At 47.2% G+C, this 144,179-nt stretch overlaps 1 protein-coding gene across 3 annotated transcripts; it reads right to left on the reverse strand.

Annotated features, from left to right (window-relative positions):
- Window positions 1–4,216: 4,216 nt before the first annotated feature.
- Window positions 4,217–79,176, reverse strand: LOC119973653 (toxin MIT1-like). Of its 3 annotated transcripts, none has more exons than XM_038812037.1 (3): window positions 78,939–79,160; window positions 28,020–28,145; window positions 4,217–4,476 (listed from the first exon to the last, which is right to left on the reverse strand). In XM_038812037.1, the coding sequence occupies exons 1-3, from the start codon at window positions 79,008–79,010 to the stop codon at window positions 4,351–4,353; spliced, it is 324 nt and encodes a 107-aa protein (XP_038667965.1). In that variant the 5' UTR covers window positions 79,011–79,160; the 3' UTR covers window positions 4,217–4,350. The 3 variants fall into 3 exon arrangements, with proteins under 3 accessions (XP_038667965.1, XP_038667966.1, XP_038667967.1); XM_038812038.1 differs by lacking the exon at window positions 78,939–79,160 and adding an exon at window positions 42,746–42,835; XM_038812039.1 differs by having other exon boundaries at window positions 4,223–4,476; window positions 28,028–28,145; window positions 78,939–79,176.
- Between the last annotated feature and the right edge of the window lie 65,003 nt (window positions 79,177–144,179).

Here is a 144,179-nt window from a genome sequence, read left to right on the forward strand (position 1 = left end):
CCAGTGGCTGGTGTTTCCCAGGCCCCCATTTGGCGGTCTCCTGCAGGGGTTACAGTGGGTGTTGCCCTTGGATGGACTAGGTACTTCCCGTCTGTGGGTGGCAGCCGGTTGAGGGAGGAGAGTTGGTGGGGTGGAGGGTGCTGGATCCGGTGGTGCGGTGGAGGTTGGAATGCGGGGATGGTGGGGTGGAAAGTAGGGCTGGGGCGTGGGTCTGGTGGAGTGCAGAGTAGGGTGTGAGGATGTGTGGTGGGGTGGAGGTTGTGGGGTCTGGTGTGGAGGTGGTGGGGCTGGGATGCGGGGTGGCAGCATCCATATGGCCGGTGTCACTCTGCACATGCAGGGGCTACGGTGGGCGGTCAGTGGGGTGCTCAGCAAGAAGACTGCCTTGTAGGTCGCAGCAATGGCGGTCCATTTCTGGGCCACTCTGCCCCATGACCCATCTCCTGGTCACCCTCCGTTGCCACCCCTTAACCTGGGCCTGGCTGAGGCCCCCCTACACCCATCCCAGCTAGTGGCAGGACCAGCAGCCCACGGCCGCGCCTCTGCATGTACTACCTCCTCTCTCCCTCAGTAACCACGGTGTAAAATTTGTAAAAGCACAAGTGAACCTCGCCATTGGTCATTTCTCCCCAGCGGCGGCGGACCATCACAGAGGCCCCAGAGATTACCGGCTGAGGCCCACTAATGATATGCCAATGCCATTTACTGTGCATGTGGAGGAGAACGCATTGACCCGCTGTCGAGGCACTGGAACATGGCATTCTGGCGACAGGCGCCTGCCATGGTTTTGGTATCATGACGGATTCTCTGCCCAATCGCATTTCGCGATTTCCACATCGGCCGATGGAGTATCCCAACAAATAACAAGAACAGATGGATACCATTGTGGATCTCACCCAAAAACCCGGAGGGAAACATCCTGCCAAACCCTCCCAAAATGACCCAGAAATGTTTTGTTTGAATTCCACCCATAAACTATTTACCTTGTTTTGCACATTAATCTGGATTTTCATGAGCTATGAGATTTTTGGGATGTGAATTATTCACTGGTGCAAACAAGCTTTACTATTAAGTCCTGTGTAAGCTGCTTTACAGGCAGTTGTAACGGTAAATTAGAGTGCAGTTCTGGTTATACAATTGCTCGATTTCCTATTGAAATGTTATAATAATTTATTAAGATTTTACACAACTTCCCATTCAACCAATTTTTAACTTTCAAATGCTAATAATGCTCATGCAATAACATTATTCTGATGCTCTTCAGGGAAGTGATTCTTGGTAGGCAGTTTCCACTTCAGATATATTTAGGAAATTGCTTCCAAAATACATTGAAATTGCATTGGTTAAATTACAATACAAGTTTCTGATAAAAATCATTTCCATTATCACAAATGTAAAATTTTCCAGGAACCAGAGCAATCGGGCAGTGCAATAGAATGCAATAATTTATTTCATTTTATTTCGATTAACGATATACATTGCATTTAAAAGTTGAAACTTGGCCCAGTTTTATTCACAAATAGGTGAATCATTAAAAAAATAGCTTTCTTAACAAGAATGCCGGGTTCTCCATTTGTGAGTAACCTGATTTACAATCTGTGAGAAAGGTTGAAAAGACTACACTGAAGTTTCTCAGTAAATTCAGGATTTTTATACCACAGCCTAACAGTGCATGTGAGGCCGAAAAAAATGTTACAATTTAAAGGGTCTTCTTGAACTGGCACAATCACAATGTTCACCTGGGAGTGCAGCCAGCTTTGTGTGCATGCTCGGAATTGACAAATTGAACCTTAAACCAGCATTAAAGATTGTGGAACAAAAACCATAAATAGTTTTGGCTGCATTACGACACCATGGGGAAGTGGGCGGTAAATTACAGCCCCGCAACAATTTAACTTACTGCCCAAACACACAAGACAGACAAACATGGGGGTAGTGACAAAAATAATAAGGATGAAGGTCACAAGATAAGTCTTTGCTTCAAATGGTGGTTCCTTAGCTGACTCTCCTAAAAGCGCGCTGATTAATCAAAGCCTCTGGTTTACAACTGATAATGGTCTTCATTGCAGAGGAATTCATTCACAACCCCCGCAAGGTAGACCATTTAGTACTTCCTGAATCCCTGGCAGCAGGCTTTACACAGAGACACTTTATTTCTTATCAGACACGGCCTACAGCTCAAGGTTCACATCCAGGCCAAATGTTTCTGTATAAACAGTTTATTTCACATCAAACCTTGCCTTCAGCTTGTGGATATACTTCAAGCTGTTAATTTTAATTAATAATCTTTATTGTCACAAGTAGGCTTACATTAACACTGCAATGAAGTTATGTGAAAAGCCCCTAGTCGCCACATTCCAGCGCCTGTTCGGGCACACAGGGAGAATTCAGAATGTCCAAATTACCTAAAGCACATCTTTCGGGACTTGTGGGAGGAAGTTCTCGAAGACTTTGGCCCTTGGCTGCCTAATAATTACAATCCCCAGGTTTGTAAGTTGAAACACAATTAATGTTAATGATTAACAAGAATAATGATGAAATAAGCAGCAAATACAACTGGATACCAACAAGCTAACCTACTACCCACTTTAACTGTCCCACCCTCTACCCACACAAGACAGACAAACATGGGAGGGGGGGGGGGGGGGGGGTAAAATTTATAAGGATGAAGGTCAAAAGATAAGAGCCTTTTCTTCAAATGGTGGTTCCTTAGCACATTTACCTCACAGTGCACTGATTAATCAAAGTCTCCAGTTTACAACGGGTAATGGTCTTCTTTGCAGATTCATTCATTCAGGGTCCCCACAGGGTCGACAATTTGGTACTCCCTGGCAGCAGGCTTTAGGCAGAGACACTTTATTTCTTATCAGACTGGGCCTTCAGTTCAATGTTAAATGCCGATATCTTTCTGTATAGAAACCTTATTTTCATATCAAACGAGTTAATGGTTTGACTTCAAGCCTTTGCAGTCTTAAGATAATGACACCCATTTCACTGGAAAGTGAGTCGGCCCTCACAGGGGTCTTATGCAGAGGACGTTAGATCTTTTGTGAGAGAGTTTGAAACAGCTTTTTGGAGATGATTTGGCTGGAACTCCTACCTCCCAGTTGCGAAAATGAAACTGAAAGCTCCATTGGTCTCTGCATCATTTCAGTGGGATAAGATCTAATCACCACCAATTACCAAGCAGAGTACAGCCCTTCGGGCCAATTCATTGGCCATCAGTCAAATCAATTAAACCGGGTCATCACTGATGTCAACCAATCACCAGCCTAAAACAGCACAGCCTTCTAGGTCCTTCTGTCTGAATTAAAGATACAGGGTGCTTACAGACTGTCTTAAATTCACAGTTCCATTAAACATTCATAGATCAAAAATGTAACAGCAAAATTAAAGAAAGTGGAAATAAGGGAATAAACAGGGAATAAACACGAAGGACCCTTACAGTTGTAACTCACTTATGTTTAACATTGCCTGATGGTTTGAGCTGACTTGACCGATTGTACAAGGATTGCATTGATATTATTGTAAGAAGTCTTACAACACCAGGTTAAAGTCCAACAGGTTTGTTTCAAACACGATCTTTCGGAGCGCAGCTCCTTCCTCAGGTGAATGGCGAGGTATGTTCAAGAGCATTCCAAGCATTGTCCAGCATCTCTGACTTTGTCTATATAAATGTTTCTGGAACATACCTCTCCATTCACCTGAGGAAGGAGCTGCGCTCCGAAAGCTCGTGTTTGAAACAAACCTGTTGGACTTTAACCTGGTGTTGTAAGACTTCTTACTGTGCTCACCCCAGTCCAACGCCGGTATCTCCACATCATTGATATTATTGACATATAAGAGCGGAAACTCTAATATTTAACAGTCACTAACTCCAAAAGATTTTCTTTGATTTACTGACCAGTCAAACATGAATGTATGCATTCCTTTTTAATATTTAAATTAAAACAGCAGTTTCAGATCTTGGTGGTGGTCAAAAATCATGAAAATCAGTCGACCTCCCACGTGGTTAATACCTTAGTGCTGTATGATTGATGCCCTCTTTTTCCCAGATATTCCCCAAAGATGTTTAGCTCCGAGTTTCACTTCACTTTTGACATGACAAAGAAAGAGCACATTCCTTCCATCCTGAACATAAATTTGCAACAGCAAAGTCCACTGAGAGACACTCCCAAAATATGATAGACCAATGCGTAAAATGCTCAAAGCACATCTTTATTTAAATACAAACCATCAGCTTGAATATTATTTCACAAATGAATGTTACAACAATATACAATCTTTTTCAATATTATTTATTGAAAGTAGGATAGTTAGTGCACATTTCGATAACTAGGATTATTTCTGCTAAAAGAAGACACCTTCAATTTTGAACTGTGATAAACATCTGTATTGGCCATCTCCAAACCTCACGCAAATAAGATTTGGCAAGCAAGGGCAGGTGTGATGCATTCGTTTTCCAATGTATGGTACCTAGGAAACACATAAATAACAGATCACTGAAGCACTATTGTCATTTTCAATAGGTAATTATTTAATCTAATTTGTAACTTGCCTCCAAGAGATATCTTTTAAGGAAATACAGATACAATACTTCCAGTTATACTCCAGTCAAGTTTGTTTTAACTAAAGAATGAATCTTTAGTGGCATTCTATTGGGATTTTTATTTATTATTTCTGTTTGGCAAATGTTGCGTTTAGAGTTGTGGAATACTGTATTAACAATAGGAAATAGAATATTTTGCATATGCATAAACATGGTTAGGTCTGCTTGAAAATATAGTGAATTAAATCTTATAATATGGCGGTTTCGGGTTTGGGCTGAAACTTTAAAAAAAAAATTGTGCGTCAGCATTAAACAGTATAAAGTCAGATATTACTGGACAACCAGTAAAGTAAAACACTCTCAGGCCTGTATTTACAACACAAAGGGGGGGGGGGGGGGGTCCCAGAAATGGTTGAAATTTCAGATCCAGCCTTTCCCATCTTTGCGGGGGTTGGACTGGAGTCGGGCCAGAGTTTGCACATACACGATTTGTAGAGGAAGCTGTTGCTGCTGAAGGGGGAATTTGGCAGAACAGAAGTGTGGAATCCGGAGTGTGCAGATAAGAACTGGTAAGTGGAAATCTGAACTTGGGAATACATTTGGAAAGCCTTTGGAGAAAGCAAAGTATTCATTTGGATAGTGTTCTGGGACATCTTTTTAGAGATCTAAGGCACATTTTCGGAGAGATGAGGCACACTTTGGGAGAGAAGAGGCACCCTTTGGTAGTGTTAAAAATTAACATAGATATGCACTTTTTATGCACAAAATCAGTGGAATTTACAAGCTGTCAAAGGGCTGTCCGGCTGTCACAGAACTGTCCAGCTAGCAAAGAACTGTTAAAGAGCTGTTCAGCTGCCGATCAACTGTCAAGCTCTCAAGGAAAGGTTATGGAGATGTCCAGCTATCAAGGAGCTGTCCAGCGATTAAGAAACTGTTAAAGGGCTTTCCTGTTGTCAAACCTGTAAAATTTGTCCAGAAAGTTTCAAAGCTGTCAAATCTCTCCGGGAAGTGTCAAAACTGTCATGGCTGTCCATAACGAGTCAAAGCTGTCAAGGCATTGTCCAAGAAACATGGAAGGAGTTGATGGGGGCATGAGTTGCCATAGGTTGGCATCAGGAGTGTATGTGGGGGGGGGGGGGGGGGTTGAGGGCTGAAATAATAGTTTTGTTTCATTAAGATACTTTATTTATTTGCATACAGTGCCGGAGCACAGACTCAAATTTGTGCCCAACCTGTGTCTGCACCTGGCAGCCTGCACATTTGTTCTGGGGTCGCCTATCCTTCTTCCTGTTTCATTCACACCATCCCTGTAAAGTGGAATTCTGACCTGCGGCTGGATGTTTTTAAAGGTCGTATTCACTGAGCTGGGAAATCACCTGACTCAGCGACGTCGACAACGGGATGAAAATCTGTGCCTTATAAACTATTTCACCCGATCTCTTGCTGGAACAAGTTACTTTTCCCCACTTCCAAACATATTGTTGCCTCTCTGAGGGGGATTGCTAATTTATGCTAAATTAATTTGGGTTTGTACTGCATAGTTTAATCCACTCGGAATGGGATAACATTTTTAAGAAGGCACGTTCTATTGTGTTTAAAATGGAATTTGTTAAGGTTGGGGGGGCTCTCAGTTTTTCTATCTTGAGTAACCTTGGACTATCCTGAACAGTTTTAAGTATTAGGTCATACGTCATAAGGAGCAAGAAAAACGCATCAATGTTTTAAAAATGATAATCCGTTTTTGTGCATTTCAGGCACAATCTACAAAACCTTTTATTTGATCAAATCTAAAAATGTTTAATTGATGTAAGCATCACTGTTTCTTGCCATCACTCTTTGAACACAAATTCCTTTGTCCGTTTCTTCCAACACTGTAGTTAGAATCCTATGATCTACATTCACTTTTTTATCTCTCACTAGATTTGTGATCATTGATAGATTAATGAATTCTCGTGGTCAGGAGCAGGAGCTGAAACCCCAGGGTAAGAACTCAGAATATCAAAGAGGTTTTGCGGCCAATCTTGAACTTTAATATTAATTTCACTTAATTATTGGCAGCACGGTGGTACAGTGGTTAACACTGCTGCCTCCCGGCTCCGAGGTCCCAGGTTCGATCCCGGCTCTGGGTGACTGCCTGTGTGGAGTTTGCACATTCTCCCCATGTTTGCGTGCGATTTGCCCCCATAACCCAAAGATGTGCAGGGTAGGTGGATTGGCCACGCTAAATTGCCCCTTAATTGGAAAAATGAATTGGGTACACTATATTTATATAAAAACATAATTAATATCAGATCACGGGGCTGGATTCTCCAATTCTGAGGCTATGTCCCTACATCAGCGTGGGAATGGTGGCATTTTACACCAGAAACAAATGATGTAAAACTGCCATCGATCTTCTATTTGGCTGGGGGCTAGCAAGCCGGCAGCGTAGAGTACCCGGTTCGAGCTGCCGATATGGCCTGGAGAATTGTCGGGTCCGTGCCGTGCATGCGCACGGTGGCGGCCTGCAGCAGCTGCGCCGTGCTACATGGCGGAGGCCACTTGTGGACCCGGCCCATGATAAAGTGCCCCCCCTTTGGCCAGCTCGAGCACCCCGGACCACCCCCCGACAGTGCTCCAAGCCACTGATAATGTCCCCCCTGCCTGCGGGTCGGCTCTCCCCCAACTGTGGCAGCGGTGGACTGAGTCCGCAGCCGCCACACCAAGTTCCCGCCGATCAGAACAATGCGTGTGCGTTGCCCCTGGCACATGTCGTGCGGCCTCCCTTGCCTGCCTGGTCCCCATGTCCCGCCCATCCTCACCCTCCTCCACATCCTCCTCATCGGATAAGCCCTGGCGTGCCTCCTCCTCCAGCACGTCGCCCCTCTGTTGTGCGATGTTGTGGAGGATGCAGCAGGCTGCCACGATGCGAGCGTCTCTCCCAGAATCATACTGGAAGGCCCCTCCAGAGAGGTCCAAGCACCTAAACTGCATCTTCAGGAGGCTGAAGCACCGCTCGATCACGCTTTTGTTCGCTACATGGGTGTCATTGCAGTGGATCTCAGCGTTGGTTTGTGGCCTCCGGATAGGCGTCGTCAGCCACGGCCGCAGTGCATACCCCTGTCGCCCAGGAGCCAATACCCCAGTCATGTATGGGGGTGGTGAAAGGCACCTCAAACATGCCAGGAATCGTCAAGTGTGCCAGGATGAAGGTGTTGTGCACACAGTCCGGGTATTGGGCGCAGACGTGTACGATACGCAGCTGATGGTCACGTATCAGCTGCACGTTCATTGAGTGGAACTCCTTTTGGTCTATGAAGACCAGCCTGTCACTTGCACGTTCTCATAGTGCGACATGCACCCCGTTGATTACCCTCTGGACCTGGGCATCTCGGCGATGGTGGCGAACCCTGCTCCCGGGGTATCCTTGTGGGCTCAGTCCACATTGAAATGGATTCTGGTGATCTGCCACTATATATATATGTGTGTGCCTCTATTAGGGGATGTACAATAGTACCTGCTATTACAGGTTTGCTGGTAAGCCCCTGCCGGCTAGCTCCGCCCACAGGGAGCAGTATAAATATTCATAAGCTCTCCTGAGCTGCCATTCTACAGCTGCAGTTGAGGGAATAACATCTCACGGTAATAAAGCCTCTTTTGTACCGTTTTGTGTTTCTGTGTGCAATTGTTAGCGCATCAATTTATTACCGTGAGATTTCCCACATCATGGACATCAGAATTAAACCCGACAGCCTGCAGCTGGATCCGCAATCGCCGAATGCCAGGAAAGACTTTAACCACTGGCTGGCTGTCTTCGAGGCCTACATCACCTCAGCGGACCCTTCACCATCGGAAGCTCAGAAAGTGCAACTATTTTACTCAAGGTTGAGCTCCAGCATGTTCCCGCTGATACAGGACCCGCCGACCTACGCCCGTGCTATGGAACCGCTCAAAGAAAATTATGTCCAGTCGACGAACACTCTGTTTGCGAGGCACGTACTCTCCACTCGCGTCCAGCAACCGGGTGAGTCGATTGAGGACTTCTGGCGGGCCCTTATCCTTCTAGTACGGGACTGCGAGTGCCAGGCCGTCTTGGCTACGGAACATTCGAATCTCCTTATGCGAGATGCCTTTGTGACGGGTATTGCATCGGACCCCATCCAGCAACGACTGCTGGAAGGGGCCACGCTCGATCTAGCGGCGACAAAGACTTTAGCGCTCTCTATGACGGCCGCTTCCCATAATGTGCAATCCTACCCCGCCCACTCATCCTACCGTGCAGCCCACCCATCCTACCCGTCGTGGACCCCGCTACTGACCCCCGCGACTGGGGCCACTCCCGCGCAGTATTCCTGCGCTACTCGCCACACCGCGCACCCTGGGGGTCCCCGCTGCTACTTCTGCAGCCAGCAGAAGCACCCCCACCAGGGCTGCCCGGCCTGCGCCACGACCTGCAAATCTTGTGGCAAGAAAGGCCACTTTGCAACGGTGTGTCAGGCCCGTGCTGTTGCCTCTATCGTGCCCGACCTCTCCCCCTCTCCCCAGCCGATCTCACAATGGGCCCCGCCGTCCGCAGCTCCCGGAGCCACATGCGATCAGTGGGCGCCACAATCTTTCGCCGCCCCCGCAATGTGCGCACCATGGGCACCGCCATCTTCCTCCCCCGACTCCACGTGCGGCCAGTGGGCGCCGCCATCTTGCCCCGCCCCCGCAACGTGCGCTCCGTGGTCATCGCCAACTGGCCCCGCCCCACAACGTGCGCTGCATGGGCGTCGCCATCTTCTTCCCCACAGGTACTTCGGACGCCGCCATTTTGTCCTCCCCTCGGAACTGGACCACGGGACCCGAGCCGCTGCCGCTACTCATCGGACTCTTCGGGCGATCGCCTGCTACTCGCCTCCATGACGCTCGACCAATCTCGTCCTCGCAACCTGGCTACCGCTTCAACGACAGTACTCATCAACGGCCATGCGACCTACTGCCTACTTGACTCCGGGAGCACTGACAGCTTCATTCATCTGGACATGGTAAGGCGCTGCTCCCTCGCGGTCCATCCCGCCAACCAGCGGATCTCCCTGGCCTCCGGATCCCACTCTGTCCCGATCCAGGGCTTCTGTCTGGTCAAACTCACCGTACAAGGTGTGGAATTCAGCCGTTTCCGCCTGTACGTGCTCCCCAATCTCTGTGCGACACTTTTACTGGGCCTGGACTTCCAATGTAACCTCCAGAGCCTCACCCTCAAATTCGGCGGACCCCTACCCCCACTCACCATTTGCGGCCTCACGACCCTCAAGGTTGACCCTCCCTCCCTCTTTGCCAATGTGACTGCAGATTGCAAACCCGTCGCCACCAGGAGCAGACGGTACAGCACCCAGGACAAGACCTTCATCAGGTCCGAGGTCCAGCGGCTGCTTCGGGAGGGTATTATCGAGGCCAGCAACAGCCCCTGGAGAGCCCAAGTGGTGGTGGTTAAAACTGGGGAGAAACACAGGATGGTCGTGGACTACAGCCAGACCATCAACCGGTACACACAGCTCGACACGTACCCCCTCCCTCGCATATCTGATATGGTCAATCAGATTGCACAGTTCCGGGTCTCTCAACAATTGACCTGAAATCTGCCTACCACCAACTCCCCATTCGTAAATCGGACCGTCCCTACACTGCCTTCGAGGCGGACGGTCGTCTCTATCAATTCCTTAGGGTTCCCTTCGGCGTCACTAACGGGGTCTCGGACTTTCAACGAGAAATGGACCGAATGATTGACCGGTACGGACTGCGGGCCACGTTTCCGTACTTAGATAATGTCACCATCTGCGGCCACGACCAGCAGGACCATGACGCCAACCTTGCCAAATTTCTCCACACTGCATCTCTCCTCAATCTCAGTTTTAACAAGAAGTGCGTATTCAGCACTAACCGCTTGGCCATCCTCGGCTACGTAGTCCAAAACGGACTACCGATCCCGACCGCATGCGCCCCCTCATGGAGCTTCCCCTCCCCCACTGCCCCAAGGCTCTCAAACGATGCCGAGGGTTATTTTCTTACTACGCCCAGTGGGTCCCACAATACGCGGACAAGGCCCGCCCACTGATCCAGTCCACGCAATTTCCCCTTGCGTCGAGGCACAACAGGCCTTCGCCCATATTCGCTCAGACATTGCCAAGGCCGATATGCACGCAGTAGATGAGACACTGCCCTTCCAAGTAGAGAGCGACGCTCCAGATGTCGCCCTTGCCGCCACTCTAAACCAGGCAGGCAGACCCGTGGCATTCTTTTCCCGCACCCTCCATGCCTCCGAAATTCCTCTGTTGAAAAGGAGGCCCAGGCTATCGTTGAGGTGGTGCGGCACTGGAGGCATTACCTGGCCAGCAGGAGGTTCACCCTCCTCACTGACCAACGGTCGGTAGCCTTCATGTTCAACAACACGCAGCGGGGCAAGATCAAAAACGACAAAATCTTGCGATGGAGAATCGAGCTTTCCACCTATAATTATGAGATCTTGTATCGCCCCGGCAAGCTCAACGAGCCCCCAGACACCCTCTCCCGAGGTACATGTGCCAGCGCACAAGTGAACCAGCTCCGTGCCTTGCACGAAAGCCTTTGCCATCCGGGGGTCACTCGGTTGTACCACCTAATCAAAGCCTGAAATCTGCCCTACTCCGTCGAGGAAGTACTGTGCTGAGTGCAAGCCGCACTTCTACCGGCCAGACCGTGCGCGTCCCGCCCCTTTGAACGCCTCAGCGTGTATTTCAAAGGGCCCCTCCCCTCCACCGACCGCAACACGTACATCCTTAGTGTGGTTGATGAATTCTCTAGGTTCCCCTTCGCCATTCCATGCCCGGATATGACGTCTGCCACTGTCATCAAGGCCCTTGATTCCATATTCGCTCTGTTCGGTTTCCCCGACTACATCCACAGTGAGAGGGGATCCTCATTCATGAGCGATGAGCTGCGTCAGTTCCTGCTCAGCAGGGGTATCGCCTCCAGCAGGACGACCAGCTACAACCCCCGGGGAAACGGGCAGGTAGAAAGGGAGAACGGGACGGTATGGAGGGCCGTCCAGCTGGCCCTACGGTCCAGGAACCTCCCAGCCGCTCGCTGGCAGCAGGTCCTCCCTGATGCGCTCCACTCCATTCGGTCACTGCTGTGCACCGCGACTAACAAAACAGCCCATGAACGTGTTTTTACCTTCGCTAGGAAGTCTACATCCGGGGTGTCGCTCCCGACGTGGCTCGCAGCTCCAGGGCCCGTCCTACTTCATAGGCTTGTCAGACTCCACAAGGCGGACCCTCCGGTGGACAGGGTACGCCTGCTCCACGCGAACCCCCAGTATGCCTACGTGGAGTTCCCCGACGGCCGCCAGGATACAGTCTCTCTCAGGGACCTAGCTCCCTCGGGTGCCGATCCCATGCCCACACAAATCCCCGCCACCCTCCTTTTCCCCAGCACCCCCAACGTCAGCCCCACCAGGTCCATCCCTCGTTCCCCTGCCCACACTAGAGGACATGGAAGATTTCGGCACGCTCCCGGAGTCGTCCAGCCACTGGCCAGCACCAACACCGCCACCGCCGATACCACACTCCCCATTCCCCACAGTGCCAGGGGCACTATGATCTGGCAGATATGTTGCACTGTCTCGCTACTCAGTCGGAACCTTCGACGGCACACCTGGTCTGCAGGTTCTCGAATGACGGGCGCTGTTGGTAAACATAAGGCCGCATGTGGCACCTCCTTTGCACCTCTTCCTCCTTGTCCTGCTGGGCGACCGGGTCTCCATCCTCACTGGCTGCCTTCTGTTCCTCTGAGGCAGTCTGCACTGCTGCAGCGTCCTCCTCGAGCAGCTCCAGCTCGTACAACCGCAGTACATGCCCCAGGGCTGCAGCGATTAGGAGGAAGACCACCATTGCTGGTTTAGGGTGGGGCTCAGGTGCGGGGGTTGGTAGGTGGGGTATATACAGGGGTGGGGGTTTGAGGGTGGGGGATAGGCACCCATACGGCAGGTGTCCCTCTGCAGATTCAGATCCATGGGTCACGGAGGGTGGTCAGTGTGATGTGTAGCAAGGTGGCTGGCTTGCAGGCTGCGGCAATGTTAGTCCATGCCTGGACACTCTGGTCCCATGGGGGTTGCCCTGGCCCCATGGATTGTACCTGGTTACCCCCCCCCCCAAGCCAGCTCAGCAGCGTCAGGACTGGCAATTCGCGGTTGTGCCTCTGCCTGTCTTACCTCCTCTCTCTCCCCCATCAGCCATGGTGCTTCTTTCCTGATTTTTAAAAACACAAGTGAACCTCGCTGTCAGGAATTCTCCCCCCCGGTGGAGGTGAAGCTTCATGGAGGCCTTGGAGATGACCGGGTCAGACCTGGTAATGATTTGCGAACAACGTTTACTGTACGTGTGGAGTGGAACGTAATGTCACTGCTGTTGAGGCACTGGAGAGCTGCGATTTGTGTGAACCTGGCACGGTTTCGACATCAAGACTGATTCTACACCCAATTGCCTTTCCGCTTTCGGCATCAGCTGACTGAGAATTCCCACCCAATATATTTTGGGAGACGGGACAATCTATATTAACGACTTGGATACAGGGATTGAAGGTTCTATAGCCAAGTTCGCATATGATACAAATATAGATGGGACAGTAAGTTGCAATGAGGAAATAATCTTACAAATGGATGTAGATCGGTAAGGAGAGTGGGCCAAAATGTGGCAGATGGAGTTTAATGTGGAAAAGTCTGAGTCATGTATTTTGGGCAAAAAAATGGAAAGGCAATTTATTATCTAAATAGGGAGAGACTTTGGACTTGCTCCTGTGCAGAGGGATCTGGGTGTCCTTGTGCATGAGACACAGTAAATAAGCATTCAGGTGCAGCAGATAACAAGGAAAGCAAATGAAATGTTGGCATTTATAGTAAAAGGAATTGAGTGCAAAGGTAAGAAAGTGTTCTTCCAAATATACAAGGCATTGGTAAGACGGCACCTGGAGCATTGTGCACAGTTTTGGTCCCCATATTTCAGGAAAGATGTAGTGGCATTGGAAGCAATTCAGAGAAGGTTCATTAGATTGATTCCAGAGATGAGGGATCTGTCGTATGAGGAGAGATTGATCAGTTTAGGCCTGTACTCTCCAGAGTTCAGAAGAATAAGGGTAGATCTAATTGAGGTATGCAAAATGCTAAAAGGTCTGGATAAAGTAGACGTGGAGCTGATGCTTCCTCTTGTGGGGCATTCTAAAACGAGGTCATAATCTTAGAATAAGAGGTAGCAAATTTAAAACCGAGGAAAAACGACCTCTCCCAAAGGGTTGTGAATTTGTCGAATTCACTATCCCAAAGGATTATGAATTTGTCGAATTCGCTATCCCAAAGGGTTGTGAATTTGTCGAATTCGCTACCCCAGAGTGCGGTGGATGCAGGGACAATGAGTAAATTTAAGGAGGAGTTAGACAGATGTTTAATTGGTAATGAGTTGAACAGTTATGGAGAATGGGCAGGACGGTGGAGTTCCTGCAAGGACCCTCCTTCCCTGGGCCCAATCTTTGGCAGTGCCAACCTGACACCTGGCAAATGGGGACCCTGCAACTACCAACCTGGCACTGTCCTTGGCACCATGGCAGTGCCATATGAGCACCCTTGCAATGCCTGGGTGGCTTTGCCAGTATGCCCTGTTGGCACTGTCGGGTGCCAAGCTGTCAGTGCCAAGGTGCCCGGGTGCCAAGGGGTGTCCCCCATCTACTGGGGGTTTCTAATGGCCTGGGAGAACCACCCCCCCTCCCAGATGCCGTCATGTTTGTGTGGAGCAGTACTAAACAACACCTTGGTGAGATCTCCCAGGTGCGGCCGATGAGCCCCAGGTGCCTGGTGAATCCAAAATAAGCCATAAGGTTTATTTAAATATTCAGATCTGGATCTCGCACTCGCTGGGCCAGATGCAGATCGCTCTGGGTGTAGCAAGTCGGGTGATTTGTTCGAGCTGTCGTACTCAGCGCGGAGCCCGATTTGGTGCTCGGGCATGATTTACTATTGTGCCCGAATCCACCCAAACGAAACAGAGAAATAAATATTTTCGTTTTTATAGCACCTACCATGACCACCAGATGTCTCAAAATACTTTCCAGCCAGTGGAGTACTTTTGAAAAGTTATCACTGTTGTGATGAAGGAAGCATAACACTTATTTGATCGCAGCAAACTCCCACAAACAACAACGTGATAATGGGAGCTTTCTGGCTCTTTACACAGCGGGATCTTCCAGTCCCACTGACGGTGCACCCCGCTGCGGGTTTCACGGCAGCGAGGGGTGCATTCAACAGGAAACACCATTGACAATGGTGGGACCAGATGTTCCTGCCACCAGCCAGTTCACAGGCCTCCTCCCACTGCCATGAAACGCACAGCGGGTCACGCGGTAAATCCCGCCCAATGACTAAATAATCCATTTTTTGTATTATCGATTGAGGGATAAAGATTGGCCGGGATACCAGGAAGAACTCTCCTGCTTTTCAAAATGGTGCCAAAGATCTTTTACATCCACTGAAAGGGCTGATAGACCTTAGTTTAACATTTTATCTAATAGACAGCAGGCTGGATTCTCCACAGCCACGCAACAGGGGCATGGCATGCCAGGGCCAGGGGCAGCAGGGTAGCATGGTGGTTAGCATAAATGCTTCACAGCTCCAGGGTCCCAGGTTCGATTCCCGGCTGGGTCACTGTCTGTGTGGAGTCTGCACGTCCTCCCCCTGTGTGCGTGGGTTTCCTCCGGGTGCTCCGGTTTCCTCCCACACTCCAAAGATGTGCGGGTTAGGTGGATTGGCCATGCTAAATTGCCCGTAGTGTCCTAATAAAAAGTAAGGTTAAGGGGGGGGGGGGGGGTTGTTGGGTTACGGGTATAGGGTGGATACGTTGGTTTGAGTAGGGTGATCATGGCTCGGCACAACATTGAGGGCCGAAGGGCCTGTTCTGTGCTGTAGTGTTCTATGTTCTATGTAACTCTCCGAGCCCCGGAGAATCGCTTGTCCGCGAATTACGGCGCGCGGCTGGGGGGCCATTTCCAGAGGCCCTCGCAGCAATACTCCGCTCCCGACCGGCCGAGTTCCCCGACGGCGTGGAACTAATGTGGTATGGCCGGACGGGACTCACGCGCGGCGGCTGCGGACGTGGGGATTGAGCACCGGGGGGGCGGGGGCCTTATGGGCTGCTGGGGCATCGATCGGGCCAGTCCGATGCAGTGGCGCATGGCTGATCGGAGGGGGGGGCCTAGATTGTACATGTTGTTCCGCGGTCTGAGTCTGCCATGGCGCTCGGCGCAGCCGTTAGAGGTCACCGCCATGCGCATGCGCGGACTCAGAATCGGAAGTGTGGGGGCCCATATCCGCAGCCAAAGCTGCGTGAAGCACTCCGGGTTCCTGCTAGCCGCCTGCTGGAAACTGTGGAGTGAAACGCCAGCGTTTTTACACTGGCGTGGGGACATAGCCACATTTTGGGAGAATCCTGCCCAGCATCTATGACTGTGCAGCATTCCCTGCATTCCACACTTGAATGTCAGCTTTCATTTTTGCTCTCATGTCCTGGCGAGGAACCTGAACCTAAAATCTTCTGACTGTGCCATGGCTGATGCACAATATAGAAATGAGAAATGGTAGAAATATTAAACAATTATTTTGCTTCGGCATTTACCAGAGAAACAGGTCAGGTAGTCAGGCCAGGTGATCAAATTAGAAATAAGACAGCAACATTTCCAATAAGAAGAGGTGGAATAATGCTAATAACCTTTATTAGTGTCACAAGTAGGCTTAAATTAACACTGCAATGAAGTTACTGTGAAAATCCCCTAGTTGCCGCACTCCGGCGTCTATTTGGGTACACAGAGGAGAATTCAGAATGTCCAAATTACCTAACAGCGCGTCTTTCGGGACTTCTGGGAGGAAACAGAGCAACCGGAGGAAATCCACGCAGACACAGGGAGAACGTGCAGACTCCGTACAACAGTGACCCAAGTCGGGAATTGAACCCGGGTCCCTGGCGCTGTGAAGCAACAGTTCCACCAAACTTAAAGGGACTAAAACACAGACTGATTCCATCTGTACATTTTAAACAAATCAAGGGAAGAAGTAGCCCAGGTATTACCACATATTTTGATTAATTCATCAGGAAAAGGTGTTTTTCCAAAAGATTGATGGATTAACTATGGTTATACCTATATTTAAGGGGGGAGATCAAATCTATCCAAGGAACTATAGACCAGCCTGCTTAGCACCAGTGGCAGGAAACATAACACAATTATTACATATGGAGAGATTGGAAGAACATCTAGCAACCAAAAATATAATAATGAACAATCCCATGGATTTTAAAAGGAAAAACCTTGCTTGACCAAGCCTGTTGAAATTCTTGAAACCTTAACAGAGAGAGTAAATAAACGTAATTCATCTAGATTTTCAAAAGGCCCTGGATATGGAAGCATACAATAGACTCAAGAAGGACGACAGTGAATAAAGAATCAGGGACAAGTAGCAAGTGAGATAGCTAGCTGGCTTTAACACAGGAATCTGATTATACAGGTAAAGGCTAGTTATCCTGAGTGACAGAACGTGGAAAGTTGTGCTCCACAAGAATCAGTGCGGGGGCCACTGTTATTTACCATTTAGATTAATGACTGAGACTTTAGAATTGAAAATAGATTATAAATTGTAGATGACACCAAATTAGGGAGGACACTCAGCATTCAATAGTTATCACTGCCCCCTCGCAGCACGCTGGTGCAGTCGTTAGCACTGCAGCCTCATGGCGCCGAGGTCCCAGGTTTGATCCCGGCTCTGGGTCACTGTCCGTGTGGAGTTTGCACATTCTCCCCATGTCTGCGTGGGTTTCGCCCCCACAACCTAAAAATGTGCAGGTTAGCGTGGACTGGCCACGCTAAATTGCCCCTTGATTGGAAAAATGAATTGGGTGCTCTAAATTTATTTTAAAAAAGCACTGCTCCCTCACGCACCAGGGACCCAGGTTTAATTCCAACCTTGGGTAACTGTCTATGTTCCCTTTCTCCCTGTGTGTGCGTGGGTTTCCTCCGAGTGCTCCGGTTTCCTCCCAAAGTCCAAAGATGTGCAAGTTAGGTGAATTGGTCATGCTAAATTGCTCCTTCCTGTACAGGAATGTTCAGGTTAGGTTATGCAGTTACAGGAACAGGGTGCGGGAGTGGACCGGTGCAGACTCGATGGATCGATTGGTCTCCTTCTACACTTTACGAATTCTACTGATGAGGATTCCACCAAATTGCAAAACAATATTAACAAACTTGCAGAATTGGCATACAATTGTAAATTAATTTCATCATGGATTAATGTGATGTATTATATGTTGGTAATGAAAATAAGGAGGTGGCATAGTACTGAAAACGATAATAGGGGCTGGTTTAGCACAGTGGGCTAAAAGGCTGGCTTGAAATGCAGAACAAGGCAGGAGCATGGGTTCAATTCCCGTACCAGCCTCCCTGAACAGGCACCGGAATGTGGCGACTCGGAGCTTTCACAGTAACTTCATTGAAGCCTACTTGTGACAATAAGTGATTATTATTATTATTATGCCAAAATTTCCCATCCTTGTTCGCAGCTGGGATTTTCCGATGCTACTGAAAGTGAATGGAGTTTTGGTTCAAACGCCAAATTTTCCATTCTTGCTCGCAATGGAGGCGATTCTCCGATATGGCGGCTAAGTGTTCGCACTGTCGTGAACACCGTCGCGTTTCATGACGGCGCAAACAGGTCCCGGGCATGTTCTATTCTGGCCCCCAGAGGGGGCCAGCCCGGAGCTGGAGCGGTTCATGCTGCTCCAGTCTCTGTATGCATTGCCAAATGGGCGCCGCGGCAACCCTTGCATGCGCAGTTGGGCCGTGCCATCTTGCACATGCGTGGGGAACTTCCTACGTGCGGAATGTAGGCCCGGGGGAGGGAAAGGCAGGCCCACTGATTGGTGGGCTCCGATCGCGGGCCAGACCCCTTCGGAGGCCCCCCCCGGTGAAGGAGCCCTCCTCCCCCACCCCCACAGGCCATCCCCCGAGCGTTCCTGCTGAGTTCCCGCTGGCAGCGACCTCGGGTGGACAGCGCTGGCGGGACCCTATCGTGTCGGAGCGGCCACTCGGGCCATCCATGCCGGAGAATCGCCGTTTGCCGCCTGCGGCGATTCTCTGAGTGGCCCGGCATGATTCGCGCGGCGCTGGTTTCGGGGGGGGTGGGAGAATCGCGTGTGGGGTCAAGTTGGCGTGGCACGATTCGCACAGCGCCTCGGTGATTCTCCCACCTGGCCGGGAGGGGGGGTGGGAGAAGAATACTGCCCAATGTGTCCCACTTCAGACAAGGCCAGAGAATCTTGCACACAGAATCTAAATGGGGTGGAGGAGCAAAGGAATCTGCGAGCACAAATTAAAGTACTGGTATTGTTGACCGTTTAATAAACAAAACATTCTCAAGTGGATTCTTGTGGGCACATGTGCCATATATCAGGCGATGATTATTGTATCACATTTCAATGGGATTTTGAAGCTTGAATAGTGTTCCTGATGTCTAGAAGCATCAGCACCAAAGAGGCAGCAGCCACCAATCAAACACTCGAGAGCTGGGCTTCAGCACAGGGGCATCCTCGTGACCCAATGGATATGTGTGTGGATCAGAGAAAGGCACCTGAGAACGGTCTCCTAATGTTCCTGGCTGGATTCTGGAATCTAAGGGCTCCTCCTGCAGCTTGGGGTGTTCCAGCACAACTGGCTTGCTGGATGGCACTCTGAGAGAAGACAGGACATGTAAAGATGGGGGAGGCTTGGGGGTTTTGAGGGTCCTGGGGTGATTGTCGGTCTCTTGTCTTCTCCAACTCCTTACAGATATAACAATGTGGTTGGATATGTCGGTCATGCAGAGGCTTTTCTCACGGTGCTGGTGGAAGCCCAGGTGGCCAGACACCAGAGAAGGCAGCGGCGTTGATGCAGGCTGGAGGCAGCACCCCATGTGCAGGGAGTCGCGGCACACCCTGAAGACCCGGCCGCCCATCAGGCTGAGGAGGAACCAAGAGGGGGACGTGAGTGATGGCCCATGATGTACCAGCATTATTGGTCTTTCGAAGTCATTTGAGGCAACAAAGAGACATTGAGGCACCTGTGCCACATCCTGGCTGACTTGATACCCCATGGAGGAGGAGGGTACCCGCTCCAGCAACCATGAAGGTCACCGTATCCCCAAACATCTATGCAACCGATTCATTCCAGGGCTCAAGCAGGGACTTGCACGGCACATCCAGATGTCCTTTATACCCGAGCAGAAGACTTTATCAACTTTGAGCTGCACCAAGCCCACCAAGATGCCTGGGCTGTAGGGTTCACCGCTATCGCCGAGATGCCCCAGTTTCAGGGGGTAATTGATGGATTGCATGTCGCCTTCTGCACACTGGGGCATCAGGGAGTGCCCTCCATTAACAGGAAGGGGTTTCCCTTCCTGAATGTTCAACTCGTGTGTGACCACAACCTCCTGATCATGGACCGGTGAGCACGCATTTCAGGGAGCGTGCATGATAACTATATCCTGGGACACTTGGAGATCCCGGGTATCTATGAGAACCACCCCAGATGACGGGTTGGCCCTTGGGGGAAATGGGCTACCAGCTGAGGTCCTGGCTGATGACGCCGGTGCGGAGATGGAGATTGAGGCTGAGACCCGAGATAATGAGGTCCATGTTGCCACATGTGCTGTCATTGAGCGGTGCATCAGACTGCTGAAAATGCGGTTCTGATACCTGGACCATTCTGGCGGTGCCCTGCAGTACACCCCTCAGTGGTTCTCCTGCCTTGTAGTGGTCAGCTGTGCCCTCCTGAACCTGGCACAGTAATAGGGCGACATGCTGGTGGAGGAGCACAGACATACAGCTTCATCTGAGGAGGAGGCGCACAAGGAGATGGCGGGCATGCCCGGGGAGGGCCGGCAGGACCGGGGAGGACGAGTGCTGAAGCCCAGATCTTGAGTGTTTGATGGGTGGCTGCTGCCTCTATGGTGCTGATGCTTCTAGACATCAGGCACACTGTTCAGGAGGACAGAAGGCGGCAAGGGTCCGGCATACCCAGAGGACCAAGAGGGTCCTCATCCTCACCTGATTCTCATAGGAGGAGGCTTTGTCCCTCGGCTCCCCCACTCAATCTCTCCTTCCCCGACTATCCCCCACCCCCATTCCCTGCCCCTCTCACAACCACCCCTTCAAGGGTAGATGTAACATGACCCCAGGGCGATGGGCCTATGTTGGCACTGTCAGCGGGTCAACATACAAGGCAGGAGAGTGACGATCACTTGCTGTAAGGTTAGCTCTGGTGCTTCTCAGTTTATGCCAAAGCCTGACTCCTGCCTTTCTGCTGACAGCGCGCTCACACCCATCCTCTTTACAGGGTCTGCATCAGTGGCGTTTGATCTAGACCACTGTGCTTTGGAGGGTGGAGGGAGGGGAGGACAACAGGGGATGGGGGTTCAGGCAGGCCCGCTGTGAAGATTAACGTTACAGAGGCTTCACATGTATCAGGTGTTACATTTGACATTTCTGTTCTCCCTAGTGTAATTTTTCATAACATTTACACTGCAGAAGGAGGCCATTCGGCCCATCGAGTCTGCACCGGCTCTTGGAAAGAGCACCCTACCCAAGGTGAACACCTCCACCCTATCCCCATAACCCCACCCAACACTTAGGGCAATTTTGGACACTAAGGGCAATTTATCATGGCCAATCCACCTAACCTGCACATCTTTGGACTGTGGGAGGAAACTGGGGCACCCAGGGGAAACCCACGCACACACGGGAAGGATGTGCAGACTCCGCACAGACAGTGACCCAAGCTGGAATTGAACCTGGGACCCTGGAGCTGTGAAGCAATTATGCTATCCACAATGCTACCTTGCTGCCCTGAAAATGTGAGAGTACCCTTTAAGAAGTGGGCAGCACGGTAGCATTGTGGATAGCACAATGGCTTCACAGCTCCAGGGTCCCAGGTTCGATTCCTGCTTGGGTCACTGTCTGTGCGGAGTCTGCACATCCTCCCCATGTGTGCGTGGGTTTCCTCCGGGTTCTCCGGTTTCCTCCCACAGTCACAAAGATGTGCAAGTTAGGTGGATTGGCCATGATAAATTGCCCTTAGTGTCCAAAATTGCCCTTAGTGTTGGGTGGGGTTACTGGGTTATGGGGATAGGGTGGAGGTGTTGACCTTGGGTAGGGTGCTCTTTCCAAGAGCCGGTGCAGACTCGATGGGCCGAATGGCCTCCTTCCGCACTGTAAATTCTATGATAAAAAGAAATGGGTGTTTAAGAAATGTACCTTTAAGAAATGGAGATGTTCATGTTACTGGTGTGATGTCAGAATGTGGGCGGAGCTTAGCTCTACTTCTGCTTTTTAGTTTCAGTTTGAGAGAGCTTTGGTGTGTCTGTGTTTTTCCAGTGAGCTGCACTGCTGTTACTCTCTGCCATCCAAAGATTATCTATGGATCATTTGGCGAACTCAGAATTGTAAAAAGGTCTCAGTGTTAAATGTAACCCTAATGTGCTCCTGCTTGAAGGTTTGTTAAGTATTTTGGGTGTAAAAGGACAGCATACAGGTTACTTAGTGTTGTATTCTTTGGGGGACTTTGCTAGTCCTGATGGCTCCCCATTGTCTGGGCCATGGTGTCAGCATCCTCGGTGATGGCCCTCAGTGACTGGGCCAGGCTCTGCAGTACATCGGCAATTTCCAGCAGCATCTGGGGCGTGTCGCTCACCAACTGGTCGTGATGTTGAGGCCCTCAGTCATAGTTGTCACAGACTGAGCCATGTCTTGAGCACCACCACTCAAAACACTGACGTTGTGCTCCAAGATTTCCACTGCAGTTGCCACCTTAGCAGTGTTGATCTGGGAGCCACAAATTGCTGGCACCATCTCCTGCCCCTGAAACCTTTGATGTATAGCCTCCGATCGACTATACACTCACTGGATCGCCGCTGACATCCTATCCTGAATCTCACGGCTGTGTCCTGTCACCTCCAGCTGCTCTGGGATAACCTTGTCCAGAGGCTTGGCTTCTAACTGGGACCCAGCTGCGTCCTGGGATCCAGAATACCTCCGGTCATCTGGGTGAAGGGGCAGTGGATCCTCACCTCTCTGGTACAGACCAAATTCGCTGTTGGTGACTGCTCTCTCCTCTGTCAACCCCACATTTCCAGAGACCTTTTCTCATAGTGGGTGAGTACTCAAATCTCTTTTACTCTGTCCTCTGTCCTCCACTTGCTGTGGGATTTCTTCTCCTACGGGGACAAGGAGAGGGCATGGTGAGCAGCACACTTGATGGGTCAGGGCAATCTATAGCAGGTGGCATGTGCAGGCACTGCACCTGGACATGAAGGGGTTGTGTTGGTGGGTGCCAGTGGGTTCTGACAAATAAGCACAAAGATCAGATGTGGGATGTCAGCCAGTGTGTGTGTGGCAAGGAGGCGGGGGTTTGGGACTTGAGGGATGGCAGGTGGAATTGATGCCAGGAGAGAGGTGGCAACTTATTCTTGCAGCTCGGTGGGGATTGATGGTCTTCTTTTGACATTGGAAGGTGGTCCTCCTTGTCATGTTGCCCGCACTGACTGCCATTGCCTCCCAGACAGTATTGGTTACCCTGCTGCTGGTCTACCAACCCCCTTGGGGGAACAAGATGTCCCCTCTTGCATTGACGGTGTTGAGAAACCTGGCCAGGTTGGCATCCCCAAAGCGAGGAGCAGGTCTCTGTGCTGCCATGTTGTATGTTGACTGAAAGTGAATGGTGAGGGAGCGTTTAAAAGCAACTTCCCCTTGTTAGTGATGAGTTGCCGAGGCACGGGTCTGGCGAATCAGACGACAAGACAGCCAGTAATGGCGAGAGGCTTATGGGGGCTCATTTCCGGCACTAAGTGTCGTTAAATATGGGCCGCAATCTCACCAACACGGAAGTCGAGAAACACCCCGCCTATCGTGCTGAAAATGACACTTAGAAATATTTCCGTTAAATTGCACCTAATATTTCCATTTATAGAAGGAAGCAAAACTTGAGGTCGTCAAAATCAGATATTCACCCCAAGAAATCAAGCAGGAAATTCAGAAGAAACCTTTTTACCCAGAAAGTGAGAATGTGGAACTTGCTACCACGGGGAGTGGTTGAAAGGAATGATGTAGATGCACTCAAGGCAAGATTAGATAAGAGTATGCAGGAGAAGGAAATGCAGAGTTAAACTCATAGAGTTAGATGATGCTCAAGGGCATGGACTGGTTGGATTAATGGCCTGTTTCTGTGCTGTATAATCTATAACATCATAATATTTTGCTAATTATGTGAGGTTGTGAATGGCCAGTGGAAAACAAATAACCATTGTTGAACATGTTAATGTTTAGAGTTGATACTGTTAGGTACCAGTGATTGAGGGTTGTCATTATAGTGGCCCACTTTAACCCAGATTAATTGCATTCAATTTTACATCTGACCATCACAGCCCTTGGGTACGTGTGCAGAACCAAGAGGCTTCCTTATTTAAACGCAACTTCAAAAGTCTATTCATGCACTGATTGAATGAAAAGGGGAGCTATTTTAGTATTGCAGAAGTAGGTTTCTGCATCAAATCATAAATTATTCACAAACGTACTTATTTATATTTTGACCAGGTAAAGATAGCGGCCTTACTCTAAAATTACTCTTAAAGTTGTTAACGAGTGGCTTTTATCACTCTGTCAATGTAAAGTGATTTTTCTATCTTCCTGAAGGCATAACTCAAAATGCTGCCAGGAATACATGTTAGATGAAAGACCTACTGTTACTATTTCAGGAATGATTCAATGAGCTGTTTTTGTTGCATATTTCCATGAGGCTAATCTTTGGGAGCTATATAAAAAGTGAAGTTGATTTACATAGGTTTTCTGGTAAACAAGGATGCACAACCCATGTGCCCAAAGGCTTTGTGCCATAATAGAGTGTTAAGAGATGATATTAATTTACTTTAATTGAATTCAGGATCTACTTGCCTCCTGTTATTGAATAAATCATTAAATAATTTACAGCTTGGACGATAGTTGTGCCAGATATTTCAGCAGTGCAAAGGTAGCAGTTGAAAAAAAAAATCACAGGAGTTATTTTTGCTACAAAAAGAAATATCTAATTACTGACCAAGTACTTTCATCTTAATTTCTAAGGAAAATCTTTCACGTTTTTGAGAAGAGGAGGCTAAGGGCACCACCTGAAGTTGAAACTAATTGCGAACAGCCTGTTTTAGTTGAGAAGCTTAATATTCTGGAGCTGAATGTATCCTCTATATAATTTGTATGATTGACACTAATTTGTCATTAAATATATTCCTTGTGGAAATGCAACCTGTATCACACCATTTTAAAAGTGAAAGAATTTGGTGAATCCAAGTTCATTATTGCAGTGGAGGATACTGTACTCAGAAGTGTTTGATATGATTAATAAACACAGGGGGCGGGATTTTCCAATCCAGCGGCAGAGTGTCCACGCTATCGTAAACCCCGCCGCGTTTTACGACGACGTGAGTGGGCTGCTCCCAGTACTAATTCTGGCCCCTATAGGGAGCCAGCATGGTGTTAAAGCGGTTCGCGCCGCTCCAGCTGCAGATCCTGGCGTGAACTGTGCGCCACGGTATCTGCACATACCCAGTTGCGCCGGCACCAACGAGGACATGCGCAGTGGCGCCAGCGCCAAAGCGCGCCTGTGCAGTGGCCTCCTTCAATGTGCTGACCCCGACGCAACATGGCGCAGGACTACAGGGGCCGACGCGTAGGAAAAGAGGCCCCCAGCCGCAGAGCCCGGCCCGCCGATCGGTGGGACCCGATCACGGGCCAGGCCACATTTGAGGCCTCCCCCGGGGGTTGGACCCCCCTTCCCCCCCACAGGCCACCACCCGACCCTTCCACACCGAGGTCCCGCCGACGCAGAGCAGGTTAGAACGGTGCCGGCGGGACTCGGCTCTTTTCTTGCGGCCGCTCGGCCCATCTGGACCGGAGAATCGGCGGGCCGGCCGTGTAGTGCGGCCCGTGACCGGCGCCGCGCCAACCACATCGCGTGCTGGTGTCGGGGCGGTGTGGCCCACTCGCGGGGATTCTCCGGCCTGGCCCAGGGCTGGGAGAATCCCGCCCAGGATGCTTTTGTTTGGCGTCTCACAAGAAACACAGCCGTAAATGAGCAGTTAGGGGTAAATTCATCAACCTATGTTTCCAATGGAAACGTATGTTCAAAAGAAGCATGGTCAGAAAAATCAGCACTAAAGAACAGTCATCCTATTTCTGATAGGCACTACCTCGTCTTTGAGCAGGGCTCCCTGATACGAGTGCAGGATGGGATAATTATCCCCAATAGGTAGCACTTATTAGAAGCAGAAATGCATGCCAATTTCTAAACCTATTCCTACATGTTTAGAATGAATATTACTGTTTTTTTTAGTGGAGATTATTTTAAAAAACTGTAGAGATTAAAATATTGCCTTTAATTTGGGCTATCGATCCAGCTAATGACTGAAAAAAATTTACCTAACAAAAATCAACTAGAAGTGTGATAGACATCCCTGAGATTTAAACTTGCTGTCTTCTAATGGTGAAGACTGGAACAGCTTGAGATACTGGCCAGGCCGCTGCCACAATCAATCACCTCTCCTTCCTTTTCTCAGAATATGGTCATTCGTAGTTAATTAACCGGATGAATTTTAGATTTTAATCCCACCAAAGTCACCTAGTGTTCTTTTGATGTGTTATCTCTCGCCTACACAAACCGCAAAACTCCAACAGAAAAGCTCCACTGATACAGCAAGTAATAATCTGTTCAAAGGATGGCTGTCATGGGTAGATGCCACATGGAAAACAAATGAGTGAAATTTTAGAAGAATGGTGCAGGGTGGATTGTAATTGTCACCATTCTGTCAACATAGTGTGGTTGTACTTTGTGCTGCATTAGGCCTTTACCTGAGCTTTCTTTGAAAGCCACACAATCAAATATTATCATGCAGCTGGGGTGACAAGTGTAATTTGATAGAGAGATGACTGTCTCAAATAATGCTAAGATCTGAGTCTTAGGACTCGGGTTCTCTCCTCATTAACATTTCTGTTTTCCTATGAGTCATTAGAACATGGAAGCTTCATAGAGACAAATGCCTGAAGTAAGTGAAACTAACAAAGCACCAAATCAAACAAAAATGTTTCAAAAATCGGTTTAACTTGTTAGAATTTATTTACGTTAGTAAAGTTTCCAACAAATTGCAGATGTACTGGAATATTGCACTCATTTATTTGGAATGGTGCAAAAATCCTACATTTATTCCAGTGCTGTTAAAACAAATTCGAGCTTGCCTCCCACACAATGGCTGTATGATTCACTTAAGATGCTGCGAATTACAAAACAGCTCCCAGCACTTTTCTCCTCGTGTGTGTCACTGTAACCTCTGTATTTAAATTCATGATTGCATTCTAGAAAAAATCTTTCTGAAACAATTTTCTCTCCTTCCCATCTTCCTTTCCCTCTTCTCAGATGTGACTTTTATTGTTTTTTTAGAAGGCAACAATCTTAAAATGGTCCAAACTGAGACAAAATGAATTATGGCCAAATTCAGGCCACTTCATATCCTGTACTAACTACGAAGGGAGAATTCTTTAACGGTGCAGAATTCAAAAATATTCCATGAATGATTTTATGCTACTTGATGTATGAAATATATGTTTGAACTAAGTATCTTATAAAATAATTTTTCACAATTTGATATTTTAAGGTTAATACATCACAGGGAAGAGCTCTATGTATATACTCTGTTCTGCATGCTAACAATGAGTTTACATCCATTGGTTTCTCTTTTTGTTTGTGTCATGAAATTTGCAAGGTAAAAGGATGGAGAGAATTGGAAGCAAATGGCTCAAAACAACCATATCTGAAGTGTTTATATTATTAATGATACCTAGCAGACATCCGAGGCATTAATCACTGAGTCAGAAGAGGATTGGGAGAAAACGTGAGGGCACAGAGTGTGACAGATATTGTTAAATTCGCATGAAGTATGTGCTACATGCAAGATTTTTAATAGCATGAAATTGTGCTTTTCTTTTTTAGCCTTAAAATAACAGAAGTAAAGCATTCCTGATATTTCTGTAGCTTTATTGCTGTAATAATAATGTTTTGTTCAGCAACATTTTGTGATTTCCGTGTACTCTGAGGGTTAAAATGATTGCAAATATTTGCATATTTTAAATAAAAATGTACATTCTTAACTGTTTTAATTTGTACTTTTACTGATATTTAAAATCAACATTTTGTAATCTGCTCTACATAAATTGATGTATTTACAGTTAAATATAGAGACACAAAATGTAGATAAATTAAGGAAAAATGCCATGATAATGGCAGATATTAAGAAATTTCACGGATAAATATACACCTTCATGCATTACTGCTTTAACCTGCCAACTCTCATCTGACATAAAAAAATTAAAATGCTAACTTCGTAACTCAGAGGATGGCATTCGTCCCCTTCATTGCCCATTGGTGTGCATATTCGTAGACTCCTAAGCCACAGAGTGACAGCACAGCACGTGCCTCCTCCACATTGTAGGTCTCTGTCGCAAGCCTGGATGCAAATACATAAAATAATTTTTCACGATTTAATATTTTAAGGTTTAATACATCACAAGGAAGAGTACTGGAATAATAGCAGTGAAAATCTTATCTGCGTCTAAATCTGTACATCTGTTGGATTGCACAACAGCAAACTAATACCAATATCATCAAAAATGCTGAAGTATTCTAACAGCATGTTTGACAGTTTGAACAACGTCTAATAGTACTTAAGTATTTTGAAGAAAAAGTTGATTAAAGACTTTTATCACAAACCACGCTGATAGTATCTGCGACGGTATCCCAACTTGGAACACCAGTTCTTGTGGGCATATAGTTTTGTGTTTGGAATGGTCTGAGGACTCAACTTAAACCCTATTGAGAATAAGCAGTCCCCTTGTCCTGTAACAATTATTAAAGACTATTCATTAAATTAAAGAAAAGGCAAATACACAAAAACTGGACTATACTACGCTAAGATAACTAAGTAGATGACTTACTAAACACACACACACAGTTTATGTAGAATGGGCCCATTGTTCCAAAATATTTCTATGATCCCCAAACTCCTTAATTCTTTCCTGTTTCCCCAAACAACTTATAAGTTACAACCACCTTATAGGTACCACACAATACAGGGATGATAATCGAGTTCTGGAAATGTCTTATCCATGTCCAGTAAAGATATTTATCTCCCTTTATGATGGTGTCCTGCACCACCTTGGCTCAAGAATTAGAGGCTGTTAGAGATAAAACTTGGCCTCCAGGCTGCTAGCTGGAAACTAGCTTGTCTGCTTCTCAGGTTAGTATGTGTCAACCGGCCTCCCTTGCTTCTGACACTCCTGGCAATTATTCCTTTGTTCCACACAGTGATGCTGCCTTCTGTGTATTTGGCTGTCTTCCCCTCTCAAATTCCTTGATTATAGACATTAGCATGTGTACACTTAATTGATCTCCCAATTGTCTAGCTGATCTGTTTCTATCAATAGGGAAGTCACCTCTGATCCTATCTGCTAGTCTTGTTACTGGGAAAGACGCATCCCACCCTGCCTTTTGGAGGCTAACTACTGCTGTTGCTAGGCAGATTTCTGCCTGTTACTGGGCACATTACATCCTATTATGTCTTGTTAAATTTGTGGTACTGTTGGTACTCGGCAAATCTAGGACACAACCCCTTTTTTAATTTGAAAGCTATTTCATTTCTTAACCCTTTTATTATTAGTTCCACCTTGGAAAACACTAGAACATTCACGAGCATTCACTAACAGAGAAGACACCCCAGAAAATTTCACACTGTTCCCAAAAGTCTCATTTATACTTAGGATAAACCGTTTTCTCTCCTGTCCGCATGAAATATTTTAAAGTTAAATGGTTGCAATAGAAAACTTCATCAGAACAGGTGTTCCCATCTCAAAATTTCTCAAATGTTTCAAAGGGTTGTGGTCCAGATATATGATTGTCTTTGCTGGGTTGCTGGCAACATAAACCTCAAAATGTGGTAACACCCATAAGAGGCTTAGCGTTTCTTTCTCGATGATTGAATACTTCTGCTGGTGCTGATTTAATTTCCTTGAGAAATATCTCATCGTCTTCTCATGGCCAAGTTTGTCTTCTTGCAATAACATGATCTTACACCAAAGTCGTTAGTATCCATTGCCAGTTTAATTTGCTTGTCGTAATTGGATGCTGCTAACACTGGCTTTGCAGTCAACATGGTTTTTAAATGATGGAATGCCATTTGGCAGTCCTCCCAACTCTGGCCAATGTAAACGGCACAGTGACTTAATCCTCGAATCTTGGTGAGTCTCTGAAAAGTTGTGGGGGCATTCTTCATTCCAATTCGCATAACTTTGAATTGATAAAGTCCTTGGGACATCATAAAAGTGGAGATCTCCTTTTCCCTCTCAAAGGTACTTGCCCATTAGCGAGTCTATTTTGGTAATGAATTTCGACCGTCCAAAGCTCTTAATGTAGGCTTCCAGACATGGAATTGGAAAGAAATTCCTCTTGTTATGGTATTCACCCTCCTGTAGTCCATATAGTCTCTGGGTTCCATCTGGTATGGGCATCATGATGGTAGTGGAACCCCAATCACTAGAACTCAATTCAATAATATTCTCCTGGAGCATATATTCCATTTCCTTCTGTACCTGCGATAACTCAGCCGGGCTTAACCTATGTGGATGTTGTTTGATTGGAATGGTGTCTCCCACATCTGCATCATGCATCACTAACCCCATTCTATCAAGCGTATTCTTGTAAGTGCATTCATAGGACTGCAATAATTCTGCCAGTTTGCTCTGGCTCTTATCTGGGAGATGGCTTAACCACTGGTTTCAATTTCCAGTACTTCCTCATTGTCCAAATGAATTATAGGGAAGCCGCTGTTAGAATTGGACCCCTCGTCTTCCCCCTGCTTCATTACGAAGAAGGCGTCATGCTTGTTCTCATCTCCTCTAACCCAATACTTCTTTAACACGTTCACATGACACACTCTGTATGATCTGCATCTATCTGAAGTGCGTACCAGATGATTTACCTTGCTCAATTTCCGTTCAGTGTAGTCCGGTCCAATGAATCTAGCATTCAGGGGCTCGCCTGACACAAGTAACGACACAAGCACTGTTATAAAACTCTTGAGTCTGGGCTTTTTATCAGCCCTTGCTTTCACTCTCTGCTGGGCTATATTTAAGTGTTTAATGTTTAGTCACTCTGCTGCAATTCAATCAAGCTCTCTGAATTGAACACATTTGTCTCATTCTCTGTGGCTGTCTGATTCTTATTTAGCTTGCTAAAGATGGTATCAGATAACCTGATATCACTGGTCTCACAACTCCTCTGCCTTTGTCTTATGTGCCTCTTATCAGATCACCACGCAATCTGTAAATACTCCAGGGAGGGGTCTATAATTTCTCCGTGGAAGGATTCTCCAGCGGCTGTTCAACTACAGTAGGTGTCATTTGAGAGTGCCTGTAAGAAATGGGTGTTTATTACTGCAGTGATGTCAGAGAGTGGGTGAAACTAGGCTGTCTGAGTGCTTTACTTTTGTTTTTGAGCAGACGACTATAGAGCGAGTTTTTAGTTTTGTTTTCAGAGAGAAGAGCTGCAGTGAAAGCCAACAGATGTGCATGGATCTCTCTCCAAGTTAAAGAGTGATTTAATTTGGGTGATTTCAAAGGATAACTACTCTTATTAGAGAATTTAAACCTGATCTCTCTGTTAAAAGGGTCTTTTGTCTTCTGGAATTTATTTGGGAATTTGTTTGGGAATTTATTTGGGAATTTATGAAGGATTACTTAGTGTTGTATTCTTTGGGGGTTGTATTTCAAGTGATGGTTGCTAAGATATTCACTGTATGTTTTAAAAAGATTAACTTGAGTTCATAGAATAAACATGTTTTGCTTTAACTAATAGTGTTAGATGTCTGCTGCACCACACCTGTAGAGTGGGACGTGTGCTCCCCATACCACAATCTATTAAAAGTTGTGGGTCAGATGAACTCCATGATACACTTTGGGGTTCTCTAAACACTGGCTGATAACAAATTGGGGGCTTGTCCGGGATAAAAATTGGATTGGCTTAGTGAACTTAAAGGCGGTGAGGGGTGAGCATATTGTGGTTGCTTTTCAGGTGTGGTATTCCAGTTTAAGTGGGGAGTGTGTTGTAGACGATGGCTCTTTTAGAGGCTCTGAAGTTTTTGGGGTTGGAGACGGTCACACTCAGTACCTTATGGACAGCGACTAAAAGCAGACTGTTAGATTTGGCAAAAACATTGCAGTTAACATTACCTGACAAAATGCGAAAAGGTGAGGTAATTATGGCAGTGGCTAAGCATTTAAAGTTGCCTGAGATACAGTTTGACTCATTGGAAATGGCAAAAATTCAGTTACAAATTAAACAAATGGAACATGAGAAGGAATTAAAACAGCTTGATAATGAAAGAGAGGTAAAAGAAAGAGAGAGAGAAGACAAAGAAAGAGAGAGACAGAGAGGACAAAGAAAAGGAGCGAGAAGAAAGGAGATAATAAAGAATAGAACAAAAAGAGAAAGGGAGATACAGAGCAGGGAAAAATGATAAAGAGAGTGTGAACTTCAGAAAATGGCCATGAAACATGACAGTCAGTTACAATTGTCAGACGTAAAGGGAAACCTACAGTTGGTGATAGTGATGAGAATAGTGAGAAAGAGCGTCATAGTCGAAGGCTTGGTGGAAATCTATTTAAATCTGTCCAAGCATTGCCAAGGTTTGATGAAAAGGAGGTTGAAGACTTTTTCATTTCATTTGAGAAGGTAGCTAAACAAATGAAATGGCCACAGGACATGTGGGTATTACGGATTAAAACAAAGCTGGTAGTGAGGGCGAGTGAAGTGTTTGCATCACTACCAGAGGTATCTGGAACGTATGAGGAGGTGAAAAAATCCATCTTAGGTGCATATGAACTAGTGCCTGAAGCCTACAGACAAAGGTTTAGAAATTTAAGGAAAGAATTTTGTCAAATATACATGGAGTTTGAAAGGATCAAACAGAGTAATTTTGGTAGGTGGATCATGCTTTGAAAATAGACAAAACGTATGAAGCTCTCAGAGAAATTATGCTTTTGGAGGAGTTTAAAAATTAAATTCCTGATGTAGTGAGAACTCATGTGGAAGAGCAGAGGGTTGAAACTGTGAGGTTAGTAGCAGAAATGGCAGGTGATTATGAATTAGTTTGTAAATCAAAGCTTGGTTTCCGACATTAGTTTCAGCCTGTGAGGGATAGAAACTGGGGACATGAGAAATATTCATGTGGTAAAGGTAAAGGTGATCTGATGGGAGATAATAAGGAAAGTGTACCTCAGATTAAAAAAGAAATCCAGGAGGGTGGAAAAGAAATTAAAAGTTTCAAATGTTTTCACTGCAATAAACTAGGCCATGTAAAGTCACAGTGTTGGTGGATGAAGAAAAGCACTGGGAAGGCTGAAGTGGTAAAACAGGATAGGACAGTGGGGTTTGCTAAAGTGGTAAAAAAAGGCCCAAGTGAAGCGAAGGAGGTGCAAAAGATTGTACAGCCTGATCAAGAGGTGATTGATAAGAAGGTGCCAGATCTCTTTAAAGAATTTATTTGTGTGGGTAAAGTTTACACATGTGTATCAGGAGGAGCAGGTAAATAAGTCACAATTTTAAGAGATACGGGAGCTAGTCAATCTTTGATGGCAAGAGATGAGGGGTTATGTAGTTTGGGAAGAATATTGCTAGAAAAGGTGGTAATGTGTGGAATTCAGGGTGAGAGGAGTAGTGTTCCATGATCTAAGGTAAGGTTGGAAAGTCCAGTGAAGAGCGGTGTTGTGGTAGGAGGAGTAATAGAGAAACTATCTTGTCCAGGAACACAGTCCTTTTGAACTAATTTTTGGTCATGAGGTAAGAGGACCACTTAAATTGATCAAGGAAAAATTGGTCAGTGAGAAATCGGAAATTGCATTATTGGATTACATGTCAAACTTTACGGAATGATTAAGTAGAGCAGGTGAATTGAGTTTACCAGCGGAGCTAAACTATAACATATTCTGTGGACTTGTTATTTAAGGCTGCTAACTAATCAATTTTAGAAGTGATTTAACTGTTTATTTATATTGCTGACTTTATATAGCCTTAAACAATGAACACAATGTCCAGAGGTATATTACAATGAAACGCATAGTACTGCAGCGTGGGATCCAGCCAATAGGGGGGGAAAGGGGGGGGGGGTGGCATACTTAGAGGTGGCTGTGTGTGCCCCCAAGAAGTGTAAGTCCACCTCTGCTGCGAAGCCTTCAGTGAGGCGAGGAGGCCAACAGCCGTCGAGGGGAGCAGCAGGGTGACTCTCAAGCTCGAGGCCAGGGCTGAGGAAAGCGTGCAAACAACCAAGGCCAGAAAGCCAGCAGCAGCAGCCAGACAGCCAGTCAGGAGAACACGCGGTCATCAAGGATCGAGGCCTGGCCACACAAGTGAGAGCCAAGCAGAGCAGCAGTTGGGCCAGGCCAGGTCGAAGTAGGCCAAGCAAGTGCCAGCATCATTTCTCAAAGAATCAGGCCAGTGGGAGAAGGAATGGGAGGCTTGATCAGAGCCAGAGGCCAGCCAGTCAGCTAAAAGAGAGGTGGACTGCTGGTGCATTTGGGGTGGGTGAGGGAGTCAGACTTTGGGAGCAACTCCCTGAAGGAGTTACAGCCTTGGCCCACGGCAAGAAACCGCACATCAGGATCACATTTGGTGTTAACTGTAGTGGATCCCACCCATTAGCATCGTACCACTGGATTACGTGTCAAAACCCCGATTCCCACTCCACCAGTGGGGAGGCAGAGCATAGTTGTCGGTCCGGCACCCGGCGCAAGCCTCAATTTTGGCCGGACCCTCAATTCTCCGCCTAATCGCAATCCAGCATTGTGGGCGCGGAGAATCCAAGCCAGTGTCTTTCTCTCTTTGCAGGTTGTAGATCAGGTGTTACCATTTAAGTCCAGAAATGGGATTCAAAGCTGGAACCTCTATCTCAGAGACAGGGGGCTATCCATTGTGCCACAAGACCATCCTTAATTGTGTTATCATACTGAGGAAATATTTTCCTTTAACTTCTTTATTGGTTATTTGGCAAGAAGGCGTTGACTCAGTGATGCAGTGATATGCTAAGAAGATGAGTTTGTGTAACTGTTAAAGTAATTTGGATAAATTGTTAGACAGGAGAAGTAGTCTAAATATTAGGTATCCAATAATTCCTAGATATGGAGGGCTGCTTGATGAGAAATGAAAATGAAGGGATTTAGCATTTCCCTGAGCCCTTCTCAGGTGACGTACCTGATAAGATCTATGGGTATACCAACCACAGTGCTTGTTTGTCATACCTTGCATTAAACAGTTCTCGTAATTACTGGTTTGTTACGATCCCTGTAACTTTTCCAGCTGATGAAAAGAACTTAAAAGTGAGATTGCCCATGTTAAGTCTTTTACTGTAATAAGCCAACTAAAATCAAACTAGATCAAGCATAAATTAACAGGCAACTAATACATCAAATTAAAGAGAAGTTACTTCTGCATCAGCTAACTAACACAACAAATATATGTCTTACAAAACTATTTTACGCAACGCCTTGCTTCTGGTAGATATGTAGCATTACAGGAACAGCCCCGTAGTCTATCACGGCAATCCAGCAGGCTCGCTTCTCCCTGCCAAAGCAGATTTGAACTTTGTATGCTTTGAAAATTGTCCCAATCTGCCTAATTTTCCCAGATGCAATCATCAGTAGAAAGGCACACCTCAACTACTCTAAATTCCTTAAATCTCCAAGAGCCTTGTCTATTCTGCTCCCTCTTTATCATAGAAATCTAATTCTCACAAACACAAAAGGGCAGATGGTGGCATAGTGGTATTGTCGCTTAACAAGTAATCCAGTAAACCAGGATAATTCTCTGGGGACTTGGGTATAAATCTCACCGCAGCAGATAGTGGAATTTTAAAAACTCAATAAAATATCTGGAACTAAAAGTTTAACGATATTGTCGATTGCCGGAAAAACTATTTGGGTCACTAATGCCCTTTGGGGAAGGATATCTGCTGCCCTTACCTGGTCTGGTCTGGCATGGCCTCCATGTGACTCCAGGCCCACAGCAACATAGTTGACTCTTAAATGGCCTAGCAAGCCACTCAGTTATATTCAGCCACTACAAATCAAACAAAAAAAGGAATGAAACCGGATGGACCACCCAGCATCAAACTTAGGCATGGAAATGAAAATGGCAAACCCTGCCTTGTGGCGCTGCAAATCCCTTCTTACTAAATTGGGAGAGATGTCTCACACACTAGTCAAGCAACAGCCTCACAGAATCATACCTTATAGATAATGTCCCAGGCACTACCACCATTCCTGGGTATGTCCTGCGCAACCAGAGGGACAGACCCAGCAGAGGTAGCGGCACAGTGGTATCCAGCTGGAGGGAGTTGCCCTGGGAAGCCTGAACAAGACTCTGGACCACATGAAGTCCCATGGCACCAAGTCGAACACGGGCAAGGAAACCTCCAGCTGATTACCACATCCCTTCCCCCTCAGCTGATGAATGTTGAACACCACTTGGAGGAAGCACTTGAGGGTGGCAAGAGGGCAGAAAGTACTCTGGTTGGGGGTCTTCAATATCCAGCCGCAAGAATGGCTTACTACAGTACCACCACAGACAGACCCCATAGTGCATAAAAGCAATGCCTACATCCCATAAATTATTTTTTTTAAATCCTGCTTGTTTGTTAACACAAAATAATTCACCTATTTATTTGTCTCCCCTCTCTTAAAACAACAGCACTCCCATTTCTGTGAGATACTGAGTAAAGGTATTAAAACTGGCACCCAATATTTTAATGTGTTTCAGCTTGAGTTTCTCTCCCCATGGCAACAAGATGACATGGGCTTGGCTCTGAGCGGAGGTGTTTATCCAGAATTCACCATCCCTCCTTTTCACCTTATATATTCACCTTAAGTTAAAGGGTAAATTTTAAAACATAAGCATCCTACAAAGTCCTGTCTTCATGACAAATTGCATTGTTTTCTCGTAATTAATCTACTCATTGTTCAATGGTCACATTCTAATCATTAGTTGTTGAAGGTGGATATCATCACATGTCAATTAAGAAGCAATGATACTAAATTATGAACCAGACCATGAAAATAAATCATTTCCACATATATTATATAGATTCAGACACCCTGGGGTGATTGCAACCTGCTTTTAAACTTCAGATGATGGTTATAAATCATTTAAAAGCTGCCAAGCTGCATATACCATTGCTAGTTTGTAATCATTTATAGATAAGCATTATTGCAGCAGTTACAACACCATTTATTTTATTTTACTTTTTATTTTTGTCAGCCATGATTAATTGGTAGCACGCTTACCAGGGTTCTGGGTTCACGTCCGACTCAAGGGCTTGAGCACAAAAAAACATCAGCGCGTTACTAAGGGAACAAGGCGCTGTCAGAGATGACGTATTTTGAGTAAGTTAAACCGAGGCCCATCTATCAGCTCAGGTGGATGTAAATGATCCCATGGCACTGTTTCAACAAAGAGCAAGAGAATGATCCCCAGTGTCCTGGCCAATATTTTTCCCTCAGTCAACATCACAAAAAACTAATTATCTGGTCATTATCACATTGCTGTTTGTGAGAGTTTGCTGAGTGCAAATTAGATACTGTGTTTCCTACACGACCTAACTATGCTTCAAGAAGTACTTCATTAACTGCAAAGCACTTTGAGATGTCCTGTGGTCATGAAAAGCACTGTATAAATGCAAGTCTTTCTTTTATTTAATATAGTCATACAGGAGTGAGAGGACATCAGAAATGGGTCCTTGGAGGGAAAGGAGATCCTCTTCTGCCCTGTCTAATGACATGCTTTTGCACTTGAGGCAGAAATAGACCACAGCTATAATGAGATTCATGCAATGATAAGGGCCACTGTACAGCATACAACTGGCATTTTGTAGCATTACTTTAGATGCATCTATAAATCAGGGGTGTTTAACTGTATACCAGATTTTTCAAGACCTCAGCACACTATAAACATCTGTATAGTCAGAAGACCCAATGTGACAGGCATTCATACAATAGACAAAGTAAGTGTTTGAGTCAGTCATTTGAAGAAACCCTCTGTCCATGAACATAAAAGCAGCAAATGGAACCCTCTCCTCTCCTGTATCACAATTGCTATCAATGCTATTCATCTACTTTTCTGGCACCTTTCGACAATGTTCAAATACACTGTAACCAGTTTATTACTCCAAACTGCATTGTAAGTCCAAATGTTTTTTTTTCACCCTGTTGCTTTTCTTCATTGGTAATGTTTCATGTGCAACTTCTAATATTATTTGTTTTTAGGTGAGAATAAGTGTGGTGCCTAACTGTTGGGCCTCAGTGCTCCATGCCTCGTCTATCGGTTTCCAAGATAGCCCCACAACTGTTTCTGCCAAATTATTTGCTGGATTGGGTGACTGGTTTGCTTTCGTGGGCCCATGTATTGCTACATGCTGAGAAGATTAGATCTGCTAGATGTGATACTGCCACAATAGGTCGCACCATTCTCCATGCCTACTTAAGCCATGACCTTGCTGCGAGGCACACCTTCAATGTGTTCACTGGCATACATGGGAGATGACCTGTGGGTATTAATTAGGTTTGTGAATACTGCCTAGCAGTATGCTGAATAAAAAAAAAACAATTGCACATCACAGCAGACAATATTTATCAGTGACTGCTTGCCTGCAAGTTTTTTTTAAGATAGCAATGCTTTTAAATTTTGCTGAGGTTAGGTTATTGAAATGGACACAAAGTACTGGCCTTGAGGTTGGAACAGACGATCTTGGCTTAAACCCATCAATGTTAACTCAAAAAATGCCTGTTCCAAAACACATTTTTACATCACAGTTATGTACAAGTTGCAAAATGTATAGTATGCAGAATATGCTCATGTGCATATATGTTTAAATGGTCTTTTACTCTTTGGTCCTCAGTCATAAGCCTTGTGCAACCATTTTGTGACTATAATTCCCAGCATCTTAATCTATGGTCCTTCACTTGTCACAGCATCTATGGAGCTGTCAATTTGCTCAATCACTTGGTCAGCTCCATGACTAATGCCATTTGCTGTATTTTGCCCCACTCACCCCACCTGATGTGATGACATCTCTGCTCCTTCAAATCCAAGGGGGTTTCAACATATTAGTTGGACCACGTTTAGCACATCTCTGCCAAAACTGATAACTACTTCAGAATTATCCAGAAAAGCAGAGGTCACCCTGGGCTTCTTTTCTCCACTACCACTTGCCTCCTGAAATTCCTCACTCCCTCTACCTGCAGTCTCAGCTGGTACAGCAAATGCAAGGAGCTCCAGGTCATAAAGATTGGGAACATTGTAGCCACCTGGGGTGCCACATCCCGATTTCAAAATGGACACTTGCAGAGAATGAAGGGAAAAATTGGACAATGCTAAGGAAGCAAGCAAGTGCAAGGTTTGTCTGTGGATTGGAGTTTGCAGCTCCCAGACAAGACCGATACTACCAGCCATTAGCATACTAATGAGCTATGTCCAGGGACAAAAGAGAAACATTTAAACAAACGATACCAGAGCAGACTCCCTCGCACCAGTGGAGACTAAAACAAAGGCAGCCCAGCGATCAGGCAGCCACCCCTTTATTTGAGAAAATCAATACAGATGATTAGGATATGGTCCAATTAATTGGGGCCAGGTTCAAGGCCCGCCCAAAACAGCGCGAAGCCTCTTTGGGGGTATAAACAGGAGCCCCCAAAACAGATCGCTCTTCTTCTTCTTCATCTTGGCCTTGGCTCTCAGCGACGAGGGACCCGCCAAGCACCAGACAAGTAAGTCCAAAGTCAACGCACACTACGAGATAGGCGCTCCTAGCTACTATTCCATAAAAGTTAGATGCCAGCAGCCTCAGAACCAGACAACGGCAGTTGTCCCTCTAACTGAGTGGGCACCCGAAGCTAAGTATAGGCATTTAGTATTAGTGATAGTTTAGTGAGTAGAGTTTGTCATGAATATATTTGACTGTGTGTAAATAAATGTGCATTGATTTCAAACTTACTAACTGGTGTATTGAGTCTTTGATCAGTATTCAGTTTTGAACCTTGTGGCGGTATCGAAAGGATACCTGGCGACTCTTGAGCAAACATAATTAAAACAGAGCAAATTAAGGAGAGAGCATAACGAGCAACAATATCCATTCAGATGTCTCTGCTGTTTCACCCCTTCTCTTGTCCACCAAGTCAAATATTTGTTGAGGTTATCTGAACTCCCATGTCTCTCTTTAGTTTGCAAAGGTTCTCCCTATTGTTTCCCTGTTCATCCCCTTATTTCCCCTTTCTTTTATTTTTGCTGTTATTATTTTGATCCATGGATGACTATCAGATGTGTTTTTTTAAGGTAAGAAGCCTGTATCATTAAATCAAGCAGGAAGAGTCCGGAAGGCTATGCTTGTTTAAACAGAAGGTGCAGACTGGCTGGCATCAGTAACCGAGAAATGAGTTGGAACTTGGTTTGATTGATTTGGCTGGTGGTCAATGAATTGACCCAAAATGCTGTACTCTGCTCAGTAACAGGTGTTGATTGAATCCTATTCCACTGGAATATTTATCAGAGTTCCAAGGTTTGACTTTGGCTTTGGTTTTGACCCTGGCAGCCTGGGAAGGTCCTCCTATCCTTTCCCCTCCATTTTTCTCCAGAAAAGCTGTATTTCAAAACTGGCGAAGGGAAGGCCTGGATGAATCTATGTACAGGACTTTGTGAAAACAAAGTCCAGAACCGATCAACTCTCTCTCCAGGAATACAGAGGCCTGAAGACAAACCAGCAACAGAAAGCATTGTTTGATGTGGAATAAGGGGCGGGATTCTCCCACAATCGGCGAATTGGCTCGACGCCAGCGCCAAGAACGGAGCGAACCGGCATCGGGCCAACCAGAAGTTGTGGAATCCTCCACACTTCCGGGGGCTAGGCTGGCACTGGAGGGGTTGACGCAGCTCCAACCGGTGCTGAAGGGCCAGCGCGAGTTAGTGCATGCACAGAACTGCCAGCGTGGTTCTGCACATGCACAGACCGGACAGCATATTCTTGCGCATGCGCAGGGGGTGTCTTCTCCGCGCCAGCCATGGCAGAGCCCTACAGAGGCCAGTGCAAAAGGAAGAGGTGCCCCCAAGGCACAGGCCCGCCCGCAGATTGGTGGGCCCCAATTGCGGACCAAGCCACTGATGGGGCCCCCCGGGGCCGGATCACCCCCCCCCCCAAGGACCGCACCATCTGACCTACCAGCCAGGTCCCGCCATGTGGGACCATGTCCATTTCACGCCAGCAGAACTGGCCAAAAACCGACGGCCGCTTGGTCCATCGGGGCCCGGAGAATTGCCGGGGGGGGGGGGGGGGCGCTGCCAACGGCTTCCGACCGGCGCGGCGTGATCCCCACCCCCGCCCGAAAACCAACGCTGGAGAATACGGCAGCCGGCGTCGGAGCAGTGGGATTCACGCCGCCCCCTGAGGATTCTCCGACCCAGTGGGGGGGGGGGGGGGGGGGCTCGGAGAATCCCGCCGAAGGTGTCTCTCCAGGAAAAGCTGTGAGTAATGCCTTTTTAAACTACAGAGCACCTGAATGAATGAATCTACAAAGAAGATCATTACAGGTTGCAAACCAAAGACTTCAATCTGCAAGATTGCTATGAAGAAAGTGTGCTAAAGAACCATGACCTGAAACAAAGACTCTTTTTTCCTCTACTTATGATTTTTACTCTCTTCCACCCGTGTTTGTTTGTCAGACGTGTGTGTGTGTATATAGAGGGTGGGGGCAGGTTAAAGTTGGTATTAGGTATTAGCTTGTCGTTAAGCAGTTGTATTTACCGCATAGGGCTGGTTTAGCTCAGTGGGCTAGACAGCTGGTTTGTGATGCAGATCAAGGCCAGCAGCACGGGTTCAATTCCCATACCAGCTGGGAATTCTGAATTCTCCCTCTGTGTATCCAAACAGGCGCTGGAATGTGGCGACTAGGAGCTTTTCACAGTAACTTCATACTTGTGACAATAAAAGATTATCATTATTATATTTGATGATAGTTCTTGTTATGAATGTACAGTAATCGTGTTTATATTTGCAAACCTGGTGACTGTGATTATTGGGCAGCTAAGGGCCAAAAACATTGCCAAGTATAAGAATTATCGGTTAATTCACTTGTCTTGTGATTCCGGGACACGCGGGGCTGGAATTAACCATGCACTATCCCAAGGTGTCATAACACGTTTGACTTCTATCTTTCCCCAAGCACTCTCTGAACTTCCCTCATTCATGAGAAGCATATCCTAAAAGAGGGTGGGGAGAGGTCGGAGGAAGAGAAATTGAGAAATCTGAAGAGAAAAGTCAATGCAATAGGGCAGTGCAGTGATTGAGTTAAATGCAAGCAATTTATAGTGCATGAGCAAACAGGTTCATGCGAAGAAGAATGGTAAAAATAAAATTAGAAACTCTTTATCTGAATGCATGAATAATTTGGAACAAGATAGATAAACTAACAATAAAGTGAGGCCAAGTAGGTTTAATATAATTGCCATCATAGAGACATGGGGCTAGATTTTCATCCTCGGGATATTTCCCCGTCTGGAAAACCCACCCTGGGTAAAAGGTGACCCAAATTGCTCAAAGGTTTTGCTCCATTGTTTTTATTAAGATGCTCTAGTCTTCCCCCATTCACAATCCCCCCACATCATATGGCCATCCAAGCTGCCTTGTGTCAACTCAAATCTCATTACGCATGTTTAGCTGACAGTCCAGATACTTTACCGAAACAAGTGCACAGAAGGGAATTAGTGCTTGATTGACAACTCAAGTCTTTTTTCCTTAAATGTATTTTGTCATTTGCTCAACCCCACAATACAAGAAAGGAGGGAGAGAGAAAAGAGGGAGCTATTGGCCGATTAGCCTGATGTCAGTCATCAGCAAATGCTGGAATCTTAGCAATGCATTTAGGAAATAGTATGTTCAGACAAAGTTAACTGTTACAATCCAACAGAGGGCGGTCGTGAGAAGTGACTGAGGACGATTCTGGGAGAAGTCGGCTCACTCACCACAACTGAGAAGGGAATCGCGGAGGACCCAGTGTCAAAGAATGGTAAAGCCCCAAACATTACATTGCTGTACCGATTCCATCCTTCACTCCTCATCAAAGCAAACAGGGAGAGAGAGCCTGTCACATGATTGTGGTTTAGAAACAGCAGAACCTCAGCAGTGTGCATCATTTTGATCAGTAAATATGATAGGATCTCTGGGAAAGCTTGTGATGTGTGTGGCACGCAAAATGTGGGAGCTGTTGGATCCACAAGACATCCGTGACAGTCATATCTGCAAGAAGTGCCAGAGGGTAGCAGTCCCTGAACAACATGTAGCTGATTTGGATAACCACTCTTCACTACGCACCATAGAAAAAGGAGAGATGTTTCTGGAACAATTGTACCAAAGGGTGGTCACTCCACATTGTGATAGGCAGGCAAGGAGGCGTGTAGGGCTGGCAGGAGAGTGGGTGACCACTTATCAAAAGGAAAAGAGACAGCAGGTCCAGGAAGCCCAAGACTCCTTGGAGCTGTCTAACAGGTGTGAACTTTTACATGCCTATGAAATAAGTAACACGACAGAGTCAGGCGTAGATGACTCGAGGGAAAACCATGGTATCATGGTGCCTAAGGCTACTCTGGGAAAAGAGAGGGAGGCTGGTAGGCAGATTAGAAAGGTGGTAGTAGCGGGTGACTCAATAGTTTGAGGGACAGGCAGTCTAGTTTGCAGCCAAGATTATGAGTCCCGTATGGTCTGCTGCCTTCCGGATGCAAGGGTTCGGGACGTAATGGGTTGGCCGGACAAACCTGTGGAAAGGGAAGGTGAACAGCGAGAGGTTGTCATTCATGTGGAAACTAACAGCATAAGGAGGGACAGTTTCGAGGTCTTGCAGGACCAGTTTCAGGAGTTAGGGAGTAACTTGAAACGTACAACCTCCAGGCTAGTAATCTCAGAAATACTACCTGTGCCACAAGCATCACAATTTAGACAAAGGCAGATCAGGGAGATAAATGCATGGCTTGAGGGATGGTGTAGAAGGGAGGGATTTAGATTTTTAGGTCATTGGGGTCAGTTTTGGGAAAGGAGAAAGCTGTTCAGAAGAGATGGGCTTCATCTCTTCACCTGGCGGAGAGAGTAAATAGTGTAATGGGGTGGAATTAAATTTATACGGCAGGGGAGTGGGTTGACTAATGGGCTTAGTTTTAGAAGTATCAGTGAAGGCAAAAGCGAGACAATGGGGAATAGGGAAAAGGAAGTGAGGGAAAGCTTGAGTGTTGACAGTGAGCAAAGAAATGGTCACCTCCCAAACGGCAGGAAAGAGATAAGAACAGGGTTAAATTGTATGTATGTAAATGCACGAAATGTAGTGAACAAAATTGGGGAACTGGAGAAATTTCTCTCGGGGCATATGACATAGTAGCATTGACAAAAATGGACTCAAGCCAGAACAGGACTGGATACTTAACATCTCGGGTTATGAGGTTTTTAGTAGAAACAGGGTGGGTAAAAAAGGAGGTGCCGCCATCTTGGTCAAAGATAGTATCATAGCTCTTGAATGAGATGCAGTTCCTGAACTAGAATCTATATGGTTGGAGGTGAGAAACAGGGAGGGAGCGGTGACCTTGTTTGGTATTTACTATAGACCTCCAAATAATGGGCAGGAAGTGGAAGAGACCATTAGCAGGCAGGTTATGGAAACCTGCAGGGCAAGTGTGATATTTGGGGGTTTCGATTACTCTAAGGTAGACTGGGAAATGGGTAGAGTGTGATGCATGGAAGGAGAGAAATTCCTTCAGTGTGTGCAGGAGAACTTTCTTGAACAGACATGAATAGAGTACAAGCTAGGTACGTACCCATGAGAAATAAATATGGAGTATCCAAAGCTACAATATCCTGGAAACTAAGGATATTGATGATAAGATAAAGAAGAAAAAACAAGCATATGATAATAATAGCAATTGAAATCAGGAAAAGTATCTCAAATAGAGGAGTGAGGCTATGGCTGGAATAAGGGAGGCTAAAAGGAAGCATGAGGAAAGGATGTCAGGCTGCGCTAAAACAAATATAAAAATGTTCTTCAAACGTTTTAATGGTAAAAGATTAGTGAAGGATAGAGTGGGGCCCATAAGGGACAAGCAGGGTAAACTGCTCACTGAAGTAGAGGGTATGGCAGTGGGACTAAATGAGTATTTGCTTCAATCTTCCCCAAATTAGAAGATGGTGACAATGGCCAGGTGAAAATGTGGGTGTTGAACAACTGAGCAGTATAGTGATAGAAAACAAAAAGTTGTTGAAAAGGCTGGCAGCACTAGGTAGAGAAGTCACCAGGCCTGGATGGGATGCATCCTCGTTTGCTGAGAGAGGTAAGGGAGCACATTGCGGAGCTGTTGACAGCACTTTTACAGGCCTCTCTGAACACAGGATTAGTCCCAGTGGACTGGAGGATTGCAAAGGTGACGCCATTGTTTAAAAAGGGGCAAAGGATAACCCAGGAAATTACAGACCTGTCAGCTTGACATCAAAGCAGGAAAACAGATGGGAGCCATAATACAGGATGAGATAAATATACACTTTGAGAAAAGTTAATATTAGACAGTCAACATGGCTTTGACAAGGGCAGGTGATGTCTGGCAAATTTAATTGAGTTCTTTGACAAGGTGACACAGGCACTGGATGAAGGTAGTGTCGTGGATATTGTGGGCGCGATTCTCCGCAAATGCGGCGAGTCGTAAAGGCTGCCGTGAAACTGGCCATGTTTCACGGCAGCCTCCTGGGACCCGATTCTCCCGCCCAGGCGGGGCTAGCAGCGGGGCCCCGTGAAGCACGGCATCGCGGGCTTAGCGACCGTCGCTAAGTCCGCGCACCAAACGTCACGCCAGCTGACGCGCACGATGACATCAGCTGCGCATGCGCGGGTTGGACGGCTCCAACCCGCGCATGCGCGGATCATGTAGACGCATCAAACCCGCGCATGCGTGGGCCGTCATGCCCCTCAGCCACCCCGCGGACTGATCCTGCGGGGCGGCGGAAGAACAAATAGTGCGCGGGTATCGGACCCGCTGCCCGTGATCGGTGCCCACCGATCGCAGGCCCATGCCACCCTTTGCACGGCCGTGCCAATCGGTGCCATGGTTGTCCGGGATGGGCACTTTGCTGCCGTTTTCACGAACACTGAAAACAGGTGTGATCGCGGCCGTGGAAACAGCCGTAAACGCCGCGGTATTCGGCCCATCGGCCTGCGGAGAATCGCTGTTCGCCGTAAAAAACGGCGAGCAGCAATTCGTGTCGGGGGCGGCCGGAGGGGGAGGGGGGGGGGGGGGGGGAATAGCGGGAGGCCGTAAAAATTGTCAGGAAGGCCCTCCCGCTATTCTCTGACCCGTCGTAGGCAGCGGAGAATCGCGCCCTGTACCTTTGGACTTTAAGAAAGCATTTGATATGGTGCCACATGGCAGGTTGGTTAGCATATTAAAAATGTTTGGGATTGATATGTCCTTGGCAGAATGGACTAGAGGTTAGCTATGAGATAGGAAGCAGAAGGTGGGTATAGATGGGCATTTCTCAGACTGGAGACGAGTTGAGAGTGGTGTTCCCCAGTGCTCAGTATTGGGACCCTTGCTTTTTCTGATTTATATAAATAATTTAAAAGTGGGTGTTGAGGGCAAAATCTCTAATTTGCAGATGATACTAAGCTAGGGAGAATAGTGAATTGTGTTGATAATGCTGAGTGACTTTAGAGGGACATTGACAAGTTAGCCAAAGAGGCAGACACCTGGGAGATCAATTTCAATGCAGCAAAATATGAGGTAATGCATTTTGGTAGAAGAAATATGAGGATGCAATATATGCTCAATGGTACAGCATTGAGGGGACTACAGGAGCAGAGAGACCTCGGGGTTGAAGTGCATAATTCTCTGAAGGTTGTTAGCCAAGTTGAAACAGTTGTTAAGAAGGCACATCGGAGCCTTGAGTTTATAAATAGAGGCATAGAGTATTATGTTATGGGCCAGAGTTAGAGAACCCCAAAGTGTAGCATGGAGTTCACCTGACCCACAACTTTTAATAGATTGTGGCCTCCTGTTGCTAAGCAATTACTTACTTCTATTTACTTTTAATGTTATAACTTTCTTCAAGCACAATTGAACCACAATTGGAATTGACACCAACCCCCACACATTCAACATGTCGAACATGAATCGAACCAAAGGTTTTACCCTTCCAGGCACATAAACATTAAATTAATCCCACTTACAAATAGACCTTATTTCTAATGTTTACGAACACAAATATAAATTTCTTCAAACTACCTTTGTTTTTCTAACGCAACATGGGTAATGAAAGGAAGATTCTGTTTGACAATTTTATTCGCGTTTTTTAAGTATGTAGCTAGTAGTGTAGATAAAGAGGAGCCAGTAGATGCAAAGACCTGGAGTTTACACTTCTCTGCTGATGAGTCTGAAAGTATGTGGTACATATAATCTAGCAGGTTGCCTTCCCATCACCTCCTTGCCTGCTCCCAACCTGTCTGATATTTTACAGGGAACAAGGAAGGCTTTGGCCCACCCATCAACAGGTCGAATGAGGCTCTTAAGGATCAATTAATGCCCACTCAAGGGCCTTATTGAGCCAAACCAGTGCTTTACCCACAGAATGGGGAGACTCACACAATGGCAGAAACCCCGCCGTTTTAGATAATGGGAAGACCAGCGTTGGTATTCGTAAGGGTGGGGGTGGGGGGCAGAACTTCCATTGTGCAACCCCTGATCCCATCGAAAGCACCCCTTCCCCACAAAGGTCATATCTCCACTCTGGCCTCTTGAAACCCAATTGGATTAACTGACAGCTTTCTAAGGCGGGACCTCCTCCGGAGGTGGGGGTGGAACTCTCACCTTAAAGCAACTAAACTGGTCCCAATGTTAAATTATTATGGGAAGTCATTGGGATTGTGAATGGACTCACCACTGACATTTTAGCCAGGCATGTGCCAAGTAAAATTCAGTCCTGGATTTCCAAAATGCACTCAACAAGGTGCCACACAGAACATTAATATACAAGATAAGGACTCATGGGGCAGATGCTGAGAGGTTGTTCCCCCTTGTGGAAGAGCCCAGGACCAGAGGGCATACTCTCAGAGTAAGGGGTTGCCCACTTAAGACAGAGATGAGATGGCATTTTTTCTTTCAGAGGATAGTGAATCTGGAATCTTTACCACAGAAAGCTGTAGAGGTTGGGTCGTTAAGTATGCTCAAGGCTGTGATAGACAAATTTTTAATCAGGGAGGGAATCAAGGATAATGGGGTTAAGGTGGGAAATTGGAGTTGAGGGTTATCATATCAGATCAGTCATGAACTCATTCAATGCTAGAGCAGACTGACCCACTTCAGCTCCTGCATCTTAGAGTCTTATGGAATTGTGGGTAATATATTAGTGTTCCAACCCTCACAAAGACCACGGGGAAGCGATGATAGGTTACCCCATGGCTTTGCCGAACATGATTTCTCCTGTTGAGTGGGCGGAGGCCTGCCCAAAATGGGGCTTAAAAAGATTTTAGCTGGATGGCTGCAATAGTGTTTAATTTCATTCCAATTGAGAGTCAGAATTAGTTTGTAGCTGAACATGGTGTGGGGTAAAATAAAACAAAATCAAAATACTGCGAATATTCAGCAGGTCTGGCAGCATCTGTGAAGAGAGAAACAGAGGGAATGTTTTGAATAGAATATGGCTCTCCTTCGGTGGCATTTCTGAATTTCTGTAACTTTTGTGCATTTATCAGTCACGAATAATTGAGTCTTGAATCTTTCTCTTGCCTTGTCAATGAGTCTGCACGTGGCTTTTATAGCTTTGAAAGGAATAGCAACCAGTATTATTCTGGTGTGTTATTCTGGTGTTTTTACGGCTATCATATGCTGCAGCGATAATGCAGACTCAACAGATTGTTTAACTGATTATTGGTAATGCAACTGGACAAGATATTAAAATTAAAGTCTGCAATTTTCATTATTTCTGCAAATCTCTGCATTGTTGTTCACAAATCAAAACTTGCTTGATCTGATTCAGTTGACTTTAAAATGAATACTCCTTCGGTGAAAGGCCCATCCAAACATTACCCCACCCTTTAGCTTCACAAATGCTCAGAAACAGTGATTTCATTTTTTACTTCTGATCAAGTACCTAAGCTCAGTTGTTTGTTCTTTTACTTAAAATGGGAGATGCCTAATAATTTTCTCGATGAAAACTACTTAATAAAAAGAAAGCTGTTGTATGCACTGGATCTCAACAGGATAATAATTACTCAGCTGTCAAGCAGAAAGTTAATTAGGTGTTTTACATATTGCTGTTGTCTGGCTTTTCCTTTGAACCGATGCATTGTTTTGAATTGAGGGTTTTAATTCTCTGACAATTATATAGGTAGCTTAAGGAATGACTTAACTCCTAGCTCAGAGTTCAGTGAATGAGGTTGCAGACTAGTTATTGTTTGTCTGTTCATTGTTGCTTTTGGATCAGTGTGTGGGCTCAGATATTGTGGTGTGATCCACAGAATCCCGACAGTACAGAAAGAGGCCTTTCGACCCATCGAGTCTGCACTGACTCCCTGCCTTATCCTCGCAACCTTGCACATTCAACACGTCTAATCTGCCTAACCTGCACGTTTTTGGACACTAAGGGGCAATTTAGAATGGCCAATCCACCTAACGTGCACATTTTTGGACTGTGGGAAAAAAACGGAGCACCCAGAGGAAACCCACGCAGATACAGGGAGAATGTACAAGTTCCACACAGTCACCCAAGGCCGAAATCGAACCCGGGTCCCTGGCGCTGTGGGACAGCAGTGGTAACCATTGTGTCACTGTTGCGTCATTTTCTCTTTTATATATCAGAACCAGATTTGCATCTCTATTTCTTCAACAATTTTTCACCGGGATTAATGGAAAGGTGACAATTTCTTGACTTGCTGATGTTTCCCACTTACTGTCAGATCACTTTTCCTTAAATTGAGAGTATTTCCTCTTCTTATTCATCCTGTTTTCGCTACAGACTACTTATTTTCATAATTCCTATCTATTTATTTGAAGATTAGAGACACATCTCCAAAAACCTTTAATATTGCAGCAAACTGATCTATTTTGGTACCCATCACATATTTCTTTCCTGCAGTGGTTCTCAAATATATTGTTGAATCTTGATTTGGTTTGCCAAATTCACTGCTGAGAATCCATCTGGGCTTGATAAATCTCAGCCAGGATGTTTATTTATATTTGCAATTGAGTGGTCTTGTTTTTTTCAAGTATCCTCAAGATCTAATAGTGAGTATATGGTTCATTCCTATATGTTGCGAGTAAAGAGTTTTTATTCATCCCTTTCGGACATTTTACCTTTCTCTCCACTATGAACTTCTGCAACCTGCTTGAGTCACCCTCAATTACGACGCGAGAACGAGGTCGGTAATCGAAAGGCTTTAATCTACAGAGAACTGAACAGCAACCGAGAGAAGAGTGCTCACCACATGGAGCCTTATCCTATGTACCGTTTCCTGGGGGCGTAGCCAGAGGCGGAGTCCCCCAGGGTTCCAAGCATCTTAAAGAGGGAAGGTATTAAAGGCCAGGTACCGTTTACAGCAGTTAATAATACTGTTCATCACATTCACCCCGCTTTAAAAAAAAAACACATAGTCCATCGGGGGTGAAGTGGAGTTATAAGTTCAGTCTTTGTGGTGGTCTGATCGTCCGTGCTGACTTTCGCTGCTCCGGTGGTGGCGCCGTGGATGCGGTCGGTTCCGATGGTGGTATATCCGAAAGCACGGTTGAAAGCACGCCTTGGAGAGGGGGGGTGGTATCAGGGGTGATTAGGGTGATCGGTGCCGGCGCCGGCTGGGGGGCAGGGGACGCTATGGGGGGGCGCTGTCGGAGTCAGCGGTCAGTGCGGGGCGGGGAGCGTCGGTAGAAGGGGGGGGGGGGTCGGTGGGGGAAAACGTCGGGTTCGGTGGGAGAGTCGGTGGGAGAGCCAGCGGGTTCCAGGTCTCGCAGGGAGACGGTTTCCTGCCTGCCATCGGGGTGCTCGACGTAGGCGTATTGAGGGATTGCGCGCAGCAGGTGGACCCTCTCGACTATTAGATCCGCTTTATGGCTCCTCACATGTCTCCGGAGGGAGTAGGACTGCACCCGGAGTCATCAACCAGGGTGGAAGTGAGACCCCAGAGATGGACTTCCTGGGGAAGACAAACAAACAATTGTGAGGGGGTCTCGTTCGTGGCCGTACAGAGGAGCGACCTAATGGAGTGCAGGGCATCTGGTAGGACCTCCTGCCAGCGGGCGATTGGGAGACTCCTTGACCGTAGGGCTAGGAGGACAGCCTTCCAAACTGTTGCGTTCTCCCTCTCCACTTGCCCGTTTCCCCGCAGGTTATAGCTCGTCGTTCTGCTCGAGGCGATGCCCTTGCTGAGCAGGTACCGACACAGCTCATCGCTCATGAACGATGTACCCCGGTCGCTGTGGATATAAGCGGGGAAACCAAACAGTGTGAAGATGCTGCGCAGTGCCTTTATCACGGAGGCCGAGGTCATATCAGGGCAGAGGACAGCAAAAGGGGAGTGGGAGAACTCATCGATGACGGTGAGGAAATAGATGTTGCGGTTGGTGGATGGGAGGGGCCCTTTGAAGTCCACACTTAGTCGCTCAAAGGGCCCAGAGGCCTTTATCAGGCGGGCCTTGTCTGGTCGATAGAATTGCAGTTTGCATTCCGCACAGATCTGGCATGCCTTAATCATGGCCTTGACCTTCCCTGTGGAGTAAGGTACGTTGCGGGACTTGATGAAGTGGGCAAGCCGGGGGACCCCCAGGTGGCAGATGTCATCGTGGATGGATCTCAGGTGGTCCAATTGCGCGTTGGCGCACGTGCCGCGGGACAGGGCATCTGGGGACTCGTTGAGCTCCCCCAGGCGATATTTAATATTGTATGTATAGGTGGAGAGCTCTATTCTCCACCTCAGAATTTTGTCATTCTTTATTTTGCCCTGTTGTGCGTTATCGAACCTCCTACCAGCTAGGTAGTGCCTCCAGTATCGCACGGCCTCCACTATGGCTTGTGCCTCCTTCTCGACTGCAGAGTGCCGGATTTCCGAGGCGGTGAGGGTTCGGGAGAAGAACGCTACTGACCTGCCTGCCTGGTTGAGGGTAGCAGCCAGGGCGACGTCTGATGCGTCGCTTTCTACTTGGAAGGGGATGGCTTCGTCCACCGCGTGCATGGCGGCTTTGATGATGTCGGCCTTGATACGGCTGAAAGCCAACTGGGCCTCAGCCGTCAGGGGAAAAACCGTGGTCTTAATGAGTGGTCGGGCTTTGTCCGCATATCTGGGGACCCACTGGGCGTAATAGGAGAAAAGCCCCAAGCACCGTTTGAGTGCCTTGAGGCTACGGGGAAGGGGAAGTTCCTTAAGGGGACGCATGCGGTCGGGGTCTGGGCCTAGGACCCCATTGTCCACGACGTAGCCGAGGATGGCTAGCCGGGTTGTGTGAAATACGCATTTCTCTTTGTTGTATGTGAGGTTGAGGGCCCGGGCAGTCTGGAGGAACCTCCTCAGGTTTGCGTCGTGGTCCTGCTGGTCATGGCTGCAGATGGTAACGTTGTCCAAGTACGGGAAGGTAGCCCGTAAGCCGTACTGGTCCACCAAATGATCCATTGCCCTCTGGAAAACAGAGACTCCGTTTGTGACACCAAAAGGGACCCTGAGGAAGTGAAACAGCCGACCGGCTGCTTCAAAAGCCGTGTAGGGGCGGTCCTGTGGGCGGATAGGGAGTTGATGATAGGCCGATTTAAGGTCGACCGTGGAGAATACCCGATACCAGACGATTTGGGTCACCATTTCTGCTATGCGGGGAAGTGGATACGCATCGAGTTGCGTAAAGCGGTTTATGGTCTGGCTATAATCCACGACCATTCGCTGCTTTTCCCCGGAGCGGACTACCAATACTTGAGCCCTCCAAGGGCTGTTGCTGGCTTCTATGAACCCCTCTTTTAGTAGCCGCTGAACCCCTGACTTGATAAAAGTCATGTCTTGGGTACTGTACCGCCGCCTCCTGGTGGCGATGGGCTTACAGTCGGGAGTGAGGTTCGCGAAGAGGGAGGGTGGTGCAACTTTGAGTGTCGCCAGGCTGCAGACCGTGAGTGGGGGCAGGGGCCTACCGAACTTCAGTGTCAGGCTCCGGTGGCTGCACTGAAAGTCCAGACCGGGCAGCAGGGGGGACGCAGAGGCGAGGGAGGATGAAGAGTTTAAATCTGGTGTATTCAGCACCTTAAATTGCGAGGTCAGCGACACAATACCCCGTGATTTGTACCGAGTGTGACCCCGAAGCGAGGGCGATAGTTTGGGAGTCGGGGTGGGTGCGCAGGGAGCAGCGCCTTACCGTGTCTGGATGGATAAAGCTCTCCGTGCTCCCGGAGTCGAATAGGCAGGGAGTGTCATGGCCGTTGACTTGAACCCGCATCATCGGGTTCCGCAGGTGCTTTGGTCGTGATTGATCGAGTGTGATCGCTCCTAGTTGCGGGCCGTCAGAGTCGGACTCACAAAATGGCCGCCCAGAGTCACAAGATGGCCGCCGCCGGTCGAACGTGTCGGGTTTTCAAGATGGCCGCCGCCAAGAAGGTCGCTCCCATGAGTCGCATGAGATCGATGACGCATCGGAAGTGGGCGTGTCTGGCTGCAGCGCAGCCATGTTGCGGGGTCTGTGAGACCGGGAGCTTGATTTCTGGGCCTGGTGAGGGTTTCGTTTGTGGCCTTTGGGCCCAGCCAGGCAGACTTTAGCGAAGTACCCTTTCTTCCCGCAGTCGTTGCAGATTGCGGAGCGGGCCGGGCAACGCTGAGTGGGTGCTGGCCTTGCCCACAGAAATAGCATGGGGAACCCCCGGAGTGAGTGGATCGTCGCGTGGCACAGGCCTGTAGCGTGGCCGAGTCTGGAGGGGATCGAGAGGGGTTCGCAAGGTCCGCGGAGTACGTACAGAGGTTACGGTGGGCCGCTTCGAGAGAAGAGCGTTACCGTGCCCTGGAGATCCTTTGCCCCGTCTTCTAGGAGCCGTTGCCGGATGTACAAGGACCTGATACCGGACACAAGGGCGTCGCGAATATGCAAGTTCCTGTGGTCTTCTGCCGTCACTGCTTTGTGGTTGCAGTTCCTCGCGAGCGCAGTGAGTCTTTCCATGAACTCGTCCAGCGTTTCCCCGGAATGCTGGCTGCAGGTTGAGAGCAAATGTCTGGCGTGTTCCTCGTTAGTAGGTTTTATGAAGCGTTTCTTCAGTATTTCGACCGCCGCATCATAGGTCGTAGCGTTCTCGATCACGGCGGAGAGTCGGTGGCCCACCCGGCCATGTAGTAAATGCAGCTTGCGAGTGCTGTCGACATCAGACGTTGAGGAGTCCAGATAGTCCTCGAAACACCGGAGCCAATATTTAAACATTTCCGGGGCTTCCGGGGACCTTGCGTCCAGGTTGAGTTTCTCCGGTTTTAGAGCGCTTCCATCTTGATGTGTCTGTAGATTAAATTGAGGCACCCTCAATTACGACGCGAGAGCGAGGTCGGTAACCAAAAGGCTTTAATCTACAGAGAATTGAACAGCATCCGAGAGAAGTGTGCTCACCACATGGAGCCTTATCCTATATACCGTTTCCTGGGGGTGTAGCCAGAGGCGGAGTCCCCCAGGGTTCCAAGCATCTTAAAAAGGGGGAAGGTATTAAAGGTCAGGTACCGTTTACAGCAGTTATTAATACTGTTCATCACACTGCTCCTCATCTATTTCCCTGAAAGGGAGAACCTGGTGTCAATCATAACATTGACATTTTAGAACGGAAGGAACAGATACACATTGTTAGACTTAAAAACTGTGTTGCGTTATTTTTTATTTGCCAGTTCAGAATCATTGTGATTGAAATCTCAAGGCTTCTAGCAAGTCTTATTGGCAAAGCTGTTAATGGGGGAGGGGGGGGGGGGGGGGGGGGCTTAAAAATAACAGTGGGGCTATCACTGATCACAATTACTAAAGAGTTAATCAAAGAACAAAGAACAAAAGAACAAAGAAAAGTACAGCACAGGAACAGGCCCTCCGGCCCTCCAAGCCCGTGCCAACCATGCTGCCTGTCTAAACTAAAATCTTCTACACTTCCTGGGTCCGTATCCCTCTATTCCCATCCTATTCATGTATTTGTCACGATGCCCCTTAAATGTCACTATCGTCCCTGCCTCCACCACCTCCTCCGGCAGCGAGTTCCAGGCACCCACTACCCTCTGTGTAAAAAGCTTACCTCGTACATCTCCTGTAAACGTTGCCCCTCGCACCTTAAACCTATGCCCCTAGTAACTGACCCCTCTACCCTGGGGAAAAGCCTCTGGCTATCCACTCTGTCTATGCCCCTCATCATTTTGTAGACCTCTATCAGGTCGTCCCTCAACCTCCGTTGTTCCAGTGAGAACAAACCGAGTTTATTCAACCGGCCCTCATAGCTAATGCCCTCCATACCAGGCAACATCCTGGTAAATCTCTTCTGTACCCTGTCTAAAGCATCCACATCCTCCTGGTAGTGTGGCGGCCAGAATTGAACATTATACTCCAAGTGTGGCATAACTAAGGTTCTATACAGCTGCAACATGACTTGCTAATTCTGATACTCTATGCCACGGTCAATGAAGGCAAGCATACCGTATGCCTTCTTGACTACCTTCTCCACCTGTGTTGCTCCTTTCAGTGACCTGCGGACCTGTACACCTAGATCTCTCTGACTGTCAATACTCTTGAGGGTTCTACCATTCACTGTATATTCCCTACCTGCATTGGACCTTCCAAAATACATTACCTCACATTTGTCCAGATTAAACTCCATCTGACATCTCTTCGCCCAAGTCTCCAAACGATCTAAATCCTGCTGTATCTTCTGACAGTCCTCATCGCTATCCGCAATTCCACCTACCTTTGTGTCATCTGCAAACTTACTGTCAGGCAGCAACATCTGTGATCATGAGTGTGGTCATGTGACTCTTACTCTGCTGTGTTTCCCTAAAACGGCAATCACCACTTGGTGATTTTCCCTTTAAGCGCAACAGAATGCATGTGTAGTAAAATATGGAAATCAGGAAATTGTTGACTAAGTTGCTCTATGTCGCAAAGGCTATATGCTAAGTCTGGGCATTGAAACACATGGAATAGATAATAAGACCATAAAATGTGGGAGCATAAGTAGGCTATTTGGCCTATCGAGTCTGCTCCTGCATTCAATGAGATCATGACTGATCGAATTTGATAATCCTCAACGCCACTTTCCCGCCTTATCCTCATAACTTACCTTCGGGAGGAGAGAGAGCACCGGACCTGCGAGTGACACCTTGTGCTGAGGAGAATATAAAGACAGCCTGAGGCTCAGGGTGTGCACTTACCTTTGGGAGGAGAGAGCACTGGGACTGCCTTCTTGAGGCTCAGGAGCTGTTCGAGGCTCAGGAGCTGGAAGCAGGCATGAAAGTGACCTTTAAGGGGCGTTGATGCGACCAACAGTTCACTCGAGACATGAGTAGAAGTAAACCGTGGCTTTAATCAACTTAGAACAGTGCCTGCCTGTGAACCAATGCTGAGAACTGCCTGCAGGTCGACTGCTCTTTATACGTCCCTTCAAGGGGAGGAGCCATGGGCGGAGCCCATACAGGCCCCAACATGTTCCCCTATGGATAATGCCATACAATGGCCCATAGGAGAAGCCCACAAGAGCAACAGTATAGCACAGATACAAATATACAAAGACAAGTGCGACAGCACAAATACAAATAGACTGGTGGATTATTAATATAATACATTCACCACATTCACCCCATGTTAAAAAAATGAAGTCCAGCATGTCATAATATACACCAGTATATCATGGTGCAGTCACACACTGATGGACACACACAGGGACCAATCAACATGTACAAACACCGCAGCCAATCACCAGTTAGAATACACACACTATAAAGGCAGAAGGCACCACGGTTCCCGCTCATTCTGGGTGCTGCCTCTGAGTGTAACAAGAACTCATCCAGCCCAGCACAGACTCACACCACGTGCTGAGAGAATCAACTGGTTCGGACAAGGCTTAGGTCTCTAGTTTAAGTTAGCATCATTTAGACCCACAGTCATCGTGTATTAGTTAGTTAGAAGTAGTTAATAAAATTGAGTTGAACCTTCATCAGTGTTAGAAGTGTCTTTCATCTCTCAAGTCTACATTAGCCAACACTTCACGGCGGGGATGACGGGTTCATAAATTCAGCTGGTCCGGCGCACAGATTGCGTGCTGTGATCGCCGAAGCTCTGGCATTGTTGCTGGCCCAGGTGTCGAACTCGTCTGTGCTGGCATCGGTAGTGAGGGCGCTGGCCCAGGTGTCGAACTCATCCATGCTGGCATCGGTAGTGAGGGCGTTGGCCCGGGTGTCGAACTCGTCCGTGCTGGCATCGGTAGTGAGGGCGCCGGTGCGGGTACAGACGTGGACTCTGGGAGCGTCTCTTCTGGAGCTTCATTCCTGTAGATCGGTGAAGGGAGGATGGCGGGCGGGAGGGAGCGCGGGAGCCATATGGGGCATTGGTCGTGGTAGGTTTGGCGGGATATGGTGAAGGGGCAGTGGTGGTGGTGGTGGAACTGGCGGGCGCCAGGTCCCGGAGGGAGACCGTATCCTGTCGGCCATCGGGGTGTTTGATAGAAGCGTACTGGGGGTTGGAGTGTAGGAGCTGGACCCTCTCTACCAGAGGATTGGACTTATGGCTCTTGACGTGCTTTCTGAGTAGGACCAGCCCCGGTGTCTTCAGCCAGGACGGAAGCGTGGCCCCTGAGGTAGGGAAAACAAATAGGCGGTCATGAGGGGTCAAGTTTGTGGCCATGCAAAGTAGGGACCTAATAGAGTGGAGCGCATTGGGGAGGACCTGCTGCCAGTGAGAAACTGGGAGATTCCTGGACCGCAGGGTCAGTAGGACACTCTTCCAGACCGTCACGTTCTCCCTCTTCACCTGCCCGTTTCCCCTGGGGTTATAACTGGTAGTCCTGCTCGAGGCGATTCCCTTACCAAGCAGGTACTGACGCAGTTCATCGCTCATGAACGATGAGCCCCGGTCACTGTGGACATAACTGGGGAAACCAAACAGGGTGAAGACACTATGCAGGGCTTTAATGATGCTGGACGTGGTGATGTCGGAGCAAGGGTTTGCAAAGGGGAAGCGGGGGAACTCATCAATAATATTGAGGAAATATGTAATGCGGTTACTGGAGGGGAGGGTCCCTTTGAAGTCGATACTGAGGCGCTCAAAGGGCTGGGATGCCTTTACCAGGTGGCCCTATCTGGCCGATAGAAGTGCGGTTTACACTCCGCACAGATTTGGCAGTCCCTGGTCATGGCTCTGACCTCCTCGGTGGAATAGGGCAGGTTGCAGGCCTTGATATAGTGGATAAGCCGGGTGACCCCCGGGTGGTAGAGGTCATCGTGGATTGCCCATAGTCGGTCACCTTGCGCGCTGGTGCATGTGCCGCGGGACAGGGCATCTGGGGGCTCGTTGAGCTTCCCAGGACGATATACTATATCATAGTTATAGGTGGAGAGTTTGATCCTCCACCTCAAGATCTTATCGTTCTTGATTTTGCCCCGCTGCGTATTGTCGAACATGAAGGCTACCGATCGTTGGTCGGTGACGAGGGTAAACCTCCTACCAGCGAGGTACTGCCTCTAGTGCCGTACGGCTTCCACAATGGCTTGGGCCTCCTTCTCGACTGAGGAATGCAGAATTTCGGAGGTGGTGAGAGTGCGGGAAAAAAACGCTACCGGTCTGCCTGCTTGATTGAGGGTAGCGGCGAGAGCGAACTCTGATGTGTCGCTCTCCACCTGGAAGGGGATGGACTCGTCCACCGCACGCATCGCGGCTTTGGCGATGTCCGCCTTGATGCAGCTGGAGGCCTGGTGGGCCTCAGCCGGCATTGGGAAGATGGTGGCCTTGGTTAGTTGGCGGGCTTTGTCCGCATAGATGGGGACCCACTGGGCATAATATGAAAAGAACCTGAGGCACCTTTTCAGGGCCTTGGGGCAGTGGAGGAGGGGAAGTTACAGGAGGGGGCGCATACAGTCAGGGTCGGGTCCTAGGACCCCATTTTCCACAACATAGCCGAGGAGGGCTAGTCTGGTTGTGCGGAAAACGCATTTCTCCTTGTTGTACAATGGCCCATAGGAGAAGCCCGCAAGGGCAACAGTATAGCACAGATACAAATATACAAATACAAGTGCGACAGCACAGATACAAATACACTGGTGGATTATGAGTATAGTACATTCACCACAGGCGTCTTGACAAATACATGGATAGGATACAGGTCCTGGTAGAGCAGAAGGTTTTAGATTAGTCTGGCAGCATGGTCGGCGCATGCTTGCAGGGCCGAAGGGCCTGTTCGGTGCTGTACATTTCTTTGTTTGTTCTAATCATTGGTTACCTTACTGATTAAACATCTGTCATTCTCAGCCTTGAAGATACTTAACAAACCAGCCTCTACCGCTCTCTATAGTAAAGAATTCCACAGATTACTACTCTCTGAGAGAAGAAATTCCTCCTCATCTATGTCTTAAATGGGAAGCACGGTGGCCTAGTGGTTAGCACAACCGCCTCACGGCGCTGAGGTCCCAGGTTCGATCCCGGCTCTGGGTCACTGTCTGTGTGGAGTTTGCACATTCTCCCCGTGTCTGCGTGGGTTTCGCCCCCACAACCCAAAAATGTGCAGAGTAGGTGGATTGGCCACGCTAAATTGCCCCTTAATTGGAAAAAATAATTGGGTAATCTAAATTTTAAAAAAAAATCTATGTTTTAAATGGGTGACCTCTTATTCTGAGATTATGCCCTCTGGTCCCAGACTCTCCCACAAGAAGAAACAATCTCTCAGCATCTACCCTGTCAAGTCCACAGAGAATCCTGTATATCCTTACACCACGGCTATCGATTAAACCTAATTCATCATTGGTTACTGATGATGCAATTTTAGATTTTCACTCTAAAGTTTTCATCAACAGGGTTTCTAATGTAACAATGAGACATTTTGTGAAGGTGAAAATATCACATATAAATTCACACAGTAGTAGCATGCTCCATCCTGATTTAGCAAAGATCAATAAAATTATTAAAATATTTTAAAACTGATACAACCACAAATCATTAAAATGTAGTACCATATAGATGAAGCTATTTATGAGGAAGAATGGTCTAAATGGTGCTGTAAACCAGGATCCCAAACTGGGGTCCATGGACTTCCAGGGTCTGTGACAGCTCTTGGGCGGGGGAGGGATGTCCATGAAATTGACGGCCGCATGACCAGCAAACGCTGGTTTGAACGTGCAACGTTTAAAAAGAATTATTAGAAAAAAACAAATTGGCCATTCAGATCAAAGTCTCTTATAGCACTGATTCTCCAAGAGACCATGGGCGGGATTCTCCCGCAATCGGAGGGGCGAGCCATACCGGTGCCAAAGAGTGGCGTGAACCACTCCAGCGTCGGGCCGCACGGAAGGTGCAGAATCCTCTGCACTTCCGGGGGCTAGGTCAGCGCTGGAGTGGTTGGCGCCACGGCAACTGGCGCCAAAAGGCCTCCGTGAGTTGGCGCATGCGCAGGAGTGCCAGCGTGATCTGGCGCATGCGCAGAATGCTGCCATGATTCCTGCGCATGTGCAGAGGATTTCTTCTCCACGCCAGCCATTGTGGAGCCTTATGCAGCCCGGCGCGGAGGGACAGAGTGCCCCCACGGCACAGGCCCGCCCGCAGATCGGTGGGCCCCGATCGCGGCCAGGCCACCATGGGGGCCGGATCCCCCCCCCCCCATGCCCCCCGAGGACTCCGCAAGCCGCCCTCAAAGCCAGGCCCGCCGGTATGGACCTTGTCTAATCCACGCCGCCGGGACTGGCCGAAAACGGGCGGCCGCTCGGCCCATCGGGGCCCGGAGAATCGCTGGGGGGAGACCACTGCCAACGGCCCCCAACCAGCATGGCGCGATTCCCGCCCCCGCGCAAAAACCGCCGCCGGAGAATTTGGCAGCCGGCGTCGGAGCGTCAGGGCGGGATGCACGCAACCCCCTGGCGATTCTCCGACCCGGCGGGGGTCGGAGAATCCCGCCCCTTGTTCTGATTGGCCCATTTAATCTTGCTGTTGCTTGGCAGAAAAGTCAGCAGCCAGCACCGAAGGCCATCCAGAAGATAGTTGGTGTGATGGGACCTCAGAGTGAATGGGTGGTCCTTGGAGCGAGTGGGTGGTCCTCGGAGCGAGTGTTTGAGAGGTTAGTGTGTGAGAGAGATGGGTGAGTGTGTGTGTGTATGTGTGTGAGTGAGAGAGCAGGGTGAATGTTTGTGAGTGTGTGTGAGAGAGGGGTGAGTGTGTGTGAGAGAGGGGCGAGTGTGTGTGAGAGAGGGGCAAGTGTGTGTGTGAGAGAGGGGTGCGTGTGTGAGAGAGTGGTAAGTGTGTGTGTGTATGTGAAAGAGGGGTGAGTGTGTGTGAGAGAGGGGCGAGTGTGTGTGTGTGAGAGAGAGAGCAGGGTGAATGTTTGTGTGTGTGTGAGAGAGGGGTGAGTGTGTGTGAGAGGGGCGAGTGTGTATGTGAGAGAGGGGTGCGTGTGTGTGTGTGAGTGGTGAGTGTGTTTATGAGAGTGGTAAGTGTGTGTGTGTGAAAGAGGGGTGAGTGTGTAATTGGTGAGTGCTTGAGAGGTGGGTGTGAGGGGTAGAGATGTGTGTGTGCCCAATGTGAGAGTCAGCTTTCCAAATCACTCCTCCCATTAAAAATGTCAAAAAATAAATAATTTTTTTTAACACTATAACTTTTAATTATTACCAGGTTAGCCACTCAGAAGGTGTATACTATTTCTAGGGGTTAATACGAAGGGGTCATGGGAGGGTGGCGTGGCCAGAGATCGATGTGAGGGGACCACATAGCTGGAAGATGTATTTGTGGCTATGTGACTCTTCGTAATTCCTAATATATGCATAGATATAGCTGGAAAAGATTTGTTTACATTTGATTTCTGTGTTCGCACCTATTTCTTGACAACAAAAAATAGCACTAACATGATGAGAATGTTTGGAGTTCCTCGATGCTCTTGCATCATAACTCGGGCTGCTGGGGCTCAAAAAGGGCTCAAAATGTTTGGGAAACCCTGCTCGAAACCAGAAAGTGGTCCTTGTCTCAACTTACCTGCTGCTAAAATCGTCATGCTTGCCTTTGTTACCTCGATTCCAAATGCATTCCTGTCTGGCCTCCTATAATGCACCCTCTGTAAACGTGAGCTGATCCAAATTACTGCTGCCATGTCCTAACTTGCAATCACTTTGGCCAGAGAAAAGCAGGTTGAATGTGCAGGTGGCATACACTGGTTAATAAGCTTGCCATGGTGCAGGGTGTCATCGACTGCACAAACATGGCTTTGTAGCACTCTATCTAAATGTTGAAATATACAGCAACCACAAATGGTTCCACTCCCTGATTGTGCAGTTGGTGTGTGCCTCTGCTTTGCAGATCATATCATGTAGATCAATGGCCAGTACACTGGCAGCAGTCCTTCTACCTTTATTCTGCATCAGCCTAGTGTATTATTAGCATTTGAAATCAGAGGGTGTCTGCTCGTTGACAAGGGCTATCTAACAACCACCAAGCCCATGACTGGGGTGTGAAACCCAATCAAATCTGAACAACATGCATGAAATGGGAGCATTGTTATCACAAGAAACATCATTGGGTAGACCATTGGGATGCTCATGCAATGCCTCCATTACCTGGACTGCTCTGGAAGAATTCTCCAGTCCTCACCGCAACTTCTGATACAATTGTCATGGTCTGTTATATTCAACAAAACCTTGACATTGTGAAGGTACAGGCCATGAGACCAGGAATGAGGTGAGCAGCTCAGGAGAATGAAGAAGAGAAAGAGGAGGAGGAATAGCAGGAGAAAGGGATGGGGCAACCACATCAATTCCCTCTTGGGCAAGCTGTCCATGATTGACCCATATGACTGTGAACACAACCCAAACTTGACAACAGTCTCACAATTTATCATCTCTTTATTATTGACCATCAGAGTGCCAATGGCCACAATGCTGAAATAAAATCTATACAAAATAACAATTTCAAAATAAGTTTATCAAAAACATCCATTTAATATCTCACACAAGGGTCAATGCAGCCTTGCGCATTCCCTTTGTACCTGCCTTGCTTTGCCTGTCCTTGTGCTCCTATGTTGTGGACCCTAGAGCAGGGTTTTTCAAACTACGGGTCATGACTTGCGGGTGGGTCACAGGGCATTCAGTGGCAGTGTTCCAGCTCGTGGGAGATGCGCCCAATGGCCGCGACCGGCTTCTAAGAATTACAGCCTCGACCGGCTTTTAAGTTGAGAATGCCAGCCGCGGCTGGGCTTTAAATACGAACGATGGAGTCTTCCTGGTAGAAGCGGCGGCAGAGAGCAGATCACATGCCATTTTGTAGCTGCCAGCAAACAAGGAACAGGACTGTGAAGAGCTGAAGATCAAAGTAATGAGGAAGAGGGGGCCATAGACACAAACAGGCCACGATCTCTGACCTGAATCTGCTGGGAAGAGCTGAACAGGAGAGTCCACGGCAGGACAAAGCAGTGCTGGTGTGAGCTGTATGTAGAGCTCCAGGGCTTCTGGTGACAACCCATTAAAAACAAACTGAAATCGGGGACAATATTTCTGAGGTATGGCTTTGTTAATTCTGCCAATGCAAATCAGAATGCAATGCCCATGTGTGTTATATGTAAGGAAGTATTGGTAAATGAGAGTTCAAAACCGTCAAAACTTCAAAGGCATTTGAACACTAAGCATGGCGTGTTTGCGGACAAACCTTTTGATTTTTCACAAAGAGTACAGCAAGAACTTGAATCATCAGCTGAAGTCCTTAACAGAAATGTGGCATTGAATAACAAAGCAAGTGAGATCATGATGACCAAGTAGGCTCACATGTCGCATTAAAGTTAAGAGAAAATGTTGGATCGCAAAGATTGGCCGATGTGGGCCACGAAGGTCGGCTGGCGTGGGTCGCGGAGGTTAGACCATAGAACATAGAACAGTACAGCACAGTACAGGCCCTTCAGCCCACGATGTTGTGCCGACCATTTATCCTAATCTAAGATCAACCTAACCTACACCCCAATTTACTGCTGTCCATGTGCCTGTCTAAGAGTTGCTTAAATGTCCCTGATAGTTCCGACTCCACCACCTCTGCTGGCAGTGCATTCCACACACCCACCACTCTCTGTGTAAAGAACCTACCTCTGACATCTCCCCTATACCTTCCTCCAGTCACGTTAAAATCTCCCCTCATGACAGCCATTTCCACGCTGGGGAAACGTCTCTGGCTATCCACTCTATCCATGCCTCTCATCACCTTGTACACCTCCATCAAGTCTCCTCTCTGCCTTCCTCGCTCCGGTTAGCCGGCGTGGGTCGAGAAGGTCATCCGACATGGGTCCCGGGAAAAAAGTTACAAAAACACTGATCTGGAGGCTGCAGTACAGCTGATGAAAGGCTGCTGACTTTCAGTGGGGAAGACTGCAGATGAGAGTGCAGAATGACCCTGAGCAGCTCTGCTGATAGAAGGCCTGGCTTCAGCCAGTATCACATCGAAACAGGTGCCAGACGTCTGGACTGACTGGCTGACAGGCAAAGCAAGAGCACTGGTGGAGTAGGTGAACAAAACAAGTGGACAGCAGCTTCCTAATCCATGCAGTCACTGCCACATCACTGGGGAATATCTTGTAAATTCTAGTAACCGACTGCAGTACTGATTTCCCAGTCCAAACTTTGTTCCCCGACTACTGATTCCACCACATCTCGATGAGCCAAATGGCCTCCTTCTGCACTGTAAATTCGGTGATTCTATGAAAGGCACCAGGGTGGAGCTGGGGTGAGTGTAATGTGGGAAAGGAAAATGTACAAGTTTAGACCATCTGTAGCTTGCACATCAGAAGAGACTGTGGGATGAAGGGGCAGTGGATTCTGAGAAGGAAGATTGCCCTGCCACTGGTCACAGCCTCAGTTGTGGCCACCCATTCTGTAAGAGTGAGGGAAGTTTTATAATAATAATCTTTATTGTCACAAGTAGGCTTACATTGCAATGAAGTTACTGTGAAAAGCACCTAGTCGCCACATTCCGGCGCCTGTTTGGGTACACGGAGGGAGAATTCAGAATGTCCAAATTACCTAACAGTACATCTTTCGGGACTAGTGGGAGGAAACCGGAGCACCCAGAAGAAACCCACGCAGACACCAGGAGAACATGAAGACTCCGCAGACAGTGACCCAAGCCGGGAATTGAACCTGGGACCCTGGCTGTGACGCTATAGTGCGAACCACTGTGCTACAGTACTGCCCCTAGTTTGCCAATGAGTGTAGTGCAATCTGTTTGAATTATGGTTGAAAAACTGGCAGTTTACGCAATTTGTGACATGTGGATATGAAGCTTTCAGCAGTACTAAGTGTAAGAGGATGAGGTGAAGCTATGAATGTGAAGTATGTACTGTGACTAGTTGGGATAGTTAGTATGTGAGTGAATTAAGTAGTGTGTGAGGCTAGTGATGGGAGTTTGTGGGATGTGGCATTTCAGGATGATTCAACTAACCTCAACCACTTCAGGTTATTAAACTTTTCTCGATACTTTAACCAGCTTTGCATGGCTGCACTGCTGTCATTAAACCTAATGGCTACCTACATTGACTTCCTTCTCAGTGTTTTTCTGGAGGACTTTCTCATCTCCTGTGGACAGGGGCCTCACTTGTTTGCCCACCTCCTTTATCAAGGCCTCAAGTCCTGTGCAAGAGAACCTCAAAGCAAGTAATCTGCCCTGCTGAGCCATTATTCACAATTCTTTCTTATTTCAGAATCGTTCCCAGGCACTTCCATCACCTGCTGTAGCTAGAATACACCTCCCCTTTAAGAGGAGCTGGCTTTCAGTATTATCGGCAAGCTTTAAGTGGTGCTAGCTTTCACAATCTTGAGCCTCCTACTGGGGCATTCAGCCACTCGGTTGTAAACTTAATGTTGAGCTGCATGCAACTGCCATTAAGGTTAGCAGGCAGCACAAGATGTGGTGCCATAGAAACATAGAATATATGAATAAGAGCAAGCCATTCGGCCCTTCAAGCCTGCTCCGCCATTCATTATGTTCATCCAAGTCAGTAACCTGTTCCCGCTTTCCCCCCAATGTCCTTTGATACCTTTAGCCCCAAGAGCTGTATCTAACTCCTGCTTGAAAACATACAATATTTTGCCTCAACTGCTTTCTGTGGTAATGAATTCCACAGACTCACCACGCCCTGGGTGAAGAAATTTCAACAGTGGAATGGGGGACAGCTAACATTATACCATTGTTTAAAAATGGAGAAAGGGATAAACTGAATGATTAAAGACTAGACCGTCTGATCTAAGCAAGTTTCTATAATTCTCTGTTTTACAAAGTTTGCATGCTGCCTGCATCATAAGAAATGGTAAGAATTAATCCATTTGCTTGGGCAAAATATTAGAAGAGATGCAGAATGGGGAAGTAATGAAATACCTGGACAGGTGTGGTTTGGTACATGGGAGTCAACGCGGATTTATGTGAAGGAGGCCTTGTCCAATAAATTTACTTGTTTTTTTTTGAGGGAATGGCAGACTTTATCGCCATTGGAAATTCGTCATGTGATATATTTAGACTTCAGCAAGGCTTTTGATGCAATGCAACAATTAGTCCACGGGATAGGAAGATAATGTAATAGGAGGCAAGCCCCTGAGGGGATTGAAAGTTTTGTGGATCAGAGAAAGCAAAGAGTGATTGTGAAAAGAGCTTCACTTGGCAGGCTAGAAATCACTGGTAGGTGCCACAGGGATCTGGAGATCTTATGATTCACATGGTATATTTGGAAGAACAGAGCAAAGTTAAATTTTGTATTTGAACGATAAGGAACAGGCAAATGGCATATAAGGGAGGTTCGGGAGGTGAGCTGATGATTTATAAAAAAAAATGCAACATAATGAAACTGAGGAGGGAAAGTAAAAAGGAGGAATATATTGTAAATGGTTCTCGACTGCAGAGCACAAAACGTAGAGGGATCTGGGGGAAATTGTGAATAGTTCATTGAAACTAGCAATATTCTGCTACAACAGCAAGGAAACTTTTTGTTATAGCCAGAGGGATTGAGCACAAATCCCAGTAATGAGTCTGTCTAATAGCAATAACTTGCACTGATATAACACCTCTAAATATCTCAAGGCACTTAATCGAACAAAATAAAATTGGCACTGAGTGAAAGAAGGCAATATTAGGACAGGTGACAGACAGAATGAGGATGGATGACCAAAATGTTGGCTAATGAGTTAAGTTTTGAGAAGTGTCTTAAAGAAGGAGAGGGAAGACACTGACACAACCACATCGAGACTGCTATGTAAAATTCTGGTCAACACATGACAAGGATATCCCATCATTGGTTACAATGCAGAAAAGTGTAACTTTAGAAGCTTAAGGCATTTGTACCAAGATGAAAAGTCAAATAAACCAGCCTTATTTACTATGTTTGATAAGGACGCGAGGGTTCACCAGCAAGTAAAATAATAAACAGAGATTTAGTTACATAAACAATATGTACACTATCCAGTAGATCCCTACCGGGTTTCTGCCGTGGTCAGTGCCTGACTGACCTTATATACATGGATTAATTGAGATACCCTGTCCCCTAGTGTGGGAGCACGTACTTCACAAGAAGCATGGGGAAGACAACCAGTCCAACCCCGTAGGTTTGGCGTGGGATATTACAATATTGAGAAGCAAAGGCTCAATGAAAATGGCATTTGATCAAACTATGATTTGGTGAGTATGACTATATCAGACTATTGCTTGACTAGTCTGTGGGATACACTTGTACCATTTTGGCACAAGACCCAGCTGTTAGTGAGGCGGACTTTGCAGGGGTGTCTGGGCTTGGTGTCCTTGTTGTTTCTGGTGCGTAGGTTGGTACCAGGTGGTCTCTCCAGTTTCAGTCTCATTCAACTATTTTGTAGCGTTTAATATAACTGTGTGACTAGGTCATTTTGGCAGAGTCAATCATATTGCTGTGGGTCTGGAGTCCCAAGTAAGCCAGACTAGTGAGGACAGCAGGTTTCCTTCACTGAACCATTCATGAACCAAATAGTATTTTTTATAACAATCCAGTTGTTTTTTAAAAATATTTTATTGAAGCATTTGTAATTTTCACAATAAAACAACCGCGTGGGTCGACGCACAAATTGCCCCCTAAAATAAGACACAATAGACCACGTACCCCACTTCCCCTGCCCTATCCCCAATTACCCGTATACTAAATTCCCTGTCCTTATTTAACATTACCATTCCTCCTACCCCCCCCCCCCCCCCCCCCCCCCCACCCACTTTTTCCCTTTCCCCTCCTTACTGCTGACTTTCAGTTTTTGTTAATGAACGGCTGCCAACTCCGGGCGAATCCCTGTATTGATCCTCTTAAAGCAAACTTGATTTTCTCCAGATTGAGAAACCCTACCATATTGCTGACCCACACTCTTGACTTCAGGGACTCCGAGTTCCACCATCTCAGCAAGATCCGTCTCCGGGCCACCAGGGAGGAGAAGGCCAGAATATCGGCCTCCCTCCCCCCCTTTGCCCCCGGATCCTCCGACACCCTAAATATAGCTAATTCTGGTCTCGGAGTTACCCTACCTTCCAGGACGTCCGACATAACATCTGCAAATCCCTGTCAGAATTCCTTCAGTTTCGGACATGCCCAATACATATGAACATGGTTGGCCATGCTACCCCCACACCGCCCACATCTGCCCTCCACCTCCTCAAAGAACCTACTCAACTGGGCTACCGTTATATGGGCACTGTGGACTACTTTGAACTGAATCAAGCTGAGTCTAGCACAGGACGAGGATGCATTTACCCTTTTCAAGACTTTTTCCCATAGTTCAGTTTCCAGCTCCCCTCCCAACTCCTCTTCCGACTTCCTATTCACCTCTCTGATAGGGGCCCCTTCCCACTCTAACAATTCCCAGTATATGTCCAAAACCTTTCTACCTCCAACCCCTGTTTTTGATGGCACTTTATCCTGTAGTCCCCTCAGGGGGAGGCGAGGAAAGCTTGGGACCTGTCTCCGTACAAAGTCCTGCACTTGAAGATATCAAAACACGTTCCCTCCTGGCAAGTCAAACTCCTCCTCTCCAAGGTCGGGAAGCCCTCCTGGATGAATAGATCCCCAAACCTCTCAATCCCTGCCCGCTGCCATACCTTAAAGCCCCCATCCAGGCCCCAGGGACAAACCGGTGATTGTCACAGATCGGTGACCACACTGATGCCCCTTCCAGTCTCATATGCTGCCTCCATTGCCCCCACACCCTCAGGGCTGCCACCACCACAGGACTTGTGGAGTACCGAGCCAGCGAGAACGGCAGAGGCGCCGTCAGTAAAGCCTCCAGACGTGAACCTTTGCAGGATGCTGCCTCCATCCGCAACCAGACCAACCCCTCCCCCACTACCCACTTCTTGACCATCGATATGTTGGCAGCCCAGTAATAATTAATAAAACTCGGGAGAGCCAATCCCCCTTCCCCGGGGGTCCGTTCCAGGAGTGCCCTCTTTACTTTCGGGGTTTTACCCGCCCATATAAACCTCGATATCACCACATTCAGACTTCTATAAAAAGCCTTTGGGACAAAAATCGGGAGACACTGAAAAAAGAAAAGCAGTCTCGGAAGGACAGTCATCTTCACCGTCTGAACCCTCCCCGCCAGCGTTAGTGGGAGCATGTCCCATCTACAAAAATCCCTTCTCATTTGATCCACTGCTTTGCCCAAATTTAACTTGCCACCAATCCTTGGCCAATTGAATCCCCAGATAACTAAAACTCTTCCCAACCACTTTAAAAGGTAGCTCCTTCAGCCTCCTTTCCTGCCCCCGTGCCTGAATCACGAACGTCTCATTTTTTCCCATATTTAACTGATAGCCTGAAAATCGCCAAATTCTCCTAATACCTCCAATTGTTTGGTCATTCCCCCAGACCGAGTCCGTGATATAGAGCAGCAAATTATCTGCATAGAGAGAGACCCTGTGCTCCAACCCCCCCCCCCCCCCCCCCCTCACTATTCCCCTCCAGGTATTCGCTGCTCTCAGAGCCATTGCTAAGGGTTCCATGGCCATGGCAAACAGTAATGGGGAGAGCGGGCATCCCTGCCTTGTCCCCCAACAAAGACTAAAATATTCTGACCGAACTCGATTAGTTCTTACATTTGCCACCGGGGCCTGGTACAGTAGCCGGACCCACTCCACAAATCCCTGCCCAAACCCAAACCTGCCTAAAATATCCCATAGATACTTCCACTCCACTCAGTTGAAAACCTTCTCCGCGTCTGTGACACCTACCACCTCAACCTCGCGCCACTCCACCGTCATTATAATTAGATTAAGAAGCCGTCTAATGTTGGATGTCAGGTGCCTGCCCTTTACAAATCCTGTCTGATCCTCCCCAATTATCTCCGGGACATGATCCTCTATTCGAGTGGCCAGGATCTTTGCCAATAATTTGGCATCTACATTCAAGACGGATATTGGCCTGAATGATCCACAGCTCTCCGGATCCTTGTCACGCTTCAGGATGAGAGAAATTGATGCTTGTGATAATGTTGGGGGGAGGACTCCCAGCTCCTTGGACTCGTTGAAAGCCTTAACCAAGAGCGGCCCAAGTAACCCAGAGAATTTCTTTTAAAATTCCACTGGGAACCCATCAGGTCCCGGGGCTTTATCCGATTGCATCGCCCCCAGTCCATCTATCACCTCCCCAAACCCAATCGGGCCCCCCAGGGTCTCCACCAGCTCCCCATTTACCTTCAGGAACTCTAGCCTCCCCAGGAATTGATTCATGCCCTCCTCCCCAACCGGGGGCTTCGACTCGTATAGCTAGCTATAAAATTCCCGGAACACTTCATTCACCGCCCCCGGGTCCGTCACCGTCTTCCCCTCAAATCCGTTATTTTCCTCGCCTCCTCTTGTTTCCTCAGCTGATGTGCCAGCATCCTGCTGGCTTCCTATGTTCCTATATTGCCCCTTTTACCCTCCTCAGCTGACACATGTGGAAAGGAGCCCAAACTCCATTTGAAGTCTCTGACGCTCTTCAGGAGTTCCTCATTTGGAGACTCCGAATATCTCCTGTCCACCTGTAAGATTTCTCCTAACAACCTGTCCAGCTCCGACTGCTCAGTTTTATCCCTGTGGGCTCGAATCGAAATACATTCTCCTCTAATGACCGCTTTCAGTGCCTCCCAGAGCACCCCAGCTGCAGTCTCTCCCGTGTCATTGATCTTTATGTACCCCCGAATGGCCTCTCTCACAGATCTCCTCATCCGCTAACAACCCTGTATCTAGTCTCCATTGTGGGCGCTGGGACATTCCCGTGTCTGCCCGTAGGTCTATCCAGTGTGATGCATGATCTGAGACCACAATTGCTGAGTACTCAGTGTCCTCAACCCCTGCTAACAGTGTTTTATCAAGCACAAAGAAATCTATCCTGGAGTGCGCCTTATGGACATGGGAGTAGAATAATTATTCCCTATCCTTGGTCTCTCAAATCTCCATGGATCCACCCCTCCCATGCGCTCCATGAACCCCCCACAGTTCCTTTGCCATTGCTGATAGCTTCCCCGACCTAGCACTCGACCGGTCCAACCTCGGGTCCAGGACCGTATTAAAGTCACTCCCCATGATCAGCTGGTGCGAGTCAGGGTCTGGGATCTTTCCCAGCACCTTCCTGACAAACGCGACATCATCCCAGTTTGGGGCATATATATTCACCAGCACCACTGCCATTCCCTCTAGCTTCCCGCTAACCATAACAAATCTGCCTCCTGGGTCTACCACTATCCACCCCACCTCGAATGTCACCCTTTTATTAATCAGAATAGCCACCCCCACTTGTTTTAAAGTCCAGTCCTGAATGAAACACTTGCACGACCCATCCCTTCTTTAATCCAATTTGGTGTCCCAGCTTTAAGTGTGTCTCCTGTTACATAGCCACGTCCGCTTTTAACTGTCTCAGGTGTGCGAACACACAAGCTCTCTTAATCGGCTCGTTCAGTCCACGAACATTCCATGTAACCAGTCTGGTCGGGGGGGACTTTTTCCACCCTCCCCTGTCGGTCAACCATGACTTTTCCTAGGCCAGCTCCTAGCCCGTGTTCCACACCTCGTTTGATCTGTCCTTCGGCGGCAACTGCAATCTGATCTCCATCTCCAGGCTCCTAACTGTCCCTTACTCGTCAGCAGCACCCCCTCCCACCCCCTCTCCCCCCACACTTCTTCTTTCCTCAGCTCTCCCCCCACTTTGCTCCCGTGAACCAGCCAGCTCAGCATCTCGCACCCTCTGGCGTCAAAATGCCTGCCAACTGCCAGATTCTATCACACCTAGCAATAAAACAAACACTGAACACAGTAAAAACAATCCCAAAAAGCAAACACACCCTCCTCCAATGCGCAGGCAAAGAGGCAAACCCCTCCCCCTTTAACCGATTCTTATCAGTCCTATCACCTTCAAGCAGAATCCAACACAAAGGAAGAAGCTTCAAGCAGCTTAAGTGAAATTATGCATGCAAGAATCAACCATCATTCTTGCAGAAACTAAAATACCCTATCGCATCTTAAAAGTTCTTCCCTCTTTGATATCATACATAAAGCAGTAAATAAAAATCAAATTAAAGAGAGGAAAGAAAAATAATAATAAAACACCAAAACCCTTTTCTTCTCGAACATTGCAATGTAACTCACAGAATTAAAAGACCGAATTTAAAAAAAAGATATAGCAAAACACAGAACTGTTTTCTCACCTCCCCGCCATCCTGTCTCCTCCCCCAAACTCAGACCCCACAGTTTGAGTTTAAAAGTCGTTACGCCAGATTGCCAGGTTCTACCCCTCCCCCTTTGACCAATTCTTATCAGTCCCATCACTTTCAAAGAGAATCAAACACAATAGAAGAAGCACCAAGCAACTTAAACAAAATTATGCATGCGAGAATAAACCATCTTTGTTACAGTGACTAAATCAAAATCAAATTACGCAAGACGAGAGAAAAGAAGAGAGAAAAAAATATTTTAAAAAAAATTAAAACACCCAAACATTTTTCTTCCTGAACACTGCAACTTAACTCACAAATTAAAAGACTGAAATTTTAAACACGACCAAGCAGAACTCAGAACCATGTTTCTCTCCTCCCCGCCACTCCACCCCGTCCCTCAAACTCAGCCCACCACAGTTAGAATTTAAGAGTCTGTAAACCAGATTATTGTCTTTCATGAAAGTAACCACCTCTTCCGGAGAATTGAAGTACAGCTCCCGGTTCCAGTAGGTCACCCAAAGACGCGCCGGGTATAACAGTCCGAATTTAATCTCTTTCTCAAACAGGGCCGTCTTAACTTTGTTGAAATTTGCTCTCCTCTTTGCGAGTTCTGGTCCCCAGTCTTGGTACACCCAGATCTCTGATTCTTCCCACATGTCCCGTTTCGTCTGCCTGGCCCACTTCATGATACGCTCCTTGTCGAGGAATTGATGTAGCCTCACCACCATGGCCCTCGGGGACTCACGGCCCTGGGGCTTACGTACGAGCACCCTGTGTGCCCGGTCCACCTCCAGCAGCTTGTCAAACACATCGGCCCGACCATCTTCTGCAACATCTTCCCTACATACGCTCCCGCATCTGATCCCTCCTTCCCCTCTTACAGCCCGACGATTCGGATATTTTGCCTGTGAGACCGGTTCTCCAAGTCTATCTAGCAGTCGTCTCTGGCTGTCCTGTATTATGCTAATTCCCAAAGCCATTGCAGTAGACTCCTCCTCTTGTTCAGTTGCCAGCTCCTGCAGCTTTAGAATCTCCTGTCCCTGGGTCGTCATTTTCTCCTCCACCCGGTCAACCACCTCCTTAATCGAGGCTATCATCTAGGTTACATCTTCTGTACACTCCTTGTGATGCCGGGGGAACTTCTCAACCAGGTACTCGACCCATTGACCAGTGAGCTGGCATGGGAAAGCATTGTCTCGTTACCATTGATCTCGGTGACCTTGGATTCTTGCTTTCACTCATCTTTTGGCTTCTCCTTTTTTGACTCTTATTTGGACATGATTCCATAAATTGAGGGTCACCTCCTTTTCCTCTCCCTTCGATCAACTTATGTTGAGAAATTTTCTGAAAAATCCGGCTTAAACACCATTAAAAAGAACACTAAGGGCGAGAGCCACCGGAAGTTGACTATCCAGTTGTTAAATGATCATCATTACTGAAACTACTCTAGTGATTTGTTGGACTTTAACCTGGTGTTGTAAGACTTCTTATTGTGAACATTTTTTTTCGTATATCTAGAACTGAGGAGGTGTTTGAAAAATTGCCAATTGAGTCTTTGGAAGCATCAAATGGACTGCATGGAATTTTCTGATTGTACTTTTCCATATTTCTTTCAGTCGATGAACACAATCAAAGTGTGAGACTAACAATAATGATGAAATTATCACAAGTTTATTAAGGAATAAATTATAGTTGATGGTTGATTAAATTCAAAAGCCAGTCTGGTTAGGCTTTAGATATTGTCTGGCTGATTGGTAGAGATGGCAAACTTTTTGCTGATCCATTAGGCAGGAGACTTAGTCTATTTCAGTGACCATACATCTTTATGATGATACCAGCATGCTGCGTGGTCTATTGTAGCTTGTTGGCTTTGGGTCGGTGCAATATCATGTGGACCAGAGAGTGACTAGGCTGGCAGGAAGGTAAGTCTTGGGAATAGATGGCCCATGTGACAGCAGCCAACAATATTCTTTTGGAAGTTAGAGGCTCTTCTTAGCCTTAATTTTCAAAATTTTTCACTTGTATTTTTGGGCCAGGTTTGGCAGTCTGTGGCACACATTGTTACCTGAACTTTGTGCTTTCCTCTTCTATTATTTCCCATTTTAGTCTGATTTCTGCCTTATCCAAACAATCTATTCTTTGAATGTGACTAACGACGGGAAAGTGGAGTTCAGACCACAATCAGATCAACTGTGATTCTATCGAATGGCGGAGCAGGCTCGAAGTCCGAATGGTTTCCTTCTGCTCCTATGTTCTTTTGCTGTGATAACAGCTACAGTTCAATATGTATAATTTATCATTCTCGATCCTTCCACTTCCTTTGGCACTGCCTTCTGAAAACTTTAATTTCCAGCTGCTCTTTTGACTCTGCCCCTAAAGTCATTTCTTTTTTCCCTCCTCGAAGTAAGGTGTTAACCATGACTCACTTTCACTTGAGAGGCGGATATTTGTAGGTTCAAGTCCTGGTCCAGATACTTGGGCACAAACTCTCGACCGACATGTTGAGTGCTGAAGGAATGTTGCACTGTCAGAAATGCTGCATTTTGGATGAGATGTTAAACAAACTCTGTTTACCAAGTAGATGCAAGCAATCCCGTGGCATTATGTTGAAGAAGCTCTCTTTAGTATCCTGGTCAATATTTATCCATCAAAAACAGCACCAAAAAGACATATGTGTCCAGATTTTGCAGTAGTATTCTTGACAAAATCATTTTCACTACTCCACTGAAACCAAATAAAGGAGTTGCTGCCAGTCAGTTACTCTCCTCCACAGGTTACATTGTGGAGGTTCCCATAGACTGTTTAACAATGTATAATGTTTAAATTTAATTTTTATGTTAAGAATGGCAAGATGGCTCCAGTCGCATTTAATTTTTTTATTGAACCTTGGTGCCTAGAAGCTTGGATGGACGGCAGCACGGTGGCGCAGTGGTTAGATTTCTGCCTCACTGCAGCAAGGTCCCAGATTCAATCCCGGCTCTGGGTCACTGTCCGTGTGGAGTTTGCACATTCTCCCCATGTTTGTGTGGGTTTTGCCCCCACAACCCAAAGATGTGCAGGGTAGGTGGATTGGCCACACTAAATTGCCCCTTAATTCAAAAATGAATTGGATACTCAAAATTTTTTTAAAAAGAAGTCTGGATGGACATGTGGCTGAAAGATAAATCTTTTGGGTTTGTATTTATGTGCATACATTTTTAATGAGGTTTGACAACCCTGAAGTTAAAGAGATGGTTTAAAAAGGGGGTTGAAGTTTAGATATTTTGGGATTCAAAAGAAAAGTGCCTTACTGTTGTCTTGCAACAGTGCTGAAATCACAAAGAGACAGAGAAAGACAGGGGAATAATTCAGTCAGTGTGTGTCAGAGTGTAGATCAGGATTTTCAGCTCTTTGAGGAAAGAAATATTACAAAGTTTATTTGCTTTGTTTGTTTATTACATGTCCCAAGCAAGGTGCTTTTGTGTCAGGCTGGTGGTAACTCTTAACTGGTTTATGTGTCTGTAAAGATAATGCTGGAGAAAGGAATATGGAGAAATCTTTTTTTTTTTTACTGAGACCCTTCCAACTTTTTTGTCTGGTGTTATAGTTCACTTTTTCTTGCTTGAACAAAAATTTTATTCTTTGTGTGAATGGTTCATAAGTGGATTCCTCTGGATTTGTTCAGTAACTTTCCTCCACGGTTTCTAAAAAAAGTTAGGATTTATCAAGCCAGGTTTCACTCTGGAATCTGACTTGTCCAGTGCTAACATCGGCTGAGGTTGTAACAAAGTGTAACCTCCCTTGCAATCATGATTTGATGAAAACTTTTGACTTTTATACTGCTGATCTCACTATAAAAGGTGTGTAACTGGGTTTTTAATGGTCTACCTAATTTCACTAATAGTGCTAAAACTATTACAATGCTGTTTTATATTTGTGGATTTTTAAATGTTTCCATAATTATTTTTTTTAATCCACATTTAAAAAAATGTACTTATCTTAATCCAATAAGAATAATTGATTTCACTATTTGAAAACTTAAATTAGAAGTGAAGGCTACTAAGTGCTTTTAACTTCCTAGTTTGCTGTATGTGAATACAATAAAATCTCAATGGGTCAAATCCCAGAGCAACTGCCACCAAATTTGTGTTAAGCGGAGTTTCATAATTGCCAAGGAGACCCCATTCCCATTTGAATGCATCTCTGTAATCTGATATGGCTATAAACATTGACCAAGTCAAAAAACCGCAGATTTAAATGCAAAATTAAAACACAGTGAAGCAGTAAATGTATTCAAAAGTATTTATTCAATTTGTTTGCACCTTACAAAGACCTGAACTTGTAAATGCCAGAATTTTGTAAATGCCCCAGTAATTACGACAGCGTAAATGTAACTGATGGCAGCGAAGCTGATGAGGGCGAAGGAAAGATTCTTCATGATGCTCTCTGGATAAAGTTTTTGGCTACAGTGTATCCTCCCTGCTCCAGTTACACTGGTGGCTTCTTCTGCAGGAGTGACTGATGCTGATCTGCTCAAGGTGAACCTGAGTGGCTGTAATTTAAGAGGGAGCCTGAGCAAAGGGGCGAACCAGGGGGCATAAATTTAAATTAACAGGCAGAAGATTTAAAGGAGATTTGAGGAAAAGCTTTTTCACCAGAGGGTGGTGGGAATTTGGAACTCACTGTCTGAAAGGGTGGTACAGGCAGGAATCCTCACAACATTTAAGGAGTATTTAGAAGAGCACTTGAAATGCCATAGCAGACAAGGTCATGGGCCAAGTGCTGGAAAATGGGATTAGAATAGCTAGGTGCTGGGGGGCAGCACGGTGGCTAACACAGCTGCTGCAAGGCGGCACCGAGGTCCCAGGTTCGATCCCGGCCCTGGGTCAACATGTTTGTACATTCTCCCCATGTTTGCGTGGGTTTCGCCCCACAACCCAAAGATGTGCAGGGTTGGCCACGCTAAATTGCCCCTTAATTGGAAAAATGAATTGGGTACTCTAATTTTTTTTTGAAAGAATAGATAGGTGCTTGATGGCCAGCACAGACATGATTAGCTGAAGGGCTTCATTCTGTGCTGTTAAACGTTATGACGTGGTGCCAGATTTCAACTGCTGTAGGGAAAGCCAAAGTCCCCTAGATCCTTACTTTGGGGTCAATGGTGAGTACTTAAGATGGCAAAATTTGGGTGTTATTTGGTCATTGTCACATTGCTGTTTGTGGGCCGGTGTAGACTGCTGGATATCCTTCATTACAACAGCAACAACACCACATTAAACCTCTGGACACCCCGAGGTTGAGAAAGGCACAATATAAATGCAAGTCTTTCATTTAGGTATGATATAAATGCTTTTGCAATCTAATAATTATAATTCTTTCCAGAGCCTGTTATTCCAAGTGTTTTCCCTTGGATGGCAGACCGAGGTGTAAAATGGTTCACAGAGAACAAAAACCCCCCAAAAGACAGGCCTTGAAATAATTTTGCTACACCAGAGGAGCTCACCAATATCACCCAGCCTTGGGACAAACAGTTGTGCAACAATTCAACTGAAATCAAGTAGTGGGCGATGGAGATTTGATATCAGTGGGAATTTCATGCAACATTGTTACTACTGTACATTGGTTGGTTGGTGAGACGATTAATTGAAATAATTGACTTCACAAATGTCAATGAATTCAAAAACAAATCGAAGTATCAATCGGCTCATGTTGACTTTATGCTTCAGCTTGCTGAAGTCGCCTTGCCCGTAACCTGGGGATTTATTATGTTAGGAGGAATGGACAATAGCTAAACCCGAGTAAGTTTTGTTGTCAAGGCAGTGGCAGTAATAATCATTCGGCAAAAATCTGTGCTGCTCACAAGTGTTGCGAAATCAGCAGTGGTCCCTGTTTTTGAAGCTTAGATATTGGTTCAAGATAGGAAATGCACCAGACACGCCTGTAAACCAGTCTAACCTGCAGCATTATTTAATCTGCCCGCTTTTGTTTAATGTTCTAGTCCCTGAGGAGGAAGACCTTGTCACACAGCCCCGAAATTGCTGGTAAACAACTAAGTTTCAAATGGCAAATATTGGTACCAGGTTCACATCCAATAGCTGTTTGAAAATAAAGCATATCCCGGACTTAGCAGACAATGTTTCATTAGCACAATTATCACCGCAACAAGTGGAGATTGCAGTCTGTTCAGCAGCCAGGAAACTTTTTGATTGCATGTTTAAACTCGAAGCACAGAAGCACAACCTCTTTTGGGACCGACGTGATTTCAGTTATCACCCCCAATAGTTCAAATGCTGGCTGCACAAAAACCATTCGGAAATAATTCTAATCGAAATGTCTGAACTCACCCCAGTAATTACGGCAGTGTAAATGTAACTGATGGCAGCAAAGCTGATGAGGGCGAAGGAGAGATTCTTCATGATGCTCTCTGGATAAAGTTTTGGGCTACAGTGTGTCCTCCCTGCTGCACTTACACCGGTGGCTCCTTCTGCAGGAGTGACTGATGCTGATCTGCACAAGTTGAACCTGAGTGGCTGTAATTTAAGCGGGAGCCTGAGCAAAGGGGCGAACTGTCATTCAGCTCGACAACATGACTCATCAGAGGCTGCGGCCACATTGCTCATTGTCAAACCCGAGTGCAATACGACGCAGCAAAGTTGGAGAATAAAAAACAATAGCAACTATGACTCCGACATTCACTTCGAAGAACACTCTCACTCAGCTCCACTCACCGTTAATCTCACAAACTAGTAGCGTCCAGAAGCCCAGACTTGCTGAACACCTGGAAACATCAACAAACAAAAGAGCAATCCCCTAATAGAAGTCCAGAATAGTATTTACTGCTTCGAAGCAGGTTGGTGCTGTAAGGTCCACTCCCTGCTAACAACTGCCAAACCCAAATGCAGGCAAATTCATAGTTTGAGACAGAATTAAGAATTTCAAAAAGTGGAAACCTATTTGCGGTCAATTAATTCACTGAGAAACTTATGGGCCATTTCACAATTGATATGTGTGCTAACTGCTTGGCTTTGTAAAAATCTATTGGTATGTAAATCTCCCAGCAACATCATTTCATATCACAGATAAAAGCCCCCTTGAAACACGTCTCCATTATTAATTTTGTATTTAGAAATTGACTATCTATTAAAATGTTTAAGTACATCTAGCATGCATAGATGTCACACTCTGCAGCGAATGAACAACCAAGTTATGAATATTGGATGCTTTTAAGTTGCAACGTGAAAGGGACAATCACATTTCAATGATCAAACTCCCCTGACCATTGAACAGTTATGCTGTGGACTTTAATATCCGCCTGAGAGCACTGATCTGGCCTTAGTTTAGCATCTCATCCAAATTGAGTGATGCAGCACTCCCTCACTACTGCACTGAAGTGACAGCCGGGATTGGCTCAGATTTCAGGATTGGGACTTCAACGCACAACATCTGACTCAGAGGTGACAGTTCAACCACTGAAGCATAAGTGACACCACTTAATTCTTCAGCAGAATGTCACATTATGTATTACATGATAAAACGATTCTGTCCTAATAAAACAATGGCATGTCTACTTACCATCAAAATGCCACAAGAAATGTATCATTTTGAGGTACATGTCTCATGTCTCTGCCAAGATGAGTAAAATAGTTTTAAGGGGTCGGGAGGCCATTAAGGCACACCGTGTGGAGGGAAAGGAAGCAGGTGTCCAGGGAGGTCAAGTCCGAGAGTCTCGTCTTATCTAGTTACACTGTCAGCAAAAGCTCAATGAGCTCACACCGGTGGTCAAGGCCAAACAACTGCATCTTCACATGACATCTCCGACCCAGCACACCACCAACCTCACGCCTGTCTTAATCATAGAATCACAGAATCATAGAATATGCAGTGCAGAAGGAGGCCATTTGGCCCATCGAGTCTGTGGCCCATGAAAAGAGCACCCTCCACCCTATCCTCGTAACTCCACCCAACCTTTTTGAACACTAAGGGCACTTTAGTATGGCCAATCCACCAAACCTGCAGATCTTTGGACTGTGGGAGGAAACCAGAGCACCCGGAGGAATCCCACGCAGACAAGGGAAAAACGTGCAGACTCGCATAGACAGTGACCCCAGGCGAGAATTGAACCTGGGACCCTGGAGCTGAGAAGCAACTATGCTAACCACTGTGCTACTGTGCTGCCCTCAAATGTACCACAGGCGTATCACTCACCCAGCAGCAATTAGAGCTCATGCCAAACATTTAGATTCTCCACCTTACCCACATTATACTTGCCAAAGCTGCTAGCCTCACACCAATTCTTGCATCCACATTTCTCCAACTATTCAGTTATGACAGACTCACCATACAAATACATTGTAACACATGTACTGTCAGTCTTTTTTTATTGTACAGTAAGGTTAAGGTTACACATTACTGTTGGGAGCAACAGGGAATTGTCAGGGGGAGGGTATAGTGCTTTGCATCATGGAGCCAGCCAACTGTTCCTAAGGCTGTTGGATGTGGTACCGGCCAGGTTGACAGTATTATCCTGACTAATGCCCATTCTGAAATCTTACTTTACACTCATCCTACCATCTGGCATGAAGTGCAAGCTGCTGAAAGTTTAACCCTGTACCTCTTTCTTTCTACCCCAGTCCCTGCCCTCAGTCCAATGTTCCCTTTCCGCATTTATGCATTCTGACACCTAAGATTTGTCGCCTGTGAAGGGTGTGAGCTACCTCACATATCTGATAAAGAAGCACCATCACTTGATCTGATGCTAATATCCACCAGCTCGGTTAATGCCAATGTGCATACATTAGAGAGTTATACAAGATTTCATAGAATTTACAGTGCAGAAGGAGGCCATTCGGCTCATCGAGTCTGCACCGTCCCTTGGAAAGAGCAACCCACCTAAAGCCACACCTGCACTCAATCCCCGTAACCGAGTAACCCCACCTATCCTTTTTTGGACACTAAGGGCAATTTATCATGGCCAACCCACCTAATCTGCACATCTCTGGACTGTGGGACGGACACCGGAGCACCCGAGGAAATACACGCAGCCACGGGGAGGACGTGCAGACTCTGCACAGACAGTGACCCAAGCCGGGAATCAAACCTGGGACCCTGGAGCTGTGACACAAGTGTGCTAACCACTGTGTTACCGTGCTGCCCCTATCAGCATACAGTGAATCACTAGGCATGAGTGCTCTGCAGCCAGGCCAGGGTAGGAAGATAGCTCATGTGTGTAGCTCACCGGAGGGAGGGGTCGTACACCAGTTCTGCTGTCGAAGAGTCAGATGGGGACTTTGATGGGACTATATACAGGAGAATGCTGTTGGGCAAACATTTCAGGACAGTTGGTACATTGGCAGGCCTGCCTCAGTACAGTGGTCACTGCCATGGCGCAGTGGAGGAGTCCAGCTCAAACTTGATACAGGGCTTTGTGAGGACCTCCAGCCTTTCCAATGTGGTGGTGGCCAACTCCATGACAACACTTGTAGACCCAACCGCGATGCAACGCCTGTTAGCCAATGTCTCAGATTCCACTGCAGATCAGGCAGAAACCATGACATGTATGTGCGCTGCAGTGGGAATTGAAACGGAGTTTGTGAGAGCTATGCTTGTTGTCATGTAGGCTCAGACTGCTGCCATCATGGCTTTGGATATTGGTGCTCAAATGAGCTTGCAGGGTCTCACAGCCGACCAGAAATCTGCCCTCCGATAGATTACTAGGATTGCTGAGACATCAATACAAGGGAGTGTGAATGGCTCCATGGAGCAGGAACCTGCTGTCATCTCTCAGAATGACAGAAATTGTGTTGCCACCACTGCCACTCCACTAGTGCCTTTGTTTTTGCCTTTTAGGTATCCAGCCTAGACTACCAATGCCCATGCCCAAGTGATGCAGTCAAAAGCCATTTCCTCAACGTCCAGACACTGCTAGAGGACACCTGCAGCTTTCCTCACTGAAGCCAGCATTCTTACTCCAACCACGCTGCAGCCACTGGAGTAAAACTGCATCAAGCACAAGGGCAGAGAAAGACAACCCTAAGATAGGCACTATGGAAATACATAGGGCGGCATGGTAGCACAGTGGTTAGCACTGTTGCTTCACAGCACCAGAGTCCCAGGTTCAATTCCCACTTGGGTCACTGCCTGTGCAGAGGCTGTACGTTCTCCCTGTGTCTGCACGGGTTTCCTCCAGGTATTCCGGTTTCCTCCCACAATTCCTAAAAGACATGGGGCGGGATTCTGCAGGAATCGGCGAGGCTGGCAACTCCGGTGCGAAGGAGTGGCATGAACCACTCCGGTGTTGGGCCTCCCCGAAGGTGCGGAATCCTCCGCACCCTCAGGGGCCAGGCCGGAGCCGGAGTGGTTTGCGCCATGCCGGCCGGCACGGAAGGGGCTTGGCGCCACGCCAACCGGCGCGAGGTAACGCATGCACGGGAGCGCCAGCATGCGCTGGGGTCATCCCAACGCATGCGCAGGGGGGGTTATCTCCGCGTCGGCCATCGCGAAGGCTGACAGCAGCCGACGCGGAGGAATATAGTTCCCTCACGGCACAGGCCCGCCTGCTGATCGGTGGACCCCTATCGTGGGCCAGGCACCATGGGGACACCCCCCCGGGGACAGATTCCCCCACGCCCCCCCGAGGACCCCGGAGGCCGCCCACGGAGCTCCGGTAAGTACCTGTTGTAATTTATGCCGGCGGGACCAGCCTAGCACCCTTACAGTCAGAGTGCAAAAATGGGCAATGCCAGAAGAGGCTGGCAGCACTGTAGCTGAGGACATGTTTTGAGTTTTAAGCTTCCATTCACCTGACACCAGTGAACATATTGAGCTAAACCTCACCAATAGAAAATACATTCTATCGTAATTTGCTTTAGATATCAAACTTGAAAAAGGTGCAAAAATGTCAAAATTGACATCTAATTGTGCCAATTTATTCAAGAATAATTACCTTCTAGTTAAAACATGCAGTTGCAATAATAATAACTTGAAGATATGACCATAGTGGGTCGGATCTCAAATAACGACGAGTCAGAATACAGGAGGGAGATTGCAAACCTAGTGGAGTGGTGCAGCGACAACAATCTACCCTCAATGCCAGAAAAACGAAAGAGCTGGTCATTGACTTCAGAAAGCAAAGTACTGTACACACCCCTGTCAGCATCAACGGGACCGAGGTGGAGATAGTTAGCAGTTTCAAATTCCTAGGGGTACACATCTCCAAAACTCTGTCCTGGTCCACCCACGTCGACGCTTCCACCAAGAAAGCACAACAGTGCCTATACTTCCTCGGGAAACTAAGGAAATTCGGCATGTCCACACTAACTCTTACCAACATTTATAGATGCACTATAGAAAGCATCCTATCTGGCTGCATCGCAGCCTGGTATGGCAACTGCTCGGTCCAAGACCGCAAGAAACTTCAGAGAGTGGTGAACACAGCCCTTCCTCCCATCCATTGACTCCATCTACACCTCCCGCTGCCTGGGGAAAGAGGGCAGCATAATCAAAGACCTCGCCCACCTGGCCTACTCACTCTTCCAACTTCTCCCATCGGGCAGAGAACACACATGAACAGATTCAAAAACAGCTTTTTCCCCACTGTTACCAGACTCCTAAACAACCCTCTTATGGACTGACCTCATTAACACTGCACGCCTGTATGCTTCACCCGTTGTCGGTGTTATCTAGTTACATTGTGTACCTTGTGTTGCCCTGTTATGTAAATTCTTTTATTTCCTTTTCTTTTCATGTACTCTGGATTTTTTGAGCTGCTCGCAGAAAAATACTTTTCACTGTACCTTGGTACACGTGACAATAAACAAATCCAATCCAATATTTACTAAATTACACACAGCTGTACTTTCCCAGGTGAAAACTGTGTTGAGCATTCTGCAGAATAATGACCTTGTGCTCAGAAAACAGAATGTCTGCCACTGATGAACCACTCAGATCCATGTTTTGCATTTAGTGTGTGTTGTTACTTCTCAAAGTCCACATTTCAGATGTCACAATTTGATACAGGTGTTATGTTTCTTAAAAGAATGGTAGAAGTCGTTCAGCAGTTGAAGGATGGTTTATTGTGCTCCACAATAAATTACTTCGTTAGCTTTTAGTTACAGAATGGCACTTGTAAAGATACTGCTTTTCTATGCTCTGCGACTAGGCCTAACCACTTGCAGCCCTGAGCTCAACTTCCGTCCTGTCCTGCTCCCCTGTCTCTCCAGCCAAAGTGAGTGAGGGCGGGCCTTCGGCGTCACTCTTATATGTCCCCGTGCTGCCCCCTGGTGGTACTTCCATTTCCCATCAGCCCCTTCTGTACACACTCAGGCGAGGATCACGACATACAAAACAATTCTGAAAAAAGTGAGAAAGAAAGCTATAATTTGGGCTTTTAAGTCCTGGAGCCAACAAACAAACAAAAAAAGTATGACCACATTCCAATTTGAAAAAAGAAGTAAAAATGGTAAAGGACAGGTAATTTTAAAGACAACTTCACTTTAGCAACAAAATAATTGTATGTTTTACATTGTATAATGCTGCTGTCATTTATAAACAGCACACCATTCGACTTACCAAGTACTAAGTTCACAAGGTTCTTGGTCTGTGTTTATTTATGGTGGAAATGTTCACTTTAGTTGGAGAAACTGCTTAACAATTACCATAATTATTGGGATTTGTGGCAAGAAAATTTCAGGATTCTGCAAATGTTGACCTTGCACATCAAAAAATGAATGTTGCCACAATTTCCATGGAAATTAAACCTGTATAGTATAAGTAATTGCGCTAGAGTGAAACGTTACTCACATCTTTTGATTAATTTTGATTTGAGAGATGTCAAAGTATTTCCTGGAGTGGAAGATTGCTCCAGCTGATGGGAATAATTTCACAATTAATTCCAAAGATGGTTGAATAAAAAATAATAATAATCAGGCAAATTTAGGTTCTACATTAGTTTTTAGACCTCTTCCCTTCTTCTCCACCTTCATTGATTCATGATGTTACACGTTGGTGACAATTCTAATTGAAAATATATTAGAAATTGAAATTGCCAAGCCTTCATGTAAGATTTGTATATTTGGTCCCCTAACTTTAATGAGGTAAGATGAGCCATGGCACAGTGTTAAATAATAGTAATAATGTGAGAAGGCCGAAGTGCTTTCGCTTTGATATTGAAACATGCAACTTGTTATTTAATGACAATGGATGGAACTTTTCCCAAAGTGGCAGTGTATATTTGGCTGGTAGTCTTGTCACTGCTCATTTTTAATAACTAATCTATTGACAAGATCAAGAGTTCGAATGGTCTTTTTGTTCTTAAATTGACACTACAGTTTGTTCTTGCTGTTCAGATGCAAATAAAATCTCTTAATATCCCACTGAATAGGGGACCTCTTGCAATATTGGCATTCATAAATGGGACCATATTGAACTGTCCAAAATGCATATATTTTCAATTTGTACATTATATTAGAAAATACACTTCACAGATTCATACTTATGCAGGATAGGCTGCCAAATCTCTCCATGTCTTTGCCATGTGAGAGTTATGAATTACTATGGTCATCAAACGGGTAATTTATTTTCGATAACCACTAGTCCCAATTTGTAATTTATTTGTATACTTTTTTGATTCATGGACTGTTTTCATTTCAACTTATTTCCAAAAGCGTTTAACTCATTTCAGATAGTTAACTATTATGCAGAAAGTGAACATGCCAAAACATGGACAATTCCATGAAGTGCAACAAAATTAACAACTAAATGGCAATTTAGTAGTTTATTCAATGAAAGTGGATGCTGACCACAAGTTTAAGAAAATACTTTTTGTGGTATTATCATAACAGTAAGAACTGTGAGGGTTAATGAAATGTCGAGTGTAGCCACTAGAGGGAGCTACAATTACAACTATATAAGGCAGTGATGTTAAGCCTTTTGGGAGAGTGCGTGCAGCAGTCAGAAGTACAGATAGTGTAAGTGAGTGCAGATCATAGTTTATATCAGTAGTGAGATTAGTGTAGATGAGTATAATTTAAATGTTATTAAGCAACTGTGTATTCTTTAGGAGTACGTGTTGAATCCAAGGAAATAAATATAGTTAGCAGTGTTAATAAATTTATAGCTTTGTGGTTCAAGCTATTCTGTGGTCTTTGTGAACACTACACCAACCATCCTGAAATAAGCAACACAAAGAACACTACACTTTTCTTACCAAGTGTAAGGTACTGAAGAATAGTACTAAAGCTAAACAGCTTTACTCCTTTGAGCATTAATTAGATGGATGTTGCTATGGAGGTTGGTGAGGAGGCGGATGAGCTGATAAACCCACTTGCAGAGCAGCATGCCCGACTTGTTGAATTTTCTGGAGGCAGCTTCTCAGGAAGGATAGCCATTTGTCTGATGTTAATGGCATGGCAATATATTTTCAACCTATATATTTGAAGAGCATTGATTAATTAAGGACATAGAGCACTCATGAAGAGAAACTTTACAAAAGCTGTGGGAGATTGCACACCCTTTTTACTTTCCTTAGCGAGTTGCTCCGCAGGGCTTTGCTGCACTTCAGCTCCATCCTCCTGTTCCTTGGCCGCCTGATGTGATGGGTGGCACGGAGGGAGGAGGCTTGTAAGAGCCTGCTCTTGGGCCTGGCAAAGCAGGCCATTAACGACTTCAGGCAGTGGGTGGTCGAGGAATTTGTCTGGCCCCACTGTCTGCTGCTCTTCCACGGCTATGTTCATGGCCAGGTGAACATAGAGAGGGGGCACTGGTGCAATTGAGACCTTTCATGACTGGTAGTCACCATGGGTGCCGGAGTGCACCGTTGGTCCCCACAATTACATTTTTATTTGATTTGGTAAGTTTTCTTTAAGATTTTTGTCTTTTGTTTCAGTGCCCCTTTAAGAGGCTGCCTCTTTGGTTTGATTTGTTAATTTGCTATTTTGCCCTCCTGTTAATAGTCAGAGCTGCAAAGAATAAATAAAGACAGACTCCTGGGACACTGGGTGGCTAGGTAGGAAGGAAGTAGATATATATAATGCTGTATTCTGTAAATAAATCAGTTAGCGAGTAAAGTATTAGCGTCTAGTTTCATACTTCCACTAGTTTGGGACCGAGATAACAGCAGGCAGGCAATTAGGGCAATTAAGCAGGCACCTGAGAGGCCGTTTAACACAGTGTTGCAATTTTATCAGAGGTGCACAAGCCCCTTGCTGTGTCAGTATTATGTCTATGCAGATGAGGCCGTTGCACAGCAGGAAGCCTTTGACTAAAGCGGCAGACATTAACTCCTCTGTATAAAAGAAGAATCAGCAAGCATAAGCTCAGTTTTAGTCACTGAGATGCCATAGTGTAAGGAGAGCTCTAGGACTGGGTGTGCTGACTGAGTGTATAGGCCTTGGAGAATGGCTCAAGCTGTGTGGTGCAAGGGAAATTTGCTGTCTCTGAAAATTGCTCCCACTTACTCAGAGATGGTCTGGAATGGTGGGGAAGAGCTGCAGGCTCAGCATTAAAGACAGCCATCTGGTTGACATGGATGCAGAGATGCTGGTTGAGGGGTCGGAGGGTGCAGAAGGTGCAGAAATGTGTATTAGGAGAGTATCAGCTTCCTGATCATATTGGAGCAACTGAGTCAAAGAACAAAGAACAGTACAGCACAGGAACAGGCCCTTCAGCCCTCCAAGCCTGCACCGACCATGCTGCCTGTCGAAACTAAAATCTTCTACACTTCCGGGGTCCATATCCCTTTATCTCCATCCTATTCATGTATTTGTCAAGATGCCCCTTAAACATTACTATCGTGCCAGCGATGGCTTCATCCACCCAAGCCAACGGTGACTGAAATTAGTGAACTCTTGGAAGATTACCTTATGCCATAAGACCTTTGGGGGGTGGGGGGGCGTGCAGTCAATCTAATCTGGAATTTTCTACTATCTGGTTTGTCTCAGCGATTGCCAACAATCGGCTGTCGACAGCAGCATCTATCAGCAAAAGGATACACTTTTTCAAAGGGTGAATTTGGTGCAGGCAGTCAGGCACTGAAGGCCATGATTCTTGCTTCAGTGGTTGGATTCCCTCAGTTACAGGCCATGATTGACTGCAAGTATGGGGCCATCAAAGCTAGGCTGTCTCAGCCTTGAGCCTCGAGCAGTCATCAAAAGGGCTTCTGCTCATTAGATGTACAAGTGTTGCCCTGCTAACCACACTGTAGCTGCTGACCTCTCCGGTGACCTCCTCCAGCCATCCCTCCTTAGTTAGCCAGCAGTCTTGTCCTGCCACTCTCTGGAAATAAAATGGTCCGTGAGGCCAAGATGGCGGCCCCTGTGAGTCGTACGTATTGTGCGGGCTTGGAAATGGCTGCCCCCACGGACAACACGAGGCCGATGATGCGTCTGGGGGCGGAGCTGGCAGACACGCTGCCACACTGCGGGATCTGCGGTTCTGTGAGTCCAAGGGTCGGGCCTGCGATTTAGGGTTTTTGGACCTGGCTAGGCAAACTTTAACAAAATGTCCTTTTCTCCCGCAGTCACTGCAGTTCGCGTTCCGGGCCGGACAACGTTGCCTGGGGTGTTGAGGCTGGCCACAGAAATAACAGGGTAGCCCCCCATGGTCAGCGGCTGCCACGCGGCACAGGCCTGGGGTATTCTTTAGTCGGGGGTCCACGAGGGGGTCGCGTGATCGGACGGGAACGCATTAAGGCTTTGGCACGCTACTTCCAGAGAGGAGGCTAATTTTACCGTCTCTTCCAGGTCTAGGGCATCTTTTTCGAGTCGGTGCTGTCTCATGTAGTTGGACCTGACTCCAGCCACGTAGGTGTCCCGGATGGCGAGGTCCATATGTTGAGTGTCTGTAACGGCCTGGTAATTTCAGCTTCATGCAAGGACTGAGGTTGCATAGGTACTCTTCCAGTGATTCCCCTGGATGCTGGCGGCGCTTATACCTCGTTCACGGGCCTTTTGTAGAGGCGCTGTAGCAGCGCGAGGGCATCTGCGTAGGAGGAGGCTTCCTCGAGTTGAACAGAGATTCGATGGCTCACCCGTGCGTGGAGGAGACTCAGCTTCTGTTTATTGGAGGTGGAAGGCGAGGAGGAGGTGGCAAGGTTGGCCTTGAAACAGCGGAGCCAGTGCGAAAAAATCTCTTTCGCCTCCGCGCCTGTGGATCGAGTTCCAGTCGGTCAGGTTTGAGGGCCAATTCCATAGTGGCGTTGTAGTTGATTAAATTGATGCGACCATCAATTCACACGAAACCAGGAGTAGAAGTAAACTCTGACTTTAATCAACGAGAACAGTGCCTGCCTGCGACTGGTCTGCTAGTGGGAGCCGCCTACAGGGCGACTCCTCTTTATACCTCCCCTCAAGGGGTGGAGTCAGGGGCGGAGCCCACACAGGCCCCAACATGCTACATTATAGGCAATACCATACAATGGTCCATAGGTGGAGCCCACATGGGCAACAGCGTAATACAGATAATCATATGGTGAATTGTTACAGCAATACATTCACCACTTGGCTCTCACTAGCACAACCTCGAGGGAGACATCACTGAATCATTGGGCTGCCCTACTATGGACAGACTAGTGACCTGTTCCAGGAATAAATACCTATTGAAACAAACACAAGCCTGCCTTAGTGCACCACAAGGTACAGGAAGAGAATTGGAATTGGAAACAATGACAGACTGCTCTGCTAATGCTCCAAAAGCCTGCTGTCTCATTGTTGACACCCTCTGGCTGCATCCACTTTGTGTGTCCTTTAAATGAAGCCTGCCACTTCTTCCCTTTGCCTCCTGATCATGCCCGCCATCTTAATTGAATGAACCAATACCTCCCCAATACCTCCAACAAAATGCTGATGCATGTTGAACCCGGATTTCCAATGAGGTCGGGAGCAATCAGGTGCTGGGGTGCCAATGATCTCAACAAAACCCAGTCTCATAATTCTAAAACTGTACCTGTTCGGAATTTGCTTCGGGATACCTTCTGTTCTGTAAGTGGATCCTAATATACCTTTATGTGCTGATGTAGACATTCTTGTGCTGCATTTTGAAGGTACTTTTAAGGGAATCATTTATATATAATTTATAAAAATAAAGTAATAAAGTATTTTCCAATTATTGCCCTGATTTTTTTGTTCGCACTTTCTTTTGCTTTAAAATATTTATTGCTTTTTAACTCACTTACAAAATGTTATGTCCTGTGACTTAGTCAGGTATGTGAATAACAGCAACAAACGTTAATGCATCAACCATCAGTTCACATTAGAACATAGAACATACGTTGCAGAAGGAGGCCATTCGGTCCATCAAGTCGGCACCGACCCACTTAAGCCTTAACTTGCCCCCTATCCCCGTAACCCAATAACCCCTCCTAATCTTTTTGGTCACTAAGAGCAATTTATCATGGCCAATCAACCTAGCCTGCACATCTGTAGACTGTGGGAGGAAACCGGACTACCCGGAGGAAACCCACGTGGACACAGGGAGAACATGCAGACTCTGCACAGACAGTGACCCAGCGGGGAATCGACCTGGTACCCCGGCACTGTGATGCCACAGTACTATCCACTAGTGCTACCGTGCTGCACATTATTTGATAGGACCAGTTTGTGAAAACGTACATGACGTTTGATATCTGCACATTTTAGCTGAACACCTTAAAAAACATGCATTTATGTAGCACCTGTAATGAAGCGAAACATCACAAAAGCAGTATAATACAAAACATGACACTCAATCACATAAGGAGATATTAGGGGAGATGACCTAAAACTTAATCAGACAGATGGTCTTTCGGGAGCATTGTAAAGAAGTAGAGAGGCGGAGAGTTTTGGGAGGGAATTCCTGAGCTGAAGTCCAAGGCAGCAGAAGACACAACCATAAAGGGCAAAATGATAAAATCAGGAATGTTGGGGGGTTACGTGATGTGAGCAGCTGCATTTTTCCTGAGCACCGTGCTGCTCATCTTATAATGTTTATTTTTATCCATGTCCACATTTTGATTGGCCTTTGCTTGGTCTGCAAGGTTAGTGCAATGTACAAAGAGTTGTTGGTCAGTGTTTCAGCTTTATTGAGTCGAGATGAAAAGCTAATCCTCGTTGACTCATAGCAGCTGAAAGAATTTAGGGTGGGGCCCTATCTTTGGTAGCGCAGCTACTTTTACGAGGATTCCTGCCCTGACAGTATGGTGTTCAGTGGCAGATAATGGCTGCTTACAATTAATTTAATCCTGAATGGCTTGGCTCCGCGAAAAGGGATGCAAAAGCCCAGTTTCAGGAGTGTCTTTTTAAAAATAAATTTAGAGTACCCAATTCATTTTTTCCAATTAAGGGGCAATTTAGCATGTCCAATTCACCTACCCTGCACATCTTTGGGTTATGGGGGCGAAACCCACGCAAACACAGGGAGAATAACAGTGACCCAAAGCCGGGATCGAACCTGGGACTTCAGCGCCGTGAGGCAGCAATGCTAGCCACTGCACCATCGTGCTGCCCTGAGAGGTGTCTTTTTGGAGGTAATAGCTGTGCATGAGGAGGTTCTTGTGACAGAGGGAGCCTTGTCATTGGTGGAAGCCAGCCTCCGTATGGTTGAGGTCCTGTTGCATGGCCTATTGTCCATCCCCGAGGGGTTTGGATGATGACGAAGGGAACCGGTGAGGAACCTTGTTGAAGCTGGTGTCTCTGTTGAGATGGTGCAGAGGTTCCTTGCCAAGTTGAGCACTGGCTGCCATGTTTCGGGAATCTTGATTTGGAGGGTGGGCAGCTCTAATTCGTTGGAGCACATTCAATCCTGTCTTTGAGGCTTGGAGCTGGGGTGGCCTCTCAACCTCTGGTTCTTTGTTGTCCTGTTCCTGGTGTCAACCAAGAAGCATGGGGGTTGCTTGAGCCGTCCGGGCCATTCCCCCACGGCGGAAACCAGATTGTTGACCGCCTGTGCCCAGTCGAGTTGGCAGGCCTGAAATAATGAAGCTCATGTTCTGATTGTTGAAATCCTTGGAAGATCCTGAAGAATGTTCACGGTGTTATATCCTGCTTTATCCTTCATGTCTATTTTCTTTGTGCACCAGTAGAGTGGCTTTTATCCTGATAGCTACTTTGTTCCTCAGTTGTGATCTTAGACTTTACGCCCTTATAATCATGATGTTGTTTGTTAATGTTGTATTCTTATCCGCTTGAAAGGACGTAGATTATTTGGGGGTGATGTTCTACACCATTAGTTATCCTAAATTAATAAGGTTTTATCATGTTAACCTGAGTATTGTTGCACAGTTTCATTATCCTATTATAATGTGGGTGACTGGGGTGGGGGGGGGGGGGGGGGGGGGTGGGTGCGGATGTGCAGAGTCAGAGCGTCAGGTTGATTCTGTCCTCACTAGATCCCCCATAGTCAGATCTAAGCTTTTTTTCTTTCTAGCTGCGCTTTTTCTTCTTCGGGCCCAGGTGGACTGTGGTTTATCCTGTTGAGAACGGGGGTTTGTCTAGTTTCCCTTTAGGGGGAGTCAGTCATTTATCCTGAATAGAATATCTCCCTCTCTGACTGTTCTTCCTCTGTCAGATCTTTTGTGAGCCAGGCCAGTGTTAATAGCCTTTATCTTTGGTAGTAGGTGGTGTGTCTGGTGGGGTGATCCCTCTCGGGTTGGTTTCTTTAGGTGCTGTGGCTCACAAGGCATTTGATTAAATGCCTTGGGTGGGGTGGGTGGAGGGGCAGAGTGGTGAGGTAAAAGAATAGAGGTGTCATGGTAGTCTTGGGACCAGTTCTTTCATGTCTTTAATCTTGTAGTGGCACTGGGCTAGGCCAGTCCCAGTGTTACAGTCATTATCTTGTTGCTACTTGGGCAGTAGCAACTCCGCTGGGGATGTCGTGGGGGATCCCAAAGTGGTGGTCCACATTCAGATAGATGTTGAATTGGGCGAAGTTTGAAGTTAGGGCCCAGACTTTAACCTTGGTTAATTCTTCCTGAGAGTTGGACGGACTCATGTGGTAATTGGTTGGCCGGTCTTTGTTTTGTATCCGAGGGGTTAATTCTGACAGTTTTTTCTCTTCTTTCTCAATTTTCTTTGAACTTGGTGAGCTGTTAGATGTGTTACCTACAATCCTCTTAGTTTTGATGCTCTTGCAGGCTAGTGATGGCAGTAGTGGAAGGTAGGTCTTGGTTGTATGGACAAGCAGACATCGATTTGGGCAGCACGGTGGACTAGTGGTTAGCACAACTGCCTCACGGTGCTGAGGTCCCAGGTTCGATCCCGGCTCTGGGTCACTGTCCGAGTGGAGTTTGCACCTTCTCCCCATGTCGGCGTGGGTTGCGCCCCCACAACCCAAAAATGTGCAGATTAGGTGGATTGGCCACACTAAAATTGCCCCTTAGTTGGAAAAAATAATTGGGTAATCTAAATTTATTAAAAAAAAGCAGACATCGATTTTTGTTACGTTTTGGGTGGCCCAATCCTTTCCTTTTTGTTGGTGGTCTAGGTGGTCGGGGCATCCTGCGATTCTGGGTTGAGGGAGGATGCGGAGGGAGGGGGGGGGGGGGGGCAGCAGCCCCTCACTCACAAGCCCTCCCATCCTGGTGTGGATTTCCCTTTTGTCTCTTTGACAGGGACCTGGCTATTTCCCTCTTGAATCTTCAGTCTTGACCCTATAGAACATAGAACAGTACAGCACAGAACAGGCCCTTCGGCCCTCGATGTTGTGTGGAGCAATGATCACCCTACCCAAACCCACGTATCCACCCTATACCCGTAACCCAACAACCCCCCCTTAACCTTACTTTTTAGGTCACTACGGGCAATTTAGCATGGCCAATCCACCTAACCCGCACATCTTTGGACTGTGGGAGGAAATCGGAGCACCCGGAGGAAACCCACGCACACACGGGGAGGACGTGCAGACTCCGCACAGACAGTGACCCAGCCGGGAATCGAACCTGGGACCCTGGAGCTGTAAAGCATTTATGCTAACCACCATGCTACCGTGCTGCCTATGGTTGCCACTTGCTCTTTTGGGTGCCGGTGTTGGTGTTAGTGGTCCGATGGTCTGTTTTGTCTTTGAATCTAGGGCTGGAAGTTGGGGTTATGGGGGCTCAGTTTTTTTTGCTCTTTTCTCTTGTTCTCTTTTTACTTTTTCCGATGGGAGACTTTGGGTTGTTCCCATGGATCTGGATATGCCTGGTCTGTTTGAAGGTATAGGATGGTTGCCCGTTTGGTCAACAAAATAGAATACACATATCCTACACATATCAAAGATTGCCCACACCCTACACACTTAAATTCTGTAATTTCTCCGTCTCATCATCTTTTCAACCAATCTGTCTTATTCAATTCCTTCTTTCCACCATCAACCTTCTCTGCTCCTTCTCCTCCACTGCAGACTGGATACTTGGAAATTTTAGCTGTTGGACTACTAGGTCTGGGTGATGGGTAAAGGCTGCCCTGGTATATTAAAGTTAGAGTCTGGGAAAAGCATTTTTCAGACCCCCACAACTACCAATGGACACAAGGTCAAGATGTGTAACGTGAAAAGGAATTAGCAGCGTCTTCATGGGCTGGATCAATGTACATCAGGTGGGATTCTCCAGTCTCCAACGCCGAAATCGCGTTTGGCGATCAGCCGGAGAATCCCCGTTCATGCCAAAATCAGGGGAGGTGCAATGCTCCGCCCCCTTGAAAACAGCATATTCGCAGAGTACGCCCCATGTCGTCGGACGGCCTCAGGATTTCACCTGAGGCCCTCCCCGATTCTCCGCGCCTGATGGGCCGAGTTCCCGACGCTGTGGAACATTTATCCTATTGTTCTTTCATGAACCCGGCGTGGTGGCAGCAGCCTGAGTTCAGTGCCGCCACAGTTGTGTGGGAGCCGTTCCGCGTGCAGGAGGGACTTTGGTGGGGGCTGGGGGTGGTCCGGGGGTAGTGAGCCTGATCAAAGGGGAGCAGCCTTTGTCAGGCCGAGTCCACACGCGACCGGAGTCATGTTGCACGGCGCAGCCACTACAGGCCACCAGACTGCGCATGCGCGGCCACGGACCCGGGAATTCTCCGGCCATATCCACAGGTAAAGCCAGAGACTTTACGCTGCGTGCCTGCTATCCCTCACCAGACAGAGGATCGGTGCAGCTTTTGCACCTTTTCTTCTGGTGGAAAAAGCCACTGTTCCCACGCCGACGTCAGCACTTAGTCTTCCAATCGGAGAATCCAGCCCATCATGTTTGTGACTATTTTTGGACACTCCATCTCAGTAGAATAAAAATATTTAGGATATTCTTGAAATATGTTTAATTCAAAGAAACCGATTTGTCAAATTTTAAATTTGTTGAAGCGGGAACAATATATTTTTGAAGACAAAGTATGCAAAAGGTGAATGCATGTCGAATTCTAGGCTTGGAAAATTGGCAAAATTATCAAAAATGATCAAATTGGCAAAATTGTCATAAGAACATAAGAACATAAGAACTAGGAGCAGGAGTAGGCCATCTGGCCCCTCGAGCCTGCTCCGCCATTTAATGTGATCATGGCTGATCTTTTGTGGACTCAGCTCCACTTTCCGGCCCAAACACCATAACCCTTAATCCCTTTCTTCTTCAAAAAACTATCTATCTTTACCTTAAAAACATGTAATGAAGGAGCCTCAACTGCTTCACTGGGCAAGGAATTCCATAGATTCACAACCCTTTGGGTGAAGAAGTTCCTCCTAAACTCAGTCCTAAATCTACTTCCCCTTATTTTGAGGCTATGTCCCCTAGTTCTGCTTTCACCCGCCAGTGGAAACAACCTGCCCGCATCTATCCTATCTATTCCCTTCATAATTTTAAATGTTTCTATAAGATCCCCCCTCATCCTTCTAAATTCCAACGAGTACAGTCCCAGTCTACTCAACCTCTCCTCATAATCCAACCCCTTCAGCTCTGGGATTAACCTAGTGAATCTCCTCTGCACACCCTCCAGTGCCAGTACGTCCTTTCTCAAGTAAGGAGACCAAAACTGAACACAATACTCCAGGTGTGGCCTCACTAACACCTTATACAATTGCAACATAACCTCCCTTGTCTTAAACTCCATCCCTCTAGCAATGAAGGACAAAATTCCATTTGCCTTCTTAATCACCTGTTGCACCTGTAAACCAACCTTCTGTGACTCATGCACTAGCACACCCAAGTCTCTCTGCACAGCGGCATGCTTTAATATTTTATCGTTTAAATAATAATCCCGTTTGCTGTTATTCCTACCAAAATGGATAACCTCACATTTGTCAACATTGTATTCCATCTGCCAGACCCTAGCCCATTCACTTAACCTATCCAAATCCCTCTGCAGACTTCCAGTATCCTCTACACTTTTCACTTTACCACTCATCTTAGTGTCATCTGCAAACTTGGACACATTGCCCTTGGTCCTCAACTCCAAATCATCTATGTAAATTGTGAACAATTGTGGGCCCAACACGGATCCCTGAGGGACACCACTAGCTACTGATTGCCAACCAGAGAAACACCCATTAATCCCCACTCTTTGCTTTCTATTAATTAACCAATCCTCTATCCATGCTACTACTTTACCCTTAATGCCATGCATCTTTATCTTATGCAGCAACCTTTTGTGTGGCACCTTGTCAAAGGCTTTCTGGAAATCCAGATATACCACATCCATTGGCTCCCCATTATCTACTGCACTGGTAATGTTCTCAAAAAATTCCACTAAATTAGTTAGGCATGACCTGCCCTTTATGAACCCATGCTGCGTCTGCCCAATGGGACAATTTCTATCCAGATGCCTCGCTATTTCTTCCTTGATGATAGATTCCAGCATCTTCCCTACTACTGAAGTTAAGCTCACTGGCCTATAATTTCCTGCTTTCTGCCTTCCTCCTTTTTTAAACAGTGGTGTCACGTTTGCTAATTTCCAATCCACCGGGACCACCCCAGAGTCTAGTGAATTTCGGTAAATTATCACTAGTGCGTCTGCAATTTCCCTAGCCATCTCTTTTAGCACTCTGGGATGCATTCCATCAGGGCCAGGAGACTTGTCTACCTTTAGCCCCATTAGCTTGCCCATCACTACCTCCTTAGTGATAACAATCCTCTCAAGGTCCTCACCTGTCATAGCCTCATTTCTATCAGTCGCTGGCATGTTATTTGTGTCTTCCACTGTGAAGACCGACCCAGAAAACCTGTTCAGTTCTCAGCCATTTCCTCATTTCCCATTATTAAAACTCCCTTCTCATCCTCTAAAGGACCAATATTTACCTTAGCCACTCTTTTTTGTTTTATATATTTGTAAAAACTTTTACTGTCTGTTTTTATATTCTGAGCAAGTTTACTCTCATACTCTATCTTACTCTTCTTTATTGCTTTTTTAGTAGCTTTCTGTTGCCCCCTAAAGATTTCCCAGTCCTCTAATCTCCCAGCAATCTTTGCCACTTTATATGCTTTGTCCTTCAATTTGATACTCTCCCTTATTTCCTTAGATATCCACGGTCGATTTTCCCTCTTTCTACCGTCCTTCCTTTTTGTTGGTATAAACCTTTGCTGAGCACTGTGAAAAATCGCTTGGAAGGTTCTCCACTGTTCCTCAACTGTTCCACCATAAAGTCTTTGCTCCCAGTCTACCTTAGCTAGTTCTTCTCTCATCCCCTTGTAATCTCCTTTGTTTGAACACAAAACACTAAAATTTGATTTTACTTTCTCACCCTCCATCTGTATTTTAAATTCCACCATATTGTGATCGCTCCTTCCGAGAGGATCCCTAACTATGAGATCATGAATCAATCCTGTCTCATTACACAGGACAAGATCTAGGACCGCTTGTTCCCTCGTAGGTTCCATTACATACTGTTCTAGGAAACTATCGCGGATACATTCTATAAACTCCTCCTCAAGGTTGCCTTGACCGACCTGGTTAAACCAATCGACATGTAGATTAAAATCCCCCATGATAACTGTTGTACCATTTCTACATGCATCAGTTATCACCACACATTTCCTTTTTTCTGATTACCAATGCGAAACAGATGTTTATTACACATTTTTTCAGTTGGAATCATTCCAAACAAGCTATGAATTCCGTCATAAGAGTTATTGCATTTTTATGAAGCTGATATAAATTAATTTGTGATTTCATTAGATCAGCCAACTTATCAATTTCACTGGTGGATGTATTTATCACTCCCATCGCTAGGCATTACAAACCCTCTATTATTAACAGTTCATTAATAACTGTAAATTTTAATTTGTTTTGGATTGAGATTACTTCAGAATGTATTAAATTACACAAATATTTATTTGGATCACAACCTGTGTGTCCAGAACCAGGGTAACAGTTTGAGGATTCGGGATAGACCATTTAGGACAGAGATGAGGAGAAATTTCTTCACCCAGAGAATGGTGAGCCTGTGGAATTCGTTATGACAGGAAGTAGTTGGGGCCAAGTTTGTTTTCAAGAAGCAGTTAGATATAGCACGTAGGGCAAAGGGGATCAAAGGATATGGGGGAAAGCGGGATTAGGCTATTGAGTTGGATGATCAGCCAAGATCAGGGGCTGGTTTAGCACAGAGCTAAAGAGCTGGCTTTGAAAGCAAACCAAGGCAGGCCAGCACCACGGTTCAATTCCCGTACCAGCCTCCCCGAACAGGTGCTGGAATGTGGCGACTAGGGGCTTTTCACAGTAATTTCATTTGAAGCCTACTTGTGACAATAAGCTATTTTCATTTCATTTAATTTCAAGATCATAATGAATGGCGGAGCAGGCTCAAAGGGCCGAATGGCCTCCTTTTGCTTCTATGTTTCTATGTTTCCACCTCCTAATGCAATTTTTAAATATTAATTTAGAGCACCCAATTCATTTTTTCCAATTAAGGGGCAATTTAGCTTGGCCAATCCACTTAACCTGTACATCTTTGGGTTGTGGGGGCGAAACCCACTCAAACACTGGGAGATTGTGCAAACTCCATATGGACAGTTACCCAGAGCCGGGATAGAACCTGGGACCTCGGCACCGTGAGGCAGCAGGGCTAACCCATTGCTCTACCTTGCTGCCTCCTAATGCGATTTTTAAACGCACCTCAGGTATAAAGTGATTTTTTTTTCACACGGGTGGGAACAGCTCAATCCAAAACCTTGTCCCTTTGTTTGATTCTTTATCCACTCATCTCAGTTTAAAACGGTATTAGAATTTGTCATTCTTCAATGCAACCTCCAGCTCCAACAGAAGATGAAGTGAAAACCAGGAGAGGGATTTGATTGTGCAGATACACTGACAAATATGGAAGGTTTATGTACTAATGTATAGTATAACACTGCTGATTTCGCACAGGAATTAATTATTACATCTATTTTCTTCTGATTATGAAAACTTTATTCACTGTAACTTCTGCTTGGTAAATTTCACAGTGCAGAAGGAGGCCATTCGGCACATCGAGTCTGCACCCTTGGAAAGAGCACCCCATTGAAGCCCACACCTACACCCTATCCCCGTAACCCAGGAATCCTACCTTATCATTTTTGGACACTAAAGGGCAATTTAGCATGGCCAATCCACCTACTCGCACGTCTTTGGACTGTGGGAGGAAACCGGAGCAAACCCACGCAGACACAGGGAGAAAGTGCGGACTCTGCACAGACAGTGACCAAAGCTGGGAATAGAACCTGTGACCCTGGAGCCGTGAAGCAACTGTGCTAACCATTGTGCTACCGTGCCACCCGTTAACAGTTCTGTTACATATCTAATGTTAGGGAACAGTACTTTCAATTGCTTTTGAATTCTCCTACAGTTACGTAGTGGAACAGACATTTATTTGAAAAGCAAGATCGTCCAGTTGAAGCATGCTTGACAGTAAAAGCTGAAAAATGCTGCAAATCGTCGCACTATCCTTGATAACATTGACCGAGAGGAATTTATTTCAGTTGAATCATCATACAATTGAATAGGAAAAAATGGCTAAAAAAATAATTAATTTCAACACATTGAGTTCCAAAATATTTCATAAGAGACAACTTTAGTCAATTGTAAGAGCTATTTTTTCCCTGCCATGATAGGAATTTCAAACCATTTGATCTGCGACAGATAAGGAAAATTTGTGTAGGTCAGAAATGTCTCTGATAAAAACAGTTTGATAACAAATGACAAGTATGAATTCATAAAAGCAAGTTTTACTTAAATTTTGTGATTCAATTTAGACAACATGCTATAGATATCTGGGGCAAGATTTAATCCTTATTGACTAGCTGGAGCTGTTCAAATATTTTTCTACCAGAGGAAAAACCATAGATGAAATAGAGCAAGATTATAAAAAGGTTTGAAGAGGTTCTACATTGGAGAATAATGGTGAAAGTAAAGTGTGACATGGTTCCACTGGGAAGCAGGAGTGCTACTTGTTTCAGGCAGTAGCTCCTTTTAATAAGCAAATCGAGTGCTGTGTGGTACATGGGGTAAGAGAGAAAAACTTGCATTAATATGGCTCCTTTCATGGTCTCGGGATGTCCCAAAGTACTTTCTAGGCAACAAAGTGCTTTTGAAGCCGAATCACTCTTCTAATGTAGGAAATGCAACAGCCATTTTGTACGAACTTCCAGAAACAGCAATATGACGATAACCCGGTAATCTGCTTTAATGATGGTGATCGAGGATTCATTATTGACTATCACACTGAGGATGACTTTGCTACTCCTCAAAATAGTGCAGTGTAATATTATGCATTCACTTGAGAGAGCTGCGGTGTACTGCCTCACCTGAAAGATGGCACCTCTGGCAATGGAATGCTCCCTTTGTGCTGCATTAAATCATCAGTCGAGGTTTTTGTGTTCCCGTCCCTGGAGTGGCTCTTTAACCCCAGAAGCTTCTGACTCAAAAGTAAGAGCCTTACCCACTGAACCACAACATAAGCCTTGACTGGGCAATTGATTGCTATGCTTCTTGGATTTCAACAGTGACTATGCTGTTCATGTTGCAATCCTATTATCACGCAATGCTTTCTCTAGTTGTGAGAGTAGCTGTTACTAATTGGGGAAAGGTTAAGGCATTATTTTTATAATAGTAGCAATCTTTATTATTGTCACAAGTAGGTTTCCATTAACACTGCAATGAAGTTACTGTGAAAATCCCCTTTTCGCCACACTCCGGCGCCTGTTTGGGTACACTGAGGGAGAATTCAGAATGCCCAAATTACCTAACCATACGCCTTTCAGGACTTGTGGGAGGAAAGCGGAGCACCCAGAGGAAACCCACGTAGACATGGGGAGAACGTGCAGACTCCGCAAAGACAGTGACCCAAGCCAGGAATCGAACCTGGGACCCTGGCGCTGTGAAACAACGGTGCTAAACACTGTTCTACCCAGTCTCCATCTTAAGTATATATAAGAACTGATTTCCACCTGCATGTGCGGGAAATGAAAAGGAAGCCTGTGCTTGCATTCTATGGGTGTCGTGAATAAATCTATGTTAAGACCGGCTCCAGATTTTTCCTTTACTTCATGAATGAGCAACACGTTTTGTAACCACATAACTGGCTATGCTTCAGGATGTCACAAGGTGTATGAACAGATGTTCACTTTCACTCTTTCTATATGTTCCTTTAGGTTTCCCAACAGTGCACACTTTCCCACTCTCCCAACCTGGCCTCTGTTGAGTCTGACATCTCACTTTGTGTATATAATTAGGGCTAACCCTGGGAAAGCCTTGGCGATCAGTTATGCTACAAACTGGGTAATGTTGCACTTACCCCCTGAATTCTACGCTGAAACTTTCCTATTCCTAAGCATATATCTATTTAGTTCTTATTTAAAGGAGTTATTCAATAGAAGTGTTTTTGCCAGGGAGTCCATTACACAGGTTCAACACACTGTGTTTAGAAAAAAATACTTTTTATGTTCTAATTTTGCTTGAAGCTTGTTGGTTTTCTACTCCTGACCTCTAGGTCTGTGCTCGCATTACAATTTAAATAACTTGCTCACATCTACATTATCTATCACTTTCATCATTTTAAATATCTGAGTCATGCACCATCAAGTAAAATTACCTAAATGTAGAGATCACTGTCTATGATGCTGCTATGTCAGAAATATGTAATCCTTGTTTTTTTCAGCTCATAAGAAAAAGGAAAGTTATTCACTCCATTGGTTTTCCTTCTTGTACTCTCTCCCACCTTAATATCAAAATTCAGCTAGGAGTCCTGAATATATTTTGTCTCTATTTTGCTCAGCAGATTTGCTTATCCTTCCCCGAATCAAAAAACCCTTCCTTGATTCACATTTCAATTTATTTATCCTGATCCGACTTTGCTCTTTTACTTTGTAGAAATAATTTAGGCTTGACCATTTAATATTATCATTCAACTCACCAATGTTCCCTGTTAACGGTTTTTTTGGCTCGCAGGTTGTCAGCTTCATTACCTTTTCTTCAGCGCCGTTACATTTGTGATCAGTCTTATTGCTCTCCTTTTCTGATATCTCTACATTTGTTCATGATGTGATGACCAGAGCAGAGCCCCGTACTCCAACTGTGGTTAGGATCATTTTTCAAGTAATGCTGGTGGTCATGACATACACTAAGAAAATTACCCCAATACTCTGGTTGTGGATTCAATTACATTGCAATTAAATTTTAAATTGCTAAACATCAACATTATTTTGCCTCCTATTACTGGCAGTCTCTACTTTAGGTTTTTCTGTGCTTTCGCTTCACATCTGGCTCTTCCATTTTAGCCATTTGCAAATTTGAGAAGGCTATTATTGGTTTTGATATGCAGATTTGAAGCAAAATCTCAAATGCAAAATCATCTTTTCTTTCATACCAAGGAATTAATTTATGTTGTGGGTAGTTAATATTGTAGATATTCTATATTGTAGATATTCTATACAGTTGATACTCTATTCTGTGGATATTCTAATGTAATATTTGGAGAACAAGGTTTGGTGTTCACTATTGCAAAAGGAAGTCCTGCTTGTATGATAACCATATGTGCTCTATGATAAAAGGAAATGGGTCTAGTTAAGTATGTCTCTTTTTGACAAAGGGTCATCTGGACTCGAAACATTAGCTCTTTTCTCTCCCTACAGATGCTGCCAGACCTGCTGAGATTTTCCATCATTTTCTCTATTATTTCTCTCAAAAGGTGTGTTCCAGAACAGCTACTACTTCACATTGCAGAGGTGATTCAATTTGCATTGACATATTTTCCAAACACTTGCTACCTTGTCTAATCTGTTTCCGCTACCCCTACAAACCAACATCCTATTCAAATTAAAAAACGACAGATATGTTCCCCATCAATAGAAAACGGGTCAAAATCAGATGTCAATAATTATAGTCCCACTTCCCTATCACTGAGAATTACGATGGTTTCAGAAACTGCAGTGAATGACCAGCTGCTGCACATTTGAACAGTAAGAACCAGCTGTTTGGTTATCAATTTGGCTATAGGGCAAATGAAGATAACCCAGTCCCACAGGCCAGAAATGGAGTGATTGTCCTGATAATCAGTGTGAAGTCTAATTAGTAGCTTTTGACATTGCTAAAGCAACCTGGCCTCAGCGAGCCGTTGATCTTTTGTCTCCTGGTTATTGTGCTTATGAACTGGGTATGGAATTTACTTACAGAATAAAAATATCCTGTTGCGATAATGGACATTCATCTTCCTATTCTCTCGCAGCAATTCAAAGGTCTTCTAGGGGAAATGTTTTTGGCCGTTTTCAGTAATGAGCTGCTGGATGCTGTGAAAAGTAATATTGTTCTCCACTTCAGAGTGGTTTTGATTGCTATCTACAAGACAGACTGTCAGCTGATGTAGATTGACTATACACAGAAGTGAAATTATCTTCAGAAGACCAATCCCGCTGGGGAAAAAAAAAGGAACAAGATGTTCCCATTCTACGTCAATGCTAAAGAAATTGCGAAAGCTTTTCAGTTCCAAGATTCAGCACACAGTTACACACATCCACCCGACACTGCTGTAATCTAGTTGTTGAAAGTTTAGCCACAAAAACTGGCAGCTTCTTGGGAATCCCTGAAAAACAAATGAGCATCAGAAACCTCAATGCAACACAAAGCTGATATCTATCCTGTGATGTAATAGGATAATTTGAGACAGCTGGGAATAACCAAGCTCATTTTGTTTTTTTGGTTCCAATCTCAATAAGGCACAACGTTGTCAAGATCACTCCACTTGTTGAGAATGACTATCCATACCTGAGCTCACATCAGTAACACAGAAGAGTTGGAACTCAGCTTTTAGTAACTTGCAGGTGGTGAGCTCAACAGCACCAGATTGCAACATTTATGTCTGAAACACACCATCTACAGTCGGACCTCAACATTCTAAGCCTAGGTTTCCCCATTGGGCAAAGAATCAACCAGTAGGCGGGTGTTGTGCACTGATCTGATACAAAGCAAGCCTATCCTGTGTCAGTTTCCAGGGGTCAGTTTGATCTAAAATGGGCTCCAGGCAAGAGTGGGGTTCTCCTGTCCCCCAGCCACGTGTGTCTGAGCTGTGCGCCATTCATTGGCAGCAGGAGTTTCTACTCCCGCTGCCTGTCAATGGGATTTCCCATTGAAACCACCCCATGCCGCGGTGAAATCCTCTGGCAGAGAAGCGCTGCCAGCGAGAAGCCAATCCCGATGATTGGAGAAGCCTTTCATAAGGTGTTCACTGGCTAGTGGTGGGAAATTCCACGCTGCTGCAGAATGTAACGACCAACACAGCTGATTCAGCTGACATCCATAACTTTTGAAATTGAAAAACAGTAAGACACTTTTTTTTCCTTAAACAATGTGGCTAGAGTTGGTCTTTGGCAGTAGCACTAAATTTGGGCAAATTGTTTTATTTTCTTGCTCAATTGTCTTTACCATTGATCCCTGTTTGCTGTTCTATGCTGCAGCCAATGCCCAATTTCACTTCAGTGTATGGAAGAAGTGGAATTGGTTACAGAATGACAAGGTATGCCACCATAGAGATCACCAGCCTTGAAAGAGCAGCAGTCTAGGTGTGGTGATATGAGTGGGAGCACTGCCATTGGTGCAGAGCATTGGTTCCCCATTGGCTCTGGCTGGTCATGTGCCTCTCGTCTGATTGGCTGCGACTGGTCATGTGACTGCTCACCAATTGGTCGAGAGGCAAGTAGACTCCGCCTCCGAGGCGGTGTATAAGTACCCAGGTTTCCCGGCGGTTGGCCTCTCTCTGTAGTCGACCACCGGGCTAACAACTAGCTGATTAAAGCCACAGTTTGGACCTTCATTGTGTCTCGCGTCCAATTGATGGTACATCATTAGGTTTTCTAACTGGAAGTAAAATGATGTGTATATCTCATCCCCTACTGCTCTCTCTCTTTTGGCTGTTTGCCCGATTCTCCCGTCCCAAAGGCAACCCAAAAAAGTAGTTTTGAAAGTAGCCGGAAAATGCAACACCAGAAGTCTGCCTTCCCATAGGTGCAGGTTGTCAATCACTGCACTCACGGGGCTCGTAGATCCTTGTGGCTTCAAGGATTGCAGTTTATTATCCGCAAGGTCTTCTACTCCCTGAATATACAGCTGGTCTGAGATCAGTTGAAGCAAATCCTCTAGGAGTGTGCTTGGTTCCCTAGGCGTGTGCATGACTCAAACATCCTGAGCTGCTCTCAGATCTCCATCATATTTGAGGGTCGACAGCAGCTGTAGGGTTGGCTCCTCGGAGACAGGGGTACCCACTGAGGGCGTGGCTGAAAATGTCTGTGCAGAGGCCACAGAGTGTAGCTGAGATAAGATACAGAGGTTAACACAGCTACTCACACTTTGCAGGAGCAGATCATAGGGATGTTGAAAATGAGGATCTGGTGCCGGTATTGGTCTGGTGCAGCCCTGAAGTTCAGTCCGCAGAGAGGGATCGTGGTTGTCTGCTCTGCCGTTTACATCCTGGTGCTTCATCGGGGAGACGAGCTGCTTGAGGAGGGGATGGAGGAGTATTATATTTCCTTGGACAAGGAGAATGCTGAGGTGGAAGATGAAAAGGAGGTTTGGAGGGTGAGGATGTCTGCTATGAGGCAGTGATGGGCAGACGAACTCGGAACATGCTCAGTCGTCTGATTCATGGTTGGTGATAAGGCAAAGCACTGAGCACATCCCATCATCCTCATGCCCCTCCTCCAAACTTTCCTGTGTGATTGCTGGCAGTGCTCACCCTCAATGACAAGGCTCATGTCTGGGGAAGGGCGCGGTCACAGGAGGATGATGACTACTTGCAGTAGGGACAGTGCATAGATCCTCAAAGATCCACCGTGAATGTCTGACTCATGTCTGGCTAATGACAGCTTGCTTACTCTCAGTGACCTGGGTCACATCATGCTGATGTTGTGTGGAGAGTTTCACCTCTCCTGATCTAAATTTCTCCTTGGTGATCTGTACCCTTGAGGTTCTGTGTTATCAGAGGCTGAGGTGAATGGAATATGGGACAAGTAGTGGGGCAAAATGAGCAGAGAGCACACATTGACAGTGACTGGAATGAGTGACGGTAGCCGTGTGCATTGTAGGAGACGTCCTCATTCCCTCTGAGAAGCAGATGTGTTCAGTCACTGTGAGGGGACTCCACCAATGTGCTGGAAACCTTGCACAAAGCACATGGAGGAATCTCTGGACTGAGCACCCAGCCTTTCTGTGGAACAGGAATCCAGTTGTGTGAGCGGCACTACAGGAAGACATTTCATCAGAACAAGGAGCCATAGAGAGGGTGGAATTAGTGAAAAATTATTTACAGAGGTCACGTTATCTAAACATGCCTAACACCTGTGCCCACGCTGTGCAACGTGACTGTTTTAACCTTTCTAACTCTGCCACTACATCTTGGTGTACCCCAACATCCACGGCAAAGATGGAGGCAGTTTGTTGTCTGCCTGTGATGATCTTGGTGAGAATCCACTGGAGGGCTGAGATCTGGAGTACCTCGGCCTGCTTTTGGGGTCCTGCTGTGTGGCAGGGCCACGCACCCCGGCCTGTGGAGCTGGAGCTGGAGCAGCCACAGAAAGTGGGGAATAGGGTGGACATCTCAGAGTCAGCTGTGTGAAAGGACCCAGGTTGTGCACTTGCTACTTCTCCCTGTGGGTGCCCGAGGGCCCCTGACCTCCTGCTTGGGATAGAGGGGAAGCTGGAGTGAGGTCAAGAATCCCCACCATCCTCTGGCAGTGTACACCAAAGTATCCACTGTGGCCGCCACCCTTGCTGTTTTGACCTGATTGTACTGCAGTGTTGGTACTATCTCCTCATACAGAAGGAGATAGGAATCCTTCATTCTGCCTTTAAATTTGAGGAGTGTAGCTGACATCCTTCCTGATGTTCCTGACTTTGCCTTTGTAGTTCCAGCTGCTGAGGCATGACAGAGTCCAGAGGCTTGTTATCTGACTGGGCCTCAGCAGATTCTGGGTCTCCAGCAGCCCTCTGTGCACCGTCACCCTGGGTCATCCCTGCCTCCATCTTCTGTGGATCAGGCAGAGTGAGGCGCTCACCAGATTGTCACCCTCAGACCTCTCTAAACGCAGAACCACAAAGATGGGTCTCTCTGCGCTGGTGGAGGGTATGGGTGAAAGCTGTGGCGGTTCTTCGATCTCTACATCCAAGAGATGATCATCACTGGTGTTGAAGATCTCTTGGTCCTGGCTGGTGGACTGCCTGGGCTACTACCTTGATCCAAGAGAAGGGAGATTTCATTAGCGCATTGCAGGGGCCTTCAGATACTGGAGACATGATTCTCGTCGGTTTTGATGGATGATGCTGTGCTGGGTTGTGACTTAGATTACTATTGCCCAGCTCACCATCAGCACAGGAGTGGGTGAGTTCCTTCATGGCCAGCTGGAGATTGTTCCTTGAATTCGGAGAGGACTTTCAACTTGGGCATCCATCTGCCGATTGGAATCTCTTTTTTTTAGGTACTGGCTTGTCCTGCATGAAAACTCATGCAGAGAGTGTAAGGAGGATGTGTGCCTGGGCAGATGGTATGGTTGTTTTTGACTGGTGCAGGCACGATGGACCGAAGAGTCTTATCGTGCTGTATGACTCTACGATGCCTGGCATGTGTGGATGGTCAGTGGAAGCAGTGAGGTGATGAGGAGATAACACATAGGGGAGATGAAGGTATGTGCGGGAGAGTGAGCCGTGGTGTCCCTTGAGCTGACAGTGGGTGAGCTCCCTGTGGAGGTGTGATGGGTGTGTGAATGTGTGAGTTGATAATTAAAAGAAGAATGACTTAACCTTGTAGAACAGGGGAGATCATTTATTCTTTTGAGCCCTGGATGCCTGTCCTCCTTCACAGGGAGTTGACACTGACCAAACTGCCACCGCCGGCTATTCTGGGTTGGTGTCCCTGTTAGCTGGTCTCCACCCCGTGCGTGGGGAACAGGACCAAATGCCGCACCCCCACTGCACCCAGAAGTCTGTTGAGGGAGGCTTCCGAGAACCTGGGGCTGTGGACCAAGGAAATGTGGCTATGAGTACTGGGGCGGGCTTTAAATGTAGCACCCCCATGATGAACACACTGAGGTGATGATGGCAGGCGGATAAATCAGAGATCGGCCACCACAGAGCTGCCGTGAATCCCGTGGAGAATTTTATTTTCTCTAAGTGCTTAACAATACTGCGCAAAAACCCAACATCACCACCAGCGAGCTAAATGGTACTTTTCCCGCCATTGCAGGGGAAATTCCAATCTCTGTAACTACAGTTTAACATCAATGGTTGGTAAGATTTAATCAAGGAAAAAAATAACAGGCACTTAGAGTGGTTTGAATTAACTAGGGAGAGGCAGGATGGATTGTAAAAGGTAGATTTTGCTTGACTAATCTAATTTTGATAAGCAACAGAGAAGATAGATGAAGTGAAAGCAATGGATTGTCTGTGCAGATTTTAAGAAACCTTTTGACAAAGTACCACATAAAAGTTTAATGAACAAAATTAATCCTCATGAAACAGGAGGTTCAGAGTAAAAAACATGGCTCAAGACAGAAAATAGTAAGGTACACAATGGTGTTCATATATAAATAATTTGGATATTGGAATACAAAGTAAAATCTCAATATTTGCTGATGACATCAAATTTAGAGGTGCGGCAGACAGTGAGAATGGCACAAATCTACTGAGGTGGCACGGTGGTACAGTGGTTAGCACTGCTGCCTCTTAGTGCCAAGGAACCGGTTCGATTCCGGCCTTTGGTGACCGTCTATGTGGAGTTTGCACATTCTTCCTGCGTCTGCGTGGGTTTCCTTTGGTTCCTCCAGTTTCCTCTCACAGTCTAAAGGTGTGCAGATTAGGTGGATTGACCTTGATAAATTGTCCTGTAGTATCCAAAGGTTAGGTAGGGTTACAGGATTGTGTTAAGTAATGGGTTAAGAGACATTACAATTAGTTGTCTCAATTATGTTAAGTGTTCAATGATTGACACTGATATGTAAAGGGGCTTCAGGTGGCCTCTGGATCAGGTGATGTGCTGAGTTCTGTGCAGAGTCAGTTGGAAAAAATAAAAGTGGTTTGCTGAAAAAGGAGCAGAACTTTTGCCTCTTCATACCACAGCATCGAATACATCTAACAATTATGGGGGTGGGCTGGGCCTAAGTAGGGTGCTCTTTCAGAGGGTTGTTGCAGAATGGCCTCCGTCTGCACTGCAGAGATGATATGGTTCTATGAACAAGATAGGCTAGCAGGATGGAAAAATAAGTGGCAGATGGAATTTAATACAGAGAAGCGTGAGATTTTGATAGGCGAGGCAATATAGACTAAATGGCACAGTTCTGAAGATTATAATAGGACAGAGGGACCAGGGGTTCATGTGCATTGAACTTTGAATTTGACAGGGCATAATTAGAGAATAGCTAACAATGCATATGGGATCTTGGATTTCATAGATGGAGGCATTAAGCACAAACACAGGGAAGTTATGCTTCACCTTCATAAAACTTTGGTTAGGGAATAATGAATGTATTGCGTTCTGTTCAATATCCTTTATAAAAGTTGTGAAGACCCTTGAGAGAGGTGCAAAGGAGATTTACCAGAATGGTTCCAATAATTTTAGCTCCATGATTATGTTGGAAAAACAGAGATTGTTCCCTTTGGAGCAAAAGAGATTGAGAGGAGATTTGATTGAGGTGTACAGGATTATGACTGGTTCAGATAAGTTAGATAAAGAAAAGCTGTTCTCATTAGCTGATCATACCAAGGACGAGGGGATATAAATTGAAGATGCAGGGTGTGTGTGAGGTAGAATACTTTATGCACTTGGAACCTGCTGGTGGAAGTGGAAATTATGAATGCTTCAAAAGGAAATTCTTGAAGGAAATAAACTTGCAGGGCTTTCAAAAACATGCTCTACCCTGGCACGAAAGGTGGCTTCCGATCATTGAAGACTCTGAGAGCATTTGAACACAAAATGATGGTTTTTACTGAAATGGAGATGGTTAAAGGCAGTCCGCTTGAGGAGGTAGGAGTGCAGCGCACAACAGCCGCAGCATAAAAGCAAATGACTGCAGATGCTGGAATCTAAACCCAAAGAGAAAGTGCTGGGAAATCTCAGCAGGTCTGGCAGCACCTGAAGAGCTAACATTTCGAGTCCAGATGACCCTTTGTCACAGCTGCAGCATATGAGGTTTATGCTATCTTCTGATTGTCCGAACCAACAGCATCCATGTTTTATACTCTCGCAAAGAGAACATGCTTGGCTGCTCAGTAATTCCACAATAAGTAGTGAACAGAATAAGTGCATTAAGGCACTTAGAAATATTCTCTCAGCTCTCTTTGTTGGATGAAGGTGCAGGAAACAGCAGTCTATAGTAAGAGTCAAAGGAAGAGAGCATATTGTTTGCATGGCATGCTCTCTCTAAAACGTGCATTTTTTCAATTTGCAGAGAGGAAGATTCAGAACATTGTGTTGGATAAGGGACATAAAAGGGATTGTCAGATCAAGGCGAGAGTTGTTGTGTGACTGCCTCTGCTCCAGATACTTGTCTGAAATAAGTTTATTGAAAGAAGAATGCCATTTATTTAATGCCTTTGAGGACATCCCAAAGGCTTTATAGCCAATGAAATATTTTGAAATACTGTTAATGGTACGTATTGAAGACCTGGACTGTGTGGAATTCTTTGGCACCGTACCTATAGTATTGAAAGGATAGATGACCACAATATGGGACATACACTCCAGCAGTACCATGTGTGTGGAAGTTCAGTAACAGTTAAATGACAGAGATGCCAGGATGAGCTCGGTGCCAGCACCAACAGTGTTAAATGGATTTGAGGGACGGACACCTGCCCCTTTCCCCCAAAACCACCTTTTTAACATCTATAGGTCTACTGATTAAACTTTCTCAGACTTAAGCTTCCTTCATTTTAAAGTGTGAGTACTTTATTCCCAAGTCTGCCCTTTGTAATATCAATCAAACCTGTTTGGCATATTGGACATGAGTACTTTATTTCCAAGCCTGCTCTTTATAATATCAATCAAACCTGTTTGGCACATTGGACAATCAGAGGAATTTTTCTGGTTACTTAAGGTAGAAATGGATGCTGGAATTCAGCAAAGCATATTAACAATATTACATAACATTGCGACTGTTCATTATTATCTGCAAATCAATGCCACTACACTACACATTGTGTGAGCAGGCAATCATTATTTACTGGCCTATACAAGTGATATTTATTGTGTATATGCAGAAGTATGCCGAATATATTCATACTGAAAGTGGACATCATATTCCGAAAGTGCAACTAAACTCTTTAGTTGGATAAAGATGAACTGTGGACATGTGGAGCAAGGTCACAAGCAGAGACACTGGTAAATGTTGCAATGTCATCAGGGATCAGTTCAGATGTGACAATGACCAGTTGGATGATCACCTACATCCGATTAAAAGCAGCCAGACTGATTTAGGTACCGGGTCCAATTGGTAGCTACAGGTCTGCTTGAATATTCACCCAATTGAATAGACGATAGGGGAAAAGAATAACTACTTCTAGTCAAATAATGTCAGTGAGCGCTCTGAGACATTAGCAAGCTATTTCTCTCTCTCTGCTTTCATTATTTACATCTCAACTCTCCATGAATGGGAAAAACCCACGAGAGGTGTAAATAATGCACCTTCGTGAAAACTTGCAAAATCTATCAGTTTTCCTCACATTTGTTGTAATGGTTTACACCATAAGAGAAATATGCTCTTGTGTGAAGGAATCAGAGGTGAAAACACATGTCCAACTATTGCAAGCTGCTGTACATTAGTACTCTGATCCACGGTACCACCGCTCTGAGTTAAAATCAAGCTCACTAACTGCAAGATCATTATAATGACAGGTTCAATTGATGTCAACATTTTGTTACTCATCCATTTTAAGAGGACTGATTTGTCATTATATTATTTTACTTAGAATATAGTTTAAAAGGTGATTCCTTCTGTACAATTAATGGACCCTTTGGAAATTACAAAAAAATTACCTGTATTGATAAAGGGGAGTGTGCTAGAACAGAGAAGGATTCAAAAGAAAATCATGAGTAAATTTTTACTCAACTAACTTACCATCCCCCGTGAAGATTTCTTTCTTCTTACTAATTGACCATTTAGGTTTATTTCCATTCTCTGTTCTTTGTCCCATAAGATCATAAGAAATAGGAGCAAGAGATAGCCATCTGCTCTGCTCTGCTGTTCAGTAAGATCATGTCCAATCTGATGGTGGTCTTAAATCCACTCCACTGCTTCTTCCCCATAACCCTCGAATCCCTCGTTGATCAAAATTGTGTCTAATTCAACCTTGATTATATTCAATGTTACCGCCTCCATTGCTCCTTTGTGGAAGACAATTCCAAGGACTAACACATTCTGAGAAAACAAATTGCTCCTTGTCTCTGCTTTAAACAGGGGACCCCTTATTTTTAAACAGTTCTCCCCCACACCCCTGCCAAGTATGGACTCCCTCACAAGGGGAAACATCCTCTCAGCATTCACGGGTCTCGCCCCCTCAGAATCTTTTATGAAACATAGAAACATAGAAAATAGAAGCAGGAAGAGGCCATTTAGCCCTTTGAGCCTGCTCCGCCATTCATCATGATCATAGCTGATCATCAAGTTTAATTCACTGATCCCACCTTCTCCCCATATCCCTTGATCCCTTTAGCTCCAAGAGCTATATCTAATTCGATGTTTCAATAAGATCACCTGTCTTCTCAACTTCAATGAGTATCGGCCCAACCTATTCTCATAAGACAACGCTATTTATGCTTTAACTAATAGAGATACAAATTGAGCTAGAAAACCTTGTACAGGGTGAGAAGTCCTGGGAAGGGCAGCTGAGGACAGATCTCCCAACATATGTTGAATAAAGAACTTTAGTCACTGGAACTCTCATGCTCAAATGGTCTCATCTTTTAACCATAAAAATTTGGCACTGTAAGCCGGGCAGTCGCAATATCGGATACTAGAACTGGATCAAATGCTGACAGCCGAGGAAGGGTGAGTATGTTCATTCACCAACCATTAGATAGGGCAATCAGCATTTGATATGGATCAATATCAACATACGAGACTGAGAGTACAGTCAAAGAATCATAGATTCTCGACAGTGCAGAAGGAGGCCATTCAGCCCATCGCATAGATCATAGATCATAGAACGATACAGCGCAGTACAGGCCCTTCGGCCCACGATGTTGCACCGACATGGGAAGTCAAAAACTAAAGGCCATCTAACCTACACTATGCCATTATCATCCATATGCATATCCAATAAACTTTTAAATGCCCTCAATGTTGGCGAGTTCACTACTGTTGCAGGTAGGGCATTCCACAGCCTCACCGTGGAATGCCCTAATTCTGCACTAATTCCCTGAAAGAGCGCCCATTCCCTGTAATCCTACTCAACCTGTACATCCCTGGACACTAAGGGACAATTTAGCACGCCCAATCCACCTAACCTGCACATCTTTGGACTGTGGGAGGAAACCGGAACACCCGGAGGAAACCCACGCAGACATGGGGAGGACGTGCAGACTCCGCACACACAGTCATCCGAGGTTGGAATTGAACTCACGTCCCTGGTGCTGTGAGGCATCAGTGCTAACCATTGTGCCACCATGTGACTAAAGGTAACGTGGTGCTATGAAAAATTTTATGATTCGTTCGCTGAAGTAAAAGTAAAAGGGATTTTATAATTGTTTCCCGGGTAAAGTAGTGTACTAAAAGCGGAGTGTCAGGCTGGGACTTTCCCAGTGTACTGAAAGCGGTGTGTGTTTCCCATTTGACGAAAAACGAGGGACCCATTCCCTAGTAGAAGGCAACAACATGAGTCAGATCATTGGCAAAGCATTAATTATGACGGACAGAAATTTAGATTAGGGACCTGAAGGGTCATTCACTGGATAGTTGGCCAATACAAATGAGAAGATCATGTGTAGAAAGATGAAGGGTTTATCTTGGGCCCTAAAGAAGCTTAAGGAATGGTGGGATAAACAAACGAAAGAGGAGGAAGGAATAGTGATTCTGTGTAAATGTTACCTCAATATGTGTCAGTCAGGGAAATCAGAGGTAGAGAAGCTGTCTCAGAAAATGAAGGAATTGTTAAAGGAACAAAAGGTTCTTCGAGCCAGACTGACTCATCTCTATCCAAGAGTGGCTGGACCCTTTGCAGGGCAACTGCTCTGTCAGGATCACACAGGATTAAGTTGGGGGGATGGGAGCTACAGCAGATGAAGCAAAGGGGCCGAGACCGTCAAAATCTAGGGCCCTTCTTGGACCCACCACCCTGGTGAGAAGCAGTGCAGAGATGACTATTTACCCGAACATCCTTGATGAAGGCGAGAGTCAGCATAGCGTCACCCTTAGAGATCAGACGAAAGGTGGTACTGCGTCCAACATGTGTGAATGCCCCCAGAGGAGACACAAATGATAATAAAGTGTCTCTCCGACCTCCGATCTAATGGGGTAACACCAGGTTTTAGAGAAAGCTGGAGGAAATGTATGAGGTCCATAATGGGCACTTAAAGGATGAATATATCCTTATGTGAGCTAAATGCTCCCAACAGATATGGAACCAATGCCATGAAAATCAGAGAGGGAACTTGGGAATGGATCAAGCCAGATACAAAGAGTGAGATCTCCGTCGGCTGACACTGAAATCGGGTAAGGCGATTGGTCGGAGAATCGATTTTGACGCCAAAACCGATGCCTTGACAGCAGCGGCAATACGTTCAACTCCACATGTACAGTAAATACCGTTTCCAAATTATTAGCGGGCCTGACCTGGTATTCCCCGTTTCCTTGGCAATCCTCCACCTCCACTGGGGGAATTCCCAATAGCGAAGTTCACTTGCACTTTTAAAAATCGGGAAATAGGTGCTATGACTGATGAGGTAGAGAGAGGAGGTAGGACACGGAGAGGCGCAACCATGAGCTGCCAGTCTTAACACTGGCTGGGCTAGTTGGCGGAGAGTTGGGGAAGCCCTGCCAGTGGGGTGACGGGGGGGACGGGCACGGGGCCGGGGTGACACCCCATGCGACTGGGACGTCCAGGCATGGACCGCCATTGCTGCGGCCTCTAAGACAGCCATCTTGCTGTGCACCCCACTGGCCAGCCACCTTGCCCCCTGCTTCTGCAGTGATACCAGCCGCATGGGTGCCCCTACTCAACCAACCCTCGCACCCAACCCAACTCTCCATCCCACCACCCATGCACACCAGCCCCCACCCTCTCTTGCACCCCACCCTTGGTCATACCATCCACCAAATGACTGCCACTCGCTGGCGGGGCATCACGCAGCTAGCCCAAGGGCAATGCCCACAGTAGCCCCTACAGGGGACACAGACCATACAGCAGCACCAACCGAAGGTACCCCTGACAGGAAGGTTGGGCGCCAGGTCCAGAGGCATCCACAGTGCAGGGCATCAACAGATACAGGGGTATGGGGATGGGGAAGATTGGGGCATGAGACATGCGGAGCAGGGTCTGCAGTGTCAACCGGGTCCACCGTGTTTACCGTTGGACCTGGCTAGGCATGGGGTTACGCACCACGCTAACATGTCAGCCTTTCACCCCTGCAGAAAATGGATATTGGAATACAACCAGCAATGGTGACCTTCCTCCTAGTTGCCGCAGCCCTGGAGAATGCACTTCGGCTGGGCTAGCTGGAGCTGCTCAAGGAGGAGGACCATGCAACAGTGGAGCCTTCCCCAGAGGAACAGGAGGAAGCTGGTGAATATGGCGATGCGCCGCCTAACAGGCCGAGGGGGAAGAGGCGCAAAGGAGATGCCGCAGGAGGCCCAGCGTGTAATGGCACTGCCTGTCATTCTAGGACCTGTCGGACTGGGCATGTCAAAGACTCCGGCTAAGCAGGGGACAGTGCGACATATCTGCCAAATGATGGCATACCTGGCACTGCGGGGATATGAAAATGAAAATGAAATGAAAATCGCTTATTGTCACGAGTCGGCTTCAATTAAGTTACTGTGAAAAGCCCCTAGTCGCCACATTCCGGCGCCTGTCCGGGGAGGCTGTGTTGCACGTTTTACTTGAGTGTATTACGCGTTTTATTGGAGTGTATTAACACGCCTCCGTTTAAAGGCCGTGTGCTTAACACTACTACAGCTCTGTGTATGTAATTCTGCTCGGAGTCGCCAGGTGCCGTATTTAGACACCTCACAAGTATATCAAGGTCAGGTTCAAAGTAATAAATCTGTACACCGATTAGTAAGTTCAAACGATTGATATTTATTATAACCAATATAATAAATACACATGCATACGCTAAAGACTAAGTTACTTCTAAACTAAACGACTAAAATACTTATCTAAACAGGAACAGGCAAGGTCAGGGAGCAAGGCCTTCGTCCCGTTCTTGGTCTGCAACTCTCAGAAAGTTAGAGGTCATCAGGGTCTAGCAAGTCTGGTTCATGTAGCAAGCGTCGTGGTGAAACTTACAGTTCGATGGCTGGTGGCTCAACGGCTGGTGATGGAACTGGAGTCAGGAAGCGAGGTATCAGCAAGCGATGAAGACAGCAGAGAGCCGGAGCCAAAACAACAGCGGAGCCGGAGCCAACAGAACGGACCATGTGCGGGGTCTACTTTTATAGGTCCCCCCCAAAGTCCGTGCCTCTTCGGGGCGGTCTCTACCTGCTGTATATCGATTGGGTCTTCTCCCAATTGATATTTTCCAAACCCCCCAATCTGAGGGTCGCTTCTCGATGGGTGGGGCGGTCTCTATGGTGCTTTGTGATGGATACTTATGGTGCCATTTCGTCTGGGCGTCCACTCAAAGTATCCATTCAAACCCAAATGTTTCTATTGTGTGGGCCTAGATCTGGATCACCTCATTACTATGCAAATCGTTGTTGCCATTTACACCTTTAGCTGAGATCCTGCACCTGGCCATAAACTGGTTTCTGTACGTGCAGAATGCTAATTAGCCTTCTGCAAACTGCTTGTCCTTGCTAAGACTGTTTTCTCCCTGCAGCCTTAGCAGTTCTCCATGTTGTAGCCCAGTGTCCATCTTAGGTGGCTACATTCCCTCCTTGTGATCCTCGCAATAAAATTGTGAAGGATCACCTATGCACGTTGCTTCGAGTGCTTCTGGGTGCCCTCTTTGGGTTCCCTGACCTCAGCAAGTTCCTGGGCGTCTACTCTGTCTTTGACTATGGGAAGAAAATTTTTTTATCTGACATTTCTACTTGGCGCTATGTCAAAGGGGACATGCATTACCAAAACCGGGAACCTCTACCTATCACAACTATTATTCTCATCCTTACTTTAAACATTTTATTACAGTCTAAAAACCTTATCCATTCACACCACATTACATATTGCTTCCTGACTCGGCAGTTGAGTTCAGAACAATATAATACATGGGTATCCTTTATTAACATAGTGCTTTATTCATCAAGGGGCAAGGGGGATTGATGAAACCGAAAAATAGGGGATCGAACTCCATAAACGGTTGAGGGGCAGGAACGGGAGGCTCTCCTTTTCCACTTCCTCAACCTGAGGGTCTGTACAATTATGCAGAGGATTGCAATCACTAGCAGTGATTCAATCACGTATGACATGGAGTACCATGTCATAAATTTTGTGCACCAGGTCTGAACTTCGCTGATCAGAGCTGAGCACGGGGAAGTTGGTGTGAGGGAAACATTGACGGCGGGGGTTGTGGGGGAAACGTGACTCGCTTCCACATATACAAATATAACATTTAACAGTAATAGGTAGGCTTCCATCATGGTCTTCTCTTCGTTCTCTTTCTCTTCCTCCTGTATGGCCGATCCTTGCTGTGAACCTTCTTTCGTCCTTCGAAAGCTATGGGATCAAGCACAGTATCTGTCAATACACAGTTTAATATCCGTACTTGTTAGTGTATCTGTCCTCTAATTCCAATTGACCCATTAAAATGACTGGCCAAGTCACACCCTGTGACTCCCCTCATTTTTTTTTTTCAAAAGCGAATTTTAGGAACAGAATACACCTAACAACTTTCCTCCTGCGAGCCATCTCGCAGGCTTTGCTAATTTACCATCCGAATGTTCCTGGATGTAAATAGCATGTGGGATGGCGGCCTAAGGGCTACCTAACGAAAATGAAAACAAATTTGAAACAAAAGGTCGAATGGGTTGCGTATGGGCCGCTACGGGTAAGATTTGAATGGGATCCCCGGGTAAGGCGTGCTGTGCCGTACCCGAGCTTGGCTGACCAAAGGGGGGTTCTCAGACAGGGCGGGTCCTCAGTGCCATTTGTCCACTGCCTGAGTAACCTGGAATAAACGGGCAAGAATGTGTTTACCGTGGGTTTGCAGCCTCTATTCACCGAATAGAGGGGCACCTAAAACAAGGGAGGAGCCAAGATGCTCCAACATCTGAAAACAGTGAACTGAAGTTCTCAGAGATATCTGCAGATAAACTTAGTGTGCGTGTGAGGGCACAATCAAACCATTGGGTTGGGAACCAAAGTTCTCAAAGGTATCGGCGGACAAGCTAAAGTGCGTATGAGGTGGTCACAATCTTTTCAGCTGAAAAGAAGGTGTCCAACCTCCAACTGAACTAATGACATTAAAACAAACAAACATAAACTCACAAACAAAACATACGTGCAGGTTCCATCAGAAAGGATATCGCTTCCCTCAAGTGGTTCCTATTTTACATCATCTGGACACCTCACTTTATCTCTGCCTCTGTGAACAGGGTCACAAAGGGGTTGCCGTATCGGGATTCAGACACCGTGTCATCCTGCTCTCCCGGATCCCACACCCTTGTGTGGATCAGGCATGCAATTTTGTAATTGTGTGACCGGGGGTCACTTTCGTCATTACGGACAAGTCTGTACGAATTGTCCCTGTGCCAAAGTGTTGGGTCTAAACTTGAATGGGCATTGTCGGGGTAGTCGGGGTCGGGTGGTGGGTCTGGATATTTGATATAGGTGACTTCCATGGGGTCACTGGAGTCGGGGTCATAGTCGCTGCAGTGTGGGCTGTAGGGTTGTGTGCTGTGGCTGTCCTCAGAGTCAGTGTCTGTATTGCTGTCTCTGCTGCGGCAGCTTGTGGGCGTTTCGGGGCGTGGTCTGTTGTGGTCAGTGGGCGGAGTCGTGGGCGAGTCCGATGAAGAACTGGTCTGTGAGGGGGATGGTGGAAAGTGTCTCTAGTGGGCGGGGCGAGGTGTTCTGCTGCGTCTAGCAGGACATGGTGTGCATGGTTGGACTGTGTTCCATATGCCTTTAGCTGGTTAATATGGAACCACGCAGTCTTTCCATTGGGGTATTTTATCCTGTAAACTGAGGGGCTAATTTTGTCCGAAATTGAATACGGGCCGGAATATTTTGGTGCCAAAAAACTGCTGAGGTTATATACAGATAGCATTACCTGTTGCCCAACCTGGAATTCTGTGGGGTGTACGTTCTTGTTAAAGCAGGCTGTGCTTTGTCTGCGCCGTTTCCCTAGTTGAACTACGGCTGCGATCTGTGCAGACCTCACAGTCTCAACTAGGTCTTTAACAGCTTTCTCATGGGTGAGGGCCGTCACTTCGGGGCTAGTCATGTCCAGTCCTAAAAGGAATTCTGTACCTTTCATAGGGCGTCCGGTCATGAGTGTGTGTGGGGTGAAACCTGTAGATGTGGAAACCGTATTTCGGATAAACATGAGTGCAAATGGGAGCACTGAATCCCATGTAGAATTGTTCTCTTGAACCATTTTCCTAAGGGTAGATTTTAGTGTCCGATTCATGCGCTCTACAATCCCGCTGGACTGTGGGTGATACGCAATATGAAAATTTTGTTTGATGCCGAATATGGTCAGGACGTTCTTCATGACACATCCTGTGAAGTGAGATCCCTGGTCCGAATCTATACTTCTAGGTAAACCCCATCTCGTGAAGATGTGGTGGGTCAGGATCTTTGCAGCTGTCTTAGCTGTATTCGTTCTTGAGGGGAATGCCTCTACCCATTTGGTGAAGGTATCAATTACTACCAGCACGTATTTATAGCCATTCCTACAAGGGGGCAATGGTCCTATAAAGTCGATCTGGAGGTTTGTCCAGGGGCCATTAACTGGTCGAGTATGCCGAAGCTGTGCCTTTTTGGAATACCTCTCCGGGTTATTCTGGGCGCAAATAAGGCAATTCTCAATGTAATGGGTTACATCGGTCCTTAGGTTAGGCCACCAACAGAGCTGCCTGAGGTGCCTCGTGGTCGTGTCGATTCCTTGATGTCCGTGTCCGTCATGGAACAAGGCAATCATTTGGTTTCTGTCCTGCTGCGGGACCACATAAAGCTGGTCCTTGATGATCACACCCTCATGTGTGGTCAGAGCGTGTCTAAACTTATCATACTGAGGCACAAAGTTGCCTTTAAAAATCTCCCTGAGATCCTCATCCTGTTTCTGTGCTTCTGTTAAATCCTTAATGTCAGTCTGTGAGACTTGAACTGCGCTCACAGGGGCGCTAGCTGGTGCGCTAGCTGGGGGTGTCCAAAAGTGTCCTCGCCTGGAACCTGCTTTAGCCAGTGCGTCGGCTTTTACATTCCCAGGGGGGGATGACCTATGGTGGCTTCTAACTTTTATAATGCCAAAAGTCCTATCCTTTGCTTTGTCTAGGATGTGGCGGAGTAAAGGGGCTGATGGAAGGGGTTTCCCGTCTGCGGAGACAAAACCTCGTGTCCTCCACAGGGGTAGAAAATTTGTCAGACTGTTGCAGACATATAGACTGTCCGAATATATGTCCGCCGGGCTGGGGAAAGAATCGGGGTGGTCCACTATATAAGCTATGGCCGCGAGCTCTGCTGCCTGCGCGCCTAAGTGACCTGGCAATTTTAAAGCTATTTCTTTGAGTGCGCGACTCTGCGCGTCCTCGACATAGATGCCGCATCCAGTGATACGCTCACCATCTAAAACCGTGGATGAACCGTCCACGTATATCCTTAGTGGGCCACACGTGTCTGTGTGTTGGGGGCTTTGTCTTGGGTTCCCTATCTTCCTGGGGGGTGTCTTCGCTATGAAGGGTCCTGTGTTGTGTAGGGGTGCTACAATTTCACATTCATGGGGCTGTCCTGGATATTGGAGGTTGTCGGCTAAAAATGTGTGTGTCCGGGTCCGTTTTACCGTAATGTCGCGTCCTTGTAAAAGTAGTGTCCACCTAGCTGCCCTAATCTGGCTAACTGAACCGTCCTTCAGTCGACCGTCTAGGAGTAACTGTGTTGGGGTGTGCTCGGTCAAAATGGTGATGGGGTTGAGTCCGGTGATGTAGGAGAAGTATTGCACTGCCCAGAAAACTGCAAGGAGGTGCCTCTCGCAGGCTGAAAATCCTTGTTCCACTGGGTCTAAAAGTCGGGAGGCATAAGCCACTGGTGTTAGCTGCTCGTGCCGTTCCTGAAGTAACACGGCCGAGAGGGTCAGATCTGTGCTCGCTACCTCTATTGCATAGGGGGAAAGTTGGTCTGGGACTTGCAGCGCGGGTGCTGCGCTAAGGGCTTTCTTTAACTCCTCCACAGCCTCTGTATGCTGCGGAAGCCATTCCCAGGGGGCTCCTTTCTTAAGGAGGTCTGAGAGTGGGGCTGCCTTTGTCGCGAATCCGTCGATGTGGTTCCGACAATAACCAACCAGTCCTAAGAACGACCGGAGGGCTGAAACATTCTGGGGAAGGGGCAATTTGACAATCAAATCAATTCTTTTGAATTCGATCTCGCGTTTGCCGTGTGTGATGACTGTACCCAAATACATCACTTTATTTTCCAAAATCTGGGCCTTTCTTGGGTTAACTTTACATCCAATCTCGGTTAAAAGTTCCAGGAGCTCGGCCAGAAGCGTAATGTGCTCTGCCTTTGTGTCTGTCTGCAGTAGTAGGTCGTCCACATACTGTACCAGACATTCGGGGCGGGAACATTTTTCTAAACCATTCGCCAGCTGTCGGTGGAAAATGGAGGGGGAATTGTGGAATCCTTGTGGAAGGCATGTCCACGTATACTGTTGTGCTTTGAAAGTGAAGGCAAATTTGTACTGGCACGCCTTTGCCAATGGGATTGACCAGAAGCCGTTGCTAATGTCCAATACCGTGAAATATTTGGAGTTGAGTCCCTGTTTGAGCATGGTCTCGGGACTTGTTGCTACCGTGGGGGCTACTGCTGGGGTTACTTTATTGAGCTCCCGATAATCGATGGTCAGACGCCATGATCCGTCGGGCTTTCTCACTGGCCAAATAGGGGCATTATTGGTGGAGGCTACTGTTCTAAGTACCCCTTGCTCCAATAAGCTATCTATTACCTTCTCTATTTCTCCCTCTGCTTCTAGGGGAAATCTGTATTGTTTCTGTGGTCGGGGGTCAGGTCCGGTAACGTGAATTTGTCCAGTCATTCTGCCGCAGTCGTGCCGGTGACTGGCAAATGCTGTCCTGTGTTTGTGTAATACTGCCTTTACTTGTCTGTCCGTGTTTAGTGCAGTCAGGTCAAATGAATAGTCGCCTACTGCGCTAATCCGATTGGCGTACTCTCCTACTGTGAGAGTAGCGGGTGCTCTGTCTGATCTTGCCATTCGCCAGACACACTGGTTAACTGGGTCGAATGACAGGCTATGGGCATTCATAAAATCTATCCCCAGTATGTGTTCTGCTGTCCGGGGAAGATTTACTAGAACGACGGGGTGTTTGGTGGAAATGTTCCCTAGCTGGATTGCTACGGGTGCTGTAATGTGTCCCTGCTGCGAGTGTCCTGTGAAACCGCTAAGTGTGATGGTGGAGGTGGTCGGCCACGTGTCTGCCTGTGCCGTGGTGGTGGAATTAATCGTGGTGCGGGACCCTTCTGTGTCCCAAAGTAACTCTATGGGCTTCCCTCTAACCTTAGCTGTGACTACCGGTCTTCCGGATTGATCCCAAAGAGTGTCACAGACCCAAGTGGGGGAGCCCGAACACCGTCAGTCCGTCCCGTCCACATTGGTCTGTCCTGACTGTATCCCTATGCTATGGATCGGCTTTGCTTTGTTTCTATTCAGAGTGCCTGTCTGCTGGCCTCTCTGTGATCTCTGGGGTGCATTGCATTCCTTAGCTCAATGTCCTAACTGGCCACAGTTGTAGCATTCCTGCGACTTCTGTGGAGGGCTGTTCTTCCCTTCATTTACCCATGCGGGGTTTTGGTGCGCTCTCACTGCCTGAATGTCCGCTGCAGCCTGAGCTTCTTCTGGGGACTTTACTTTGCCTCTGCCCTGAACTGATTGCTACCAAGCTCGGGACAATCTTTTCAGGACCCTTTTCTCATTGTGGGCCTCTTCTGAGGGGTCATAACTGTTGCAAGCGCTCTGTCCTGCATCTGTGGCATGAGAAATTATGGTGCGCGTCCATTTAACCATGTTTTCACGGTTCAAATGGGCTCTATTTAAATCGCCGAAAACTGCATTAAAATGGATCCACAGCCTTCCTGCAAATGCTGTGGGGTGCTCGGTTTTCTTTTGTCGGCACTTGTTAAGTCCTTCGACTGGGTCACCTCGGTTATACCCTATGGCATCTAAAATGGAGGTGTGCATTTCCTCTAGGGTGCCTCCGCCAACGTTCTGTGGGTCGGGGAGGGCTGCTACAACAGACTGGTCTAAGCTCAGAACCGTGAGCTTAACCTGCTCTCTCTCGTCCAGGCCGTACATGGTTGCCTGCTGTTTCACTTTCGTGAAAAACTGGTGGGGGTCTGCGGTGGGGAGAAACGGAGTGATCTTCTCACACGCGTCCCTGAGTTGGGTTACAGTTAAGGGGGTGGTGTAGGTGATAACGGGTGCGCCTTCTGTGGTCGCTTTCCTTTGGGTGGTGACTGGATTCATTGGTGCGGTAACTATCTGGTCTGTGGGGGGTTGGGGTGCTTGTCTTTTCTGCTGCGCTACTGGCGCACATGTTCCCTGAACATAACGCTGCGCTGTCTCACTTAACTCTTTCCAGTCTGGGGCATTCTCCTCATCTAGCTGCGTTCCAAAGGTGCTTTGGAACCCATTTTGCACTGAAAGCAGCGATTGCAGCTCCGCAATCTGCTTCCTGCATTTTGCATGGTCTACTGTACTCTGTCTTTGTTCTGTGGTGGCAGCATGAAGTGCTCTTAAAGCTGCCTTTAGGTCAGAGCATTGCCTCTGCAAAGCCTCTACCTGCTTCTCTGATTCTTCTCTTATCAGGACGGCATGTTGCACGTCCTGATAGGCCTTTTCGTACTGGGTCTGGGAACTGCTGAGATGGGCTAGACAAGACTGATGTGCCCTCTTGGCATCATCCACCTCTCTACCTTTCTCTGCCAGCTTCCCTCTAAGTTCCATATTCTCTTTCTCGATGTCCCTGACATCCACTTTGCTCATCCGATTTCTCTCTTCTAATTCTGCCCGGAGCGTCTGAACGACCTCCTCTGTGCCTCGCAATTGTGCCAAACAGGACACGATTGCCATCGGCTTGCGTGCTTTACTAAGGTTTTTCTTATGAATTTGAGAGAGGTTCTCCCACCAATTATGTCCTATACTTCCGGGACCTGTCTCCTCATTCATACAGAACTCTTTCCAAAGGGGCCATCCCTTTCCTTGCAGATACTTGCGGAGTTCCAGCTCCCACACGGGACACTGACCTACTCGGCTACTGCTGGTCGCTGCGACCACAAACCGTTCTGGGTTCATGAGGCGTTCCATTGCCTGCATGGCCATTTTCTCTGACTCACTTAAATTTGGAACAGGGGGTGTTGAGGTTATGTCTCACGAAACGGGTAAGGCTTACGCTATGTTCCGTTCACAAAACTCCCGAAAGTTTGTCGCAACAAAAATGCTTTCATGTTTTCCTTACAACCCTGTTAGTAAGCATGCACTAAACACACTTCCGAATTACGTTTATTCGTTTGAACACCTTGATAACTTGTGATTTCTTTTCTTTTTCTTCACTCGGGTTTCTAATTCAAATTTCTGGGTCCTCGACGGAGTGGGGGTGCCACTTGTAACTGCGTCCCGGCGGAGTCGCCATTAAATGTTGCACGTTTTACTTGAGTGTATTACGCGTTTTATTGGAGTGTATTAACACGCCTCCGTTTAAAGGCCGTGTGCTTAACACTACTACAGCTCTGTGTATGTAATTCTGCTCGGAGTCGCCAGGTGCCGTATTTAGACACCTCACAAGTATATCAAGGTCAGGTTCAAAGTAATAAATCTGTACACCGATTAGTAAGTTCAAATGATTGATATTTATTATAACCAATATAATAAATACACATGCATACGCTAAAGACTAAGTTACTTCTAAACTAAACAACTAAAATACTTATCAAAATAATATGATTGGGGAAATAGTGGTTTAGTGGTAACGTCACTAGTCTAATAATTCAGTAGGCCCAGGCTAATGCTCTAGGAACATGAGTTCAAATTCCATCGTGGCAACTGGTGGAATTTAAATTCAATTAATTACTTTTTAAAATTCAATTAATCAATAGGAAATCTGGAATTGAAAGCTAATCTCTAATGGTGCCATGACGCACTCCTGGATGGTCATCAAAACGAATGTCCTTCAGGAAAGGGAATCTGCCACCCTGACGTAAACGTGACTCCAGACCCACGGTAATGTGGTTGACTCTTAACTGCCCTGTGAAATAGCCTAGCAAGCCATTCTGTTCAAAAAAGGTGTTGCTCAAGATTGTAGCTCATCACCTTGGTATCACTCGCAATATCTTTTCAAGAGAATATGCAAATGATGTACACGTGTCCTTGAAGGACCAGGATGTGAAGGATCATGTGACCAGAAGTCTGTTATCATAGCTGTAGCAGCTGCTGTGAGAAATGATGGCTGTTGTTCCATGTTGAATCCCTAGGGCTATGCTGTAACATACGCATTTAGTTATAGTCTTCCAATAAATTGAACCTACTTACAGTTCACCAATGTTGTGTGTGTGGTTGGAGATCGCGTCTGTGTAAACAGCCAGAAATGCAACACAGCGGCAGCCTTGTGAATTTGGAGACCACAGGAGGAGCTGGAGACATGATTTGCAGCCGGTTTTAAATTGAGCAAAAAAGTTGCAGTCCATTTAGATGTCCCTGGGTACCATTCTGCGCAAAGGACAAAATGTGCGCAAAATAAGAAACAGTGTCACCAGAATCAGCATGGCAAAATCTTGAACTGCACGGAAAGAAAAGAGGGACAAGTATAAAAAAGAAGATAGCCACCAAATTCCACACAATGAATTGAACAGACACCAATGTCCTATCCCAATTCAGGCTTTTTAAACAAAGGATGGAATTATGCTTTTTAGATTGATTGATCACAGAGTTGGACAAACAAGCAGTCAAAATAAAGATGACCATTGGAAACTAGATGCTGCATTGAGGCAACATTTCAGGCCTGCCTGAGGAGGATCAGAATGACTCTGCAAGCTGTGCAACATGCTGGAGGAGCACCTTCATGTAAAGGTGACCTTCAGAATACACCAATTGGAGCTGAGAGCTTAAGGCCAACACCAAAAATCAGTTGATCAGTTTGTCAGCAGGTGTCATGATAAGGGTCAAAAGACTTTGGGCGCGATTCTCCGCACTCACGACGGGGCGGAGAATAGCGGGCGGCGCAAATTTTTACGCCGACGCTGGTCCGACGCCCTCCCGCTATTCTCCCCCCCCCGACACGAATCGCTGCTCGCTTTTTTTTACGGTGAGCAGCGATTCTCCCCTGGCCGATGGGCTGATTTCCAAGGCCTTTACGGCCGTTTTCACGAATTTGAATACACCTGCTATACAGGTTCGTGAAAACGGCGGCAAAGTGCCATTCTGCACAATCATGCTACCGATTGGCACGGCCGCACCACGGGCAGCAGGTACTTACCCCGCGCACTCTTTGTTATTCCGCCGCCCCGCTGGATCAGTCCGTGGGGCGGCTGAGAGGCATTACGGACGGCGCATGCGCAGGTCTGACGCATATGCGCGGATGATGTCATCCGCGCATGCGCGGGTTGGAGTCGTCCAATCTGCGCATGCGCGGCTGACGTCATCACATGCGTCAGCCGTCGCTAACTTTGGCGCGCGGGCTTAGCGAAATTCGTTAAGCCCGCGATGCCGTAGTTCACGGGGCCGCGATGCTAGCCCCGACCGAGGAGCAGAATCGGGACCCGGGAGGGGGCGCGGAGGCTGCCGTGAAACACGGCCGTTTTCATGGCAGCCTTCACGACTCTCCGCCTTTGCAGAGAATCGCGCCCTTTGGTTATCCCAATAAGGGGCTGTCCCTTTAATTTGTCCCTCAATTTATTTGATTTATTTTAATTGGTTAATTGTTTTGGCCCAAAATAGGAAAAGGACAAGGCGTGTGATTTTTTGGAAGCTAAGCTACCTGAATGGACAGTGGAGCTAGTTATAGATTCAATGCTAATTGAAGGCTTCCAAGAAGACCTTTTGGAGAAAAAGAAAGGTCACAATATTGACACACTTCTAAAAGTTGGCTGAAAATATGAACAACTGCAAGCTTTAGGTGCAGCTACCAGTGTCGGCATGGTGGTCAGGACACAAAAAAACAAGCAAACTGTGAATGGGGTGCGGTCCTCTGTGCCCAATGCAAAGCTGTCCTCTGTCCCAAGATCTTTGCAAATTATGTGGTATAAGAGGACATTGGGCAGTGCAGGAAATCTAGTTTCAGAGGTGCGACCAGAGGTTAAAATGAGATACAACCAAACAAAAAATATGTGCAGCATACTGACAGGAACAACAGGGAATGTAACAGGGACCCATCCAAACACAAGCGCATACTCAAGGTGAGTAGCCAGACAGATCAGGGTGGAGATTCAGTCTGGAGATTCAGGATGGAAAAATGTTCAGCTAGGAAGTGAACAGGCTTTCCACATCGTGAATGTTACATGATGTGTGGGTGAAGCCACACAGTCTGAGGCTTTTGCCACTATCCATGTGCCTGAAGAAAAACAGCAAACACACATTCGATGCCAAAGTTGAGACAGGGTCAAGCATGGACATCTTGCTTGTGGGAATCCTGAAGGGATATGTATCTGGGCCATTGGAAGTCAATGACGCAATTTACGTCAGCCAACCAGACTGCATACAATGGGTCACCTATTCATTGCATGGAAACATTGTACCTGGTGGACAAAAGTGGAGCAGGTGGAGCAGGATTACCAACATGTACCAAACACAAGATTGTGATCATACATGTAATCATCATAGTTCCGGTGACGGAGATGTGCTGAGCAGACGTACATCAGGTGATTCGCCGCCAAACCAGGACAAAAAAAAGGCACTTTTAGTCGAATATTGCCCAATTTTCTAAGGGAAAAAAATCCCTCAAAAGCAAAAGGAGGGCAACCATGAAAGAATACCAGCAAATGGAAGCTCGAGGGGCCAAAGGGACGGCAGAAGTGGGGGAAAGAGCTACAACCAGCAGGCGGCCAAGACAGCTGACCCACGGCGAAGCGTGCCCTGACCACCCAGGAGGGAGGTGGCCAACAATCCGAGCATCAACACACCCCCACCCCCCCCCCCCCTCCCCCACCCCCACCCCCCCAGCACCTGGAAGAGCTTCCTTATGAAGGAGCTGATTGCCATGAAGGAAGCGATCAGGATAGAAATCCAGGTGCCGGTGAATCTGGCGGTGGCCGAGGTGATGATCTTTGACCGGGAATAGCCCTCGATGGACCAGAGCGACAGAATTGTGGCCCTAGAAGCAGAAGTGAAAGTGTTGGTGGCAGTCCAGGGGAACTTAAGGGCAAAGTCGAGGACCAGGAGAACTGGGTCCAATGACAAAATATCTGGATTGTGGGCCTGTCAGAAGGTATCTAGGACAAAGACCCGATGGACTACCTCGCCCAAATGCTAGGCAACCTGGTCGGGAGAGACAGTTTCCCCAAACCCTCAGAGCTTGACTGAGCACACAGGTCGTCCAGACCGAAACCTAAGGCCAGGGAGCAGCCGAGGGTGATTATCACAAAGCTCCACTGATATCAGGACCGTGAGGGGATTCTGCAATGGGCACGCCAGACGAAAGCGAGCACAAGGACACAAAATCAGATTCCAGCAGGACATTGGGCAGATCTAGCAAAACACGGAGCCGAGTTTAACCAGGTGAAACCGGCCCTGTACAAGAACGGGCTACGTTTCGGTAAGCTGTTCCGAGCTAGGCTCTGGGCCACAGAGGAAGCAAATGAATTTGTCAGAACCAACGGCCTGGACAAGGGACAGGCACGGCAATGATAAAAGTCGTACAGGGAAAGATTATGAAAGAGCAAAAGTCGCACTGGACTGTGAGCATGTTTATGCGGAACTGTGCTGCCCCGTTTCGATCAAAAAGGGAAGATTGGGTCATAGAAAGAAGCGAGGATTGGGGAAGACAGGTGAGGGTTTAATCAGGGAAAATGGGCAGTCAGCGAACATAAGGAAGGGGTTAGCCCAGCTCTGGGAGGGGGCCCACCACAATAGCAGAAATAGCTAGCAAGGGAAGACAGAAAGCAAGAGGGACCACGGTGCATCCCTGGCTGGGAGGGAGCACCGGGTCGGGTGGGTGGGGAGGTGGGGGGGGGGGGGGGGGGTGCACAGAGTAGGGGAAGGGGAAAGCACAAAGGGAGACTGGGAAAGGGCGACGCAGGGAAGTGAGGAACAGGCTGAAGAAAAAAGATGGCATCGCCAGCACCACTCTGGAGGGTCCCTAAACAAAGGGAGACCTCAGTGTGCAAGGGCACACCCACGTGGTGTACAGACAATTGGCGACCATATTGGGTGCCCCCTGGACAAAGGGAAACGCTGGAACGCAGGGGCCCGGCCTCATGGTCAGAAGGGCCCGTGGCCTTTTTGGACGGCCTACTAACAAAGGAAAACCCCAAAGTGAAGGGCCATGCCCACCAGGTGAGTATGGTTAATCCCGCAGGAGTGGGGTGACAAAAAACCCCGCCAGGATTATCACCTGGAATGCCAGGGGACTTAATGGCCCAGTGAAAAGACTCAGTGTCTTCGTCCGCCTAAGAAGCCTGATCGTTCCTGCAGGAAACAACCTGAGGAGAACGACTGACTGCAGGTAAGAAAGGGCTGGGTGGGACAGATGTACCATTCCCACGACGGGACAAGGGCTAGGGAAGTAGCCACATTGATTACAAGAGGACGAGTTTCACTGCGACAAGGACAGTAACAGACAACGGGAGATGGTACTTCATGGTCGGCGGTGTACTAGACAGGGCATCGATAGATCTGGTAAATGTGTACGTACCCAACTGGGATGACACTGGCTTCATAAAAAAAACCATGGCGGAAATCTCCGACATTGACATGCACTGACTGATCATGGGGGCCGACTTCAACTGTGTACATGACCCACTGATGGAACGATCAAACCTCAGATCGCGGAAAAGGACGGGCATGGCTAGGGAACTTGGAACATCCATGGAGCAGATGAGGGCGGTGGACCCGTGGCTGTTCCTACACCCCGGTGAGAAGGAATTCTAGCTCTTTTGGCCGGTCTGTAAAGTCTACTCGAGGATAGACTTCTTTGCAGTGGGGAAAGTGGTGCTTCTAGGAATACGAAGAGAGGAATATTCTGTGATAATTATCTCCGACCATGCTCCACATTACGTGGATGTGAGGTTGGAGTCAGGCCATGCCCAGCGCTCCATGTGGAGGCTGGACATGGACCTGCTGGCTGATAATGTCTTTAGCCAAAAAATATCACAAGCCATAGGCGAATATGTTACAAACCGGAACAGGGAGGTCTCACCTTCCACGTTCTGGGAGGCACGAGGGGAGAGGTTATAGCCTACAAGGCATGAAGAGAGAGGGAAGAGAGGGCAGTCAGGCAACAATTGATCCACTCCTTTCTGGAGGTCAACAGAAAATACTCCGAGTCCCCGGCCATAGAGCGTCTGGCGGAGAGGAAAATGCTACAGGTGTATTTTAATCTGCTATTCACTAGGGAAGCAGTGCACCAAGTCTGCCAGACACGGGGGAACCTTCTCCGAACATGGGGAAAAGGCTGGCCACCTACTAGCTCACCAGCTGAGAAAGCAGGCAGCAACAAGGAAGATAGCGCAGGTGAAGGAAAGCAGAGGCAGACTGGTAATCATGCAAAAAGTGGTCAACCGAGTGTTTGAGACCTTCTACCGAGGGCTGTACAGCTCCGAACCTCCTGACAGGAATGCGGAGGTGAAACAGTTCCTCGATGGACTAGACATGCAAGTCGTGGGGGATGATAGACAGGGGGAGCTGGAAGCACCAATAGGACTGGGAGAGGTCCTGGAGAGTATCAGCTCCATGCAGCAGGAAAGGCGCTGGGACCCGACAGGTGATATTGCTGATACCCAAAAAAGATGAGGACCCGACGGAATGTGGATCCTATAACCCCATTTTGCTGCTTAATATTGATTTGCAGATACTCGCCAAAGTCCTGGCCAAGAGACTGGAGAGCTGCGAACCAGAGGTGGTCACAGAGGACCAGACGGGCTTTGTCAAGAGTAGGCAGCTAACTGCGAACATCAGGCGGCTGCTGAATGTAATAATGACTCCTTCCGGGAAGAGAACATCAGAAGTAATCATCTCCCTGGATGCAGAAAAGGCCTTTGACAGAGTTGAATGGAAGTACCTCATCGAGGTACTGGAGCAGTTTGGGCTTAGGACAGGATTCACCTTGTGGATGAAACTCCTGTACAACGCTCCCAAGGCGAGCGTTTGGATCATCACCCCCAGCTCTGAATACTCCCAGCTGCACAGAGGCACTCAGCAGGGATGCCCATTGTCCCTGTTCTTGTTCAGCCTGACAATCGAACCGCTGGCAATCGCTCTGCGAGACACGAAAAGCTGGAAAGGTATACAAAGAGGAGGCAGAGAGCACAGTGTGTTGTTCTATGCGGATGACCTGTTCCTCTATGTCTCAGACACCTAGAACGGCCTGAAATCAATCATGTACCTTCTGAGAGAGTCCAGAGCCTTCTCTGGCTACAAAATCAACCTGGGAGGCATTCCTGGTGGACCCGAGCGGGTGAGGGACAGAGCTGGAGGGACTACTATTCAAACTAGCCAGAAACAAATTACGCTATTTGGGGATCCAGATAGCCCATGACTGGACACAGATCCACAAGTGGAATCTGACCAGTCTGGTGGAGGAAGGAAAAAAGGACCTATAAAGATGGGATGTACTCCTACTTTCCCTGGCGGGGAGAGTGCAGACAATCAAAATGAAGTTACTGTCGAGATTCTTCTTCATGTTGAGATCCATACCAATCTTCATCCCCAAGGCCTATTTCAACAAAGTTGACATAATGATTATGGAGTTTGTGTGTGGGTGGGGTAAGATCCAGAGGATCCCTAAGTCAACACTGCAAAGGAGGAAAAACATGGGCGGTCTAGCCTTGCCAAATCTACAGTACTACCACTGGGCGGCCACAGCCGAGAGGGTGAGGGGATGGATAGGAGAACCAAACCTCTGGGTGAGACTGGAGGAGTCCTCCTGCAAAGGAATGACCCTCTGAGCACTCGCCACGTCATGCCTCCACCTTCCCCATCAAAGTACACATTCAGCCCATTGGTGGCAGCCACACTGAAGATGTGGAACCAAATGGGGCAGCATTTCAGCCTAACCGAGATGTCCTCCATGGCCCCCATCTACGGTAACCACAAATTCCCGTCAGCCGTGCTTGATGCCACCTTTAAAAAGTGGAGACAGGACGTGATGCGTTGGCTTGTGTAGGCTTGAGAAATGAACAGACACTTCCAACACAGCTGAAGGTTCAACTCAATTTTATTAACTACTTATAACTAACTAACGCACGATGACTGTGGGTCTAAATAATGCTAACTTGAACTAGAGACCTAAGCCTTGTCCGAACCAGTTGATTCTCTCAGCACGTGTTGTGAGTCCGTGCTGGGCTGAATAACTTCCTGTTACACTCAGAGGCAGCACCCAGAATGAGCTGGAACCGTGGTGCCCTCTGCCTTTATAGTGTGTGTATTCTAACTGGTGATTGGCTGCGGTGTTTGTACATGCTGATTGGTCCCTGTGTGTGTCCATCAGTGTGTGTCTGCACCATGATATATTGGTATATATTATGACATCCCCCCTTCTATAAAAAAATGTTGATCTAGGCATGTGCTAATAAATAGTGTGGGTGTGTGGAGAATGTACCTAGCTACGTGTGAGGTGCGAAGACATATGTACAAAGCTTTATACAGGGAACAAGACTATTTACAGAGGAAGGTGCCTGGTGCAGATGACTATCATGAACTGGAACAACCAACGAATCTATTTACAAATCACTGGATAACGAATGCAACAACAAAGAATATGGGAAGAAGAACATTTCAAAAAGTCCACATGTGTGCAGAGTTCATAAGTTCAGTCTCTGAGGTGAGCGACGAACTCTGGTTGACCGCCTCAAGGGTGGGGCAATGGCTGGCGCCTCAGGTGCTGGGAGGGCTGTAGCATTGTCAGGGGCTCGCAGAGCGACCGGAAGCGCCACACAGTCCACGGCAGGATCAGTAGAAGAGCTGGTCGGAGGATCCCGTGACGACCCTGGAACCAGGCAAAGAGCACGCCTGTTGCGGCGCCGATTGGATCCATCCGGTAAGCGGACCAGGAAGGAGCTGGGGGCCACCTGCTTTAGAACGACAGAAGGCGCAGACCAGCCACCATCCGGGAGATGGATGCGAACCTTGTCCCGTGGATGGATGTCAGGAAGTTCAGCAGCCCGTGTGTCGTATGAAGTTTTCTGCTGCAGTCGAGACGTGTGCATGCGGTGGAGCACGGGGACATAATTGAGATTGGGAGCGAGAATTGATGGCGCCATCGTTCTGAGGGTGCGGTTCATTAGCAGCTGAGCAGGTGACAGGCCGGTGGAGAGCGGGGCGGAGCGATATGCCAGCAGGGCAAGATGGAAATCTGAGCCGACGTCGGCGGCCTTGCTGAGGAGCCGCTTAACGGTGAGGACCCCCTTTACCGCCTTCCCATTGGATTGGGGGTATAAGGGACTGGACGTCACGTGATGGAAGTTGTAGTGTCGGGCGAAGCCGGCCCATTCCTGGCTCGCAAAACAGGGGCCATTGTCCGACATGACCGTCAGCGGAATGCCATGTCGGGCAAATGTCTCCTTACACGCCCTGATCACAGCCGAGGATGTGAGGTCGTGCAGCCTGATGACCTCCCGGTAACTGGAGAAGTAGTCGATGATGATGACGTAGTCCCTGCCCAATGCATGGAACAAGTCAATGCCCACTTTAGTCCAAGGCGATGTGACGAGCTCATGGGGCATCAGGGTCTCCCGTGGTTGTGCGGGCTGAAAACGCTGGCAGGTAGAGCAGTTGAGCACCACATTGGCGATGTCATCATTGATGCCCGGCCAGTAGAAGGCCTCTCTGGCCCTGCAGCGGCACTTCTCGATCCCTAAGTGCCCCTCATGAAGCTGCTCCAACACCAGCTGCCACATGCTTTGTGGGACAACGATGCGATCCAATTTCAGGAGCACCCCGTCGACAACAGCCAGGTCATCGCAGACATTGTAAAATTGCCGGCATTGGCCCTTGAGCCACCCGTCCGACATTAGGCTCATCACCCGCTGCAGAAGTGGATCAGCCGCTGTCTCACGGTGAATTTGCATCAGTCGTGCATCCGTAGCTGGCAGATGAGAGGCTGCAAACTGGACGTGAGCGTCTATTTGGCAAATGAAGCCATCATGATCACATGGAGTTGCGATCGACCTTGAGAGGGTATCGGCAACGGCAAGGTCTTTGCCCGGGGTATAGATCAGTTGAAAGTCGTACCTGCGCAGCTTGAGTAAGATACGCTGGAGGCGAGGCATCATATTATTCAGGTCCTTCTTGATAATATTTACAAGGGGGCGGTGGTCTGTTTCAACCGTGAACTGCGGAAGCCCATAGACGTAGTCGTGGAACTTCACGACTCCGGTGAGAAGGCCGAGTCACTCTATCTCAATTTGCGCATAGCGGTGCTCTGTTGGAGTCATCGCCCGCGACGCATACACAACGGGGGCCCATGATGAGGCCTCGTCTTGTTGCAGGAGCACGGCACCAATGCCCGACTGACTGGCATCAGTAGAGATTTTGGTCTCTTTTGTCGGGTCGAAAAAAGCCAACACTGGGGCCGTGGAAAGCTTGGCCTTCAGCCCCTGCCATTCACGCTCGTGAGCAGGGAGCCATTGGAAATCTGTGGTTTTGCGAATCAGGTCTCTGAGGGCCGTGGTATGTGAAGCGAGATTCGGGGTGAACTGAAGTTCACCATCCCCAGGAACCGGAGAACCGCTTTCTTATCCTTGGGCGTCTTCATGGACGTGATTGCTGCAATCTTGTCCTCGTCCGGACATACCCTCTGGTGGGAGATGTGATCCCCCAGAAACTTGATACTCGACTGGCCGAAGGAGCATTTAGCCCTATTGAGGCAGAGGCCGTGTTCGTGGATGCACCTGAAAATACGCTGAAGGCGGGCAATGTGTTCCTGCGGGGTGGGTGACCAGATAATAATATCGTCTATATATACCCGGACGCTGTCGATCCCCTCCATCACCTGCTCCATGATCCGGTGGAAAACTTTGGACGCAGAGATGATGCCGAATGGCATCTGGTTGTAGCAGAACCTGCCAAAGGGTGTGTTGAACGTACACAGCTTCCTGCTTGACTCATCTAGTTGGATCTGCCAGAAGCCCTTCGAGGTATCCAGTTTTGCGAATAGCTTGGTGTGGGCCATCTCGGACGTAAGCTCCTCCCGTTTCGGAATCGGGTAGTGCTCCCGCATGATATTCTGATTTAAATCTTTTGGACCAATACAGATCCGCAGCTCGCCGGACGGTTCCTTGACGCAAACCATGGAGCTTACCCAGTCTGTGGGTTCCGTGACCCTAGAGATGACTCCTTGGTCCTGGAGCTGTTGCTTGAGGCGGTCCTTGAGGGGCGCTGGGACTCTGCGAGGTGCGTGAACGACAGGCATGGCGTTGGGCTTGAGTAAGATTTTGTACGTGTCGGGGAGCGTGTCCATGCCTTTGAAAACATCATGGTATTGCTGGATGATGGAGTCAAGCTGTGCCCTGAAGTCTGTGTCAGAGGATGCAGGTGTGTCGCTTGAAGAGAGAGAGTGTACTCTCTGCACTAAGTGGAGCAGCTTGCATGCCTGCGCACCAAGCAAGGAGGCTTTTGAGGCAGCAACAATCTCGAACGGGAGAATGACTGTGTGAGCACGATGTGTCACCTCAAGGCGGCAGGAGCCACTGGCGGCGATGGCATTGCCATTGTAGTCGAGCAATTTACATGCGGATGGCAGGACAGCAGGCTGTACGCAGAGCTTGCGAAAATCAGATGACGCGATGAGATTGGCAGAAGCACCAGTGTCCAGGTGGAACCTGACAGGGGACCGGTTGACCGTGAGGGTGGCACACCACTCATCATCCCGGCTGACGCTGTGGACGTGGACGGGTTCAGTGCCACGCTTGGGGGACATCCTGTTGGTAGTAATGACGCCGATTTGGAACGGGACCTGTGGGTCATTGCAGGCACAGTCGGAGTCAAGGTGTAGAGTAGGTTCATTGATGGCAGGCTGGATAGCCCTGAGGTCTCTGTGGGGCTGGGTGGACCTTCAAAAAGCAGCAGGCATGGAAGATCTGCACATTGCAGTGTAGTGGCCTCGTTTGCCACACTGCAGGCAGCATCGGGACTTTGCGGGACATTTCCGCTTTAAGTGGGCGGAGCCGCAGTTGCTGCACGCCAGAGCGTTGGGACGTTCTTCGCACCACCGCGCATGCGCGGGGCGATCCAGCGTAGCACGCACCTGCGCGAAGCGGTCCGTGACATCAGCGCGCTTGCTGCGTGTGGGCGCGGGACTCCGCAAAAAACGTGCGAAATGGCCGCCATCATTCAGGTCCAGAGCCTGAAGAGATTTTATCATCTGGACCCTTTCTGCCTCCTAGGGGGCTTGCCGCGCCGTTTCAGCAGCCTGGATGCAGGTGTAGCGCGTGGAGGCATGTTCATGAAGCACACAGGTCTCAATGGCCATGGAGAGAGTGAGCTGCTTTACTTTTAATAGCTGCTGGCGCAGGGGCTCAGATTGAACACCAAAAACAATCTGGTCATGGAGCATGGAGTCAGAGGTGGACCCGTAGTTGCAGGACTGCGCAAGGACGCGGAGGTGGGTAATAAAGGACTGGAAAGGCTCGTCCTTACCCTGACTCTGTTGCTGAAACATGTATCTCTTGAAGCTCTTGTTGACCTCGACCGCGCAGTGTCTGTCAAACTTCAGTATTATGGTCTTGAACTTTGATTTGTCCTCCCCTTCATCGAAGGTGAGCGAGTTGTAAATGTGCAGAGCATGGTCACCAGCTGTGAAGAGGAAGAGAGAAATCTTACGTGCGTCCGAGGCAGCTTCCAGATCCCTGGCTTCAAGGTACAGCTGGAAGCGCTGTTTGAAAAGTTTCCAGTTGGAGCCCAGGTTTCCTGCAATGCGGAGAGGCGGCGGCGGGCAAATGGAGTCCATTCTGTAGGATGGCTGGAGACTGGTGGAAGGCAGATCACTGAAGGGTAGGTCTCAGCAGTGCGAGCATTCCTCAACTCCTGGAACCATGAAGTGTTGGCTAGTGTAGGCTTGAGAGATTAACCGACACTTCCAACACAGATGAAGGTTCAACTCAATTTTATTAACTACTTCTAACTAACTAACACACGATGACTGTGGGTCTAAATAATGCTAACTTGATCTAGAGACCTAAGCCTTGTCCGAACCAGTTGATTCTCTCAGCACGTGTTGTGAGTCTGTGCTGGGTTGAATAAGTTCCTGTTACACTCAGAGGCAGCACCCAGAATGAGCAGGAACCGTGGTGCCCTCTGCCTTTATAGTGTATTCTAACTGGTGATTGGCTGCGGTGTTTGTACATGTTGATTGGTCCCAGTGTGTGTCTGCACCATGATATATTGGTATATATTATGACAGGACGGAGAGACGCTAGCGATTAGGGGACATAGGGGACAGAAACCCAACCTTGGACAAGCTGACGGAGGACTTGGACCTGCCGATGGGACAGGAGCTCAGGCACCTCCAACTTAAACACTTCCTCCGCAAGGAGACAGCAAAGTACCCCAGGGCTCACGAGAGACACTCTCTACTAGAGGAACTAATCAATGCAGACAGTAAGGAGGGAGGGAATTGTGGGAACATATCTACAGAAAGTTGCTGGACAAGGCAAGACCAGCACTGGACAAAGCTGGATGGAAATGGGAAGAGGAATTGGGGATGGAAGTGGGTTGGTGACTCTGGAGCGAAGCACTTAGCAGGGCCAACTCTACCTCATCCTGCACTAGGCTAAGCCTCAATTAGTTTAAAGTGGTGCACAGAGCCCACCTGACTAGAATCTGAATGAGCAGGTTCTTTCCGCAGGTGGAGGACAAATGTGAATGGTGCCTGGGAGGCCCGGCCAACCACACCCACATGCTGCCCCGGCTTGCCCCAGACTTGTCGGATTCTGGACAGCCTTCTTCGAGGCGACGTCCAAGGTTGTGGGGGTGAGGGTGGAGCCGTGCCCGAGAGTGGCAGTCTTCAGGGTATCAGACCAGCCAGATTGTCATGTGGGGAAGAGAACTGACTCCGTGGCTTTTTCATCCCTGATCGCACGCCGAGAATCCTGCTCGGCTGGCGATCAGCAGCACCACCCATAGCTGCAGACTGACTGGCAGACCTGGCAGAATTTCGCCATCTGGAGGAGATCAAGTACATCCAAGGGTTGGACGAGGGCTTCCCCAAAGTGTGGGGGCCATTCATCAGCCTATTCCAAGACCTGTTCAAGGCCTAGAGCGACTAGGAAGGGGGGAGGGGGGGGGGGGTGAAGACAAGGGATGGCATACACAAGAGAAAGAGGTGGGGGGTGGGGGGTGAGGGAGGGATGGGAACCCAAGGGAAGCACAAAATGAAGCACAGGGACAAGGGGAGATGGGGAAGGGCCACACAACCCCCCCTCCCAACAATAAAAACTAAAAGCCCAGCAGAAAGAAGCGGAGCACAATATGGGGCGCCCAGGAAAGACGGCTACACTAAGAGAATAACTAAACTACCCGTGAGGGAAGGGGAATGGAGTGGGGGTGGCAGAATGGGGGGAGGGAGGGTGGGATCTCATGTAAAATACGCTGTAAAATAAGACACAAATTTGTTTGTGAATACTAGATGCCCTTGAGCTGCTACTCTGTAAAAACTGGAAAACACCAATAAAAATATTTTTAAAAAAAATGATCAATGCACAATTGTGTTTTGCGAGGCCGCAAATAATCACACTGAGTCAGTCCATGACCTATAACAGATATAATCAGACAGATTTGATGGGATAGGAAATTTCAGACGCGATGCTGTATTGTATGTCAGAGAAGACGCAATTCCATTGACCAACCCTCCGATATAAAGTGCAGTGTGCAAGTACAGGAGAAGCTTAAGAGCAAGTTGGATGATATAGTTGTAACAGCATTATCCATTGTGTGCATCAGCACACTGACTGGTGCAGTTCCATTACATGCCAATTGAGAAAAGATTGCACAATCCTGATACATTTAAGCTCAAAATGTATGAATCTTTCCCTAAAGAGGTGTCCAACCAAGAGGAATTGAATCCCAAATTTACAGGAGCAAAGTTTTTCTCCAAGTTGGACACAGAGCATGGGGATTGGTCAGTTCATTTGACAAAGGGATCTGAAGAGGTCATCATTTTCAGGACACCATTTAGAGGATACTGCTTCCAGAGATTACCCTTTGCTTTATCCATCAGTCAGATTCTGTTCCAGCAACATATGGACAGAATTACAGAAAATGTTCCTGGATGCAAACACAGTGTCAATGATATTGTGGTGATGGGCAAAACCAAAGAAGAATATGACTGAATCTTCCTCACTGATGGCAGCAGTTCATTTTGAAGGACTTGCCTCACAATAGAAAACGTCAGTTGAATTTAGGTCAGATTAATTTTTCAGCTCCATTTTTTCAAGTTCCATGACCCATCCTAATCCAGGCAAACTTGAGGGTGTATGACATATGTCTACTCCCCATGACAGAGGGAGTTTGCAGCGATGCCTTTAATTCTTCAACTTCTCAGCATCAAACATACCCAACTTTTCCGATAGAGCATCATCACTTAGAGAGATGTGTTAAGGAAAGACGGTGCATATCCATGACTGGAGGACCATTAACATGTGTTTGAGTCACTTAAACAGGCATTTTCAGGTGAGACATGTCTTCTACACGGCTACGATCCAAGAAAAGAGAGGTTGAAGCATCTCAAAAAGGTTAGGAGCAAATATCAGGATGGAAAATAGATTGCATTTGGCTCCAAAAGTCTTATCGCAAGGGCAATACAATTATCCGAAGATGGAGCTCTGGTACTTGTTATCACAAAATTTCACACAAACCTATTTGGGATGCAATTTATTATGGAAAAAGACCACAAACCATGAGAAATCTGCTGATGATTGTGCCACCTAGACTACAGCAACTTCTCATAAAAATACAGGGCTACGAGTCGGATGTCTGTTACAAATCTGGTAGCAAATTGCTTACTTCAGATAGACTGAGCAGGTTAGCCAATTTGAAAAACTGCTAGACCTATAAGTAAACAACGTAGACATTGACATAGAAGAACAATGTCGACCTGATGAGGTTTAGTCAACACAAGTGCACCCAACCTTTGGAGGAAACGGCAAATGATTCACGACTGAAAGCATTAGGGAACGTTATTACAGATGGTTGGCCTGATATGATATAAGGGGCGTGATTCTCCGACCCCCACGCCGGGTCCTGACCATGACATACCGCCCCCCTGGGTCTGTGACCATCTTTGTCGCCCTAAACATTGTCCTCTTGCTGATCAGGATCGCCACCCCCCTGGCCCTTGTCCCATAGCAGGAATGGTAGGTTTGTCCCACCCAGCCCTTTCTTACCCGCAGTTGGTCCTGCTCCCTCAGGTGCGTCTCTTGGAGGACTATGTCGGCCCTCATGTTTCTGAGGTGGGTGAGGACTCTAGATCTCTTCACTGGGCCGTTAAGTCCCCTTACGTTCCAGGTGATTATCCTGGTGGGTGGCTTCTGCTCCCTCGTTCCTGTGGGATTAACCATATTTATCTGGTGGACGCGCCCCTGCCCTCCGGGGTTTCCCTTTGTTAGGGGGCCATCCAGGATGGCTGCTATCACTGCTCTCCCCATGCGGTCGGGTCTCTGCGCTCCGGGGTTTCCCCTTGTTCAGGGGGCACCCGCCATGGCCGTCCACTGTGTGTCCGCCACGCGGATAGTCCCCTGCACTCTGTGGGCCCCCTTTGCCCACAGACCGTACTGGGTGGGTGCTTGCAGCGGTTCCTTGTTTTGAGCCCTTGGTTGTGGCACTTTGTAGCCCTGTTCCTTTTCTGGCCTCTTTTGTCTGTTCGTCCCTGCATTTCCCCTCCCCGGTCTCTCGCTCCCTGTGTGCCCCCCCCCCCCCCCCGGTCTCTCCCTTTTCCCTCCTCCCCCGTATACCCCTCCTTTGCCCCTCTATCCCCTATTCCTTTTCCGTTTGCTCTCCCGACTTTGACGGGTGTTCCCCCCCTCCCCTGCCTGGCGCCTTCCCCCCTGCTGGGGGTGCGCTGCGGCCCTGCTTTGTTGCGTGCCCCCGGCGCTAGCTTTCCCGCTAGTACGGTGGCTCCCCTCTCAGGAGTTGTTGTCTCGCTTCTCCCCTGCCTGGCCTCTACGGTTTTCTGCCCGCTCTTCCCCCATCCTACCCTGCACCCCTCTCGCCTGCTCGCCCTCCTCCAATACTGTTGTTCCCTCGTGCTGGGGCCTGGCCTCCCACCTGGAACGGTCCCTTGGGCAGTGGTTTGTTTTTTGCTCTGGGTGTTCTTGCCGGGGCGGGGTGGCCTGGCATTGCCTCACCCCTCCCCACCCCCGTCGATGTGTCATTGCCCCTTGCCATGGGCCCCCCGTCCCTACCCCCGCTGGTTGTTTTCCAGCCCGTGCTCCTCGACGAACCTATTCGCCTCGGCGGGGGCTGTAAAGAAATATTCCCTGTTTTGGTATGTGACCCAGAGTTTCGCTGGGTACAGCATACCAAAACGCACTCTGCTCCTGTGGAGAGCTGCTTTCGCTCTGTTGAACTCAGCCCGTCTCTTAGTTATGTCTGCTCCAAGATCCTCATAGACTCGGATGGCGTGCCCTTCCCATTTGCAGGCTCTATTTTCCTTGGCCCAGCGCAGGATTGTCTCCCTATCCCGGTACCGGTGCAGTTTGGCTATGACTGCTCTCAGTTGTTCCCCTGCCTTTGGCTTCGGGCGCAGCGACCGATGTGCTCTGTCCATTTCCGGTGGGTTGGGGAAAGTGTCCCTCCCCACTAAGTTTCCCAGCATCGCAGCCACGTATGCTGTGGGGTTTCTACCCTCGATCCCCTCTGGCAGGCCCACTATCCTTACATTTTGCCTTCTCGAGTGGTTTTCCTGGTCATCTACCCTGCCCTTCAGGCTCCCCTGTGTTGCGCCCAGTCTCGCCACTTCCCTCTCCAGGGCCGTGACCCGGTCGCTCATGTCTGTCGCTGCTTTCTCCAGCTCTTTAATGGTTGCCTCCTGGGCTTCCAGTTTCTCCCCTTGGGCTTCCCCTTGGGCTTCCAGTTTCTTCCCTTGGGCATCCAATTTCACCTCCAATCTGGTCAGAGCCTGCTGCACCCCTGACATGACCCTGGTCACTGCTGCCTGTACTGCGGCCTCTGCGTCTGCTTTCCCCTCTGCCTCGATTGCCTGCAGCTGCTCCCTCACCACCTCGGTAAAGGCTGCCTTCCAATTCCAGCCAACCTCTAGCCCCAGGGGAGAGGGCACCTGTCTGTCCAGCTCTTTTTGATGCGGCGATACATCCGTCCCGCTGCTTCGTGCGCTGATTTGCTCACCTGAGCTGGCTTGCCCCTTGTCCCGTCTGCTTCTGGTGCCCCCTCTCCCTCTCCCTTGGCTCCCTTCTGCCGTTTTTTTATCCCCCTTCCCTTTCATCTTTCTCCCCTTGTTTTCTTTTCCCCCCTTTTCCGCACCCTATTTTTTTTTGTCTCTTCCTTTTTTTTATTACCCCCCCTCTCTTCCCTTCTTTCCTTTACCACTTTATTTTATTTATTTATTTATTAATTATATTCCCCCCCCCCCCCTCCTTTTATGCAACTCCTCTCAGGTGGGCTTACTTTGGATGGGAGAGAGTGTAAAAAGAGAACAAATAGTATATATACCCCTCCCCCCTCTCTCTTTGACAGTTTTC

This window comes from Scyliorhinus canicula, chromosome 11 (genome assembly GCF_902713615.1).
Source record: "Scyliorhinus canicula chromosome 11, sScyCan1.1, whole genome shotgun sequence".
Lineage (NCBI taxonomy): Eukaryota > Metazoa > Chordata > Chondrichthyes > Carcharhiniformes > Scyliorhinidae > Scyliorhinus > Scyliorhinus canicula.

Coding starts and splice junctions, on each gene's coding strand:
- LOC119973653 (XM_038812037.1), bottom strand. CDS start 79,010: ATGAAGAATCTCTCCTTCGCCCTCATCAGCTTTGCTGCCATCAGTTAC. Junction 28,146..78,938: donor ACACTGCCGTAATTACTGGG/GTGAGTTCAGAC, acceptor ATTTGCATCCAG/GCTTGCGACAGAGACCTACA. Junction 4,477..28,019: donor GCCATCCTCTGAGTTACGAA/GTTAGCATTTTA, acceptor TGTGTTTCCTAG/GTACCATACATTGGAAAACG.